At 41.4% G+C, this 144,179-nt stretch overlaps 1 protein-coding gene across 3 annotated transcripts; it reads left to right on the forward strand.

Annotated features, from left to right (window-relative positions):
* Positions 1-4,165: 4,165 nt before the first annotated feature.
* Positions 4,166-115,349, forward strand: CNNM2 (cyclin and CBS domain divalent metal cation transport mediator 2). Of its 3 annotated transcripts, XM_075841083.1 has the most exons (8): positions 4,166-5,755; positions 89,052-89,195; positions 90,209-90,346; positions 92,529-92,698; positions 94,030-94,123; positions 102,679-102,741; positions 109,938-110,122; positions 111,767-115,349. In XM_075841083.1, exons 1-8 carry the CDS (start codon positions 4,291-4,293, stop codon positions 111,974-111,976), a joined length of 2,469 nt encoding a protein of 822 aa, XP_075697198.1. In that variant the 5' UTR covers positions 4,166-4,290; the 3' UTR covers positions 111,977-115,349. The 3 variants fall into 3 exon arrangements, with proteins under 3 accessions (XP_075697198.1, XP_075697199.1, XP_075697200.1); XM_075841084.1 differs by lacking the exon at positions 102,679-102,741; XM_075841085.1 differs by lacking the exons at positions 102,679-102,741; positions 109,938-110,122; positions 111,767-115,349 and adding an exon at positions 95,018-95,095.
* The last annotated feature ends 28,830 nt before the right edge of the window (positions 115,350-144,179 follow it).

Genomic DNA, 144,179 nt, shown 5'->3' on the forward strand with positions numbered 1-144,179 from the left:
ACTGAAGCAGCCTTATATATTTATGTTACATGGTCAGGAAGGGGTTAATCATCTACTTTATGAGTTTTGTATAATTTAAAGGGCAATTCCCAATTGAAACATTTAGGACATATCCACAGCACATGCCAAAAATGTCTGATTAATGGCGGTCCCAGTTTCCGATCCCCGTCCCACCTGATAAGGAGCCCGACGGCCGCTGCATCCAGGCGGAGAATGAATGGAGGGGTGGCCCCGTGGCTGTCTCCATTCATTCCTATGGGTGTTAGAGAAACAGCTGAGCCCTGCTCAGTCCTTCCTTCCATGTGGTTGGCTTAGATACACGGCCCAACAGTCAGGATCACACCATGTGTGATTCTGTCTGATGAGCCCTGTATCTAAGCCTACCACAAGGTAGGCTTTGATACAGGGCCCAGCAGACAGGATAACACCATCTAAGCCTACCACATGGTAGGCTTAAAGGGGTTGTCCAGTCCCTAAAAATTGATGACCTATCCTCAGGCTAGGCCATCAATAGCTGCTGGGTCGGGGTCCGACTGCCTGGACCCCGGCTAATCAGCTGTTTTGAATCCCGGTCACTTGCTCACACTGTGAATCGTTTAACATTTTTGTGCATAAAAAATAGTTTTTGCGCAAATTGTCCTTTTTTTACACTGGAAAACTGGCATAGAGTATTTAATAAATTCCCTCCACTGAGATGAGGAAAGATGGCTATGCACCAGTATGAAGCACCATAAATTCCCACCAATTCGTATGCATATCTGATGTTGGAGGTAACAAGGATCAGATATGATATGGAATAAGGACTGCCAGGTATATATTATATTTTACCACTATCCCTATGCCAGTGTACAAGCATGTTTGGCTACTTAGAGTGTCGTAGTGTCCTACTTTGGTCATATAAAGCCATATAGTGCCCACATAGAGCCATACTGTTGGTGATTGTGACCCAGCAGGGGTCTGCCCAGTGAAGCCTTCGTCCGCTCTGATGAACCAGCCGTGATTAGATCTGGAGCTTCTGCGTCCCGTTGGTAGTGCAACACCACAGCTCCCTGCTCTGCGGCTGAGCCACAGGAGACGACATCAGAGGCTGGAGACCTTAAAGGGAAACTGCTCCTGAAATTTCTTGCTTGTTTCTCAACCCTGGTGGTGAGTTTTGTGATGTTCCTCCTGTTGCTCCCTGTGATTTGCTGTGTTTGACCCAGCTTGTCTTTGCTTGATCCGATAATCTGTGAACCAACCTCTGGCCTGATCCCGACATTGCCTCCTGACACAATTATCTGGACCTCACGTTGGCCGTGTGTTTCCAACCCAGACCCATTTCACCACAATATTGTCTATACCTACCATCTGCAGCATAGACCTTCCTTTGGGGACTATCTTGGGGACCGCAACCTGGCAGTCCTACCGGCAATGTTCATACTTCCCTGCCTGGTTTAAGGTGAAGAATAGCGCCACTGAAGTCTATTCCTGTTCTGTTGCGCTACTCTGCATCACAGCTCCTGAACCGACACCCAAGTTCTGACCTTCACGAGCCAGGGACTGGCATCAGGAATGCTCTTGGACGTATTTTCATCATAGGGAATTCTACATAGTGTCAATCTAATGCCAAACAGTGCATAGCGTGTCATGCTTTGCTTACAGTTATATTATGCCCACTTAGTGCATTGCCAAACATTGCCCAGAGAATACCAACTTTTAGGCCGGTCTCACACGAGGGTGTGCGTGTTGCACGCGCAAAAAATGTGGCGTGTCATCACCATATGATGCGCGGCTGCGTGATTTTCGCGCAGCCGCCATCATTATGACACTCTGTTTGTATGTTTGTAAATAGAAAAGCACGTGGTGCTTTTCTGTTTTCAATCATACTTTTTACTCCTGTTGCGCGAATCACGCGCGTCCCACGGAAGTGCTTCCATGTGGTGCGCGTGATTTTCACGCACCCATTGACTTCAATGGGAGCGTGATGAATGGGTGCGTGATGCGTGAAAAGTGCACAAATATAGGACATGTCGTGAGTTTTACACAGCGGACTCACGCTGCGCAAAAGTCACTGACTGTCTGCACGGCCCCATAGACTAACATAGGTCCGTGCGAGGTGCGTGAAAATCACGTGCGTTGCACGGACGTATTTTACGTTCGACTGAATAAGCCCTCACTCATATAAATAGTGTATCCAGTGCCCAGAGCAGCCACCACTTACCTCTCTCCTCCCACGCCAAGAATGAATCAACGTCTTCAATGAGCAGGAGGGTTATGGTGCCCTCTGCTGGCAGCAATCTGTACAACTAGCAATGTCTCCATTTACATTATTAACTTTACTATATAGAGAAGGTTCTTGAGCTTTGTATACATTTCCATTTTGACAAATATTTTGCAGATAATACAAGGATAGATAGATAGATAGATAGATAGATAGATAGATAGATAGATAGATAGATAGATAGATAGATAGATAGATAGATAGATAGATAGATAGATAGATAGATAGATAGATAGATATCAGAAAAGCAAGGAAGATAGAGATAAATGTGATTGATAATAAATATTTATTTTGCGCTGTGTAATATGTTGGCGCTATATAAGTAACTGAAATTTTGACATCTATTCTTTATTGCAATTTTATAAGGATAATAAGATAAGATAACAAGTATATATTTCCACATGTATGTGTATATCTGTAGGTACAGAGTGTGTGTGTGTGTGTGTGTGTGTGTGTACACACACATCTTTAACCTGTTGAGGCATGGACTTTAAAAGATCTCTGAAGGTGTCCTGTGGTATCTGGCACTAAGGTATGAGCGGTAGATCCTTTAAATCCTGTAAGATGTGAGATGTGGCCTTCATGGATTTTACTTGTTTTTCCAGCTCATCCCACAAATGATCAATCAAATTGAGATCTGGGGGATTTAGGGGCCAAGTCAACACTTTTAACTCTTTGTCATGTTCTTTAAACCATTCCTGAACAATATTTACAGTGTGGCAGGGGGCACTATCCTGCTGATAGAGACCACTGCTGTTAGGGAATACCATTGCCATGAAAGGGGTGTCTTCTTCCCATAGTGCATCCTGGTTCTATCTCTTCCCCGGGTAAGTTTCGCACCTGGCTGTTTACATGATATTAAAAAAAATGTGATTCATCAGACCAGGTCACCTTCTTCCATTGCTCCATGGTCTAGTTCTGACGCTCATATGCCCATTAAGAGTGCTTTCAGTGGTGGACAGGGGTCAGCCTGGGCATTTTGACTAGTCTGCGGCTCCGCAATGCCATACACAGCAAGCTGCAAAGCACTGCGTGTCATGACACCATTCTATTAAAGCCAGCAGGAACCTTTTCAGCAATTTGTGCTACAGTAGCTCTTCTGTTGGATTGGACTAAGCGGGCTAGCCTTCACTCCCCATCAATGAGCCTTTGGGGGCCCATGACCTGGTCGCCAGTTCACCAGTAGTCCTTGCTTGGACCACTTTTGGTAGGTAGTAACCACTGCAGACCAGGAACACTCCACAAGACCTGTTTTTTTGGAAAAACTCTGACCCAGTCGTCTAGACATCACAATTTGGCCCTCGCAAGATTCGCTCAAATCCTTATGCTTCCCTATTTTTCCTGCTTCCAACACATCAACTTCAAGAACTGACTGTTCACTGGCTGTCAAATATATCCCAGCCCTTGACAGGCGCCATTATAACCATATCATCAATGTTATTCACTTCACCTGTCAGCAGTTTTAATGTTATGGCTGATCGGTGTATATGTGTGTCCCCTTGACAGAATCATGCCTCTACTACGGATATTGATATGATCTTCTTTATCTGGATGTTTTGCAGATCGCTGGTGTCACTTTACGCTGCGGTGTCCGGTTTTAACTCTCATCTGTTTCTTTTCACTTTTTCTGTGTAAAGTCAGAGAAGCGAGAACACGGGAGACAACCGCGGAGCTCCACACAACTCATCTGCGGAATAACTGTATCACTATAGCATGCTAGACACGCCCCGCGACATAACCACGCCCCCACTGTCCAATAGGATCCTGTAAAAAGCACCCCGCCCCCTTACCTGTCAGTTATCCCCGCCTCTCATATGCAAGCGCGCCGCCCGATTGGTCGTCCAGCATGTCGCTCAGAATAGACTAGTTCACTTCGGGACGCGCTTGCTGTCTTCTGTCAGAACCCGGACGGGTGTTGGACTATGCAGGGGGGTTTAGACGCCGGTCCGGGAATGAAGGCAATAGTAGACTGGATGTAAGCCCCTCTTCCCCGCTTTCTCTCCCCCCTCTCCCTCCCTCCCGGACCAAAGATGGCGGGCGGCTCCATCACACTGCCCACTGTCAACATGGCGGCGCGCAGTCACGGCCGGGTCCTATGTCTGGTGATGATGATGTTGCTGGCGCTGAGCAGTTGTCTGGCCGCTGAAGAGGAGGACGCTGAAACTGTGATTATCGGGCTGCGGCTAGAAGACACCGACGATGTATCGTTCATGGACGGCGGGGCGCTGCGGGTGAGCGAGAGGACCCGGGTGAAGCTGCGGGTGTACGGGCAGAACATCAACAACGAGACGTGGTCCAAGATCGCTTTCACCGAGCACCTGCCGCCCTGGATGACAGGAGGTGGGCCGGATCCCGGCAGCGGCCAGGAGGGCTTTTACCCCTGCGGGATCCGCACGTCTGACATCCTGATCCTGCCGCACATAGAGCTGAGTCGCAGCAGCTCCGGCATCGTGGAGATCGAAATCAAACCCCTGAGGAAGACTGAGAAGAGTAAGGCTTATTTCCTGTGCACCTCAGTGTCCAGCCCCCCTCCCAGCCCAGGTGCCCACCAGCCCTGGACTGAGACAACCTGGGTCTACCATGCTGGAGATGACACCAGGGTCATTGTGGTAGAGGAGAAAAAGTTTCTCTTGCCCTTTTGGCTTCAGGTCATATTCATTGGCCTGCTTTTGTGCCTGTCTGGCATGTTCAGTGGCCTCAATTTGGGGCTCATGGCCCTAGACCCAATGGAGCTAAGGATCGTCCAGAACTGTGGCACCGACAAAGAGAAAAATTACGCCAAGAGGATCGAACCTGTTAGACGACAGGGCAACTACTTGCTGTGCTCCCTCCTGTTGGGCAATGTGCTGGTCAACACCACCCTGACCATCCTGTTGGACGATATTGCCGGTTCCGGGCTGGTGGCCGTAGTGATCTCCACCATTGGCATAGTCATCTTTGGTGAGATCGTGCCCCAGGCCATCTGTTCTAGGCATGGCTTGGCTGTAGGAGCCAACACCATCTTCTTGACCAAGTTCTTTATGATGATGACGTTCCCAGCTTCTTATCCAGTCAGCAAGTTACTGGACTGTGTCCTTGGACAGGAAATAGGGACAGTATATAATAGGGAGAAGTTGCTGGAGATGTTGAGGGTAACTGACCCTTATAATGATCTGGTCAAAGAGGAGCTCAATATTATCCAGGGGGCTTTGGAGCTCAGGACCAAAACGGTGGAAGATGTCATGACCCCTTTAAGAGATTGCTTCATGATTGCTGGTGATGCCATGCTGGACTTCAACACCATGTCAGAGATCATGGAAAGCGGATATACCCGCATCCCGGTCTTTGAAGGGGAAAGGTCCAACATTGTGGACCTCCTCTTTGTCAAAGACTTGGCCTTTGTGGACCCTGATGACTGCACGCCTTTAAAGACCATCACCAAGTTCTACAATCACCCTCTACACTTTGTCTTCAATGACACCAAGCTAGACGCCATGCTGGAAGAATTCAAAAAAGGTGGGAACATTGCCATTTGCAGCTCATAGTATGGTGGGATGGATAAGGAGATGATAGATGACACCTGTCTTGTCTGTAGCAGCCTGAGTTACTACTTAAACCTCTAGAAGTCATAGACCTTTGTTGATCTGTTTAGGTTTTCTCATTATGTATATTCTGCAGGACTGTACAGCTTTCACTTGCTGGTTCTTAAACCTCAATAGAACTCCGTAGTCCTTGTAAGCACTCATGACCAGGTAGTATAGATAAGATGTAGACGTGTGCTTGTATGAGGGACCTGCCTGCAAATTGTCTATAGATGTAGCCATTCCTCTTATTCTATGACTAATGATGACCCTTCATAATGTTGAGCATATCATATAGACTCCTAAAAATACTGGATATAATCAATTAAAATACTTTGAGGTTTGTTTTTTTTGACATTTTGATTGATGTTGACGTATAGCTGGAAGCCTCAAAAAAAATTCCTCGGTTGTATGTACTGTCAGTAGCTTGTTTAACTAGTCTTTATTGATATTTTTATTTTCTATTTATTATTATTACTATTATTATTGAGCTTGATACATATTTAATGAAAATAGTTTCTTTTACCCCATCTTTTGATTTGAGACTCTTGCAACATTGTATTATCCAGGCACCAATAGTAGAGAATAAATAGACTCTCATTGACTCATCTGCAAAGTTTACTCTAGGATCCTGCAGAAACTCTGCTCAGCGCTGTCCAGCACTTCTACAGTCAAGAGCCTTATCCAGCATTAGACTGTAATCACACATGTAGTTTTTTATGCAGTTTTTTTTAGACCAAGCCAGGAGTGGATACAGCACGAATGAAAAGTAGAATTCCTTCTGGCTTTGGCTCCAAAAAAAAACTGCACCAAAAGCTGTACATGTGATTCCAGCCTTACTGTATTCCTCCTTCACATATGTCCTTGTATACTCCTGATCTGCAGGCAGCCCCTTATATACTGCTGCCCTTTTTCTTCATTAACATCCCCAAAATAATCGGTTTGAAGTGTAATAAAAGGTGTTTTTCCAGGTTATTGTTAAGGGTTTAGCTGGAGTGTTATGTAGAAAGTTTAATTTATTGTAAGTTCTGGTGTCTTGAAAGGTTTCTTAGGGTATGTGCACACACACTAATTACGGACGTATTTCGGCCGGAAGACCCGGACCGAACACAGTGCAGGGAGCCGGGCTCCTAGCATCATACTTATGTACGATGCTAGGAGTCCCTGCCTCGCTGCAGGACAACTGTCCCGTACTGTAATCATGTTTTCAGTACGGGACAGTAGTTCCACGGAGGGGCAGGGACTCCTAGCATCGTACATAAGTATGATGCTAGGAGCCCGGCTCCCTGCACTGTGTTCGGTCCGGGTCTTCCGGCCGAAATACGTCCGTCAATTACGGACGTAATTAGTGTGTGTGCACATACCCTTAGGTGTTTGACGAGCAAACCCACCGTCAGACATTGATGGATTTCTGCTTTTTGACCTCACTCACCTTTCTCTAGTGTTGGTATGAGGCAGACCGTCTTAAAGGGCCACTAAAACTAAAGTCTACAGTTGAAAATATGCATCTTATGAAATGCGCTTCTAGTATCGTGCAGGTAAAGTTGTGATCGTGCACTGAAAGCTCTGCCTCTGGTCTGTCCAGCACTGCACTATTTTTTACTGATTGTAATCTCCAGATAAAAGGATCTTTAAAAAGATGGGAATTTTTTTTTTTTTTTCCTAAAGAAGAATGGTTTCCTCTAGTCGAGGAAATACTTTGCTGCTGTGTTTTTTTTTCTTTTTTTTCTTGCAATTCTTGATCATACGGTAATATCTTAGTGTTTATAGATAAGAAAACAAGAAAAATTAGTTGTACCAACTTATGAATGATTAATATTTATTATTGCCATTTATAGTTACTATGTTTCCAAATGCAGATTTTCACAAGTCTCAAAATCTTTTGCTTCGGGTATCCCCTTTCTACTTTAAAATTCGCACCACAGATCAATTTCTGCATGGAAAAATTCTGCAGCAAAGCTCAAACCTTATCCACATGTCTGGTATTGTAATCCGCTGTAGATCTTCCTTGCCAAAGTCTGCATGTAAAATCCACAGTGTTTCCAGTACATGTGGACCCGGCCTAAATGTGTCCCGACGTGGAAATATGACACACAGCAGCGACCACTATATATTAATATATATATATATTATATAATTTTTATTTTTACACTACTCAACCCTTTTGAAGGATTCTACAGTCAGCTTCTCCCTGGGCAGGAATGGCTGATAACAGGGAGCAATTGACATAATTGAACTCCACATTAAATGGAGCAAAGGCAACATTACATTTATTTTGCATTCCTACTACTTCACATTGTGGAATATATATCTCCTGGCCTTGGCCATGTCTGCTGACATTTGCCTATTTTATTAAGGTACCAATAGATATGGCGGGTATGAACAATTTTGCCATCCGATCGGACATTAGTTTTTGGTAACAATACACAATAGTCAGCGGATAGTAGTGAGACCGGCTAACGTGGTGCTCACATATCTATGGTCTGTGAACCATAGACAAGACTTTCTCACATAGCACTCTCTGCAGAGATGAAACACTATAGACAAGTAATTGTGGGCATATGAAGTCTTAGAACTTCTTAATTAATAATACGCTTGAGTTTACAAAAGGTTTGCAGTTAAAATCAAAGAACATTTCCACTTAATTTCAAGAATTCCCCAGTAAAGGTTAGTCATGGAGTCGTCTATTTTTAACAAAAAAATGTGAAAAAATTCTCGGAAAGTTGGGTGGTTGAATGGCATGATTTCAGTTCCCTGTATTGTAGGCAGTTATGCTGTTCAGGACTCTGGAAAAGCCCATTGACAACCCCTATTTGAGCTGAATTGGTAGCCAAGAAAAACAATAGGCAAGAAATACTTTTGTACTAGAGATCCTTAACCTATAAGGGAGAAGATCTCTGGTGCGCAGCTAGTGCCAGATGTGCAGTCTGCCTTGCGATTTCTCCTCTGAGGGAAGACTGCCTGACATCCAGTGTAAACTTTTGTCCTACACCGATGTCCCTGGGATAACTTCAAGCACTATGGGGGTCTTCTAAATATCTAAAGGGCTCCTTTTTAAGATTTGTCAGGGCAATTCTTGCTAATTACAACAGAACCAGGCTTGCCGTAGTATTGAGATGCGCGCATTAAGCAACCAGCGCACTTTACTTGCCAATTTAATCTTCTATCTGGTGCTTGACATGTAAAGAGACCAGGACAAAATAAATCTTTACAAGTTGGCAATATTAATTACTTTGTCCCAACATCAGCAGTTTGTAGGACGACTTCCACGAAGTTCTTGTCATGTGGTGTTTTTCATCCATATTGTTCTTATTTACCTCATTTTACCTTTAGATTATTGTAGCGTAATAGTTTGGTATTTACAAAGCAATGTAGAGCAGAAGGAATCCGTTTGTCAACGGAATCATCACTGTACGTTTATTGTGGGTTAAACGCAGGGTAGTGGTAGTGGCGGTAGTGGTTGGGTTGTTGAAGTTGGGAAACAGTAGGTTATACATTTTTTTGAGATATTCAAGCTTTGGCAACCAAACTAAGTGGCTATTTAAAAAGATGTGTTTTTTTGTTTTCGTTTTTAGACTTTTCAAATTTTGCTGGTTACCTTGAGAAAGTCTTTATAATTACAGAAGAGCGAACACCCTGTCTGATCTTTGGAGGTAGATGATCGAGCACGTCTACTGGCAGTGAAAGAGTTAAAGGGGTTGTCCAGTTTTGCATTTCTTTTTCTTTGAAGAATAGGAAATCATACAGTTTTCTCATATACATGCTATAGAAATGCTGCTCCCATACATTTCTTATAGTGTATGAGGCCCCTGTCACAGTAGAATGGTATATTCCACAGATTAATCCTATAAAGTATCCACAGGCTAACTGAATGACTAAACATGGCGTCCGTCATGTGACCCCCCCCCCCCACCACACACACCGTGTTGAGGTAATTTAGAGGACAGATCCATGGTCTAAGTTAATAGGACTAAGGCCCCATGCACATGGCCGTAGCCGTAATCCCGGTCCATACTTTGCATCCGCATTTGCGGGCTGTTCTCCCATCAAAGTATGGGAGCACGGTCCGTAAAATGAAAAAATGAGTTTTTTACGGAAACTCTATGGCCGGACACCTTCACGTAAATATATGTGAAGGTGTCCGTCGGCCATCGAAATGAATGGGTCCGTAATTACGGATTAAATCTACGGTCGTGTGCAATGGGCCTAATGGTGGGATAGTGACTAACTACTTTACTGTGTGTCATGTTGTTAATAAAGTTAAATTGAAAAAAAAGCTGCTCCTCACAGACTCTGACAGACATGATGATGAGATGTTGCTGCAGGTAGAAATACTTTTTATAATTTCTTCTCCTCCATAACCTGTTATATATCGGAATGCCAGGGGTCACATGATGTAGGTCACATAACTGAATGGACTAGAGGGCAGCAGTCATCACATGGGTGCATTACAACGGACTAATCTGTGGGCTACACCATTTTTTATTTTTTTTTATAGACCGAGGCAACTGCACTGATGTATTTCAAATTCTGCTCACATACATTTCTTATATGTATATTAGAAACCTGTATGATTTCCTATGAATAAAAATCGGACAACCCCTTTAACAGCATATTTGCACAAACTCCTTTTTCTTGTCCTCAGTAAAGAGGGGAAAGCTCCGGGTCTATTTGTAGACCTAGAAGTCAGGTGCGTGTTCAAAATGTTCCTCTATAAGCCTAAATGTTGTCCGTTCTGAAGAGCTGCTGCAGCGCCTCTTCTGCTCGCAGTCCTGCGTGTAGCTCTTCTTGGTAACTTGGAAGACTTTTTTTTTTTAAAGCTTGGATGAGTGTCCTCTTTAACACCTGCCTTCTGAAATTATGTCTCCGTGTGAGGAAGCTTCATTTCTTGTAGTGTTTAAGGGTTTAGTGTCCTTAGCGTAGCTGGCGCCACATTCTTCTGTATGAAACGGACTTGGTTTGTGTCTGAATTGTCGCTGGCCGCCACCTTATTTGGAATACGTAGCCTGGGGGTGACTGGCTCTCACTGCTTTGTTTGGAAATGGCTGCTTGAGTACTAGTATTTCTATTAACCGTAAACATCGTGTTGGAGGTATAATTGCAAAGTATAAGGCCCAGTCCACACTGAGTTTTTTGGCGCTGATATTGACGCGGAAACTGTGTTCGAATCGGTGCCAAAAAACGTCCGAAGCCGCCTCCCATTGATTTTAATGGGAGGCGAAGGTTTTATTTTTGTTCTTGAGTGGCTTTTAGCTGCTCGCGGGGAGAAAAAGTTTGCCTCTGACCTCCCATTTTGAAATCAATAGGATGCAGAAAAGCGTTAGGGCCTTAAGTTGTGCTTTTCCTCTGTTCTTCCGCCTAGAAAGGTATGAATAAATTGACAATTGTGTGTTACCATTCCTCTTATCATAGGGGGTAATCCCTACACACTCACTCTGTCCGCACTGATTTGACTGTCAGACCGTGTAGGAACACACCCCCAACTGGTTACTCCCAGTTGTCAACTTATTCATAAATTTCTAGGAGGAATAATAGAGGAACGGCCCAACATAGCGAAAAGATGCTGCAGAATTGTTTCATGGGGAAATCGAAGTATTTACTAAAATAGACCTGTCCCAAGAGGTGACCGGTCCTCTTTAAAGCCAGTCTCCACCACAGTCCCTGCGTATGTAGAGTGTTATAATATTACATACCTTTTTGTTGAATCTATATATATTGGTTTGCGTTACCAACGTCTATAATCTTGGTACTTTGTTGCCTAGCAACCAATATAGGTGACCACCATTTAAGCCCATATAGTTACATGTACAGAAATGTTCACAGGAAGTACAGTGGACTACCACTCCACGCCTGCATTGTCATGAGCGAGCGTGAGAAGATTGTATATGAAATCCTGCAGATCAGGAAAAACAATGGTAAAAAGTGCAGGAACAAGAAAGATTGTAATTTGTGTTATCTGTGCCAGGTAGAAGTTGTGTAGCAAACCAAGATATGTTAGGTTATTGATATTCTTCTAGTTCATTCAGTTGTTTGTTTTTTTTTTTTGTTTTTTTTTTTAAATCTTTTTGTTCTTGGCACTTACTAATCGTACAGTAAAAGTTTTCCGTTCTGTATATGAAAATACAACATTGTTCAAAGTTTGTACCTCTCCTCCTCTTTGGTCCAGGCACTGAAGATCTTTATCAATGTAATGTTGTGTAGACCTCTGCATACTTCCCTTTGTACCAGTCCATGTCCGTTCCTGATAAGGAATGTTCTTCTGAATATCTCTGGACTCGGCATAAGACTGTGCTTCTCTGAAATAGAGCTGGCACCAAAGGGAGGATTTTCGGAAGAAAGGCACAAACAAAGCCTGCATGGTTTGGCTGGTTATGTAATTAAGAGGCTTACATGTGTGTTGGGTTGTAGCACAGCACGGTTGCAAATGTGGGGAAAATAGTTTGCCTCCTGCTAGATTTATTCAGGTGTTGGTAAAGCATGTCTTCATGTACAAAAAACAAAACCATGGATGTAACGTGATGGGGAGGACCAAATATTTTGTATTTTCCGGAGATGCAAACAAATAAAGTAAATATTAGTTCATGAATAGAATTACGTGGACAGACTGTTGATTTCAATAAACCCCATGTAATGCTTAATTTCTCCTGCTGTGGCGCTGCAGAGAAATTAAAACCGAGCTTTCAGCAGACTGTGTTGCCCTATGTAAGGGCCACATAATGTGAGGACAAGTCCGCTCTCCTATTAGCCCAAATAGCACACACAAATATTGTTCGGAGTGGCTAAAAGAAGATATCATCCAAGGATATACCGGACTCCTAGTTATGAGTCTGTTTTATTCATGAGGGACTGCCCCCCCCCCCCCCTCTCGCCCTGCTCTACAGTAATTGACAGGCTGCCGTAATATCTGCTTAAGTAGGAGTCCGCCGTATTTTGAGAACTCCTTTTAGCCAAACCGATGTCGTGGCTGCAGTGTTGTATTATTAAATTGCTTCCTTTGCCACCAGGACCAATTCTGCTAACTTTTTAAGACTATGTTCACACAAAAAACGTAAAAGCACACCGCGTATCTGCCCTGGTTGCCGCAGGGAATTTAGCTAGAAAAACCGCACCAAATTGTCCTCAGTGGCAATCAAGCAATGAAAACAAAATAATGGCTATACTCACCATGGCGACCCGTCCCTCTGACGTTTCATTCCATGTGACCCCGCTGCAGCCTGTGATTGGCTGCTGTGGTCACATGGGATGAGAAGCCATCCCAGGAGGCCGGCCTAGACGAAGAAACAGAATTTTGGGTAAGCATAAGATTTTTTTTTCGGAGTTGCTTTGTTTTGTTTTTTTTGCAGCAGGATCGCATCTTTTCTGCCGCAAAAATTGCAACATCTGCTATTTCTTTCGGGTTTTACCTCCCCATTGAACTCAATGGGGAAAACCTGCAACAATAAAGCAGCGATTCCGCAAATACAATTGACCTGCTGCGGATTAAAAAAACACACCGCATGGTCAATTTCTGAGCATTTTTTCCGCTTCTAATTTACACAGCGTGTGGTTGAGATTTGTTCAAATCTCATCCACTCTGCTGCTACTGTGTAATAGTGTGGATTTTCTGCAACAAAATCTGTTGTGAAAAATCTTCAGTATTTACGCAATGTGTGAACTGTGAACCTTTAGGCTATGTTCACACGGAGTATTTTGCAGGAGGAATATCTGCCTCAAAATTCCGTTTGGAAGTTTGAGGCAGATTTTCCTCTCCCTGCACGCCGATTTTTCGCCCGCGGCCATTGAGCGCAGTGGGCATAAAACACCGCGAAATACGCTTTCTCTGCCTCCCATTGAAGTCAATGGGAGGTCAGAGGCGTAAACGCCCGAAGATAGGGCATGTCGCTTTTTCCCGCGAGGCAGTTTTACTGCTCGTGGGAAAAAGACGCCCACGCCTCCCATTGAAATCAATGGGAGGCATTTTAGAGCCGTTTTTGCCGAGTTTTGCGACGCGGTTTCCGCGCCAAAAAACTCGGCAAAATACGCCGTGTGAACATAGCCTTAGTCTGTAAGGTACCTCCAAAAGTGGACCTGCTCTTAATCATAGTAGATCTAGGGCTGTCCACTATTTGCTATGGGATGGAAATGTATTGTCGTCATATGGTGACATCATGTAGTTATCGATCTGTTCGCAACACAATTCTGCTCACCTACAACACCCTGTACCAACTTTAACCCTGACCAGGAGACTTCTGAGCCAGGGTTTTCCTTGGAACATGGTCCGGGTATGGCTGGAAGTTTGCATATTCAATAGCTGTCAAGGCCGAAATTGCTTTACTCTGCTTTTGGGTGACTAAGTACCTAGTCTTTCATTAACAGACCTATTCTCTGTGTTGGTAATAGGATTGCTTGCAAAACTCTCACGTCGCTTATTTTACTCTCTACAACTCCTAAGGCTATGTTCACATCTGCATCAGGGCTCCGTTCCGATGTTCTGTCGGAGCTTTCCTTCAGAATGGAGCCCTGACTGACACATAGGGAAACCATAGGTTTCCATTTGCATCACCATTGATTTAATTCTTGATGGATCCGGTGCCAATGGTTTCAGTTTGTCTCCGTTGTGAAAGGGTTCCGTCATTTTGACTGAATAAATACTGTAGTCGACTACGCTATTGATTCCGTCAAAACTATGGAACCCTTTCACAACGGAGACAACCGGAAACCATTGGCAGCAGATCAGTCACCATTAAAATCAATGGGGATGCAAACTGAAGCCTACATATGGTTTCCATTTGTCAGTCAGGGCTCCGTTCCGACTGAAAGCTCAGACGGAACATCGGAACGGAGCCCTGATGCCGATGTGAACGAAGCCTAATTCTTTCTATGCCTTTATGGTGTTTTGTAATTTTGTTTTTGATAAATGTTCAGATCAGGCAGTGTGTAATGTTGGCTATTGCAAAGTCTGAGAAAAAAAAAAAAAAAAAAGAGCCAGTACAACTCCCATACCTGAACATATTCATGACGTCCCGAGAATCCTTGTCCTCTGTGCTAAAATAAATTCTGAAGGCAACTATTCGCCTCCTTCTTCCCTTTAAAATGCCATAGTCTTCAGGGATAGCACTATCTGTCTTTGAGCAAACCAACTGAGCGACAGGAAATTCATATCTATGGGGAAAAAAAAATCTATTTTTTTTTTTTTTTATGAGATCCGAACAGTTCTGTGTTTTTCCCACATGTTTGCATAGACCACTAATACTATTAAACAGTATGTTATTAGTGGTGTCCCATGAAGACCCGATAATGGTAGGATGGTAGATTTATTTCACCATTGGTCTGTCCTACAAAGGTTTTTTTTTACATGCCCTTCCTAGAAGCGTGCCTTGATAATAAGCAGATGATGAGGTGACTCCCCCGACCCAACCCCCCCCCCCCCCCCCGCTAGGACATCCAGTGACCTAATGCAATCTGTGAGGAAACCTAGGAATAAGTGTTTGATTTCTCTGCAGCGCCACCACAGGGGAAACTAAGCATTAAACAGTGCCCAATTAAATCAATGGGTAGTCTGTGTAATACAGGACAGCTCCTTCATAGTGAGAGATGCTCTTGGTAACCACTCTTAACTCCGATACATGAAGGGTATCCTGGATTAATTTGACCCACATTGCTCTAGTAGGGGAGCATGGGGCCATCCAGCATAGTGCTATAACCTTGCGTGCCATAAAGAACTTGCATAGATTCCAGGACGAGATGCCAAAATTCTGCATTTTCTTTAAGCTGCGCATCTATAGCAATGGGTAAAGCTTATTTGTGGCTATTGGGGAAACCTGTAAATGTGAAGTTAGCATCGCTGCCCACTAATCAGCGTATATACTGTGCCCACTTCAATTATTCTAGAGGAGGGTGTCACTCATGATATTGGGACAACAATAAGTTATAGTTGTGGGATGTGCTTGTCACCCGTGGAGAAGTAAACTTAGTGACCAGAGGGCATTCAGCAATAGTGTCTTTGGGATATTCTTGAGGGCCCGGTAGCGCATGCCTCCATTGCAGGAATCTGTAGAATGCTTGGTTGGTTACATCAAACTTGGTCTACAATTGAGCAAGGGTAACCCAAGTGTTTCCTTAAATTTGCTGAAACATATATTGCACTCCTATATTATGCCAGAACTCCCATCCCTTTATCTGTGAAAGCTCCCCAAGTAACTGGTTCTTCCACAATAACCAGCTAGGCAGGGGGTTAAGAAATCATGTAAATTCTCTTTATATATGACCATACTGGACATGCAAGTGAATTATAGTATCCTGGAAAAGGGGCGCACCCCCTCTAAATAGGCTTTTGAGACTTACACGCCCTGTGGGTCCGAATTACATTTCCAATAATACTATGGCTTTGGGTGAAAAAACCTGAAGGGTGCTAATGCAAGAAGGAATGTACAAATGATTATCTGAATTCAGACCTCACAGCTTACACCACTGGGTTCTGTGATCTTAGACATACCAGTCTATAGTGCATACATTTAATGGGAACAGTTAAGCTGTGTGCCAGGTTTTAATGATATTCCTGTCCGAGCACCAGTGGGATAAATACTGGCTCAGTCAATTACACTAATTCGTTTGTACTCCTACAGAGATACTTTAAATTTAAGCTTTTAGAAATACATAAGGAAAAGTTTGAGAAACAAAGACGTTCTCTGTAACCTCTATTTTGCGGTAGAAACTCTTACATTGGGGAGTGCTGGTGCTTGGAGATACTAATACTAATCAAGTGCTGAGTAGAGAAAATATAGAGCACAATTTCTTGGAACATAAAGACTTTCCGTAGCAAACGCGGCTGTTCTAATCAGTAAAGCAGCATGCTCCAGCATTTGTCCGATCAAAGTCCTTGTAGTCCCACTACCCTCAATCTAATTGTGTTGTGATGAAATCAGGAGGCCGGCATTCCTCCGCACTGCTCCTTGATTCCATCTATTCTGTTTTGGCCGGCAGTGTACATAACTGTGTCGATTTATACTGGTCACTTCTAAGTGCATAATCTACATTGAACATTTTACAACAGCCGTCTATAATCACGTCTATATGAGGTGTTGGACATCATGAGGTGTTGGACATCACATCCAAAAACCATACGCGTTAATATGGACTTTTCCCTTGTTTTGCGGATAGAACATCCCCTCTTAAAGGGGTTTTCTGAGTCCCTGGGAGAGATTTCAATAAAACAAGAGCCCTTACTCAGTCCGTGCCATAAACCAACTGAGGCTGCAGCGATTATGTAGGTATATGGGCACGTTCTCACTGTAGCCATGTCAACAAGCCGCAGCGGGGAGCATCGGAGCAGCTGTGCTGAAACGCTGTGGGGATCTGTCGGGTGGGTAATGGCTCTTTTTTTCTTCCCCCGCTGGCCACATTTTTTATTAAATAGGAAAGCCCCTTTAACTCTTTCCACAACATTTGGGAGCGTATCTGGAAATTTGTTCCCATTCAGCCCAAGAGCATTTGTGCGGTCAGGCACTGATGTTGGATGAAAAAAGTCTGGCTCCTATTTGGCGTTTCAATGCACCAGCCTTTGGATGGGGTTAAGGTCAAGGCTCTGGGCAGCCAATCGGATTCCTCCACAATAAACTCCTCACCCCATGTCTTCATGGACTTTGCTTTGTTCACAGGGTTAGGGTATGTGCACACGATAACTGCATTTACGTCTGAAATTACGGAGCTGTTTTCAGGAGAAAGCAGCTCCGTAATTTCAGACGTAATTGCATGTACTCGCGTTTTGCGAGGCGTCAATTACGGCCGTAATTTGGAGCTGTTCTTCATTGGAATAAATGAAAAACGGCTCAAATTAAGTCTCAATAAGTGTCCTGCACTTCTTTTGACGAGCCGTCTTTTTTTTTACGCGTCGTCGTTTGACAGCGACGCGTAAATGAGCCGTATTTTCAGACGTAAATCGAGGCATAAAACTCCTCCATTACGTCCGAAAATAGGTCGTGTGAACCCAGCCTTACAGTCCTGCTGCAACAGTAAAGGGCCTACCCCCAAACTGTTCCCACAAAGTGGTCTAAAATGTATTTTGTATGGTGTAGCATTCATGTTACCCTTCACAGAAAAAAGAGGCCTAGCCTAAACCTCTAAACGCTATGCAATCGGTTGGTAGCGTTCTTTTGGCATACCCTAATCCCAGATTTTCTTAATGACTAGCAGATAACGTGATTCCTCACTCCAGAGAACATGTTTCCACTATTCCAGAGGCTGATTGCTTTATACCACTCCAGCGGATCCTTGGCATGTTGATCTTCGGCTTGTGTTCAGCTACTCGACTATGGAAACTCATTGCATGATCTTGCAGTTTAGAACGGACTTGTAACAAATGCGTGATTCTAAGATCGTGCCATGTAAAGTCACTGAGCTCTTGAGGCCTCATTCACACGACCGGGTCAGAGTGTCGGCCGGGAAAATCTGCCGTTTTTGGCCGATTTTTCCCAGCCGGTTTGCATCCGTTCCGATTCCGTACCGGGCCGAGTTGCCGTTTTTACCGGCCGATTTGGACCCGATTTGAATCCGTTTTTTTTTTTCCCTGTCAGTTTTAAAATCGGATGAATTTCATTTAAATTTGTTGCCACACACAGCCCTTTGTAGATAATGCCACACACAGCCCTTTGTAGATAATGCCACACACAGCCCTTTGTAGATAATGCCACACACAGCCCTTTGTAGATAATGCCACACACAGCCCTTTGTAGATAATGCCACACACAGCCCTTTGTAGATAATGCCACACACAGCCCTTTGTAGATAATGCCACACACAGCCCTTTGTAGATAATGCCACACACAGCCCTTTGTAGATAATGCCACCCAGCCCCCTGGTAGGTGATGCCACCCAGCCCCCTGGTAGGTGATGCCACCCAGCCCCCTGGTAGGTGATGCCACCCAGCCCCCTGGTAGGTGATGCCACCCAGCCCCCTGGTAGGTGATGCCACCCAGCCCCCTGGTAGGTGATGCCACCCAGCCCCCTGGTAGGTGATGCCACCCAGCCCCCTGGTAGGTGATGCCACCCAGCCCCCTGGTAGGTGATGCCACCCAGCCCCCTGGTAGGTGATGCCACCCAGCCCCCTGGTAGGCGATGCCACCACGTCCCCCTGTAGGCGATGCCACCACGTCCCCCTGTAGGCGATGCCACCACGTCCCCCTGTAGGCGATGCCACCACGTCCCCCTGTAGGCGATGCCACCACGTCCCCCTGTAGGCGATGCCACCCTGCCCCCTGTAGGTTGCACCCATCCCCCCCCCCCCTTCCAGGAGAAGTCACTGACTTCATTGTCCATATATGGACAGTGTAGTCACTGACTTCTCCTCGAGAGGAATTCCCTGCCACAGGTCGGGAATTCCGCTTCACAAGTGAGTGACGTCACTGTGTCCATATATGGACAGTGTAGTCACTCACTTCTCCTGTAGCGGAATCCCCGGCCATAGAGTCGGGGATTCCGCTGCAGAAGTGAGTGACTTCGCTGTGTCCATATATGGACAGTGTAGTCACGCACTTCTCCTGTAGCGGAATCCCCAATCCCCGGCCGGGGATTGGGGATTCCGACTCCTACAGGGAGCAAAAAAAGACCCTCCTCCTCCTCACATGCACACTGCACTGTGAGGAGGAGAGAGAGTGCGCAAGCGACGGTAGAACCGGCCATCACTCGGGACACATTCCGGTGATGGCCGTGTATTACCCGGCCCCATAGACTTCTATGGAGGCTGGGTACCCGGCCGAAAATAGGGCATGTCCCATTTTTTGACGGCCGGTTTTCCCGACCGTCAAAAAATCGGTCGTGTGAATAGCCCCATTAGGGGTCTATTGTTCTTAATGCAGCCGGGTGCTGGCCGGGAAACCCTGTCGTGTGAATTCCGCCTTAGGATGACCCATGCTACTACCAATGTTTGTCTATGGAGATTGGATGGCTGTATGCATGATTTTATGCACTTGTTTATAATGGGTGTAGCTGAAACACCAGAACTGAATACAGTGGTCCCTCAACATACGATAGTAACTAGTTCTGGTTCCAACGCTCCCAAAATGTCTACCCGAAACGATAAAAATGGTGGATCGAAAACCAATGAACATACAATACATGCTTTATTTGTATTTTTAAGTAATATAAACGTTAGAAGGAACAACCTGGAAACCGGTTAATCATCGTCAACTTTTTTTTTTTATTGGTGATACAGTACATATAATGCAAATTAAGAGTGCAAGAAAGATAAATATCTCAGATGGACACACAGGCCCCAGCGTCTTAGGAATATTGCCTTTTAAAAATCATAGCTGTCGTAACAATCAAACTTTAGTTTGGGTGTGTGGGAGGCAGTGGAGTATCTAAACTCTTAGGGGTTTAGGGTATCATGCACTGATTGGCTGTAAGAAACCACACCTGCAAGGTAAAATCCAATCAGCGCTTGCAAGTGCTGCCTTTACTGTACAAGGCACAAGCTGAATGGCTGGATGTTCCAACCAATTGGCGTGTGCCGCTGCCCGGTCATGGCGCTGCTTCCTTGCATGTTCGCTGCCGCTGACCAACACCGAGGCATCGGATGTTGAATCCATCGCAAGTTGAAGCAATTGTAAGTCGGGGGACTACTGTATTAGGAGAGATGTTCACATAGTTTTCGCCATATAGAGTATACAGTATGTGCTACTAAAGATACACTTTTTTTTTTTTTCTCCTTTCTTGGTTAAGATCCCTTCCACTCATGCAACACGAGTGAAGATTACAGCTTTTGGATAAAAACATCCATGGATGTCACCCCCCCCCCCCATCACCTGTGATTTCTGAAGCCAGACCTGTGGTGACTTGCTGATGGCAAGGCCGGCTTAAATTTACAGAGTCTCTGTCACCAGATTATAAGTGCCCTGTCTCCTAAATTTTTTTGAGAAAGTTCTGAGCAATTTTAGATTTATGCTAATGAGATTCTTAATAGGCAACTGGGCGTGTTTTTACTTTTTGACCAACTGGGCGTTGTGAAGAGGAGTGTATGACGCTGACCAATCAGTGACCAATCCACGTCCTACACTTCTCATTGTTCCAGCCCAGCTTCTTTCACTGCACAGCGTGATTGTGCGCAGCCACGGCGTGTGTTCCCTTTGGCGCCTGGGCAGTAGTGAGAGATGGACGCGGAGTTGATTTATTACTTTTGATTTTCTGTATTTCAGGATTTGAATTTCCATGTGTTACTCATAACTTGTATGATATTTATGGATTCTTGCACATTTTAGTCAGTTTTACTGGTCTAATCGATATTTTTGTACATTTGCATGTTTGATTACTGTGTCCTATTTCCTTTATTGCTCTGTGTTTAATTGCTTTAGGAAGGCCCACACAAGGGTCGAAACGTCACAATGTTTTGCTGAATAAAGCTACTCGGCTTTTCTGGATCATAAACAAGTGCTACGTTTTTAGGTTTTTTTTTTTCTAGTTTCTTTTTGTACGTTGGTGAGGCTGAATTATTTTCCATGTGTTGGGATTTGTGAAGAGCTGCTGATTTCTAAATTTTCAGCATAGGTATTGTTGTGTTGTTCTTCTTCTTCCTTGTCCACTGGATGTATGAATGAATAATACCCAGAGGATGGAAAGTCATGACACCAGTCCGTGCTGGCCCTAAGGCCTTATTCACACGGCAGGGTTTCCCGGCCGGGTGCCCGCCATTCATAAATCGTCCGGCACCCGGCTGCATTAGGAATAATAGACCCCTAATGGTGCTATTCACACGACCGATTTTTTTGACGGCCGGAGAAACCGGCCGTCAAAAAATAGGACATGCTCTATCTTCGCCCGGGTACCCGGCCGCCCGGCTCCCATAGAAGTCTATGGGGCCGGGTAATACACGGCCATCACCGGGATGTGTCCCGAGTGATGGCCGGGTTTTCCGGAGCCTGCGCTCTATCTCCTCCTCCTCCTCACAGCGCAGAGTGCATGTGAGAAGGAGGAGTTGATGCCATTCTGACGAATGGCATCGCTGTACACGGTGTGTACAGCAGGTGGAAGGGAGCGCTGCGCTGGCTCCCTTCCCCTGCTTGAAAAGCACCCTGGCCCGGCGACACCTTCGATGGCGCCGCTTGCAGCTGCTGCGGCTGCTACTACTACTGCAGCGACGCCACTATATCAGAGCAGGTAGGTATCTCCCCGCTCTATGTGCTAGCCGCACTTTAGCTCCTTGAAGGAGCGGAATCCCCGTGTTTTCGGGGATTCCGCTCCTGGACAGAGCACTTGATGTCTCTGTCCATATCTGGGCAGTGACAGGGGAAACTCCTGAAGCGGAATCCCCGAACACATGGGGATTCCCCTTCAGGAGTTGCCGCTGATGTCACTGTCCGGATCTGCCCGGCACGGATGCAAAACTGAATGCAAACCGGCCGGGCAAAATGGCCGATTTTACCGGCCGACACTCGGGCTCTGGAACGACCCGGTCGGGTCAGTTCACACGTTTGGTAAATACTGCAGATTTTCCACAACGGAATTCGCTGCGGATAATCCTCAGCATAAGGCCAGATTCACAGGAGCGTGTGCGTTTTGCGTGCGCAAAATATGCAGCGTTTTGCCTGCTCAAAAGGTTCATAACAGCTCCGTGTGTCAGCAGCATATGATGCGTGGCTCCGTGATTTTCGCGCAGCCGCCATCATTATGACACTCTGTTTTTATGTTTGTAAACAGAAAAGCACGTGGTGCTTTTCTGTTTTCATTCATAGTTTTGACTACTGTAGCGCGCGGCACACGGAAGTGCGTCCGTGGGCCGTGCGCAGTTTTCATGCACACATTGACTTCAATGTGTGCGTGATGCGCAAAAAACGGGCAAATATAGGACATGTCGTGAGTTTTACGCAGCGGAGACGCTGCGTGAAAATCACGGACAGTCTGAACGGCCCCGTTGACTAACATAGGTCCGTGCGAGGCGCGTGAAAATCACGCGCGTTGCACGGACGTATTATACGTCTGAAGAAGCCCTAACAGCGGAAAAACCTCTCCGAAATTGACATGCGGTGCAGAATTTTATTCTGCAGCATGTCAATTGTAGTAACGTAAACGCTGCTTATTTGTTGTGGGTTTTCCCATTGAATTCAATAGGGTAGGTAAAACCCGCAACAATTCTACAATTCCACTGCAAAAAACTCAACTGAGAAAAAAAAAATCCTTATACTTACCCAGAAGTCTTTCTTCCTCCAGGCCGGCCTCCTGGGATGACTTTTTATCCTATGTGAGCGCTACAGCCAGTCACAGGCTTTAGCGGTGGTTACATGGAATGAAATGTCATCCCAGGAGGCCGGCCTGCTAGCAGGCTGGCTAAATGCTGCAGTTTCCCGCAGCGGACATTCCGGGTGAGAAACTGAACCAAAGTTTGATGCGGTTTTTTTTCGCCCGGAATTCCATGCGGGGCACAGGGCCTATATGCTGTGTGCCTTTATGCAGCATATCCGCCCCCGTGTGAACTCAGTTTCTGTACTATGGGACCCCAAATTTTGGCAATGAGTATCCATGCATTACTAATAGTAAAAAAATAATGTGTGCGTAATACATGCATGCATATATATGTCTTTGCATACTACAAAAATAGATAACTGCGTGCAATACTAGGTTAAAATTCCAGCTGACAGTTAGTCTTGTCTTGTTGGTGTACACCGATGCGTCCGTGACAGTGTGCCAGATGAATGATTGGAGAACGATTACGGTACCTAGTCTTGCCTATTTTTGACATTGCTGTGAATGCGGTCTTCCTTTTTTCTCTTATTTTTTTTCCTCCAGTTTTTGTGCTTTTTGCTCCATTGCAACGTAACAAAAACTAGTTGTAAAATCGAACAATCTGAACAAAACTGACCTGTTCTGTCATTTACCAGGAAGGTGTTTCTTTTTTTTTTTTCTTTACTTAGTTAAGGCTTAAAAAAAAGACAACGGTCCAACCTATAATCCTACTGTATTGATCCAGAGAAAGGCAAACACCTATATGAGGGCAGATGTCAATTGCCCCATATTAGGGGGAAAACTCCTTCCTAACTCCAATTGTGGCAATCGCAATAAATCCCAGGATCAACGTCCCACCTCCAGAATATAGTATTATTTAACTTGGCATCAAGTTCCATAGTGTCACTTCTGTTACAGTAAAGAATCTGTCTATGATGATGGTGGAAAGTAGAGGATGTTCCCTTGTCATGGTTATAGGCCGAGGTTTAAAAAGTTTTAGAAATAACTCTGTAGGTCTAGTCATATATTTGTACATTGTAATTAAATCGCCTCCAAGCAGTTTTTTCCCCTCCAAACTACAAAAAAAAAACACACGTTTGATAACCTGTCTTGATACTGCAATCCAACCTTCGTCGAGCTCCTTAGCACCCACTGTAGTTTAGCTACGTCGTCGTCCTACACAGATGCCCAAAATTGTGCACCATATTCCATGTGTGTTCCGACTATTGCTTTGTATAGAAGCAAAACTATGTTCTTGTCATCTGCATTAATGTCTCTTTTGATGCATCCCATGATTTTATGTGCCTTGGCAGCAGCTACCTGGCACTGTTTTTGTCCTGTGGATATGCCATAAATTTCTCATAGATGAAGCTCTGAGACCTGCATCTATGTTTCGCCTGGTGAGCCGGCCTCTGGCTGCAAAGTCTGATTTATGGGAGTTACGGAACTCGTTAGTTTCCATTTGGAACCTGCAACCAGTGGCCTCCTCACCAGGCAATATGGGGGTCAGGTAACTGCTGTTCACAATATAGGTGCAGGTCCCAGAACTGGAACCTGAACCTACCAGACACATGTCATATACTGTGGGTAAGCAATAAATGTCCAAGTTGAGAATAACCCTTTAAGTTTACTGTCCACCAATATCCGAGTCTTATTCAGTTGCCATTTTAATCAGTGTTCTACTTTTTAATACATAATTGTAGAATTTGTTTTGTCGTCCCAATTGTATGACTTTCCATCTGTCCACACTAAACTTCACTTGCCATTTCACTGTCCAAGACTCCAGTTTCCCCCAAATCCCTCTGTAATATTATAGTGTCCTCTTGTGTTGATTACTTTACAGATTTGTCTCCTCTACATATACTGAAATGATCGCATTTCTACGTTTTCCTCAGAATTGTTTACCTTGTCTGTATTGTATAAAATGTGGTGAAAGGACTGGCACATGGCATTACTTACACGCTGAGTGTGAACTTTATGAAATCTTTCACCCCTTTATACATTTTTAATAAGAGTTTATAGACTAAAAATGACAGATCTCAGATCAATATTTAATGTGACATTTTACAAGCAGTCCCTGTCAGTTATGAGCATGACACTTCATGCGGAACCCCTTTTATTTAGGAAATATCCAAAATTAAACCACCTGTCACTCAATTTATTCCAGCCATTTAGCAGAATTAATTTTCTACTAATCTTTTGTAACTTTATTTTAACTTTAAGTTTTCCAAACCGCTTAAATATTTCTCCACTGTCACAAGTGTTGTGCTGTTCCTCTATTACTCCTTGAAATTTTTCAATAAATTGTCAGTCTGGTAGGGTCCCACCTCTAACTGGTAACACCCAGTTGTCAATGTCCAATCAGTGCTGTGAACTCCTCATTGTGCCATTCCTCTGTTTTTCCTGTATTTTTCCTCCTAAAAATGTATGCATAAGTTGACAACTGGGGTTTACCATTCCCCTAGTCAAAGGGGTGTGTCCCTACAGTCTGATGCAGACAGCACTGATTGGACTGTGTGTGTGTGTGCGCACACTCAACAGGTAACACCCAGTTGCCTGTTTATTCATAAATTTCGGGGAGGAATAACCGAGGAAAGGCACAATGTAGGGGTCCATGATCGGGAACGAGCGCTCATATGAATGCTCCTTTGTCCGATAATTGGACTCTGTAAAAAGGGCCTTAAGACATACACAGCAATTGCAATAAACCACATGAATTTGCCCTTGTCTCAATTGAATACATGCAAATCCCATCACATAGGGCTAACTTTATCTTCTAATTAACCCAGTGAAAATAAATGGGTCCACTTATTGCATTGCCCTGGTATAATTCACCAATGGACATGTTGACCATTTCGTATTTTGAAGAAGTTGGTTTGAGTGGCTAAAAGTAGAGCTGCTACAGTGGTGAGAAATCCTTGTCCAGTTTGTAAAAGTTAGGGATATACAAACCTTCAATGGTCATCCGATCACGTGGCACCCATTTACAGACTATGCAGTGCAATGCCTTGGCTATGTGAATGATTGAACATGATGATGTATAATAACATTACCTCATGTTGCATATGACATGTTGCAGCTTAGCCCTGGTCTCAATCTATTTTTTATTTTTTTTGTTCTTTCTATCCTGATTATACTAGTTTTGGAAAGTCTGGGGAAGCTTGTTTTCGACCTACCATATGGTTAAAACAATCTGTTTTAAGAACCTGTAGTACAAGAGTGGTGTTAAACTGCAGAGCTTGAGGCTTTTTACATACTGACCATCCCAATGCTTCACATACATCCTTCATTGCCAGAGGATATTGGGTCACTTGAGTAATGAAGTCAAAGGGTATCCGTTGCTAATGTTCTGGCATGCAGTGCATTCAGAAAGTCTTCAGACCATTTCACTTTTTTCACATTTTGATATGTTGAGGCCTTGTACTAAAAAAAAAAAAATCCCCATCAATTTGCACTCAATACTATTGGATGAAAGGATCATGGGGCTCTTACCACTGACTTTTTTTTTTTCTTTTTTTTTTTCCATTTTCATGCTCATTTTTTGGGACCTAGTCTGTCTCATCCCCTGCCTCCCACAACCTACAAAAAAAATATCAGTTTTTAAAATACATAATGTCAAAATTTCCCATTGGCAGGCTGGAGTGGCAGTGGGTCCATAGCAATGTAAGGTATCGATCGTCCAGTGCTTATAGGATGTTATACAGCTATGTTGCAACATGTTTTTTTGGATGCTATGTGGCCTAGTCGTTGCACACGAATGCAGGAGACTAGCAAGGAGTGACCACAATATTTCCAAGACTTTGTGGTTCCCGAAATTGTGCCATATAGCTTACTATATAGGTCAGAATTCTGTTTCTCTGTTACAGAACAAAAAGTTAAATTCTGAACTTAATGGGCGCTACTTTAAATTTCGAGCTGCCAGGAGCCTCCATCTAGGTGGACCTTGCTTCATACAGATTTATCATTTATCTCTGACCGGGAAGCAAAGGATTTGCACAGGAAAAAAGGAGTTCTGACCTTTTGTTTTTATAACCTAACTTTTTTTTTTTTTTTTAATTTTTTTTAGTGGCCTGCTGATTAGAATGTAGACCATACACATCTAACCAAGCCTCGTACATAAGAACAGCATCAGCACAAATACAACTCTGTACAGAGATCATTTCTAAATTGTGTGTGACCCCTGCCATATAGGTTTGTACGGCATAAAACTACAGCTTCCACTATAGCCTGAACAGTGGTAAGGATATGCTGGGAGTTGCTGTTTCACAAAAAGAAAATCATACCACCCATCTCGCTGGAGATCATACATTGACTACAGAACTGATTAGAGGCAGAATAAATGTTTACATTGAGTGACTCACAGGTGACCACATCTCAAATTCTAGTCGTTTTTCTCTTTTCTTCTTCATCCGGTACAGACCACTATAATGACTTTTCCCAGCCATGGCCCATTTCTGCAGTTTGCCGCTCAGATGTCTTCAGCTTCTCACTTCTCAAACATTTCCGCACCTGTAAAGTAAGATAAAATTCTCAGTGCCATGCACTACGCCCCTAAATATAATCGTGCCATACACTGTCCCTGATTATACTCGCACCATACTCTGTCCCACACACCGTGCACCCTGTAGACCATGCCCTCTGTAGATAGTGGCCCCTGTAGATCGAGCCACTCACACTTTTAACTGGAAAAAAACAAACTTGTGTCAACTTGAGTCAAGACAGGGCTGGGGAAATGCAAAAATATTGGAGAGATGGCACCAAGGAGGTATAGGCTCTGACGCAATGTTTTTAAAATTGTGTTGGCTCATAAGGGGTAGGACTGTTCCTGAGTAGGGAGGAAAGTAAGTATTCTACAAATACCAGAACTTCTCCTGTAAAGCAGGACAGGGTTTATTTCCCAATACATTAAGTAAATGCACTTTCCTGAGTCCTGCAGACCAAGCACAAAACAGGTGAGGGGAGTCAAGTCCCTGGGGAAAACTTTCATTACCACAGATTGGAGACTCGGGTAGGAATGGACAAATCAGTTTAGCGGAATACTTTAATGAATCCCATACTCTGAGGGAATGATTAAAGATTGGATTGGTGACGAAAGACTGTTTGAAGGGAAGAAGCCATATGAGCCTATCCGGTGGGATCAGATGCCATTCAGGCACCTTCAGTGTATTCAAAGGGGGTGGGGGTTCCGTATTGGCATGGTAAAGAGCCAGCTGGGCTATCTTGGCCGCCTAATAGTAAACTGTTACTCAAGGGGTATCCCTCGTCAGACAAAATTTGTTTATTTGGTAATAACCCAGGACTGGGACAACAATTTTAGGTAAATTAGATTTTTAGCGCATGCACCTTGCGCAGATATAAAATAAGGTACTTTCCCCAGTCTAACGGCATAACTCTAGGATGTCTCCGCAGATGGGGAAGTTGGCACTTCATTAGTAAGGCAGATTCACATATAGTCTAGCCGGTCCGACACTCGATGGAAGGGGAAATGGGGCTTTTAAGGTAGCAACCATTGAGAATGGAAGAGAGTAAGTGCATTGAATTTGGCATGGTTGACTACCTCACCTGAGAAGGCGTGTAAAATGTTAGGTAGGGGGTGAGCGAAGATGTAATAGCTAGCAAAATATCATCGGCAAATGGACATAACTTGGGGGTTACCGACTCTACCTTGATGCCTTGAATATTAGGATCTTGGCGAGCCCCGTTGGGTGTTTATAATTGTTTCTCCTTCAACCTCTCCTACAGTACAAAGGTCTTAGGGGAACTATAGAGCGTTTTAAGCAAAGTGATAAAATAAGAGGTCAAAGCAGCAGTGAAAATAAAAATGCCCAAATGTCAAATCACATTTCTGATACTGAAAGTGAAACATTTAAAGGCAAGTTAAAGTGTATGTTCACAAATGCCAGAAGTCTAGCAAGCAAAATGGGGGAGCTGGAGGCCTTGATACTGGAAGAAAATATAGATATAGTTGGTGTTGCTGAAACATGGCTGGACACTTCACATGACTGGGCTGTAAATCTACAGGGTTTTACACTGTTTCGGAAAGACAGGGCGAATAGGAAAGGTGGTGGTGTATGTCTGTATGTGAGAAGTGATATGAAGGCGAGTGTGAAAGAGACAATAGTAGGTGAATACTGTGAGGCGGTTGAAACCTTGTGGGTGGAACTAGAAAAGGAGGTAAACACTGAAAAAATTACTTTTGGTGTAATCTATAGACCCCCCAATATAACTGAGGAGATGGAAGTTCAGCTATATAAACAGATGGAGCGGGCTGCACAGGCTGGTACTGTAGTAATAATGGGAGATTTTAATTTCCGGGATATTAATTGGTGTCATGGTTCAGCTTCAACTGCAAAAGGGAGACATTTCCTCCAACCTGTTGCAGGAAAATTTTATGGGCCAGTTTGTGGCAGACCCGACTGTAAGTGAAGCTCTGTTGGATCTGGTCATTTCTAATAATGCAGAGCTTGTTGGGAACGTCAATGTTCATGAAAACCTCGGTAACAGTGATCATAATATAGTTATATTTTACCTATACTGTAAAAAACAAACGCAGGCTGGGAGGGCAAAAACACTTAATTTTAAGAAGGCCAATTTCACCAGGATGAGGGCTGCAATTCAGGATGATTCAAGAACTAATGTTAAATAATGGTACAAATGATAAATGGGAGATTTTCAAATCTACTTTGGGTAATTATAATGCAAAATTTATTCCTATAGGTAACAAGTATAAACGACTAAAATTAAACCCCACATGGCTTACACATTCTGTAAAAAGAGCAATACATTACAAAAAAAGGGCATTTGAAAAATACAAATCTGAGGGTACAGCTGTAGCCTTTGTAAAATATAAAGTGCTTAATAAAATCTGTTAAAATGTAATAAAATCAGCAAAATTAGAAAATGAAAGGAAGGTGGCCAAAAATAGTAAAACAAATCCCAAAAAATTCTTCAAGTATATAAATGCTAAAAAGCCAAGGTCTGAACATGTGGGACCCCTAGATAGTGGTAATGGGGAGTTGGTGACAGCGGATCAAGAGAAGGCAGAGTTACTAAATGGGTTTTTCAGCTCTGTATATACAACTGAAGAAAGAGCAGCTGATGTAGCCGGTGCCAGTGCTGTTAATATATCAGTTGATATATACGGAATTGGATGAATGTAGAGATGGTCCAAGCTATATTAAATAAACGTACACAAGGCCCCGGGACCAGATGGGTTACACCCTAGAGTTCTTAAGGAGCTTAGTTCAGTTATTTCTGTCCCCCTATTCATAATATTTATAGATTCTCTAGTGACTGGTATAGTGCCAAGGGACTGGCGCAGGGCAAATGTGGTGCCTATTTTCAAAAAGGGCTCTAGGTCTTCCCCGGGTAATTATAGACCAGTAAGCTTAACATCCATTGTGGGGAAAATGTTTGAGGGACTATATACAGGATTATGTGGACATAAATAGTAAAACCGTGCTGGCTGTCACTTATAATACTAAGGATAGAAGCTGTCAAACCAACCTGATTTGTTTTCATGAAGAGGTGAGCAGAAGCCTAGACAGAGGGGCCGCTGTGGATATAGTGTTTTTGGACTTTGCAAAGGCATTTGACACTGTCCCTCATAGACGTCTAATGGTTAAATTAAGGACTGTAGGTTTAGAAAGTATAGTTAGTAATTGGATTGAGAATTGGCTCAAGGACCGTATCCAGAGAGTTGTGGTCAATGATTCCTACTCTGAATGGTCCCCAGTTATAAGTGGTGTACCCCAGGGTTCAGTGCTGGGACCACTATTATTCAACTTATTTATTAATGATATAGAGGATGGGATTAATAGCACGATTTTTAATTTTGCAGATGACACCAAGCTATGTAATATAGTTCAGACTATGGAAGATGTTCGTGTGTTCAAATCCGCTTGCAATTCACAAAATGTTTGGGCGACCACTTGGCAGATGAAGTTTAATGTAGATAAATGTAAAGTTATGCACCTGGGTACGAACAACCTGCATGCATCATATGTCCTAGGGGGCGCTACACTGGGGGAGTCACTTGTTGAGAAGGATCTGGGTGTACTTGTAAATCATAAACTAAATAACAGCACAATGACGATCAGCTGCTTCAAAGGCCAGCAAGATATTGTCGTGTATTAACCGAGCCATGGACTCGCGGGACAGGGATGTAATATTACCACTTTACAAAGCATTAGTAAGGCCTCATCTAGAGTATGCAGTTCAGTTCGGGGCTCCAGTTCATAGAAAGGATGCCCTGGAGTTGGAAAAAATACAAAGGCGCAACAAAGCTAATTAGGGGCATGGAGAATCTAAGTTATGAGGAAAGATTAAAAGAACTAAACCTATTTAGCCTTGAAAAAAGACGACAAAGGGGACGACGACATGATTAACAAATATAAATATATTAATGGCACATAAAAAAAAATATGGTGAAATCCTGTTCCATGTAAAACCCCCTCAAAAAACAAAGGGGCACTCCCTCCGTCTGGAAAAAGAGAGGTTCAACCTGCGGAGGCGACAAGCCTTCTTTACTGTGAGAACTGTGAATCTATGGAATAGCCTACCACAGGAGCTGGTCACAGCAGGGACAGTAGATGGCTTTAAAAAAGGCTTAGATAATTTCCTAGAACAAAAAAATATTAGCTCCTATGTGTAGAAATTTTGACTTCCCCTTTCCCATCCCACTTCCCCTTTCCCATCCCTTGGTTGAACTTGATGGACATGTGTCTTTTTTCAACCGTACAAACTATGTAACTCACCTGTCCAGTACCGCAAAACAGGTACGTCCAGGAGACCATATCAAACTCCTCTCTGATGTCAAGAGAGCATTTATAGCCTCAATACCCCTGTCCTTGAAGCATTGTAACAGGTGGGAGACCCGTCATATGTTCTCTGAGGCCCATCGGTAGTGGACAAATCCGACCTGATCTTTCTGTACCAGGGTGCCCACACAAGGGTTTACCCACAAGATGAGAATTTTAGCAAGTCATTTAACATCTATATTTATTAAGGTGCCTCCTGGGCCTGACCTTTTTATTGAGTCTTGACAATTTGATGGCAGCCTCTACATCCTCAGTAGAGATTTTCTTGTCCTAAGGGTTTAGCTAACCCAGTGGGTAGTTGTGGCAGAGAAAATCTGTAATAGTGTGCAGGTCCTGGTGGTCTGTTCAGTTTAAAGTTGAAGATTGTAAAATTCACGCATTTTTGTCTGAGGGTTGGAGATGACGTTTCCTGTGTGCGCAATTTGATGGCCATGGGAGAATTATTCCTATTAATTTGTGTATAATACCATTGCTGAGACCAGCGGATAATCCGCTCTGCTTTTTCAGTTAGGCAAAGGTCTAATTCACGCTGGGTCCGTGCAAACTCTTGCGACAACTGAGGTGTAAAGGTTTGTTTCATATCCTCCCCTTTTGCTGAGACAGCTGTATCATTATAACGGATGAAGAAAAATAATTTCACTTGCTAATTCTTTTTGCCTCTTATGTTTTTCACGTTGAACTGTAAATAAATTGCTAATACAAATACTTGAATAAGCTATGACCAGGTTGATGCCATTGAGTACCTCAAGTGAATGGGAGGAAGCTGTAATTCTGTGCAGTATGGAGCTCAGTGGCGCTCACCGGAGCACTGCAGCCCCTTCATTCTGCTGATCGGCAGCGTTGTGGACCCCAGTGATCAAATATTGATGGCCTATTCTCAGGATAGGCAATCAATTTTAATTCAGCAGACAATACCTTTTAAGGAAAATACTGTAGAATTAATAATAGCACTTCTGATGGTCACAAATGCCCCTATTGCAATTCCTAAATGTGTAATTAAAAAAATGTTGACTCCTTTCTAATACATCGCTATGCAACTGCAGAATCATGGGCCTGAGATAACCTCTTCAGACTTACTGAAGGTGTCTATCTATATTTTGTTTTTATGTTTGTTTTTTTGGAAATGTAACTTTTCTCATAAGAAATTTTCCTCTTTTTAATGTGCTGATTTGTTTAATGTGCTTTTTTAGTTTTTTTGTTTTTGTTTTTTTTGCTACTTTTTGATTAGGTAATTAGAAATCCAGTTCTTGTGCTTGTATTTTCCTGTCACTTTCAACAAAAACATGTTGGTATGATATTACTTTGTAGCTTCCATGTATTTTTATTGCGCGAACATAAAAATTACAACATGTCCTACGTGCACCTAGCAGGGATGGGACAGTGACTTGTAAAGTTGCTGAGCTTTCCATTTTATTGGCCTTTTACACAAATACTTGAGTCTACAATATGTTGACTGCTCTGTCAGAGACTAACGCAGAAATAACTGAAATTTATCAAGACTCCAGCAACATTTTTTGTTTGCAAATTCTAAAAAACCCAGGAATCTTTTTTTCCTGTGGATTTTACACTGATGGCCTATTGTTAGAGCCGATGTGTGATTGTTGGGAGGACTCACCTGGGACCCTCACTGTCCCGAAGCCTCTTAGAAGTTCAAACACTATTTTGAGACGCCGCAAAGTGCGCAGATAATCCCACCCTACTGACTCTGCATAATTCTGCCACACACTGCCAAAATAATACCACTATGTATTGATGCAACCCACATGGATAACGTACAATCCCTGTGCAGGTGGGGACCCTGGTGCTGCAAGATAACAGGGATTACCACTAAGCCACCATGCTGCCCTGCATTGGTGGGAACATTTGTGAGGCTTGGTTGGATGCCTCTCCTCTATTGCGTATGTGGCGGGCGGCAGCCGGTAACCTAATGGGGCGACCCCTTTTAAATTACGTTTTCACAATACCGTGGAACAGCTTTGACAAGTTTCTGCACAGGTCGCCACCAATTAAAGTAGTCTTGTTAAGATTGGTCACACAGCTGCTTATGAAAAGCTTCATGCAAGAAATAAAAACGTAACTTTTTTACAATTTTATTTATTCATAAGGATTTGGTATTCTGTTAGCTTGACCGAAAACACCGTTTTACATGAGTTTTTAAAAGCGGGCTTTTATATTGGCTTTGTAGACTAATTCTCACCTCTTGCATATCTCATCATTCTTCTTTCATGGTACAGTCCTGCATAGAGTAAATCAGACTTATGGATTCTTGCGTAAAAAGTAACGTTTCTAGACCGTTTTATTGGTTTTCCCATTTTGAAAGGGGATGGGAATTAAAAAGCTGTGCGATGTGAGATTCAGTTGTGCCTGAATCCCCTATTTTGTCTTCTACAAAAGTTGTTGTTTTTCTTTTTTCTTTTTTTTTTTTTTTTTTCTTCCCCCTAATTTAATTCTAGTTTCCAGACCACTGCATTGTGGGAGCTCATGTAATGGTTACATAGGTATAACGAATAGGTCAAATCACATATTTGACTGCAGAGTGGAGGCAGGGCATGCAATATATATTATAAAAAGGGAAATGGCTCAGAGTTTGGACGATTATACAATGGCATCCGTCATCCATAGGGTCCTATTGTAAAATGAGAGAAGGCTGTATTACTGTGACCCTCTCCTGGATTGCTTCAATGATGTGTCCAAAAAACGTGGTTGTCTATTTTTAAATAAATAAATAAATAAATATATATATATATGTGTGTGCGTCTTTTTTTTTGCTATCTGCCGCAGATCCTGTGTTGCCCCACTTCTGCACCAAACCATGTATACACATTTTTTGTTGGAACGGGAAGGTCTGGAAGTAGACCAGCAGCAGTCCTGTTTCTTTGAGTTAGCCTGTACATACATGGGTCTTTGTTAATCGAATCCGGCATGTTGGACACACTCCCGTACAACGCTACCACCCTCCGCAAAGCGTATCATTCGACTGTTGGCGTCGGATACGATGGGCTTCATTCATTTCTTAAACGGCTTGGTGAAATGAAAACTGAGCTCTGATTGGTTGCTATGGCAACAAATACAGTATTACTGCAAGACCGGTCTGACAAATGAGGCCTAATGAGCATTATCCTGTACAAACCACTCACAGGAATCGGGGTTATGTTTTTCATGGCCCACCCTGTATAACCTACACAGATTGCCTAGTCTCCTCTTTTATTCTGTCTATTTTTGATTTTCGGTGTGGACTTAAATTCCGCAAAACACATACGCGATGTGTGAACTCGGTCTTTACTTGTTCAAAACTTATTTTCCATAGTTCTCAAGTTCTATCGTGTGCCTGACACCGTTGCTGTGTAAGTAAATGAATGTGACCGTGGAAAGGAAACTCTGACACAGTAAGTTTATTAATCATGAATGAAGTCATGAATATTTTGTTTTGCACCCAGTGTATTTAGGATGCACACTTTAATGGATCTTCTACATTTCACATAAATTGCCAGTGATAAGGAATATTATTTGATATTCTTCTATTGATGGTACACTGCTGAAATAGCTTTTATTCTGTATCTATATTAATACTCCAGAGTACCATTCTGTAGTCCTTAGGTAAAGTATTAAAATCAATACGGTATATGGCTTTGTTTAAATGTCCTGTTCTTTTTTTGACCGCTTAAGACCCCTTTCACGCTGTCTTATAGTCTCCATTTGACATATACGCTGGGAAAAGCTTCAGACATATGTTAAACGGAGGTGGTGACAGATGTAGAACAGTGGCATAGTCACCCATAGGCCATAATGGTATCCACTGAATGGGTACATCATGAGTTCTCATGACCTATCCGTTAAACTGATACCATTATCGCCTATGGGTGACCGATGCCACTGGTCCGCATCCGTTTAACGCATCCATCACCCATAGGCTATGGTGGTATCCGCTTAATGGATACATCATAAAAAGACATAGTGCCTTCCATGTTAAAAAAAACAAATGGATACCGCGTGAATACTCTTGGTCTTCACCATAATACAGTTTGCGGTTTATAGCAACCTCTAGTCTGTGAAGGCCTCCAGACTGCAGTCATAACAGTCTGATAGAGAAGTTACAGACTAGAAGATTGAAATTGCCCATCGTGCTTGTGAGTTTTCGCTTTACTGCTGCTAGTGGTTCTGATAATCACACTGTTATGGGATTGCTGTTTAAGGCCCCACGCACACGGCCGTAAAAATTCTCTGTAATTGCGGACCATTACGGTCCAACTACGGACCCATTCACTTCTATTGGCCGCGGACACCTTTCTGTATCTCTACGGATAGTTGTGCGTGCCGTAGAAGTGTACCGCAAAAGATGGAACTCTTCCTATTTTCTGCTTTTTACAGGCTGTGCTCCCATACTTTGTATGGGAGCACTGGCCGAAAAATCCGGGCGGCTATCAGCGGCCTGCCGTGCCCGCAATTGCGGCCCATGATTGCGGGCACGGCCGAGTGCATGAGGCCAAAGCAATTAGAAAAACTACATTTTAATGTAGAAGCAGAATCTTGTTGTGCAACATTGTCTTTGGGAAAGCTGGGTAACAGCCAATATGGTTTCCACTAGATACAAATATAATGGTGGTTTCTCTTGGCTCAAATACCCACAAAATCTCTCTCAGACCGGAGCAGGCAAAACTAAATTGGGTATGATCCAACAAATACCCTAAATAACATATATAAAGTACAGTGAAGTTTACTGCTCAGACGGCACTGGTAACAGTCCAATATCATTCAGTATGGGCTCTCTCCCAGAAAAATGCAGTGGACAGTCCGCAATCCAATGAGGGTGTGGATGGTAATTCTTATCCTTGTAGTTCCACCAAGCTCCTTATCGTCTCTCTCCACATTCAAAGAACTCCTGGTAGGAAAAGGATCTTATGTCTCTAATAGATGGAAAAAGGTAGACACATAGTGCAACACCCTCTGCAAAAAGATTGCTCCACGCCAAGTTTAATCCATACTCACAGAAGTAACAAGAAATAAAAGCATCAAGGTAAGTAAAAATTTTTACAATTTCTAGGCGGCACGCCAAACACTCTTGCCCGACCCTGGGTTTCGCCCTTCCGGCTTCCTCTGGGGCATCAGATGCCCCAAAAAAAAACGTATACTTACCCAGAATTCTGTGCTTCTTCGTCCAGGCTGGCCTTCTGGGATGACTTTTCATCCCATGTGACCGCTGCAGCACTTCATTCCAGGTGCCTGGGCTGTAGCACGGCAGAGGGACGCATCACCATGGCTATGGAAGTATGAAACTTTTTTTTTTTTTTTTTTTCAGTTTACCGCAGCGGACATTCTGGCTGAAAAACTGCACCACAATTTGTTGCGTTTTTTTCAGCTGTATCCGCCCAGGGTGGATATGCTGTATGCTTTTACGCAGCATATCCGCCCTATGAGAACATCGCCTAATAGTGGCCTCTGTCGACCGTAAACTATATAATGGTATCTGTTTAACGTATATGCCATGAACGGGGTAACCATTAAACTCTAATGATGGATACCACTGTTAAAGGGGTTTTCCAGGTTATTAAAAAAATTGGCCACCGTAGGAGGGATGGAAAAAAAAAAAAAAGCCATTGCACAACTCCTAGATCTCCGTCGTTCCAGCCCCTCCGTTTCCGTTCTTTCCCGCTGCAGCGATCACGTGCCTGTATGCCCACGTGATCTCTGCAGCCAATCTCTGGTCTCAGTGGGTGTATGGCACAGGATCGACGACAATCTGTGAGGCAAGTAATGCCTTTTTTTAAAAAAAATAAAAATAATTGCATCCTTCCTGAATTGGCCAATTTTTTAAATAACTCTGAAAACCCCTCTGAAAACCTGTCACCAGCATTTCACATATTTAAAACCGCAATACCTGGTGGTAGTGGGTGAAAAATAATTTTTATGTAACCTGTAATTATCTTCTAAGTAGCTCTGTACCATTCAGTATTTTAGTGTTCCTGCACTGTATACTAATGAGCATAAGTCATATTTTCCTTGAAAAAGTAATATCTTCATTCTGCGAGCCTTTGAGTTAACCCCGCCTCCTTACTCTTGATTGACCGCATTCAGGGCGGGACAGTTTTCGGCAGTGGGCAGGCATAAGAGGAGGAAAAAATGAGACCTCTGGATTATTACCATAAATGGTGCAAAATGTTTGCAGACCGTTATTTATGGTCAAAGGAGAAGTTTAGGAGAGGGGATAACGCCAATGAACTTTTCACAGCAGTTGCCCGCGAGGGGTGAGTAAAGTTCAATAGGTGAACTGCTGGTGACCGTTTCCCTTTAAGGCAACCTTCACAGCCTGTGTTTTTTAATATATACATCGGGAGCTTTCCCGGCGTCTTCGTTTAAACGTAGGCTAAAAATGTGATGTGCACAGAGCCTAAGGCCTTATTCACACGAACGTGTTATACGTCCGTGCTATGCGCGTGATTTTCACGCGCGTCGCACGGACCTATGTTAGTGAATGGGGTCGTTCAGACTGTGAGTGAATTTCACGCAGCGTTTGTCCGCTGCGTGAAACTCATGACATGTCCTATATTTGGCCGTGTTTCGCGCAGCACGCACCCATTGAAGTCAATGGGTGTGTGAAAATCGCGCACGGCACACGGAAGCACTTCCGCGTGATGCGCACTACAGTAGGAAAATAAATGAATGAAAACAGAAAAGCACCACGTGCTTTTCTGTTTGTAAACATAAAAGCAGAATGTCATAATGATGCCGGCTGCGCGAAAATCACGCAGCTGCGCACCATATGCTGATGACACATGGACTTTTTGCGTGTTCAAAACGCAGCGTTTTTGCGCTCGCAAAACCGACATGTTCGTGTGAATAAGGCCTAAGGCAGAGGCTTTCAATCTGTGGCTTTACAGCCATTGTGAAACTACAAGCCCCAGCATGACCTGATGACTGGCTTTCAGAATGAGTTTTAGCTTCACAACAGCTGGAGCCTTTTTTTTTTTTTTTTTTTTTTATATTATTATTCATTCACATTTTATTTACCAGACCTAAAAATAACTTCCTCTGCTGTGTCTTCGATAAGGCAGTGGTTCACTTTACCTTAGTTGGGCACATTCCTCATGGTGGTTTCGCATGAAGGTTTTCTGACCAAGCAAACAAAATCTTGTCTCTTTCTGCGTCCACAAATGTGATCACCTCATATGACTGAACGTGGATTCTTGCCTGTGGCAAATAGATGGTGTTATAATATTGTTAGCAGGGCATGTGCATATCTTGTGTGTATAATATGCTGAGGAAATGGCAGAATTATTCATTTTTATTCAGCTGCCAGTTATTTATTTTTTTTATTCGAGGACAGAGGAGAGAGAATTCATTTGTTATTTAGAGGTTTTCCACCTAAATTTACGTTTTAATAAATTCTAATTGACATGGCCTAAAAAGTTGGAGAATATGTTGTCTCAGTACTGCCAGTGCCGACTTGCGTTTGGATAGTGTTTTTGTGCAGTACCTTCTATGCCCCCCCCCCCCCCTTATGGTGTACCCAAATACAGTGTAAAAATAGCCATGCCGTACACTGACCACGTAACCTTGCCAAAAATAACACTGCCCATTCAATAAACTAGGGAATGTCCCTGCATTCTGTGCACCTGCATAGGCTTGGAATTGTGGAATTGAGGGTAAAAGCTTCAGATGCCAAGACCAACCGGGTCAGTTGTGCCCCGTTCAGTAGTGATTAATTAAATTTGGTAATAAAAACTGTATCTTTTAGGGAGCACCACACACCTCAATTTGCTCTGAGTAGTTGACCTGCTTTTTGTAAAAACCTCCCCCAAGGTGCATTAGCTTATGTTGCACGTCTCGTACATGTTAAAAAATGCAAGTGCCACAGAGATAGAGGTAGTCCAGAGGGGTACTAGGCCGATCTATTCCAAAATGGGACGGGGAAATTAGATTTTTCAATATATGGCCATAATCATGTCATCAAGTTTATTACGTCATGAGATGGGTGCGATACAGAATATTATAAAAGAAACACATCTAATAGTTTGTGCCATTCAGCCATCCACTGGACTGTGTAAAAAAAATACCAATATAGTTTGGTCGTTGATATGAGTTAAAGTAAGGGTCCTAGCTATTATTATTTTTCGAATAATCCAGTTACATTAAATTGCTCACTCGACTCCTGTAAGTATATATTGAGTTCTTCTCTGTAGTCCAAAGATTCAAATCCCTTCTCGTAAAAATAAATCCTTCTCATCTGCCGGTTTTCATGCAAGTTTTTTTGCATAGTCAGTAGTCTACACAACTATTACAAAATTGCATTTTTTCTAAAAATAAATAAAATGAAAATCAGATGATGCCCAGGCTGTATGAAGGAACTTAAAAAAAAATTCCTGTATCCAACTGTTCAAGTGATTCAGCATCACAAGTCGTAGATTTGAGGGTTTTTTTTGGTGCTCATTCCGCCATGGTTTCTGCGTCAAGATCGACACCAAAAAACGATGCGTGAACTGGGCATTCAATTTCTTACTTCTGGGCCTCAAAAAATATCAAGTTCTCTCCAAGATGCCTCTTAGGCCAGTTTCACACATCAGTATTTTGCTTCAGTATATGTAATCCAAAGCCAGGAGTGGATCCAGAGGTGCAAAGCTTTCCATAGTTTTCTGTTTATTTTCCACTCCTAGTTTTCGCTTATAAACGCTAATGCAAAATACTGCTGTGTGTAGTTGGGTGACTGCACTTTCAAAAAGCTTTTGATATGGCATAGGGACATATCAGAAGTTTTTATCGTGGGGAATAAAGTTTCAGATGCCTATCAGCTGAGTGCTCTGCACCTTCGGCTGTCATCGGAGCCCCCTGTTAGACTGAAGACTGTTCACGTAGAAAGTATATGAACCATCTTCAGCCTAACGGGAGCGCTAAAATCTGCCTTTGCTTAATATTGTGAGCCACAGAACCTGGATCCCCACCAATCAAAACTTCTGATATGTCTTTGACATTTTAAAAGTGCAGTTACTGTCTCTCTAGTTGCGGTACTCTGTCCATTCTTAGTATGGAAACATTAGCTACATTTATTTATTTTTTTCTTTTATTCAGCAGTTAGAGACTCTGTCACCACATTATAAGTGCTCTATCTTCTACATGATGTGATTGGCGCTGTAATGTAGATTACAGCAGTGTTTTTATTTAGAAAAACGATAATTTTTGAGCAAGTTATGACCTATTTTAGATTTATGCTAATGACTTTCTTAATGACCAACTGGGCGTGTTTTTACTTTTTGACCAAGTGGGTGTTGTGGAGAGAAGTGTATGACGCTGACCAATCAGTGACCAATCAACATCATACACTTCTCTCCATTCATTTACTCTGCTCATAGTGATCTTGCTAGATCACCATGTGCAGTCACATACTCGCACATTAACATTACTGAAGTGTCTTCAGAGTTAAGACATCACTTCCAGCCAGAACGCGATATCTATTCAACCTCCCGACACTTCGGTAACGTTTGTGTGGGACTTACAGCACAGCAAGCGTAATCTCGCGAGATCACGCTGTAAATGACAGCTTACAGCGAGATCACGCTTTCTGTGCTGTAAGTCCCACACAAACCTTACTGAAGTTTCGGGATTGTGAATAGACATTCTGTCCTGGCTGGAGGTGATGTCTATTTACTGTCAAGACACTTCAGTATCGTTAATGTGTGTGTATGTGACTGTACATCGTAATCTAGCAAGATCACTATGTGCCGAGTAAATGAATGGAGAGAAGTGTATGACGCTGATTGGTCAGCGTCTTACACTTCTCTCCAACGCCCACTTGGTCAAAAAGTAAAAACACGCCCAGTTGGGCATTAAGAAAGTCATTAGCATAAATCTAAAATAGGTCATAACTCAGTCAAAAATTATCGTTTTTCTAAATAAAAAACACTGATGTAATCTACATTACAGCGCCAATCACAGTATGTACAATATAGGCCACTTATAATCTGGTGACAGAGCCTCTTTAACAATAATACTACTACAACCAAACATTTGTCATCTGATTACAGTACATTTCAGAGCTTTCTAAAGAGACCATCTGGATCTATTTGATGAGTCACTTGAGAGCACTTGATGGTGGTAACGTACCATGCGACTGTCTGGTTAACACAATAATTTGATTTGTATTCTGCCTAAATACTTCCCAGAGGCCATGTAAATGTATGCTACTAATTCTGTTTTTTATGTGAAAGTCCCAATTTTTTTAATTTTTTTTTTGCTTGAGTCACATTCAGTAGAACAAGTGGTTTTGAATTGAGTAGCGTTTGCTTTTAAATATATCAATCATATAAAGTTAAACAATTGACAGAAATTACCAACATATTTAAAAAAAACTAAATCTAAAGTAGATAACCACACATAATTTCAGAGTGAAAATGTCCAGTACCCGTGATTGTTAGCGCCAAGTTGAGTTGTACAAGGACTGACTGTTTTGCTAAGTGGCTATAATCTATGTAAATTGCCAGTGGTGGTTCTGACCCTAGTGCCCATGATCTGTAATTCTGTAGAGTATCTACAGTTACCAATATTTAGGGGGCCACTTGTAGATGACCTGCAGGTCACACACATGGTTCTTAAGCCAAGGTTGGGCAAAACGGATTTATGAGATTTACTACATTTTTAATTATATTGCTTTATCTGATTATTTTATTTGTGTGTTTCAATGGAGTTATGTCATATCTAGGTCATTGTGGTGGGCCCTCGGCTTGTACCGACCTCTTCTGGTAACTTTTTTATATAGGGAGGTTCCCAACGAGGGTAACCCCTGGTTTTTATTTGAATAGCCACAATATTCTCTGAATAATCAAGAACGTAAAAAAATTGTTCCCTCTATTTTATACGATGACACCCAGGATCTCTTCTCAGGAATTCTGTGAGAATCAATTGTTAAACTCCATGTTACGGACTAGGGGAGAATATGGTGCTCGTGAAGTGACTTCAGGACGAATAGTACGGAACGGTGGGGACTCAGTGTGTCACTGTATAGTTTCCGTGAATGCGGCTTTGCTATGTGAATGAGCCCTTACACTTTTTTTTATTATCATTAGTGTCCTGTTCCGTTGGAATAGGTGTGATATTCTTGGCGCAGTTATACAGCATTTTTTGCTCTTTGTAAAAGTCACACAAAAAAACTCCCATAGAGAATTATAAATGTAATTTTTCATGTGATTTGACACGTGACAAAATGTCACTTTGTTCACCCACAAATTGGAACTTGGCCTCTGACCCAGCGCTACGGTGATGATGATGATGATGATGATGATCTTTATATAGCGCCAACATATTCCGCAGCACTTTACAATTCAGAGGGAACATATGCAGACCATATCCGACATTACATCGTGACAAAACTAGTTTACAGTTCAAACAAGAAGAGTGAGGACCCTGCTCGCAAGAGCTTACAATCTATGAGGAAATAAGTGCTTAAGTACAATGATCCGGCCATTTCTTATACACATGGGGTCGTACACATAAAGCTGCAGGAGCCGATCACCAACCTGTATCTGTGTATGACCAACATGAAGTGCATTAGGGTGCAAGGAATGTGGGGGATACTGCTGAATGAGGGGGTCACATTAGGCCACATATGGGGTGAGAATCCATTAATTTACCTTTTATGATGAATGGTCAGGCAATTTTTCTAAATTGCTTTGATAACCAGTATTTTAGTAACTTTTCAGCGAGACTTGAGGTCTAAAGTATGGGACGTGCTCTTATCTAGAAAACCTATAACTTTCCTTTTGTTGATAACTGACATACACTACTACAGGATTTTGTTTGGTAAGTTTACGTTGAGCTAAGCATATATTAAACTGAGTATAAAGTACTCACGCTCTGTATGGGCTTATTCACACGAACATGGTATACGGCCGTGTGACGTTCGTTTAAAACAACGGCTGTTCCACGGACACGTATTTCAATGGGGCCGTTCACATAGCCGTTGTTTCAACGGACCGTGTGAAGGGTCCGTTGAAAAATAGAACATGTCCTATTTTCTTCCGTTTTCACGGATCCCTCGATAGACTCAAGTCTATGGGGATCCGTGAAAACGGGTTCCACACGGGTGAAACTCAGACGTTTCTCGTGTCAGAGTTTCCCCACGTTCGTGTGAATAAGCCCTAAAATACATCTACAGAGAAGCAAGAGAAAGTGAGCCCAGACTCTTACTGGTCCCTGTGGTCAGACCAATCTAACATTTATCACCTATTCATTGATGACAAATGTTTTTGGTCGGAATACCCCATTAAGGGCTCATTCGCACAGCCATATTACTGCTCTGTTTTTGTACAGCGCCGTAATAGGGCAGCTGTAGAGGAATATATAAAATGCAACATAACTTTGTGCCATGTTCCATCGCACTCCATCTGTATGGAGGTAGCAGTGCTTTTTATACGGCTGCAGCGATAACGGGTTTATATACCCATGTGAATGCTGCAGCCAATCGCTGGCCTCAGCAGTACTGTACCCTGTACCCCCTTACAGTATTCTGAGAATTGTGTATTCTGGCAAACCCCGCCCCATGGCAAGCCACGCCTTGTCAAAGCCCCGATCCATGGCAAGCCACGCCTTGTCAAAGCCCCGCCCCATCAAGCTCTGGCTGGAACCATCTGCATAACCAAAGTTTTCAAATGTTAGAAACTGTATGCTTTTGTATGAAAACAAAGGCATAGGGAGGTGTGCATGAGCCCTAAGGCTGCTTCCACGCAAGTGTAAAATTGCTGCGTAGGAGCTGTTTATATGGTGCCAATATTGGTTCAGATACAGTCATTGGATATTTTTTGGGAGGGATGATTTTCGTGCTTTCCCAGATTTGATCCTGTTTTTGCACAAGCCCATATTACGCCCCGTGTAAATGCATCCTAGGTGTATATAGGTTTTGCTTTAAACCGCATGAGGGCTAAAATATACAAACTGTCCAAAGGGTCCCTCCAGTTATTCTTTGAAAAGAGCTGTTGAAATGGTGACCTGTTCCGGTAACATCTGAGCAATATTGCACCCTGGTTCCTGGCAGCGGATGAGCCGTTCCTCTACACTATTTTCTGGTGACATTCCCACCGTTTCACAGAGACTGACCGTGGAGCTTGTGTTAGTAATTAGCTCGCTGTAGCTTTAGGGCTTTCATACATAAGCGATTGTTTTCATTGAGGCATTAATTATGATTCACACTTGTAAACAAGAGTAGCCAAGAATGTGCACGTCTGCAGAACTTACAGCTCCGGGCAGCGCGGACACTGCCTCATTGTTATTTCACAAAGTGTGGAACAACATGTTTTTATCTCATTTTTTGGGTTGCTGTTATTATTTTAGCAGTTTTATGGTTGTAGAAGATGTTTCGGTAAATGTTTTTTCTTAATACCGCTACTTCCTGCATATCTATCTCCCAAGTTCATAAAAATACCTTGTTCGGTGTTGGGTGCATGATGCAATGTGGGCAAGATAATGTGCCTGAGAGTTACCCCATAGTATTCTCTGGGAGTGCATAGATATACCTGAAATAATGGAGCACTGGATGTGATTTTATTTCTTCACACAGTGTGTTCTATTTCGGTTTCCTGAATATTGATCTTTTGGGTCAGCAGGTGCAGCCAGGGGCACTTTCATCTATATGAACTAGCATCCCTGCATAGACTGAAATAGACACATGCCAGATCAGGGTGAGATTTAAGGGAAAGCCACCTAGACTAGAGATGTGCAAAACTTTCATTTATTCCTGTGATTAAATTTTTCTCGTCTGTTTGCATCAACTCTGCTTTTGTCCCCATGACCACTCTTACTGTACTCTGCGTTGGCACTTCAGTGCTGTCATAAGGACCTTGTGTACGTTTTAATGGCCAATGTCCACATCCTCCTCTCTTAGGAAACATCATGTTAATAGAATATTTTCTTGGAATTTGGAGGAATCTAATTGTTTGAACTTTCGGTATAAACTTGGAATTGCAATTTGGCGGTAGAAAAAAAGCTAGTATCTATGAAATCGAATCAAAAAGTTTTACATTTTTGTAGACCTTTTTAAAGGGGTTTTCCAGGATATAAACATTGATGGTCTTTACTTAACATAGGCCATCAAAGTTTTTAAAAGGTAGGAGTTCGATCCCTGCCGATCAGCAGAATTAAGGGGCTACATTGTTTACAAAGGGATATTGGAGTACATATGGGTGTATATTAGGATAGGCCATACATTTTTAAGTCCCCAAAAAAACATTAAGACCTGTAAATAGCAGAAAGAATTGGGTGAGTCTTTTTAACAGGGTTGCATTAACCATAGTGCAAAAGTTACATCTGCCCCAGGCTCCCAGCCGCATCAGATGTTGTGAAGAAAGTGAGGGCTAAGACACTGTATGGGGCAACTGTGACTGGCTCTCCGGAGGGAGAGTTTGGGGCAGGACAAATATTATGGGCACTCAAATTAAGTGTTTTATAATGCGCCCTACTGCCCTTGGTCCCTGAAGTTCAGTATCATAGCTCTTGGATAGTCAATTAGGCTATGTGCATTTCACGTTTTAACCCCAAGTTTAGTCGTACGCTGGGAAAACTCCCGCCGAACATGCAAACTGTGTCCACAGGGCTCCATTAGCCCAACGGAGGACAAACTTGTGTCCTTTTTGGCCTACGTCGGGCTAGTATACATTAGAATACTGTTTTTTATTTATTTCGTTTTCATCCCGAGCGATCCCACAAAAAAAGTCCTGTATACAGGGTCATAAGCGTTTGTGATATATATGTTTAATGTAAACCATTTAAACTCCATGGTGACAGATACCACTGTTAAGGCATCCGTCACAGCCTACGTTTAACATATATGTCGGGTGGTTGTCCCGGCGTATATATTTAACATAGGCCAAAAACTTGATGTGCACAGAGACTTAAAGAGGCTCTGTCACCACATTATATGTGCCCTATCTCCTATATAAGGAGGTCGGCACTGTAATGTAGGTCACAGTAATGCTTTTTATTTAAAAAAAACAATCTTTTTTCACAACGTTAGGAGCGATTTTGGTTTATGCTAATGAGCTTTCTTAATGCCCAAGTGGGCATATTTTTACTTTCGACCAAGTGGGCATTGTACAGAGGAGTGCATGACGCTGACCAATCGGCATCATGCACTCCTCTCCATTCATTTACACTGCACTAGCGATATAGTTATATCACTATGTGCAGCCTCATACACAAACCCCAACATTACTACAGTGTCCTGATAATGAATACACGTGACCATCCAGCCTGGACGTCATGTGTACTCACAATCCTGACACTTCTGACTCTCGCGAGATTTGGTTTCACTTGCCGGAATCTCACAAAAAAGATTCAGAAGTGTCAGGATTGTGAGTACACATGACGTCCAGGCTGGATGGTCATGTGTATTCATTATCAGGACACTGTAGTAATGTTAGGGTTTGTGTATGAGGCTGCACATAGCGATATATCTATGTTGCTAGTGCAGTGTAAATGAATGGAGAGGAGTGCATGATGCCGATTGGTCAGCGTCATGCACTCCTCTGTACAACGCCCACTTGGTCGAAAGTAAAAATACGCCCAGTTGGGCATTAAGAAAGCTCATTAGCATAAACCAAAATCGCTCCTAACGTTGTGAAAATAGATCGTGTTTTTAAATAAAAAGCATTACTGTCACCTACATTACAGCGCCCATCTCCTTATGTAGGAGACAGGGCACTTATAATGTGTTGACAGAGCCTCTTTAAGACTCATTTAATTGCCCCCTCCTTCAACCTTCATCCCCTCCTCATATGTGCAGTTCTCATCATACCTTGTCACCTACAGGATTATCAGTAATTCAGACATAATGTACATTTGGTTGTATAAAGAAATTCACAAGCAAAGAATTATTTAAGTTTTTTCTGCCATACATTGCAGCCCTCCAAAGGTGTCCTAAGCCAGTGATTCCCTCCCCCCGCCCACCCCCAACGACTGGGCTGTGGATAATTTGGTACCGGGCCGCAGTATCTGGTATCCACCCCGATGGCCGCGGGGAATTCTGGGTGAAAAACCGCACCAAATTGTTGTGCAGTTTTTCGCACGGAATGACCTCTGCGGAAAATTGGTGAGCATTCAGCCAGCCTGCTAGCAGGCCGGCCCCCTGGGATGGCGTTTCTATCCCACGAGAACGCTGCAGTCTATGAAAGGAATTTTTCTTGTGGTATAGTTAGCATTTTGACCCCACAGGGGACAGTGAAAATTAATATCAACATTTTTGTCCAATTAATTTTCACAAGGGCAATAAGAGAAAAAGCACCCCAACATTTGTAAAGCAATTTTTCCCGAGTACCCCATACGTAGTCATAAATGTATTAGAAATTAATTAACCCGGCGGAGATAAGTAGATACTCGAAACTGTCCAATTTCAAAATTAACTATCAGAAGTCCAAGGCACTCAACATATCACTGCCGCAGTCCCTGGTGGAGGATCTGTCGGGGTCCTTCTCCTTTAAGTGGGCCAGAGACTCTCTTCAATACTTGGGGGTCCAACTCTCCAGGGACCTCTCTCGCCTTTATGCAGTTAACTATCCTCCTCTCCTTCAGCGCGTAAAAGGCGATTTGGATTCCTGGACGAAGGGTACCTTCACGTGGTTCGGCAGATGTGCAATCTTCAAAATGAACATTCTCCCACGGATACTGTACTTCTTCCAAGCCTTACCGGTTCACATTCCTCGCACTTTCTTCCGAGCTCTGTTGTCCTTACTCCACCGCTTCATTTGGGTGGGGAAACCGGCCTGCATAGCCCGCTCCACGCTTTTTCGCTCTAAGAGTGAAGAGGGCGTGGGGCTCCCTGACTTTGTTGCTTATCATCAGGCCTCGCACATGGCGCGCATCCTGGATTGGTTCCGCCACACAGAGGTCAAACAATGGGTGTCGATGGAACGGTCTTCCGTGGCTGTCCCTTTGCATGCCCTACCTTGGCTGGGTAGGGATACCCCTCTATCAGCAAGGACACACCCGACGATAGGGCCCTCACTGGCAGTTGGGCCGAAGGTCTTCCCCCGGACAAAGATCTCCCCTTCCCTGTCCCCCATGTTTCCAGTCCTGGGCAATCCGGCGTTCCCTCCAGGGATCCCGCAGTTCACAAATCGTCGCTCTGTGGTCCGTCATCTGGTGAATACTGCCAGGGCCTGCATACCAGCGCTGTGGAGACAATCGGCTGCACCGTCGCTCAGCATGTGGTTCGATAAGATACAGGAGAGCATGAGGATGGAGGATCTCACGGCTTCAATGAGAGGTACTCACGCCAAGTTCATCAAGACTTGGTATCATTGGAAGATGCATAGAAACAAAAATAAAAAAGAGGAATACTTGTAGGCGCTGCTTGGTTGATAAAAGTTGGTTTATTGCATAGAAGCAAAGTAAACCGAGTGCTCCGCATTTCAACGCCGGACTGGCGTCTCCCTCAGGCAGATCATTGGGTCAGGTTTCAATCATCTTTGGAATTCAGGAATATCGTAGGCGCTTAATTTGCACTTCATACTTGACACTTAACAACGGAACTCGTCCCTTCCTTTCCCTCCCCTGTCGTTTCTCTTTTCTCACTTCCTTTTCATACTTCCTTCTAAGTTATGTTTCACTGTGGGCCTTAATGCATGTCTGCAGGTTCAGGATGCAGGGGATTAGCCCCATTTATTGCTTGACTATACTCTGTACATCTACCACACAGGATGTCCACATATGTCGGCCTGCGTGCCGAAGTACTATATGGTTGCATATTTTTTTGGCATTTAACGTGATGTGTTTGTTTGCAAAATGTAATTTATAAAAAAAAAGAGATTAACCCTTTCAGGACTGATCCCTTTTTGTTTTTAGTTTTTCACTCCCCGCCTTCCAAGAGCCATAACTTTGTTTTTTTCAGCCAGAGTGGTGTGAGGGCTTATTTTTTGCAGGAGGAGTTGTAGTTTCTATTGACACCATATAAAGTACCATATAATGTACTGGGAAACTGAAAAAAAATTCTTTGCGTGCTGAAATAGGAAAAAAACTGATTCCTCCATTGCTTTTTGGGTTTTGTCTTTACGTCTTTCACCGTGCAGTAAAAACGACAACTTTAACTTAATTCTGCATCTCAATACGATTACGGTGATACCAAATTAGTTTCTTTTTAATATTTTACTACTTTTACAAAGAAAAGACTATTTGTTAAAAAAAAATACACATTTTTTTTTGTATCGCCACGTTCTGAGAGCCATAACTCTTTATTTTTTGGTCAAGAGAGCGGTGTGAGGGCTTATTTTTGTCGGGACAAGCTGTAGCTTTTATTGGTACCATTTAGTGGTACATACAACTTCTTGATCACTTTTCATAAAAAATTTTCACCAAAAAACAGCGATTTTGGCATTTGAAATTCTTTCTTTCCTATGGCGTCGACCGTGCGCAAAAAATTACATTTTACTTTATCCTGCAAGTCGGTACGATTACGGCAATACCATATATATATATAGTTTTTGTTGTTTTTTTTTGTTTTTTTTTTGCAGCGTCTGCACAATAAAATCAATTTTTTTTTGTGTTACCATATTCTGAGAGCCATAACTTTTTTTTTTTTTTTCAGTCAAAAAAGCTATGTAAGAGCTTGTTTTTTTTTCTGGATGGGTGTTCGTTTTTATCGGTACTATTTTGGGGTACGTGCGTCTTTTTGATCACTTTTTTATTCTAGATCTTGGGAGGGGTGGTGACCAAAAATAGTGATTCTGGCATTGTTTTTAACTTATTTATTTTTTTTGCGGTGTTCACGTGCGGGAAAAATAACATTATAGTTTGGGTCGTTACGAACGCGGTGATATCAAAGTGTACTTTTTTTTTTTTTTAACGTATTCATTTTTTTTTCCTATAGTAAGACTTTATTATAGGAAAAAACCCAACTTATTTTTGCACTTTTATAAAACATTTTTCTTTTTACCTGCAGCTCTGATCGCTGCTATAATACATTAAACTACCTATGTAGTGGTGTAATGTATTCCAACTGTCAGTGTGACGTCAGTCACTCTGACAGTAAGCCTATCAGGACCAGCCCGGAGGCAATTGCATGGGGGCTGCCGATGTGCTACAAACCCCCCTAAATGCAGCGATCGCAATCGATCGCAGAATTTAAGGGGTTAATTGCCTAAATCAGCGGCGATGAGCCGCTGATCGGCAACACTGGAGTGTCAGCTATCGGGGACAGCTTACCTCCCGGTTCCTGGTTCACACATTTAAGGGGTTAATTGCCAAAATCTGCATCAAAGGACCGCTGGCCGGCAAGAGTGGAGTGTCAGCTGTGTGAGACAGCTGACCTCTCGATGCACACTGTCGCTGACAGTGTTCCCATGGGAACGACTCAGTAACTATACGTACTCGTGCGAGAACTAACCTACCGCCACGACGTATAGTTAGTGAGTGGTGCGGCTAGGGGTTAAAAAATAAAAAAAAAAAAGTTGGGGACCGCTGTCCTAGGCGATCGTCTACTCTGCCTATCCCTTGTCCCACTCTGTGGCAGATACTCAAGGGGGCATCTGATGTGGCGGGGTGGTTTCTCTTTTCCACTTTTAAATGTTGGTGGGTATGACAATGTTCAGGAGAGGGGGAGTGTGGGACTTGTCCCTGCATAGGAGTAAACCTTTTTGGGAACTTCCATTTTATTGATATTCATCCAATAACCCAGAAAAATCTAAAAGCTGGCACCCATTTGGTTGGACACAAGACTGTCATTTTACAAAGACAAAGCCAGTTACTGTTGTATGCATTCAAAAACCATTGAAACAAATATGCCCGGGAATTCTGGAAATGTTGTAGTGATAATTTGGCATTGATGAGGCCGCCGAAGTGGCAGACAGCAGCAAAGATCGTTGTGGGAGGAGGAGTCTGAACTTTTATTCTTGATAAAGGCAAAGACATAACACCGTCCTTTAACCAGCAGTCTGGGCTTCTATCACAAATATGTTGCTGATAGCGCACAGTAAAGCATTTGAGAGCTTGGTGTGGGAGTGAAGCTTTTGGGACCGCTACTCCGAATACTGGCAACCTCATCGTGTTATTGTTCTGCTTCCAGTAAACCTCACCAAAAGAAAACCTATTAATGACTGAAAATAAAAATGATAAACTGATCTTTTACTGTTAAGGAATCCACCATTCTTATTATAATAATATTATTTATAATATATGTATTTCAAGGCTAACAATATGTGCAATGTTGCACAATTTTATATAAGCAGTTGGATCTTCGTAATACACTGCGTGTGGAAGAGAACAGAGCTGTGTCAAGTAGAATTCAAAGGGGTCACTATCCCTAAAAGGTGTTGTCTAGTTTAAAAAAAAAAATACATTTTCCATATTTCTAGGGAATTCTGAGTTAATAATATATTGGGTCCACTGTCTAGGATCCTCCTCTCATGGCCATAATGGAGAGCGGTTTGAGAATAAGTTCTTTCTCTGGAGGACGTGTCTTCTGCATTTCTCACGCAATCCATTGATTTGAGCAAGCACGGTCACTGTGCAATGCTTAACTTACCCTGTGGTGGCGCTGCAGATAACACTTACTGCTATGTTTCCTTACAGATTGCAGCTCATCGGTGGAGATTCTTAGCACAGGGACACTTTTGAGATGCATTTATTGTCAAGGCACACTTTTAAAAAAAACAAAAACCCCCCGCTTTAAATTTTGTGACTGTATCAACATCCCACCCAGGGTTGGAAAAATGCTATGTAACCATAATTCTTACAAAAATTGTTTTGGATTCCTAATGTTTTAGATTCTTTGCTATTGGGGTCATTGTGCAGGTGGAACCATTTTACATCCCGTGCTCCCAATAAGAATTTACTAAAGCGATCTTATGTCAGCACTCTGCTTGTTTGTGTGGTGGTGAACATCATCAATATTTAGGGTGGGCTTCAACAGGAATTGGATTTGAGTACTAAAGTTCCATACTGGTTGCTGTACTCGACTGTTTCTATCAGTCCCATAGACTTTGAATGGAGCAGCAGTGCTCACTACGGTGGAGAGTAGGAATCGGGAAGGGGGGGGGGGGTTAGGGAGCCTTGATCTTGCATTTGGAGGGGGTCCCAGCAGTGGGACCTCCAGCGATCACACAGTTATAGGATATTATGTGGATAAGCGATAACTGTTAATTCTTGTAGAACCCCTTTGACTGTAGCAACCAGTGTCAGGCAGCTGCTGCCAGGGCAAATAAGATCATGGAGTGCATTGAAAGGAAAGGGGAAGATAAGAGTTGTAGACTTTACAAATCACAAGTCAGACCGCACATTAAATATTGTATACAGTTTTGGACACCAGTGTACTAGAAAAACAGAGCTTGAGTGGGTTAAAAGGCGGGCAACCGAAATAGTAAATGGAATGTAGACTTCAGTACCCAGGAAGATTATCAAAATTGGGTTTAATTTGGAAAAAAGACGACAGAGGTGATTTTAATTACTATGTATAAATATAGCAAAGGTCAATAGGGAGATTTGTCTGAAGCTCTATTTATTCCCTGGGTTGTAATTATAACAACGTCTGCAAGAAATATAAGGTTTATGCACCAACATAGAAGGGGATTCTTTACTGTAAGAGCAGTTGGGACTATGGAACTTCTTACTAGAGGAAGTTGTCATTGTTGTCATGGTTAATTCACTGGAAGAGTTTAATAGGGGCCTGGATTCGTTTCTTGCAAGTAATATCAGTTATGTGTACTAGATTACTGGAGATCGATCCAGAGTTATTTTTTCTGATTGTCCTATTTGGAGTCGGAAATTAGTTTTCCACCTAAGATGAGCACAATTGGTTTCTGACTGGATGGGGTATTTTCCTTCATCTGGGTCTACATTGCAGAAGAATAGGCTGAACTAGATGGAATTTAAGAGTGACTGCACCTTCAGCAAACTTTTGATATGCCATGAACTTATCAGAAGTTTTGATCGTTGGGGGTTCAGGTGCCGAGACCCCCACCATCGCTAAAACTAAGATACAAATGCGCTCCGCACAGCGCCCTGCACCTTTTGTCTGTGATCGGCTCTCATTGTTAGGCTGAAGACCACTCACATAGAACGTCTATGAGACTATCTTCAACCTAACAGGGAGCGCCGATCACAGCCGAAAATGCAGAATGCTCAGCTGAGCACTTCTGCAACATTGTTTCAGCGATGGTACAGATCTCGGCACCTGGACCCCCACTGATCCAAACTTCTGATCTGTTTCTATGGCATATTAAAAGTTTGCTGAAAGTGCAGTTACTATTGAAGTCCTTTTTTCAACCTTTACTATGATAAACTGTGGCCAAACATACTCCAAATGCTGCTTGGAAAATAACAAGGCTACAAAATGATTCATTATGATTATTATTAGATTTCCTAATGAATAATTACAATGAGAAACTCTGGTTTCAACCAGAGTTTTGTTTGAAGGCCTATCGAAGGTAATCTACAGTACTAGAATGTGTTTTTGGTTACATGCTCCAAGGTGAATATATATTTATTTTTTTATTTTGTTGTGACCAGTTTAGTTAATTTGAACGTTTTCTAATGAACTGTGTAGCCCTGAACTTCACTGCGTTCCAGTAACTCTGGAAAATATTTTGTTGCAAAATCTTCCAAAACACAATTATAGAGAAGTGATTTACATTTGCTTCTAGGATGCTTGTGTTAGGCAGTTGGACTAATACTTTAACTCTTCAGTTCGACAACCCCTTATTGTCCTCGCATCTATAGACTGTTCGGGTATGTTCACACCCTGTGACTAAAACAGTCTGAAAATTTTCAGACGTTCTTGTAGCAACTCGCGTTTTTCGCGGCGTATTTTACGGCCGTTTTTGGAGCTGTTTTTCAATGGAGTCAATGAAAAACGCCTCCAAAAACGTCCCAAGAAGTGTCCTGCACTTCTTTTGACGAGCCGTCAATTTACGCGCGGTATTTTGACAGCGACGCGTAGAATTAAGGCTCGTGGGAACAGAACACCGTAAAACCCATTAAAAGCAATGGGCAGATGTTTATAGGCGTATTAGGGGCGTTTTTTCGGGCGTAATTCGAGGCGTAAAACGCCCGAATTACGTCTGAAAACATTGCGTGTGAACATACCCTAAGGGTGCAGTCACATGCGGAAGATTTTGTTGCAGAAATTTCTGCGACCGACAATCTCTGTTATTTTCATCTGAATGGAACTTGAAAAAAATGCATGCACCTGCTGCAGAAACCACCACATTCAGGTGAATGAAACTCATTTTCAGCCGCAGGAATTTCTGCATCAAAATCTGCCGCGTGTTACTGCACCTCATCCGTTCATTAAACCCTATGAATGCACCTATATGTCTATGCTGGACATGAACGGAAGACATGTGGATCTATGCCTGTCCATCACTAATTCTATATAATCTTCATAAAATGTTTAGCGTGGATCTACTGCCAAAAAATGTGGCATACACTTTCATGTGTAAATTGACCGCCACGAGGTGGTACAAGGAATAGGGAACCTGTCTAAAGAGTTGTTCCAAATTTATTATTTTGCTTGCGCCATGTTGATCAATTTGCTGTTTTTCGTGTTTCATAAAATGATGCATTTTACAACATTATTGATAGATCTACCATAGAGTCTGAAGAAGGGGGTGCATGACACAAGGATGGAAAGAACATCTTTCGGCCCTGCGCTAGGCATGACCGTTTTGTATTGAGCGTTCCTTCGAGGGGAAACGGAGTTGACTGAAAGGGCAGTTCCATCTTAATTATTGTGAAAGTTGTGTATATAGTTCAGGTGGTTAAGGAACTATTGCTAAAAATATTGACCCAGAGCAATTAACACTTCATTTACCCCACGCAGAAGTGACGGTCAAGAGAATTCGTTTCCAGCCTGGGTGATTGATTTCAGCCCGTTTTCAAAATTGCAAAATACAGGTTGGAATTTTTGTTTCAAAGCCCAAAAATGTATGACCCTCTATAAAATTCCCAAAAACTTCCTTTTAAACCTGCTGTAGTCTGCAATGTTAAAGTAAGCCTGCATATAAAAGTCAGGGGTCAATACTTTCATAAATTTAAAGATGTAGTAGCAAAAAGTGTATGAAATAAGTTGTTGCTGTTTTTTAAAAATTGGTAATTTCTGATAATGGCTTCAAAGTACCCTTAGTTTTATGCTAAACCGGATGGCTGTTTAATAGCGGTCATGGCCACCTGGTCAACATGGCATGATGGCACTTTTGTATTGGTGTTTTTACAGTGCGTGACAAATTTAGAAATTCCTAAAAGAAAATGCTTAATTGGAATTTTATCCACTTAAGTATACAGGTTTTAAATTTAAATATTTGTTTTTCAGTTTTTTGGGGGATTCCTCAACACCCTTCCCTTGCAGAATCACAGGAGTCTGGTTTGTACAGTGATGATTTTGTAAGCGTTCTGTTTAATGGGGTAAAAGTTGAGGTTTTTTTTTGTTTTTTTTTTTGCTACATACAACCAAGCGATGAGAAGAATGTCAAATCTTTAGTGCTGGTTATCCTCTTCTGTTTTTTTTTTTTTTTTTTTTATCTCTCCCTTCCAATCATATATATTTTTTTTAATTTTTTTTTTAAAGTCCATAGTCTGTCTCTTCATTTGTTCTTCAAGTGGGAAAATAGGCTTGATTCAGTAACTTAATTTCCATCCGTTGTATTCTCAAACGTCTTCATTTTCCGCAAAGTTCAAAAGTAGCTTTTAGAGGCATATTTGTGATCTTGAGAAATCCTCCTATAGCAACCCATCAACTATCCAGCAAGACACGAGTTGTTTTTTTTGTCTTGGAAGTTCATGGTTACAAGGAGATGTCATGGACTCCTACAGTAAACCTACGTTTGTTTGTTTTTTAAATACTTGAAGAAATGTTGATTGGATGGTGATCTTTAGAACTTCCTTTATCAGGGAGTGATAGGGGGGGTAACTAACTTATTAAGACTGGTGTTTCATACACCAGTCTTAAACCAAACTACATTGGCATGAAACGTGCCAAATTTATTAATAGGTGCATGCCTCTTAAAAAATTTGGCGCATCTGACTATCCGTGCGCCAGCAATTCAAATCTAGATTTGCGCTATAATTTATGCCAATTCTTCTGGTAAGTTTTATAGTAAATGTGTCAGTCAGTGTGCCCCCTGCCCACTCCGCATAACCCTGACCCCTACTATTGACACTCCTTTTTTTTATTTTTTTTTGTGTTGGGAGTTGTCACAAATTTTAGTGCAAATATGGCGTGTGACAAAATTTGGTATCTGAAAATGCATCCTTATGTATACGGTAACATCCACACAGATTTCAATGGGCCATACCTATGTGAAAAGCGAGTCTTTTTTTTTTTTTTTTTTTGCGGACATCTGGCTGGTCTACATCTGAATAACTTTTTTTTTTCTTTAACTATATAGAAAAGCATAGTTATCTATGTATTTATTATTATTACCGGATACTTCAAAAAAATAACTCCCTTACTTGCCTGTGACATGCTATTACGTCAATGTGAACAGGTCTTCCCTGCAAACCACTGTAATAGTACATCTCTGTGATGGTGGTTTTTGTGACTGCCCTATCATTGGCGGGTTCTGGGTATATTATACTGCCAAAACCCCGCTCTAACAGCCGGGATCAGAGAGACCTCCGATACATTGCCTAATACATTGCAATAAAGACGTATTGCAATGTACTATTAAAGCAATTTACAAGGTACAAAGATCCTGTAAAAAAAAACATGCCCTTGATGGAAAAATAAAAGTTATGGTTTTCTGAATGTAGAGATAAAAAAAAAAATCTGTTTCCTTTAAAAGTCTGAGATGCCCCTATTCCCTCCACTGCCCTCCGATGAACGGGCGGAGATGACAGATGCTGCTGGACACCGACAGACGTTTGCTGACTATGTCGTCCTCGAAGAGCAGTGAAGCAACTGTGGCGGCTATCTTGGAGAGCAGAAAATCGGGGACGAGGACGCAGAATAGATCATTCAGGAGTGGCGCAGCAGGTCAGTTGACTATACATTTCCAAAGTCTAGTCAACATTTTTTATTTTATTTTATTTTTTTGGGACTGGAGGGTCGCTTTAAGGCTCTGTTCAAATCAGATGAGATTCAGCATATGAGTTTCAAACCCCCTCCCGCCCCACTTCTAAAAGTTGCATACATCTACCAGTGACCATAATTAAATATACCATAAAGCAACATTGCTGGCAAATGGCAGGTGTGTCACTTAAGACCCAAACTAGACCTTGTCCTTAAGGGGTTAAAGAAGCTCTCCATAGCGACATCTGAGACTGTAGTGGCCATCTTGGAGATTGGGGGACTGGAAAGCGGGAATGGAGGCCAGAAGATTCATGAGCAGGGCATGATGTGTGATTAGATGTTCTCCGGATACGTTGGAAATTAGAAATCTGAATATTGCTGGTAATTTTTTTTTTCATTGAAGCTATGAAGATCTTCATATCGCTTAAAATCAATGAAATATCTAAAACTAACCCCGGAAGGTGCCCCATATTAATCCGCAATATGCATCCTAAAATTCCATTGGTGGTTGGGTACAGACACAAGAATTTTATTTTCATTCTGATCACTAGTTTTCTTGCTGATCCAGAAGTGATACCTGAAGGAAGATTGCTAATAGAGCAGTTGCATTATTGCTTGTCTGAAGGGGCACAAGATGTTCCTTTCCAATCTTCTACTGAGTTTAGCATTGGTGTATATGGTCAGCCGCTGACTCTGTGACACTGTCATTGTGTAATACTGAACAGAGAACATGTGATGTTCTGTGTCGTTTGCTCATCTTCATTTAGTCCCTGTGATCTGATACAATCACTCATGGCTGCTCCTTCTCTTACTTCCCATTTTAAGCCATATTCATACGGCATATGGGCTGAAAAATACAAGGCTGATTTTGAGAGAAAACGGCCTCTGAAATGCTGGCATGTTTGGAATCGATTTTTATTTATTTATTTATTTTTATTTATTTTTTTAATTTAGGCTCGAGTATTTTCAAAGCTTTTTTTTTTTTTTTTTTTTGTAGTGTCAACACGAAATAGGAAAAGAGTTTGTAAATTTCTTCAAGTAGTGACTTTTTTTTTTTTTTTTTTTGTAGTGTCAACACGAAATAGGAAAAGAGTTTGTAAATTTCTTCAAGTAGTGACTTTTTTTTTTTTTTTTTGCAAATGCTTTTTTAAATTACAAAGCATAAATGAAATGCCTAATATGAAGTACACAAAGTGAAATCAATGGGAAGCTGTTTGCAGGTGTATTTTGAAACTTTAGGCCTCATGCACCCGACTGTAGCCATGCACATGGCTGCGGCCATAATTTTCAATGAGCCTGGACCGCAGAACACGGCCGTAATAAGGCATGTCCGTTCTTTCTGTGGTCCAGGCACCCGGGCCATGCACTGACCGTGAAAACCACGGTCGTGTGCATGGCCCCATAGGAATGAATGGGGTCGCAATTCTCCTGTGGATTTTCAGGGGAATTGTGGCCGCAAAAGCAGGTTCTTGTGCATGGGGCCTAACACAAGCATTTTACACCCTGAAATACCTGAAAATCTGCTGTGTGAACATGGCCCTACACATTTTCTTGTTAGGGTTTTCAGTGACCTCAATGGAGGCTGTTCTTCAATAAAGTTCAATGCATGCTTCTTAGCATAACTCAGATTTCCTAATTTTCTTGAGACATCAGGGATCTTCCAAAGATGGAAACAAAAAGTGACGCACTTAGTGCACGATCGAAGATTTTTTTTTTTTTTTTTTTTATACCTAATTATATAGGATGCGCTCCCAACTTTAATGCCTTTGAATCACAAAGGATACGTATGACCCCCTTAGCACACCCTAAAATATGACCCCCTTAGCACACCCTAAAATTAATACAAACCATACACTAGACCAACTAACTAAAGATATAGACCCCAGCCCTTTATGCAGACACCAGAACTCCCCTGTATACAAACCCCAGACCCCTCAATTTATAGACCCCAAACTGCCCCTTTACAGACGTTCAACTACTCACCCTTTTTTGTTCCTCCGCTCCCGCTTGCCGTTAGCATGTTACCTGTGGTGGCCCCAGGAGCAAAGAGGCGCAGGAATGGGGGGGGGGGAGGTGAGTGTGGGGTGCCTGGGAGATTTGCCGGCTCTTCTGGGACGCTGCCTTTTTATTTTTTTAAATTTGTGCATTTTAAATGTATTAATTTAGAAGCAGTCAATTTTGTCTTCTTGATGGGTTAGCACACTTTTTCACAAAAGTCAGTTTGGTCCAATTACACATTCGTTGCATAATACTGACTACTGTTCTGTGATTGCTTTGGTAGATGATACTACTACAATCATTGAAATAGAAATTAGTTACCAAATACTTCTAAGTGAATTCTTTACACACTCCTCCGCATTGAAATTGCAACACCAAGAATGAAAAGTTTTGGAATTGTGGAAATCAAAGGATCGATTTATAGACCTGTTAATGATATGTAAATTTTATATATATATATGTATATAATTACAGTGAAGGAAATAAGTATTTGATCCCTTGCTGATTTTGTAAGTTTGCCCACTGTCAAAGACATGAACAGTCTAGAATTTTTAGGCTAGCTTCATTTTACCAGTGAGAGATAGATTATATTTAAAAAAAAACAGAAAATCACATTGTCAAAATTATATATATTTATTTGCATTGTGCACAGAGAAATAAGTATTTGATCCCTTTGGCAAACCAGACTTAATACTTGGTGGCAAAACCCTTGTTGGCAAGCACAGCAGTCAGACGTTTTTTGTAGTTGATGATGAGGTTTGCACACGTTAGATGGAATTTTGGCCCACTCCTCTTTGCAGATCATCTGTAAATCATTAAGATTTCGAGGCTATCGCTTGGCAACTCGGATCTTCAGCTCCATAAGTTTTCGATGGGATTAAGGTCTGGAGACTGGCTAGGCCACTCCATGACCTTAATGTGCTTCTTTTTGAGCCACTCCTTTGTTGCCTTGGCTGTATGTTTCTGGTCATTGTCATGCTGGAAGACCCAGCCATGAGCCATTTTTAATGTCCTGGTGGAGGGAAGGAGGTTGTCACTCAGGATTTGATGGTACATGGCTCCATCCATTCTCCCATTGATGCGGTGAAGTAGTCCTGTGCCCTTAGCAGAGAAACACCCCCAAAACATAATGTTTCCACCTCCATGCTTGACAGTGGGGACAGTCTTCTTTGGGTCATAGGCAGCATTTCTCTTCCTCCAAACACGGCGAGTTGAGTTAATGCCAAAGAGCTCAATTTTAGTCTACTCTGACCACAGCACCTTATCCAGATGTTCATTTACAAACTTCAGACGGGCCTGTACATGTGCCTTCTTGAGCAGGGGGACCTTGCGGGCACTGCAGGATTTTAATCCATTAAAGTGTAATGTGTTACCAATGGTTTTCTTGGTGACTAGTTCCAGCTGCCTTGAGATCATTAACAAGTTCCCCCCGTGTAGTTTTCGGCTGAGCTCTCCCCTTCCTCAGGATCAAGGATACCCCACGAGGTGAGATTTTGCATGAAGCCCCAGATCGATGTCGATTGACATTCATTTTGTATGTCTTCCATTTTCTTACTATTGCACCAACCGTTGTCTCCTTCTCACCCAGCGTCTTACTTATGGTTTTGTAGCCCATTCCAGCCTTGTGCAGGTCTATGATCTTGTCCCTGACATCCTTAGAAAGCTCTTTGGTCTTGCCCATGTTGTAGAGGTTAGAGTCAGACTGATTAATTGAGTCTGTGGACAGGAGTCTTTTATACAGGTGACCATGTAAGACAGCTGTCTTTAATGCAGGCACCAAGTTGATTTGGAGCGTGTAACTGGTCTGGAGGAGGCTGAACTCTTAATGGTTGGTAGGGGATCAAATACTTATTTCTCTGTGCACAATGCAAATAAATATATATCATTTTCACTATGTGATTTTCTCTTTTTTTTTTAAATATAATCTATCTCTCACTGGTAAAATTAACCTAAAAATTCTAGACTGTTCATGTCTTTGACAGTGGGCAGTGTACGGATGGATCGTCTGGATTTGGAGAATGGCACATAGTGATCCATTCAGAACTGCAAGTGAAATTGGACGTCCCACACCAAACCTAGGACTGCAACCAGTGTCAACACAAACCATCAGAAGGCGTTTGCACGTCATTGGGCTACAAGCCAGACGTCCAGCTACAGGTGTTTCATTGACCACACGCCACCGCTCTCACAGGTGATCATGGTGCACAGGAAGACGGCAATGGAGGTCATTCCCTTTCAAATTTCTGTGCTGACAAATTTCTGAATCTATATCTATTTATATTGGTCGCCGGTCAGTCTTTTGTTTTTTTTTTTTGTTTTTTTTCCCCTTTCTGCATAGACGTGGGGCGGGGGAGGGATTTATCCAGCCTTTTGGCATAAAAAAGTTGCACATTTTTGCGCACAATAGATTTGCGCTAAAATTTGGAACATTTCTCGCCAGGTTTTAGAAGTGGTGAGAAAAGTCGATGGGGTTAGCTGGGAGGAGTATGGACAACACCTTTCCGACTGATTTGTTGTTGTTGTTGTTATTATTATTATTATTATTATTATTGAAAGAGTGGTGCAAAGATTAGCACAAATCCTACGCCAGTGCATAGCTGGTGTAGATTTCATTTTCAGTCTTTAGTACAGTCCAAGATGAGCCACTTTGATTCGGAAGTTAACACCTTGTGGACACAGCCTATTTTTTCAAATCTGACTTGTCACTTTATGTGGTAATAACTCTGGAATGATTTTACTTATCCAAGCCTTTGAGATTGTTTTCTGGTGAGCTGTACTTTTAGTGAAAAAATGTGATAGATTTTTAAATTCAATATTTATTTGAAAAACACAAATTTCGAGAAAATTTGGAAAAATTAGCATTTTTCGAAATTGAAAGAGGCTCTGTTACCAAATTGTGCCCTATCTCCTACATAATCTGATCGGCGCTGTAATGTAGATAGTGTTTTTTTATTTTGAAAAACAATAAATTTTGAGTAAGTTATGAACAATTTTAGATTTGTGCTAATTAGTTTCTTAATAGACCACTGGGCATTTTTTTACTTTTTACCAACTGGGCGATGTAAAGAGAAGTGTATGACGCTGACCAATCCACGTCATACACTAAATCGTTCCAGCCCAGCTCGTTTCACTGCACACACAGCGTGATCTCGCTGTGTGTTGAGTGAAACCAGCTATCGATATAGCACCACACACAGCCTACCCTCTGATATGGCGCCACACACAGCCTACCCGCTGTAGATAGCGCCACACTTGTCCTCGTTCCAGTGCCATCCTCTTCTCCAACGAGGCCAGATCTCTTCTGACCGGGTCGCATACAGCAGATCAGCGCAATGACGCCATTGCGCTGCCTGCGTCACCAAAAAAATGTTGAATGGAGGGGAATTGAAACAAAGGATGCGGATACAATTGGGTGCAAGACCTACAGAAGCATTTTTTGCTGCGTTTCGCGGCAACAAGGTGACAAAACTGCAATGTGGTTTTATTCTTTGGGCGGCCATGGGCCCCCTGGGAGCCTTAGGCCCCAGGCAGCCACCCTAAATGGACCAATGGGGATCCGCATCTGACGTATGCCATACAGTGGCATACGTTATCAATAGTCTGCCATGTTAAAGAAAAAAAAAGTATACCAAGCAGTATACGTGTTTTTTTGCAGGATACCTCAGGATGGAAAAGTGCTGTTTACTACTGTAATCCATCCTACAAAAAAAGGTATGCCGACGTATACCAGTCTGACAGAGGCTAAAAGGACACTATTTTGTTTTCAGTCAGGCTAATGGAGTCGGGACGTACACGTTAAACGTAGGGCCAAAACGTGACATGCACAGAGCCTAATGATTATTCCTAGAGATGTCTCTTTGAAAATATGTCGAGTGGCCTGAGTACTTGGGATGATTCATTTCAGACACGGCCATGGATCACATTTCAATGGGGTTCTGGGACTGGGGATTAGTTTCTAGCGAGCAGGACCGTTTTAGTAGCAATCCCTCAGGCAACCTAAAGCCTCCTTAATCGCTGCAAACAATCAAGGCGGTTGTTCAATATTAATGCCAACAGTTTTAATTTTGGGAGATTTACTTACAATATAGGTCAGCAAGACAATCAAGAATGTAAAATTAGTTCAATGACAAAATTAAACCAGACGTTTCTATTAAGCATAGATTTAGCGCTGTTGCACTGACTGACTTTTACTATACTGTCCAGGAGTTGTGCTTAAAGCGGCCCTCCGGTCTTCGGACAAAATTATAAATATGATGGGGTATATGAAGTAATATTACATAGTACCCGCCTATGCCATGGATACACTGTTTTAGGATCCCCTGTGTTGTCTCAAAATTGCCACAGCGCTTCTCAGACTGAGTTAAAGACACCATCTGTTCACGGATTGGACAGAACTGCTCACGTGATTTTTCCGCTTTCTGCTCACTTACCTCTTCCCCCCCCCCCTCCCTGCCCTTCCTTTTATAGAGATAAAAAAAAACAGGTGAAAATTTAAAACTTTTTATAAGGATATAAATTCATGACTACATATGGCCTTGGCAGTGAGAGTTAAAGGGCTTGTCCTCTTTACATTCTATCTTTTTGTGAGAAGGGTCCCACGACGATGGGCTGATCACAAGTAATCTGGCAGCACGTGTACAATTTCCTTTCAGCACCATCATAGGGTAATTAAAGTATTACACCGTTCTGATTTGAAACCAGTTGACATCCCAGGTCCTCCAGAGCAAGAGACAGGAGATCTCCCTCTATTAAAAAGGTAATCGCACCTTAGACATTTATGGCATATCCACAGGTTATGCCATAAATATCTGATAGATGCGTGTCCCAGTTCTGGGACTCACACCTATCTCTAACGGGGGTTACCCGACCCCCGTCTCTGTTCTCAAAATATATGCGGTTTCCAACACCTGTCTGACATTTATGGCCTATCCCGTGGATGCGCCATAAATGTCTAAGGTGGGAATACTAAGATATTTCAAAAATGCTTTTCTAAACCTGACAACCTCTTCTTAGTATAAATCTTTCCCATTAATTTTACTACATTACCGCTATATATATATATATATATATATGTGTGTGTGTGTGTGTGTGTATATATATATATATATATATATATATTATACACACACACTACTGTTCAAAAGTTTAGGGTCACTTAGAAATTTCCTTATTTTTGAAAGAAAAGCAGTTTTTTCAATGAAGAGAACATAAAATGAATCAGAAATACACTCTATACATTGTTAATGTGGTAAATGACTATTCTAGCTGCAAACGTCTGGTTTTTAATGCAATATCTACATAGGTGTATAGAGGCCCATTTCCAGCAACCATCACTCCAGTGTTCTAATGGTACATTGTGTTTGCTAACTGTGTTAGAAAGCTAATGGATGATTAGAAAACACTTGAAAACCCTTGTGCAATTATGTTAGCACCGCTGTAAACAGTTTTGCTGTTTAGAGGAGCTATAAAACTGACCTTCCTTTGAGCTAGTTGAGAATCTGGAGCATTACATTTGTGGGTTTGATTAAACTCTCAAAATGGCTAGAAAAAGAGAGCTTTCATGTAAAACTCGACAGTCTATTCTTGTTCTTAGAAATGAAGGCTATTCCATGCGAGAATTGTCAAGAAACTGAAGATTTCCTACAACGGTGTGTACTACTCCCTTCAGAGGACAGCACAAACAGGCTCTAACCAGAGTAGAAAGAGAAGTGGGAGGCCCCGCTGCACAACTGAGCAACAAGACAAGTACATTAGAGTCTCTAGTTTGAGAAATAGACGCCTCACAGGTCCTCAACTGGCAGCTTCATTAAATAGTACCCGCAAAACGTCAGTGTCAATGTCTACAGTGAAGAGGCGACTCCGGGATTCTGGCCTTCATGGCAGAGTGGCAAAGAAAAAGCCATATCTGAGACTGGCTAATAAAAGGAAAAGATTAATATGGGCAAAAGCACACAGACATTGGACAGAGGAAGATTGGAAAAAAGTGTTATGGACAGACGAATCGAAGTTTGAGGTGTTTGGATCACACAGAAGAACATTTGTGAGACGCAGAACAACTGAAAAGACGCTGGAAGAGTGCCTGACGCCATCTGTCAAGCATTGTGGAGGTAATGTGATGGTCTGGGGTTGCTTAAAGTGGGAGATTTGTACAAGGTAAAAGAGATTTTGAATAAGGAAGGCTATCACTCCATTTTGCAACGCCATGCCATACCCTGTGGACAGCGCTTGATTGGAGCCAATTTCATCCTACAACAGGACAATGACCCAAAGCACACCTCCAAATTATGCAAGAACTATTTAGGGAAGAAGCAGGCAGCTGGTATTCTATCTGTAATGGAGTGGCCAGCGCAGTCACCAGATCCCAACCCCATAGAGCTATTGTGGGAGCAGCTTGACCGTATCGTACGCAAGAAGTGCCCATCAAGCCAATCCAACTTGTGGGAGGGGCTTCTGGAAGCATGGGGTGAAATTTCTCCCGATTTACCTCAGCAAATTAACAGCTAGAATGCCAAAGGTCTGCATTGCTGCAAATGGAGCATTCTTTGACTAAAGCAAAGTTTGAAGGAGAAAATTATTATTTCAAATAGAAATCATTATTTCTAACCTTGTCAATGTCTTGACTATATTTTCTAGTCATTTTGCAACTCATTTGATAAATATAAGTGTGAGTTTTCATGGAAAACACATAATTGTCTGGGTGACCCCAAACTTTTGAACGGTAGTGTGTGTGTGTGTGTGTGTGTGTGTGTGTGTGTGTGTGTGTGTGTGTGTGTGTGTATATATATGTATATATATATATATATATATATATATATATATATATATATATATAAAAACATCGTGATGTAGTCATCCATATTTTTTATTTTATTCCTGCCATAGAAATGTTTAAATATACAACTCCTAATGCAGTATAATAACAACGGGCTAGGGACTGTACCAAAGGAACACCCTCCCACTTAGTACAAAGGCAACTCCAAACTAAATACTTAAAACAGACAAGAAAAACCGGAGTACGAAGCCATATTTTTAAAGGTAACAAATTTTATTAAATCACATAAAATAAGACAAACATTTTAAAAAGGTACAAGATAAATGGAGAGACTCTATAATGTATTACAAGGAAAACCAGGGATGCAGATCATCCATATAAAGATACTGTGATCCCTGCAATGAGGGTATATGGAGTGGATAATAGGTAACCCCATCAGTGACTAATCCCTCATATAGAAATCAGTTCGATAATGGACACCGTGGCCATGAGGGAAAATAGGAAAATCCTGAGTGTCAAGAAATCTTGCCCATATCACTGATCAAAGACCCTGGATGCCAAGAATGGAACCCCAACGCGCGTTTCGCGGTGTGTGCTTCCTCAGGGGTGTGTGTGCTTCCCCTGAGGAAGCGCACACCGCGAAACACGCGTTGGGGTTCCATTCTTGGCATCCAGGGTCTTTGATCAGTGATATGGGCAAGATTTCTTGACACTCAGGATTTTCCTATTTTCCCTCATGGCCACTGTGTCCATTATCGAACTGATTTCTATATGATGGATTAGTCACTGATGGGGTTACCTATTATCCACTCCATATACCCTCATTGCAGGGATCACAGTATCTTTATATGGATGATCTGCATCCCTGGTTTTCCTTGTAATACATTATAGAGTCTCTCCATTTATCTTGTACCTTTTTAAAATGTTTGTCTTATTTTATGTGATTTAATAAAATTTGTTACCTTTAAAAATATGGCTTCGTACTCCGGTTTTTCTTGTCTGTTTTAGGCCTCATTTACACGAGCGTGTGCGTTTTGCGCTCGCAAAAAACGCTGCGTTTTGCGCGCGCAAAAGGCACTTGGCAGCTCCGTGTGTCATCCGTGTATGATGCGCGGCTGCGTGATTTTCGCGCAGCCGCCATCATAGAGATGAGGCTAGTCGACGTCCGTCACTGTCCAAGGTGCTGAAAGAGCTAACTGATCGGCAGTAACTCTTTCAGCACCCTCGACAGTGAATGCCGATCACAATATACACCAACCTGTGAATAAAAAAAGATGTTCAAACTTACCATGAACTGCCTGCTTCCTCCAGTCCGGTCTCCCGGCCGTTGCCTTGGTGACGCGTCCCTCTCTCGTCATCCGGCCCCACCTCCCAGGATGACGCCGCAGTCCATGAGACCACTGCAGCCTGTGATTGGCCTGTGATTGGCTGCAGCTGTCACTTGGACTTAACTGTCATCCCGGGAGGTCGGACCGGAGTTATCGGTAAGTCAGAACGTCTTTTTTTTTTTACAGGTTCATGGATTTTCGGAGCGGAAGTCACTGTCCATGGTGCTGAACCAGTTTAACGCTTTCAGCACCGTGGACAGAGACTGTCTCCTGACGTCGCGTACCCGAACATTTTTTACCGGTTTCGGTCAAAACGAGTTTGGCCGAACCCGGTGAAGTTCGGTGCGCTCATCTCGAATTTGACACTCCGTTTGGATGTTTGTAAACAGAAAAGCACGTGGTGCTTTTCTGTTTACATTCAGGAGTTTGACAGCTCTTGCGCGAATAACGCAGTTCGCACGGAAGTGCTTCCGTGCGGCATGCGTGGTTTTCACGCACCCATTGACTTCAATGGGTGCGTGATGCGCGAAAAACGCACGATTTTAGAACATGTCGTGAGTTTTACGCAACGCACGCGCACTGCGCAAAATTCACGCATCGTCTAAACAGCCCCATAGACTATTATAGGTGCGTACGACACGCGTGAAAAGCACGCGCGTCGCACGCGCGTATAATACGCTCGTGTAAATGAGGCCTTAAGCATAGAAATGTTTAATAGCAAAAGATGTGACTGAAAAGGATTCTAGACACTAATTTGTTTAATAGGCTGCATAATAATGGCAGGAAACGTGGCAAAAAACTCTTAATTGCTAAAATTTGGCATCAAGTACTTGTCGAGAAAGGGTTAATGTCATTTTCTAATAGTGAAGGGATTAGTTTTAATCCGTAGAGCTGGAAGGAACACATAATGCTGCAGTAACTACGCTGTGGCTCCAGAACACATGGAGAAGTTATAGGTGTGTCCTTCAGCTGTAGGAAGTTTTCTCACACATTCATAGCCTTGGTTATTGTCATACATCACTGACTGATCGAAGAGTTTTTTTTTTTTACTTCTGGTCTCTGTACATTCAGGTTATTTCTAAGTCCTTTTAAAATCCAAAAAATGAAGTGACTTCAGAAACCTTATGTGCATATCTCTTGTACACTCAATTGTTGTGCTGAAGAATTCTTCTGATCTCAAAAACAGAAGACAGAAGTAGCTGACCACTTCCCTCGTCGCCATATTCGCCTCTATGGGGCAGCTTTTTCTGTCATTGGTCACTGTGTTTCCTGTCCCCCCCCCCCAGGTCTCACTTACCATCAATCTTCTATATATTTTCGACAGTTTGTTTGAAGCCCGATTTTTCATTGGTTTAAAATGGATCACATCATCGAGGCCACCATACTAACGGGATGTGCCAAGGGGGAAGTTGTCTTTATTCCTCGCATTCCCCTCGCTCCAAATGATGTTCCTTTCGAGTTCAAGCAGCCACAGTTCCCAGTATGCCTAGCCTTCGCAATGACAATTAACAAGGCTCAAGGTCAAACCCTGAAAGTGGCAGGAATACACCTTCAAAGTCCTTGTTTTTCCCATGGGCAACTATATGTTGCTTGCTCCAGAGTCTGCACTAGGAAGAATCTCTACATCTTGGCACCGGATCAAAAGACAAAAAACATTGTTTACAAGAAAGCGTTGGAATAGAAACATGCAGTCCTAAATCAACACTATATAAATCTGTAATGAATATATTGCTTCATTTCTTTTATGCTTCCAATAATATTATTTACACTCTCTAGCAATTAAATTCATATCGAGAGGTATTTAAATAGTGAGCTTTTTACTCTATACCGTAAGTCAACATCCCGAGCAACGCCGGGTATAAAAGCTAGTTACGTCTAAGGCTGGGTTCACACGAGCACATTAATGTCCGTAATGGACGGACGTATTTCGGGCGGAAGTCCCGGACCGAACTCAGTGCAGGGAGCCGGGCTCCTAGCATCATAGTTATGTACGATGCTAGGAGTCCCTGCCTCTCTGCAGGACAACTGTCCCGTACTGTAATCATGTTTTCAGTACGGGACAGTAGTTCCACGGAGGGGCAGGGACTCCTAGCATCGTACATAACTATGATGCTAGGAGCCCGGCTCCCTGCACTGAGTTCGGTCCGGGACTTCCGGCCGAAATACGTCCGTCCATTACGGACGTTAATGTGCTCGTGTGAACCCAGCCTAAAGAAACCTTTCCCCCTTCAATCACCACTACTTCACTATACTTGATTAAACCTGTCTTATATTTTTTTTTTTTTTTTTTTGCTTTCTAGCTGTTGTAAAACCTACCACTCCAGGTATGCCATGACAGTCCTTGGGCTCAGTGGTTAGCATTGTCATCGTGCAGTACTGGGATTCTGGGCTTGAGTTTGACCAAGGACCACATCTGGATGGAGTTTGTAGGTTCTCACCGGGTGTTTGTTGGGTTTCCTCCAGTACTCTGGTTTCCTCCCACACTCCAAAAACCTACGGATAAGGTTTTAAAATTGTAAGCGAGTGATGACCACTTCTGTACAGTGCTGCGGAGTATGTTGGCGCTATATAAAAGAATAAAAATAATTTACCAATAAATTAAAATAATAATAATCTGATGCTTTTCTTAGCATGCTAGAACATGTAGTTTCACAACCGCTAGAGAGCCATAGGTGTTTTTGTTTTTCCCCCTAAACAAGTTGGAAAAACAAAGAATGATGGAAGTGGGCATCGTTCGGAAAGACGGAACGGTCTTCTCCTACCTGATTTTTTTTTCCAGAGAAAAAAAACATTGATGGCCCACCCTAAAGGCTATGTTTACGTTTTTTGGTCTACGTTTAGTATATGTCGAGAGCTTTTCCCAGCATACAGTGATGGATCTCTAGCAGTGTCCTCTGTCACTCGATGGCTATAATGGCATCTGTTTAATGGATATGTCATGAAAAGCTTATCACTTCTTCTTTGAACAGATGCTGTATAGTGGCATCTGTTCCTTATAGGCTACCATGTTGAAAACCATGTAACATATAATATTATTTTTTTTTTTTTTACTGTACTCTGCAGGATGGAATAGCGTAGTTTTATTTTGCGATCACATACTCCTTCTTTTTTCTTCTTCCGGTCTATGGACGTATACTGGCCAGATTGAGAGTACACTCATGTGACCTCCGTCCAACAACCGAGTCCTATAGATACTGTTAGCGTGTGCGTCGGAAGCTTTCCCAGTCTTGCACGGGAAGCCTTCACAAAAGCATGACGTGATCAGGGCCTAAGATAGGCCATAAATGTGTTGTTGGTTGGCGTCCAGGCCCTACTAACCAGCAGAATGAAACTAGACACCGCACTCTCTTGAAAAGGGCATAGCTTCAGTACCAGCTGCATGTATGGAGGAGGTGCTGTGCCTGGATAAACAATTAAGGGGCAGCGGCGGTCCATGCAGTGCTGCAGGCTCTCTCTATTGCTGATCTGGTCTAGAAGATCTTGGAGAAACCTCCTGTGGTTGGCACCGTAGTGGCTGCCTTATTGATCGTCAATCTTTGTTTCCCAGTAACAGAGAGAACAACTGAATAGAAGTATTCACTACTTCTAGACATCCATCGACAGCCTCCACCATTACCGCCGGGTGTCAGCTGTATGTTACAGCTGACACCCTGCTGTAATGGCCAGGACCGGAGCTAGCCTCTGATCCGGCCGATTAACCCCTCAGAGGCTGCGCTCAATAGAGTGCAGCATCTGAACGTTTTTTACCCGACCGGAAGCCCAGCGACGCAATCGCTGGGATGTCGATGGTTTGTAGGGCAACTGGAGTCCTAACAATGGCCTCCGTGTCTGCCTTGTACGGAAGCCTATGAGCACACGCCTCCGTCGGTGTATGACTGACTGCTCTAATACACTGCACTAAGTATGTAGTGCAGTGTATTATAATAGCGATCAGAGGTGTAGGCCTTAGAGTCCCATAGTGGGACAAAAAAAAAGTTAAGAGAAGTTTAATTAAAAATGTTGTAAAAAAACTGCCTTTTCTCCCATAAGTCTTTTAATATTGGTAAAAACGTAAAAAAAATTACAATATATACATAATTGGTATCACAGTGTCCGGACCGTCACAAACTATAAAAGTATTAGGTGATTTATCCCGCATGGTAAACACCGTAAAAAAGAAAAAATGCCAGAATTGCTGTTCACATCTCCTCCCAAAATAAGGAATAAAAAGGTACCTATAAAAAAACCTGTCCAGCAAAAAAAAAAATCTGACACAGCATTGTCCACGCAAAAATAAAAAAGTTATGAGTCTTAGAATATGGCAGCAAAGAAAACAAATGATTTTATTTTGCAAAAGCTGCAATACATGTAAAAAAAACCTATATAAATTTGGTATCGCCGTAATTGTATCAACCCACAGAATAAAGGTAACATGTAATTTATGGCGCATGGTGAATGCCAAAAACAAACCATAAAAGACCATTCCAGAATTGCTTGTTTTTGGTAGTGTAGTAATTCAGTGATAAAAAAACATTCCAATGTGCTGGCCACAGGGGAACATTCCTTCAGTTTCCGTATTCAGGAACAAGGAAGGGACATAGCAAATCTGCTGTAAGCGAGGGCGCCCACGTTATAACAGCGCAACACTTTCCCTGCAAAATTTCCCAAACTGCAAAGGAGGAAAACTAACCAAAAGATGCAGCGTTACAAAAGGGGGATAAGAGGGAATACCGTTTGTCAATGAGACACTGGCCTGTGCATAACAAATTGCTTCACAACGTACCACACATCTATGGATAATTGTATTATTTACTGCATTATTATGCCCCAATGTACTCCCCACGTTTTACATATGCCCCCATATTATAAACTGTTATACGAGGATGACTCCAAACAATACGAATACCAAGCAAAATCCATGCTCCAAATGGCGCTCCTTCCCTCCTAAGCCCTACAGTGTGCCCAAACAGCAATTTACGTCCACATGTATGGCATTGCCATACCCGGGAGAACCCACTTAACAATTTATGGGGTAAGATTCCCCAGTGGCACAAGCTGGGCACAACATATTGAGCAGTGAAATGGCAGATCAGTGGAAAAATCAGTTTTCTCTTTGCATCATCAACTGCGTATTAATTTCTGAAAAACACCTGTGGGATCTAAATGCTCACTACACCCCTTGATAAATGCTTTTTTAGGGGTGCAGTTTCTAAAATAGGGTCACTTTTTTTTTTTTTTTTTTTTTTTTTTTTTGGTATAACTGGTTTTGCAAATGTGAAATGACGTCCACAAACCATTCCAGCAAAATCTACTCTCAAACGTCAAATACCACTCCTCTTTCTGCTGAACCCTCCCATATGTCCAAACAGCAGTTTATAATCACATATGGGGGTATTAACATACTCTGGAGACATTGTTTTACAAGTGTCACAGTTCTATTTCTTTTTTCCTTGTGAAAATAAAAAAAGTAGATCTACAACTACATCTCATTGGGGAAAAACTTTTATTTTTCATTTTTACAGCTTAAAATATAGCTAAACGTTTGACAAACTTTTGACGTCATAGTGACATGTCAGAAGTTTTTGGATTGGTGGGGGTCCGAGCACGGAGACCCCCACCAATCACTAGAACGAAGCAGCTGAAGCACTCGTGTGAGCGCTTAGCTGCTTAGTTTCTGTTCGGCTTTTTCTGGATAGCTGATGTATCGGAGTACGGGCTCATAGACTTTTGTATTGAGTCCGTACACCGATACTTTTATTTCCGGAAAAAGCCAAACCGACACGAAGCAGCTGAGCGCTCTCACGAGCAATTCAGCTGCTTCGTTCTAGCGAATTGGTGGGGGTCTCCGTGCTCGGACCCCCACCAATCTAAACTTCTTATGTCACTGTAACATGTCCAGAAGTTTGTCGAACGTTTAGCTACACTATAATTCTAATTAATTTAGCAAAACTTTTTAGGGTCAAAATTCTCACTATACCCCTAGATGGTTCCTCAAGGAGTGTAGTTTCCCAAATGGTGATACTTTTGCGGGGCTTTCCACTGTACTAGTTAATACAACAGGGGCTCAGCAAATGCCACATGGCGCCAAGCAGCCATTCCAAAAGCCAAATGGCGCACCTTCCTTTCTGAGCCCTACCGTGTGTCCAAACAGCAGTTTGACTGCATGTGGGGTATTGCCGTACTTGGGAGAAATTGCTTTTCAAATGTTAGGGTGGTTTTTCTTTTAGTTCTTATGGAAATTAAAAACGTTTTGTTAAACCTACATTATATTGGAAAAATTAAGATTTTAATTTTCACAGCCTACTTCCAATAATTTATGCAAAAAACTTGTGGGGTCAAAATGCTCACTATACCCCCTAGATAATTTCCTTGAGGGGTGTAGTTTCCCAAATGGGCTCCCTTGTAGGGAGTTTCCAGTGTTTTGGCCCCTCACGGGCTTTTAAAATGTGACGTGGCCTCTGCAAACCATTCCAGCTAAATTTGATCTCAAAGTCAAATGGCGCTCATTCCCTTCTGAGCCCTGTCGTGTGTCTAAACAGCCGGTTATGACCACATATGGGGTATTGCTGTACTAGGGAGAAATGGTTTTACAAATTTAGCGGTGCTTTTTCTCTAGTCCCTGTGAAAATGTAATTCTAAGTTTTTAGTTTTTTTTTTATTGGGAAGTGTTTTTTTTTTTTTTTACATTTTCACAGCCCAATTCTAATGTATGAAACACCTGTGGGGTCAAAAGGCTCACTACACAGCTAGATAAATTCCTTGTAGGTGTAGTTTCCAAAATGGGGTGTTTCCTTTTTGTTTTGGTACAACAAAACCTCTTCAAATCTGACATGGTGCCTAAAATATAATCTAATAAAAAGTCCCCAAAACTAGATGCACCTTTTCTTCTGAGGCCTGTGTTTCAGTTCATTACCACACATGGGCCACATGTGGGATATTTATAAAAACTGCAGAATCTGGGTAATTGTAGTTGTATTTCTCTGGTAAAAACTCCTGGGTTACAGGAAAAAAATGGATAAAAAAATTACATTTGAAAATTTCACCTCCTTTAATTCCTGTGCAACGCCTAAAGGGTTAAGAAACTTTCTAAATCTTTTTTATGCTTTGAGGGGTGCAGTTTTTAAAATGGGGGTGATTTATGTGTTTTTTTTTTAAAGTATGGCCCCCTCAAAGCCACTGAATTGGTCCCAGAAAAAATAGCCTTTTGAAATTTTTTCTGAAAATGAGTAATTGCTGCCAAAGTTCTAAGCCTTGTGACGTCCTGAAAAATAAAAGGATGTTCAAAAACCGATGCGAATCGCGTAGACACAGCTCGTAGCTATGCGCATGCTCGCACTCACTCTTCAGCTCTTGGCAGACAAAAATAACAAGACTGTGATCGTGACAATTATACGCCCCGTTGACAGTTCAGGGTTTTTTTAAAATATCTGCCGTCAGTCACGTGACAAAGGGTCGTATCATCACTAAAGAAGGCTGTGCAACCAGACTTCCGCTCCCCCAGCAGCTCTATGAAAATTTTAATCGGCACAACGGGAGACCGGAATGTATATTAAGGCGCGTCCTCACATACTGCATTGAGTAAACTGCTAATATTTTGTGTTCCCCCGCATAACCCCTTTAATTGTTTTTATAGGCACAGCGACTCATCGAAACTATCGTCTATTCTTGGTACTGCAGCTTGTGCCGCTCTAAGAATATTCTGCTTGGCAGCAGTGCGGAAGAATATTTTTCAGCATTTTCTTGCTCTATTTTAATTTTATATTAGAGAGCACTCTAAGGAGACGTGTTTTACTTTTAGTGGCAGCTAAGGAGTTGCCATTCTTTTAGTCTACGGGTATGTTCACACGCAGTGGTTTCAGACGTAATTCGTTCGTTTTATGCCTCGAATTAATTAATAATTGAAAAACAGCTCCAAAAACGGCCGTGAAAAACGCGAGTTGTTAAAAAAACGTCTGAAAATCAGGAGCTGTATTTTCAGACGTTTCTGGTCACTGCGTGTGAACATATCCTCACAGTTAAACCTCATTAGCTAATTCAAGGCTACCGAGAGGATTACGTTTATTTAAAAAAAAGCATCCTGTAATTATGAAATTCCTCCAACATTACGCAAACTATTTTTTAAACGGTCAATGCAAAACATCAATACTGCTTTAAGAAATGTTATTAATAGAGTTCAGATAATATTCCCAACTCCTACAAAGATAGCAGAAAATATGGCTATTAGCAGTCAAGGTCTCTTTCACAAAACCGTTTTATGGTCCGTATTTTGCATCGGTATTTGAAGCCGAAACCAGGTGTGTGGAAGTGGCCCAAGACGGGCTGACATGCCACTCAAACACTGCAAAAACCAGGCTACATCATATATTCCTAATTGCCCACCAGGGTACTACAGCACCACTCTAGTGACTGGCCAGTTGAGCTGCAGTACAAGATGAAGCAAATGGACAAGAGTTGCGCTTTTAATCCCTTAATCAAGGTACAGGATAATTATGTAGTAGGGATGATCGTATGCCCACAATGATAGGGTCATAGTTATTTCTCTCCCTTGTATCACTATTTTTAATGGGGTTGTCCCAAAATCGACAATTATCTATCCACAGCATAGGTGATTGTCCGTCTAGTTGCTGGGGGCCCCACCACTGGAACCCCCCCTGATGAGAATTCCCAGTTACTCCTCACTGTACCCCCACAGTGAGGAGATGCTTGAATGGAGCAGTGGTCAAGCATGCTCCTGCCGTTCCATTCAATGTCTATGGGACTGACGGAAACAGCCTAGTGCTATGCTTGGCTGTTTACATCAGTCCCGTAGACTTTAAATGGAGCGGCAGTGTGCAAGCTCGACTGCCGCTCCATTCAAAGTCCTCCTTACTGTGGTCGAGCGATCAGGAGGAATAGGGGGTCCAATGACACCTGTTCTCGGGATTGGTGGGATCCCAGCAATTTCAAGTGGGTAGGTGATAATTGTCAATTCTGGGAAAACCCCTTTAATGATCCAGATAGATTTCATTATTAATGAACATAGGGCTGTCTTGTAGGTGACTACGGTCAAAAATATGTACTAGCCAGTATGTCTACTGTTGTTCGCACTTCATCTAGACACACATTTGCGCTTAGAGTATGTTAACAGAAACGTTTGGCTGAAATAAACTCAAATTTGGAGGTAAATGCAATCTCACCCCCCTCCCCAAGTCAAACGTATGGGCATCTGGAAAGCTAAGAAGAACGGTCCGTAAATGAAATTCACCAATGGACCCTTGTTTTCCCTTTAGTCCTATATCCGTCCTCTTCAAATAGCAACCCATATATCCTCTTCCTAGATGTAATTCCGAAGTGTGCAAAATTTTGTGCTAATTAATAAATTGTTATAATTTTTTCGTTTTAGGTCTTTATAGGCTTAGTTTAGATTTGTATTTTTTTTGGCGGGTCAGTTTCGGAATAATTCCCTTGTAGGATCCTGCTGGGAACCAATCCCATTGGGTTATAGTGGGATAGTTATTGGTAAAAAAAAAAAAAACTTCACTGTTTGCATGGATACAAATTGTGGCTAGTATATACTCACTGCAATTCTTCTGGCTATAGCTCAGTAGTCCATGGGTTAATCGACCTTTTACTGCTCCAGATTGCAAAAAGTTATCTATAGATAAAAAAAAAGAAAAAGTAGATACGTTTAGGAGTTAGCATCATCGCTGTCTTTCAGTGCACAGAATATCTTCATAAAGTTTTGAGGTTTTTGTTTTTTTTTTTCCTTTTTTTGCTTTTGTGTTTATTACAAAATATTTGGTAGCCCCAATTATATTTATTCTGTAATGTTTATTCTTTTAGACCGCTCCTTTCCATATACCCTTTTAAGGCAATGAAATGGTATATGGAATAGAGAGAATATAGAAAATCCACAAATCTATAGAAGACGGGCCTGGAGCTTCTAGTATTATCAAGTATGAATGGAAAGAATGGGCACATTGACCTTCAGAGAGTGCGGTCTGGAGCTAAACTTTATTTAGGATGAAGTGACTGTCTGTGAACCGTGTATAATAATTTTCCCTGGTACCTGTCTCATGGGAGAGAACAGTTTTCCATTTGTTTTATCTCTTCAATGTTCTTCATGTCTTGGGTTATGACAGTTTCCACTGCTTACTCCTTATGCAAACATCCCATTCTTGACCGACCACCCGAAACATGAAGTCATGCCCAGGGAACATTCAGTTCTATTTATGGGAACAGACATACTAAAAATGTTGTCTTAAAATAATCCTACACTAATGGAAAATGGGCCGTTTCTCTTTGTCCTCTACTGTTTCACTTTTCTCATGATGTAGTTCACATTCTTAGCCCATACCATTGACCATGAGTTTCATTACATCTAGTTTTGGTTCGTTTACTTCTCGAAATACAGAATGGCATGAAGATCAGCAGCTGCCATTCCCCTAACAGAAAGCTGGCAGGTCCTCTTTAAGGTCTTTGATAATAAGTGATAATGTTGGAAGATTTTATATATATATATTTTTTTAAATTTCACCTTTAGGGTTAAAGATGTTGTCCTGTTATAGCAAATTCATATTTTTTGTATAATTAAGTTATTCGATTTACTAATATACTTTATTAATTTCAGTTTTCAAGATGAACATGCATTGTTTACTTCCAGTGGATAAAATTCTGTCCATAGTCATGTGATGGACACACAGGTGCATGGCTCGTTACAGTAGGTAATTGGGCAGAATTTTATCCATTGGAAGTAAGCAATGAATGTTCCTACTGAATAACAACAAGCAGAGATCTTGAAAACCGTGAGGAATGAATACAGAAAGTATATTGGAAAATTGTATATTTTTTTTATTTTTTAAAAATTACATTTTACAAAAAACATAAATTTGTTGAAACTGGACAACCCCTTTAAATGGTAAACAAAAAATGAAAAAGACAGTCGAAAATTGGGTTTAATTGCTTACACTTTCTCCAAACAGCAACTGTATTGTACTTTATTCTGCAGGTTTGTTATAGTTATAAATCTACTAAAATTGTATGTTACTCCAGAGGCAGATTCATCTTGGGCCTTAGAACCTGACCAATTTTTTATTTTTTCAGCTCAATATGCCAGTGCTCAAATATTCAATTTATTTCTTAATTTTCCATTTACTTGGATGGAACAAGTACTGTGTGATGTTTTGCATTTCGGCACTTCTTTTCCCCACAGTATAAACATCGTTCAAGATTGCGTCTAAATGTAATTTTTTTTTTTTGTATTTTTATATTTATTTATTTTTTTGTGACTTGTTTCACCGAGTGTTAGATGTTTATTCCTTGAGTTGTAATTATTAAAATAATACCAGTTATATGTATATTCAGGCTAGTTTTCTCCAATTATTTTTTTTTTTAATTTAAAAAAAATAAATAAAGATCTTTTAGAGAATTTCTACTTCTCTAGAATATAAAACGAAGTGGTTACTTGCTAGTTTTGCATTTCAGTGATATAACCTTTTGGAACTCGGGCATGAAGGAGATAAAATTACTTCTGTGAGATCCGACACTGGAATTTGAGCCAAGCTTACCTGTTCCAGGAGAGGTGTCCTAAACCTTAAACTGCCCTATCAATGTTGTCTATTTGGCCATTGGGTCTTGGTATATCAGGTAAAACAAAGTTCAGTCTCCAAACAGCCAACTTAATACCATCATTAAAGTGTGGAGAAAGTCACTTTGTAAATTGAAAAATGACGACTGAAACAAGTCCTGAAATACACAAGACAAGAACTCGAGACCAAGAATATTTGCATCATTTGTCAGGTTTGGAAGTTGATCAGAAAGAAATAAGGGGGATAAAGTGCTACATAGTGTAATATATTAGGAATGAGAACAAATAGGGCAGGTGTCAGGGTCTGCTTTCCTTTGGGTGTTTGTTTAGAGCACGTCGCCTGTAAAGCCTGTAATATTGTAACGGTTGCCACCTCACCTCTCCAGACACAGGGTCCTTGCATTTCCCATGGTTGACGGACAAATGTACCAGGTATAAGAGGGAAAATGGGCGTATCTGGAGCCATCACTCGATGAAGTCCAAGCAAGACTGAATGCAGCAGCGTCTCCAGATACCCCATTTTCCTTCCTATACCTGGTACACTTGTCACTTGTACACTTGTCATGTCTGGGTAGATTTGACCTACCAAATAAAGGGGACCTCTCTACTGCAGTTTTGAAAAACGGCCGCGTAAAAAAACGGCCGTGAAAATGAACTGCATGTCACTTCTTCAGCCGTTTTGGAGCCGTTTTTCATAGACTCTATAGGAAAAACAGCTCCAAAAATGCAGCCAAAAACGTCTGAAAATCAGGAGCGGTTTTCACTTGAAAACAGCTCAGTATTTTCAGACGTTCTTGAATTTGCGTGTGAACATACCCTTAGGGACATGCACTACTTTTTCGCGGCCGTTTTTTTACGCGGTCGTTTTTCAATAGCGTTCTGCTTCCGATTTTTTGGGCGTTTATGGCCCGAAAATAGGCCGTGTGGACATACCCTAACAGTGTGTGTGTGTAGCATGGACAATTGTACTAGCCTGGATTGATTTCTTCTGACTGGAATACATATTTTGGCAGCACGTGAAGTTCTGCATCACTGACCTATAGTGCTCATTTATGGTACCTCAATGAAGTTGCTGATCTAATAGGACATGCCACAATTCTTTTTCTTTGGATTCTCACAACATTCATGAGGGGACAAAAAATAAATCTCCGTATAAAATTCGATACACACTAAAGTACAGTATGGGCATATAGATTTCTATAGGTGCCAATGTGCATATGCAATATTAGCAGATATGTGGAGTTTGTAGTCCTTTTTAAGACCTCATTCGGCAAACATCCTTACAATTTTTATTTTAAATTTATTTATTTTTTATTGTGGTTGGCATCTCTAAGGCTCTGTTCATACCACGTTACGGTGCTACATATGTAAAGCCTCAATGTATGCTGCGCAATATCATGAATGGGGGCCCATGAATGACATTTGCCTCTGTATACCATACAGTGGCATGCATCAATTATAGGCTTCCATGAAAAAAACGAAAAACCTCATTTTGCGGCGGCTGACTATAAGAAGCAGGCTGCGCTTTCCTATTACAGTTGGATATGGTAATTTTGATCATAATGACTTTTATTTATAGATTTGATATACAACACTTTGCATTTTTCATTATATTTTCTGTTAATAGTCCACCAGAAGGAAATGGAAATGGAAATGAGACATTTAATTATTTGGGGTTTTGTTTGTGAAAGGATTGCTCTTGAGTCATTACTCTGGAATCCGCCTCATCATATTTAAACACTTATGTCAATTTAGTTTTGAAAGCTTTCTCATGTGCTTAAGTGAAAATGTTATTTTATTAAATAGTTTCTTTTAGAATCTCTTACATCACTTAGGAGCTTGCGTGTTTGCATTGGAAGCGTTGGCCTTTCTACAATAACTTATTTACGGATTATCCTATCAACCATGATCTACTGGGTGCGACTGTAACTATAAACCATCTCCTGCAACTTACCCATGTACCTGTTTGATGGACCGAAAATATTGCTAACGAAAATGGGTATCCGCTCCATTCCTTTTTGGAAGCCCACTTGGCCATACTTGTCACGTTTTCCACCTTTTGTTGACAAGTAGTATCTTCCTATTTAAGATGTCATGGAGTTGGATTACTTGTATTGGTGTTGTGGTCCTGTCTCAATTCGGTACTTTGGACCTACATGTTCAGATGTTTCTGGGATCATGTATGGTCCAAGATATAGACCTATTCTTTTTTTAATAGCATTCACAGATTGAATGTTTGGAAGTACTTGCACAACTCAATATAAGGTTGTTTTTTTCTACATAGTGCTGTGGTGTTTTCCATTCCTGTTTTTAAAGGTGTTCCCTGCTTTGCACAAAGTAAGGTCCCTTGATAATAAGCGAAAAGCAAAGTGACTCCGGCTGGGACCCATAGCAATCAGCGGTTATCTGTTCAATTTCCCTGCAGCGCCAACACAGGGGAAATTGAGAATTACACAGTTGTCATTCAAATCAGTGGGTTGTTTGTGTAATACAGGACAGGTCATCCGGCCAAGATATGAGGATCCCCCTATATTAACTCAGAATTCCCTAATAGAGTAAAGTTTTTTTTAAACTGGACAACCCCTGTAAATAGAATATTATATTTATGAAGTTGGATGATGACACGGTTTCCTGCAGGCAGTCAGCATATCATGATCTAAGGCTGGGTTCACACGACCTATTTTCAGACGTAAACGAGGCGTATTATGCCTCGTTTTACGTCTGAAAATAGGGCTGCAATACGTCGGCAAACATCTGCCCATTCATTTGAATGGGTTTGCCGACGTATTGTGCAGACGACCTGTCATTTACGCGTCGTCGTTTGACAGCTATCAAACGACGATGCGTAAACTGACTGCCTCGGCAAAGAAGTGCAGGGCACTTCTTTGCAACGTAATTTGAGCTGTTCTTCATTGAACTCAATGAAGAGCAGCTCAAGATATACGAGCGTCACAGACGCCTCGTATATTACGAGGAGGAGCATTTACGGCTGAAACGACGCAGTTGTTTTCTTCTGAAAACAGGCTGTCATTTCAGCCGTAAATCACAGCTAGCGTGTGAACATACCCAAAGGGTGGCAGACCAGGACCACGTGATATCAGGTGAAGTTTGAAGACGTATAATTATATAGAAGGCAGTCAATGCTAGTAAATTCTTTAGATATGTAGAAAACCAAATGAATGTAGTGCCCTGCGGTGAAGTGCTCTGAAAATAGTCTACGTGTTTTCATGTTTGGGTCTATCTATGCATCAGACGTAGCAAAAAGTGTGCATACAAATAGTGAGAGCCATTCGTGTACACTCAAATTATGTCCACACTTAGAAAAAAACCTTCCTCCGAATACTTGACACCCTTTAATGTACTTAAATGTTTTCATCACAAGCCTTCCCTTTCATCCCCTCTAAGCTGTGTATATTAATACACCTGAGTCTCTTGGAAAGCTTCGTACTTAGTGCCTAATGATTTTACTATGCAGTTTACAAAATATTCAAAATTGTGCAGTCCTATAAATCTGGAATATAAAGGTGTTTGTGTACAGGCAGTGTCCGGTGGGAGTTGTTGTCTATGATGAACTTTGACATAAACTGATATTAAATACAACCTTATGGAATGATTCAGTTTGAATAGGCAGGTAGTTTTTTTTTATTAATTTGATAAAGTTTGCATATTTTTTAATAAGGCTGTTGAAGAATAGAAAAACATTGTTGCTTGCTTTAAAAAAAATAGTGCCACACCTGTCCGTGGGTTGTGTCCGGTATTGCAGCTCCTCTCCAATAAAGTGAAAGGGGAAAGTTGCCACCATTGGTGGAAATCATACAAGCTAAAGATGGGCCTTATAATGGGTCTTTCGAGTACCTGATCCCGTTATAGGACTGCACAGAGAAATCAGGTCTAACCTGGCAATGTTATTTGACTGATTCATATGATGCCCCCTTGCTACAGTCAGTCACCATGGGTAAAAATAGATTAATGGTTTCTTACTGGCTGTAGTGCCAGAAATCGTGTGTGTTTTGTTTCTTTAGTAAAAAGGTCTATCAGTGTGATTGATGCAACTTTCTAAATATTTATAAAAAAATATTTTTACTTTTTGAGATACAGCTGCTTTGTATACTGTATATAGAGCAGCTGTATCATGCGCTGAAGCTTGTATCAGGTCAGCGGACTGACTGGTTCAGTGACAGTGGGTGTTTCATGCCTCTGACGCGCAGAATCCACCTGTAATTGATCACATCTAAGTTATGAACTTAGATGTGGTCGGTAACTGCTTGATCCTGTGTCAGAGACACGCAGGGCCCGCTGACACTGAACCCGTCAGTCCGCTGACCTGATACAAGCTTCAGCGCATGATACAGCTGCTCTATATACAGTATACAAAGCAGTTCTATCGAAGTAAAAATACTTTTTATTATAAATTATTTCGAAAGTTGTATGACTTTTTTTTTTTTTTTTTTTTTATTTATTTATTTTTTTTTCCGTTTTAAAATGTCTATTTCAAAGGTGTATATATCCTTTAAGTAATGCTAGCCATAGGCTTAATATGATTAACAAATGTTCACATAGGTAATTCGATACCTATAGGTAAAAAACTATAGGTATATTTTTTGGGATTCTGCACTGTTTGATGGTTCTTGAGCGTTCCTTAATTGAGAATTTTTATAACGTTGCAATGTGGAAGAAATCTATTAGTAGTTTATTGCCTGTTGTTGTTTTATATGGGTAGGGACACACACCGCATATACACTGTGTAGATTTTCCGTAACAGATTTCAGTGCGGAAAATCTGCCGCGTTGTACAGTAGCAGTAGAGTGGATGAGATTTGAACAAATCTCATCCACGCGCAGCAGAGAAAATGTGCATATAAACAGTTCATAAATTAACCTGCAATGCTTTTTTTTAAAATCCATAACATGTCAATTTATGCAGCGTGAATGTTGCTCATTTTCTGTGGGTTTTCCCCATTAAATTCGATGGGGACATAAAACCTGCAACAAATGGCCATTTGTTGAGACTTTTGCTGCAGAAACGGATTTTAAAATAAATTTAAAAAAAGCTTCTACTTACCCCCGGCCATTGTCATGGCGATGCAATCCTCTGTTCTGAGCACAGCACGGCCGCATGGCATGATGTTTCGTCCCATGTGACTGCTGCATTGGTCACATGGACTCTAGCGTCATCCCAAGAGCCTGGGCTGTACTCAGAGCAGAGGGTTGCGTCGCCATGATAATGCCCAGATGGTAAGTATAAAGCTTTTTTTTTTTTTCCTGTATTTCTGCAGCGAATAACTGCACCACAATTTGGCACGGCTTTCGTGAGGGTGGAATTTGCTGCGTATTCCAGGATGGATATGCTGTGTACTTTTTACGCCACGTAACTGCCCAGTGTGTCCCTACACTATAGTACCAACAAATTCCACAGCGCTCTACACGGATTATAAGCACTGCAGTTTCTGTCTGTCGCAAAAGGAGTCTGAAAACCGGTCATGATCAAGTCCAATTGACATTTTCTTTTGTAACAAGCTGTGTCACTTAAAAATAATTAGGACAAGTCTTCCGCAATAATGGTTCCATTATCTGACAGCAAGAAGAGATCTTGAAAATGCTGAATTTAAATATGCTTATTAGGCAGCTTTTTATTATATAATCTTCAAGTTTTAATTGCATAAGACTGGAAAACCAACTTTTATTGCGACATTATGAAGTAAAGCCTGAATTTCAACTAAATGGTGCTAAACCACCAATCATCTTCATAAATACTTTACATATTTCTGATGCTTTCTTCATGGCTAACATAGTCTAGCAATTTCATCTGATGTTTTTCATGTTCAGGGTTATGGTCGTAACTGAATACTTTGGCACCTAATTTGATTTTGCAACATGGCAGATTTTCAATTGAAATGCCTTTGTAAGAATTTTGTTATGACTTGGGTCTACGCAGATAACTTGTAATACTATAAAATGATACAGTGATTCACACCCTGAAATTCCACAGTTGTTATACTTGCCTTGGGAAGGTTGGTTTTTCAGTTCTCTCACAATTTGTATTGTAGCATTATTTGACAACGGATGTTGGGAGGGGAAAAACATACAGTCTAATATATTCCGATCCTTCTTTTGGAAACCTTTTTAAACTCAAAACCCACATCTTTAGCAATCATGCTGCCAAAATCACCCATGATTAATATACTTCCTTGGATCTTCATTTTACTTCATGGCACATGTGCGATCTTGGTCAAATCACTGGTCCACCATAGAGTATATAAAAGGCAATTGATGATTTGCCAAACCTTAGGGGGTCAGACACACCATTGTATTGCGGCTCTGTACAACCTCCGAGTTGTATGGAGATTTACTGTGGCAGCAATAGAAATAATTGGTGCCATACTGTACCTCCATATGCCTCTCGTTTTATATGGTGGCAGACACAGGGTGTTTGATCAGACCGGAAAAAACTTGTGGCATGCTCCATCGGATACGGTCTTACATGTGCTCATGGCTCTGCTGTGGGCATGAGACCAAAGTCTAGTTTTCATCCAATTTGGTTATTCTGCCACTTACCACCACTTTTTAATACTATATTTGTATAGCACCAACATATTCTCCTGCTATCCCTCACATCTGTCCCTGTCCTGAATGGATCTGTCCTCATCTAATTTTTATTAGGAACAGTTAAATAGGAAGCAGATTCGCATACTAGTAATTTTGCTCCTGTTTCCCAACATTGGCCTATATTGGTCCTTGACGCTCTGTTCTAACCTGTAGCGATGACATATTTTTTATAATGACGTCATATGCCTGGGTCGGTCAATCTATTACCATGGGAAATTGTCACGATGAAGGAAAATTGTAGTGGCTGACCACTATTGTCATCCACAGTCACAAGACGTCACTATGATGACACCTCATTGCTTCAGGAACTATACAGAGAGGTTAGGACGTATTAGGGCCCGTCTGTGGTGGAACGGAAAAAAAATCTCCAAAGTAACTTTGTTAAACTTTTTAAAAAATTTTTTTTATTTGGGAGGGGAATCTGCAAATTAAATACTTGATGTAGTTTCTAATAGATTTGTGCTGGTGTCACATTTATTGCATCGATTAAACACAAGCCCTCTATTTTCTGGTCTTTTGGTGTTCAGCTGGTATGTAAAGTATGTCTATCTGCATTTAAATTAGTGGCTCCAAGACAATCAGATTATATAGCAGTTACTTTGGTGAGAATATAACTGGAGCGAAATGGAAACTTCATTTTAAGTCTAATATTAGACCCTGCTTTGGAAAATTCCTTTTAAATGATCACAAGCTGAGAATAGCTAAAGAATTTCAACTTTCAGCAAATAGCATTCACCAGGAATTTTTAACCACTTACGACAGACCATGGGAAAATTGTATTTATTGGGTAACTGTCATTGTTTATATCAGATGGAAAGACCTATATCTATGGTCCCGGGCTGGTTTTATAATTTAAGCTATTTTTGCCATGTACAGTATATTTTTATATTGTTGTTTCAGCTTTCCTTACATGTTGGAAAATTCATGCTATTTTGGTTGAATGCCATACATGGCAGGCCTTCTCAGACTGAATGCAAGTCTTGACATTCTTGGCATGGTGCTAGGTAAAGTCTTCATCTTTCACATGTGATGTTCATGAGGCCTTGATTATGTTTTAATTGAAGAAATGGCCAGAGAAGTAATAGAATTGTTGGATAAAGATTTCTCATCAACGGTTGAACTGTCTAATTTCACCACATGAACTATTTGTCCTTATCCAAGCTTATCTAACCAGTTCTTCTATGTAGATAAGTAGCTACCATACACCTTTGTTGCCCATACCATGGGGGATAATGGAAATGTCCAACAACAATGATCCACTGATCATTGAATGCTATCATATGTGTAGCTTTAGACTTTTCTAGTTGACTTGACATTTTGAGATAATTAAGGGGTTGTCAAGTTTGAACATTTTTATATTTGTTTGTTAGAAGGCTGACATTAAGTTAATAGGTTGTCCGCATACTGAGATGTATGGGGACCTGGAAGCAAGTGTTCAGTGCACCTGCAGCACCAACAGGAGGAATGAGGCATTACACAGTTCTCATTTAAATCAATGGGCAGTCCGTGTAGTGCATGGGCATGCTGGGTGTTCCAGAATGCCAATGAAGCCACTCTGCTCTGAACTGGGGAACTCCTTTATTAACTTCAAATTCTATAATAGAATATTTGAAAATTGATTTTTTTAAACCTGACAATCCTTTTAAAAGGCGGTCACCATTTTCACGTGTTTTTTTTCATTGAATTTTGGTTCGGGTGACAAAGTGGCTATCATGTACTTGAGAACAGTCTTCATTTATTTTTGCTGCGGTGTTCCAAAATTAATTCATATTCGTATCTTCTATTTGGTTATGGTTGAAAATTAATTGGTTTTTCACTAACCAAATAGAAATTACTGGTCTTGATTTTGGTTGCCAGTTGTTTTAAAAAGTATATCAATATATCTTGTCCTATAGTTGAACTGCTGGTTTTTCCAAGCTGTATTTCTACCTATAATACAGCCCCATCCTATATGTGCTATTGTCATTGAGGCTGTGTAACTTTGTGTATACATTGCATTACTTATTTTGTACTGATCCGAAGTTACAGCCTGTATTCTACTCCGGAGCTGCATTCATTATTCTGCTGGTTGTTGGGGAAACAGTCGACTAGCTTCCCAAACAGCTTAGCTGATATTATTTTGTGAGACCGTTGAGTTTTTTTGCATCCGAGTTACTCTACAATACACAATGTAAAGACTATACTTCCCTGCAGACATAGACTTTGCAAGGGATTGTGGGATATTTCAGCTCTGAAGCCAGAATTGTGAATTCAGCTCTAGTCTATAAGGTTTCAACTCCGTAATGCAATGTATTTACAAAGTTGCTCAACCTTTTATGTAGATTATTTCTATTTGTAAACTGTGAAATGGTTGGCATGAAAATTGATAATCAGTTTGGTAGAATCTATATTGTGTACTGTCAATAGTGTACAACTGTCCCCTCCCGCCTATGTCTTGTTTTGCAACCACCAGCACAGGCTGTCATGACATGCTGGGAGTTGTAGTTTGGCAACAGCTGGGGAGAACCATAGGTTGTAAACCAGTGGTTGGTTTCCTCATTTCCTTAGTACGCTATACTGAAGTAAAGTATTTCTACCATATTTCCTCTTGCCTCATCTCCTTCAGATCGCAAGCACCTGTAGGCAGGGTTATCTTCCATTTTGTGTCATAGTTTGTTGAAATAATGGAGAATCAAAAAGACCCTAAGAGCCGGTTCACATCAGCGTCAGGGTTCCGTTGATGGGTTCCTTCAGACCTTTCAGTTGGTGGAACTACTCAACGGAAAGGCAAATGAAACCATAGCTTCCGTTTGCATTGCCAATGACAGAAACAATAGCGCAGTCGACTACGCTATTTATTCTGCCGGAAACCATTAGCAACGGAAGCATTACCATTGAAATCCATGGTAATGCAAATGGAAAGCTATGGTTTCCGCTCATTGGTTCCCCTGACGAGAAGGTCTGACGGAACCCCGATGCAGATGTGAACGTAGCCTAATACGTATATGTATTTTCTATTTCTGTAGGTAAATCGCACCTGGCAATAGTACAGCGGGTGAACAATGAAGGAGAAGGGGACCCATTCTATGAAGTCCTTGGGATTGTTACCTTGGAGGATGTTATAGAAGAAATCATCAAATCTGAAATCCTAGATGAAACAGATTTATACAGTGAGTTAAAAATGTGTTTAGTATGTTTGCTGTATACAATAAGATGCACTCAAGACATCAATAATTAGGACAACCAAGGTTTCGTATTAAGATTCGACAACCTGGGTGGTCTATGGTAGGGGAGGGTTTTATGCTTGCTTCCCTAGTGATGGTGGGTAGTGGAGAGGTTAATACCTGGTGTGGTACACCTCCACAAGCTCCATGGATCTACATGTATTAATACGGTCTTATAGATCGACCGGATAAAACTAGACCGGACAGGCAGAAACTGTGACAAAGTTATCACCGTGGTGCACGCTGTATGAGAAATGTGGTGCGTTGTGCTAGATTCTTTTTTTTTTTTCTCTTCCAAAATGCTACCTCTTGGCTGATTGTCATTTGGAGCAAAATACGAATGCAAAGAATGGTGCACGCTGTTAATAAACCTGGCGCTTTTTACAATATTAGCTATTCCTTTTTTTCGAGACCCTTTTCAGTACAGGGAAGGGAAGGTGCAAAAATTTTCTAAAACAAGTAATAAATTTGGTGCATTTTACTTGGTACCATAAAGATTCACCAATGTTGTTGTTGATTTCCACTTCACCCTTACTCTGAACTGATCACATAGTGAGAGAGCGGACTGTGCGGCTGTAATTTACCAGTTGCACAGCTGTCTCTGATCCTGTAGAGCGCAGTCAGGCCCCTTTAACTTTGGGCTATCGGGTGCACAAGTTTTAGCAAGGTCTTAAAAAAGCTGAATGGCTTTTTTTTTAATTTTATTTGATCAGGTTTAAAAAAATTAATGCAACATGATTTGGTTACTATAAGTAACTATTCCGCCCTTCCTGTACTCTCTATTTTTAGTATTCTAAATGTGTGTCTGATACTAGATATATTGCTGATGTTCTCAAAAAGCAACTCCAGACGTAACGTTACTTGTTTTTTTAATTTCTTGAGTCCATGTTGCACGTATAATATATTAATGGATTTGTTGTTTAACAGATTTCCATTTTTGTTTCTACTAAATGTATTAGCTGATAACCGAACAAAAAAGAAAATAACACATCGAGAGAGAAAACAAGATTTCTCTGCTTTTAAGCAAACCGACAACGAGATGAAGGTTAAAATATCACCACAACTTCTCCTGGCTATGCACCGTTTCCTAGCAACAGGCAAGTTCGGCTTATCGCAGCGTGAGATCACGAACAATCCCCTCGCTGGCTTCTGACTCCTGAAAGACTGAGAAGGGGTAGTGAGGCTGGAGTCATTCCCAATGTTTCTTCTTTGCTTACACGTGTTCTTCCTTCCTCTGTGCAATAGTGGCATTCTTCTCTGCCCAGAGCAGGGCACAGGGTCAATCTTTTCCATAATAAAAAGAGGGCTACAGAAAGTATCAAATAAAAAAGAACAAAAGTGCTATATTCCTTTACCTACAATATCAAAAAGTTACAGTAATTTATTTTAGTAATTCAATTCAAAAAGTGAAACTCATATATTATATAGATTCATTACACACAGAGTGATCTATTTACAGCATTTTTTTCTTTTAATGTTGATGATTATGGTAACGGTTAATGAAAACCCTAACATTTAGTGTCTCAGAAAATTAGAATATTTATATAAGCCCAATTTCAAAAATGATTTTTAATACCGAAATGTTGTCCTACTGAAAAGTATGCACAGTATATGCCCTCAATACTTGGTTGGGGCTCATTTTTCTGCGTTGACGCCTGGACTTGGTATAACACAGTGGACCAACACTATTGCATAGTGTCCAAAGTCCTGTTTTCAGATTAAAGTAAACTATGCATTTCATTTGGAAATCAAGGTCCCAGAGTCTGGAGGAAGAGTGGAGAGGCATCAATCCAAGTTGCGTGCGGTCCAGTGGGAAGTTTCCACAGTCAGTGATGGTTTGGAGGCCGTGTCATCTGCAGGTTTTGGTCCACTGTGTTATATCAAGTCCAGAGTCAGCGCTGCCGTCTACCAAGAGATTTTCGAGCACTTCATGCTTCCCTCTGCTGACAAGCTTTATGGAGATGCGGATTTCATTTTCCAGCAGGGCTTGGCACCTGCCCGCACTGCCAAAAGTACCAATACCTGGTTTAATAACCACAATATCACTGCGCTTGATTGGCCAGCAAACTCGCCTCACCTAAACCCCATACAGAATCTATGGGGTATTGTCAAGAGGAAGATGAGACACCAGACCCAACAATGCAGACGAGCTGAAGGCCGCTATCAAAGCAACCTGGGCTTCCATAACACCTCAGCAGTGCCACAGGCTGATAGCCTCCATGCCACGCCGCACTGGTAACACCTCAGCAGTGCCACAGGCAGATCGCCTTCATGCCACGCCGCATTGATAAGACCTCAGCAGTGCCACAGGCTGATCGTCTCCATGCCACGCCGCATTGATGCAGTAATTCATGCAAAAGGAGCCGCGACCAAGTATTGGAGGCATATACTGGACATACTTTTCAGTAAGTCAACATTTCGGTATTAAGAATCGTTTTTGAAATTGGGCTTATATAATCACATTTTCTGAGACTAAATTTTGGGTTTTCATTAACTGTTACCATAATCATCATCATTAAAAGAAAAAAATGTAATGTAATGAATCTAAATAATGAGTTTCACTTTTTGAATTGAATTACTGAAATAAATTAAATGTTTGATATTCTAATTCATTGAGAAGGACTTGTGTGTGTATTTGTGTGTATGTATATATGTGTGTGTGTGTGTATGTATATATATATATATATATATATATATATATATATATATATATATATATATATATATATATATATATATAAAATGAATTTCACTGTTTAAAAGCCCATTTTTATTCCATATACTTCATTCAAGAGGACTCTCCTGACATGTCTGTTTTAGTAAATACTTGTATTCCCCATGAAATAACAATTCCGATTTAGAACTCTGCAATGTGCAGTTCCTCTGTTATTCCTTCTGGAAATGTATGAATAAACTGGTCATCATTCCCCTTGTCAAAGGGGCATGTCCCTACACTCTCTGATGCTCTCAAATTATTGCTTATTGGCAGACTGGGAAGAGACACATCCTATTGACAAGGGGAATGGTAGAAATCAGTTGTAAAGTTTTTTGGTTTTTTCCCAGATATTTCCAGGAGGAATAAGAGGAATGGCACAATGCAAAGTTTTAAGAAAAGCTGCTCCAGCATTGGGAATACATGTATTTACACAAACACACATGTCTGGAGAGCTGACAAGTCATATGTAGCCATGGTAAACCTATTCCTCTGACTGGGTAGGCGCTAAGTTGTGCTTGCTCTGTTCTTGAATGTACAGTAATCATTCATTGTTCCCCCTGCAGAAGTGGATGCCTTTAGCCCATCTCAAATGTCAGAGAAGATTCTTCTGAGGCTGCTCAAACATCCCAATGTCATCCAGGAACTAAAGTTCGATGACCGGAATAAGAAGTCTCCTGAATACTACCTCTACCAGCGTAATAAGCCGGTGGATTACTTTGTGCTGGTTTTACAGGTCAGACTTGTTGCTATGATTTTCATATAGACTAATTCATTAGCACACTGCCTTGTAGTAATATTTGGGATTTGCTTACAAGCTAAAAATTGACTGGTCAGTCAGTAAGCTGAAGACTCTCTATCTAGATAGGTTTCATGTTATCATATTTTTGGTTTTTGCTATATATTTTTTTTTTCTTGCTACTTACTTGACATGATCTTTTTGGGGTTGTCCACCTAGGACAATCCCCTCCTCTTCTGCAGCTCTCCCAACTGTAAGTTTATCAAAGACCGTCTTGTTGCTGGAAGTTTCCAGCATGTTTTTCTTATGGTCAATGGTAGAAATATGGTTGCACCAAGTCCTCTACTGTTTTGCCAATAAAGAGGGTCAAGAGCTGGAGACCCCCCTCAATTATGTCCATGTGTCCTAACCGGGCATATTGCCAGGGGGTGTACAATGTCTTTAAGTATGATTGGAGTAAGGGGTAATCTGAGATGGAGCTCATTTGTAAGTCTAGGATCCGCATGACTGTTTTCAAAGGTTCCAAATATTTTTGCCTCTTCCTGACCCCATGACAAGTCTTGTGGGGTGTGCTAGGGTTATATCGTCCATAGGGACAGAGATTGAACTTTAATCAAAGCCTGAAAAACCACCTCCTAAGGCTCTGTTCACATCCCGTCTGAGCCTTCCATCAGACATATACGTTGGGAATATTGCCCAATGTATACCTCCGACCGAACGTCCTGACATATGCCACTATATAGGCATACAGTGGCATATATCGCCCATAATCTCCCTCTCCAGAAAAAAAAAAAAAAGTATACCGCACAGTGTACGTTTTTTTGCAGGATGCCTCTGCATAGAAAAAAATAGTAGACTACACTTTTCTATAAAGCAAATTAAAGGCTATACTAACTTATGCCACCTCGACGGAGACACTTTTTGCCTCCATTGTCTGAATAAAGCCCTATGGATACATAGGGCGTATACGCCAGGAGCTTTTCCCAGTGAATATACCAAATGTAGGGCTCAAATGTGATGTGGACAGAGCCTTAGTTAAACAGGGGTCCAGTAGACTGAGAACTGTGCTGATGTTTGCAGGGTCTTTTCTCGTAAAGACTTGTTTAGTTGTTTCTGTGCCTGCAAGAATGATAATGGGGTGGGGGGCACCATGGAGAATGTGCTTAACTGCTTGTCTGATTTTGCAGGTTTTGAGTGGAGTAAGGATTTAGTATGTTCACTCATGCAGATACGTACACACAGGATGTGGGACCCAGTCCATAAATTTCATGCTGTTTTTCTGCTTTGCTAAATGACCTGGGAAAACCATAATCCGTATTTATCTGCAGGGGAAAGTGGAAGTGGAAGCCGGGAAGGAAGGGATGAAATTCGAAGCTGGTGCCTTTTCATATTATGGAGTGATGGCACTCACAGCATCACCAGGTAAATACAATTAAATTATTTCTAACTCTGGTTATGTTAAAAATCTGTACCGTTTTCTGTGTAATGTACAATAATTCAAGGGTCTGCCGCCTTCAGATGACTTTTACTTATTGGTGTATACATGCCCTCCATGTCTGAAAGAAGCTCTATGACCATCCACAGAAAAGTATTTTTTTATTTATATATCAGATCTAATCTCCCCATCCTGTTATTTTAGTGGCTTGTGATATTATTATAGAATTTCTTGAGGATCCAGCAGCAATTGGTTCTAATGATTTTACGGATTTCGCTACTATCCATCAAACGACTGACCCTGCATATACAGCATTAGCCACATTGATGGGCAAGCAAGAGTTAATTTTTTGCCGGCTCACTTTACCTGATATAAACATTGAAGATGGGGCTTAGGCCTAATTCACACGAGAGATGAATATGTCCGTGTGATGGTCGTTAAAACAGCCATCACGCGGACTTATGTTTTTCAATAGGGCCGTTCACATGGCTCTTTCAGCGGACCGTGTGAAAAGTCAGTTGAAAAAGAGAACCTGTCCTATTATCTTCCGTTTTCACGGATCCCTCCATAGGCTCAAGTCTATGGGGATCCGTGAAAACGGGACCCGCACAGGGGCACCTGGGACGTGAAAAATAACACGTTTTTCACGTCCGAGTTTTCCCACGTTCATGTGAACCTAGCCCTAGGTCTGTTTTGGGTTTCCTTTTTTTTTTAACCAGGAAGAATAGCGCTGCAGACTACACTATTCGCTGGTGGCAAAGCAACGGAAACCTGAAGGCATAGACCACAAAGTGTACTACTTGAACTGATTTTATGGAAGCATAGCCTAGTCCTTGTGTAATGAAAAGTTATCTAACTTTCTAATATACTTTGTTTTTCAGTGCCTCACCATTTACAAGATGTCTGCTTGCGGTCAGTGAAGGAAACACTCATATGAACATCCAGAGGCTGAAAATCAGGACAGATTATGTCCAGCTGCACGGCTAGGCTAGGTTCACACAGTGCAGTAGTGTGCCATGTGTCAAAACCACATGCATTTTACTGCATATACCCAGCCTTAAAAGGGTGTTTTTGTCATCACCATAAATGTATGATAGGTGTTGGTCGTCCCCTCTCGGACCCACACCTTTCTCTATAACTGGGGTTCATTCACTTCTATGGTGGTTAAAGAATCAGCCAAGTACCACACGCTCAGCTGTTTCTGTAATTCCCAGCCACCTCTTCATTGATTCTTTGCCGCCTCACCAGGTGGACGTGGACGTGGTCAGGGGACCCCTGTTCTGGAGATAGATTTTCTGGGACCCACATCTATCAGACCTTTATGGGTTATCCTGTGGATCTGCTATAAATATCTAAGATGGGAATACCCCTTTAAGAGCGAGCTCTGGTATACTGTTCTTAAGGAGCCATGTATTTGTAGACGTTGGTTATGATTGACACATTTTCAGCCTCTTGATGTAAAAGCGGTTTCCATTCAATGGGAGCATGCAAGATCATAAAAATTGTAAGGCATTGAAACACAAGGTATACAGAAAGTTACTTAATTTTGGATTATTTAAAGAGCTGTTTTTCTTTTTTACATAAACAAAAAAACTCCTTACACAAGAATAATGACATTATCGTACATTTATGCAGTCTCAAGAAATCAAAGTGCAGCAGTTATAGGGTATTTATACAGAGCATTAGACATGACTTTTCCCAACCTAAAGATTGTTTAACCTTTACCCTACTTCAAAGAATACATTTAAATTCCCTAATAAAGTTGTATTTTCTAAATCTTTTTTAATTCGCTGTTTCTCTTGGCAGACGGAGGGCTTAGCTTAGCCTGTAGTATATCCGTAGACTCCAGTCTATTGCAAATTGGAGGACAGACGTGTGATTTGAGTGATATTTGGTCTACAAGGCCCAGGTGCAACGGCAACCTCTGAGCCCCATATAGTTATGCCATTGAGTGGAGATATTTCATTAGCCCCCTAGATTTGTAATCTCATCATGTCCTGTGCTATGGCATAAGGGTTCAATAGATTGCATGTAATGTTTGCAGGCTAATACTTAAATAAACGCTAATTCGGTCTAAAGTGGTATTCCCAACTTAGACATTTATGGCAGAATATGCCACAAATGCCTCATAGATGCGGGTACCAGCTCTGCCCCCAATTCGCCTGATGCGGCGGCCGCAAGCTGACTATTCCAGGTGGGGACTAGTGGTGAGATTATGTTGTATTAGAGTTGTGGAAACAGTAGAGCAGCGCTTGCTCAGTTTTTTCCGTAACGCCCATCAAACAGAATAGCGAGAGCCCCTCTCCAGTAGTCCCTGCCTGGAATTGGTAGCTTGCAGACGTCGCACCAGGCGAAACAAGGGGCGGGTGACCCTAGTTCTCAATATAGATGATGGTCTGCGAGCTGGGACATGCATCTATTAGATATTCATAGCATATCCTGTGGATATGCTTTAAATATCTAAATTAACATATTTATGGAGTATAAGATGCAGTTTATATCTTAGAACCTGTGCTGTAATCTTCTGCTGCGTCTGATCTGAAGGCAAACAGATGCCAGGAGCAGGAGACTGAGCTCGCAGCTTCAAAGGTACTTGCAGTGCAGTGTTGGGCTTCATTCACATCTGCACTAGGGCTCCGTTCCGTCTCCGCTTTCCGTCAGAACGGAGCCTTGACACACAAACGAAAACCCTAGGTTTCCGTTTCCATCACCATTGATTTGAATGGTAACGGATCTGGTGTCAATGGTTTCCGTTTGTCTCCGTTGTGCAAGGGTTCCATCGTTTTGACGGAATGAATAGCGTAGTTTACTGTGGTATTGATTCAGTCAAAACGTAGCATGTCCTGTGCTGTGTGTAAATGATCTGATTGAACAGTCACATCTTATGGGGGTTTTACACAGGACGATTATTGGGCAGACAAGCGTTAATTCAACGCTCGTTGCCGATAATTGCTCTGTGTAAAAAGGGCAGTGATCAGCAGATGAACGAGCAAACGCTCCATCTGCTGGTCGTAACGTTTTTAAAAAAGTAAAATATAGTTGTCGGCAGCACATCGCCCTGTGTAAACAGGGAGACGCACTGCCGACATGATGATAATGGATGGGGACGAGTAATCGGAGTAACGACTGCTCGTCCCCATCCGTAGCTCCCTGTGACCGGAGCAAGCGAGCGCCGATCGATATCTCGTTGATCAGAGCTCGCTGCACCAGCCAAGATTCGGCCGGTGTAAAAGGCCCTTTACACACAGAGTTCTGTCATCTCACTGTTCAGTGAGCAGATAACACAAACATTAATACACACAGCACAGTAAATCTCTGCAGGTACTGATCTGCAAGCACCTTCTAGCCACGCTGCCTCCTATGTACAGAGCAGCAAGAAGAGCAGATTCGACACCACTAACCCGTGCCACTCCACATCTCTGTCTGGTGAGTTCAGGGGAGGGTGAGAGCACTATAGCTGCCAATATATTGTGTTTCTGTCTGACATTGTTATGGGGCACTGGCTGGCATTGTATTGGGGCACTGTGGTACCCTATTGTCTCAATATTACTCAGGAAATGTACAGTTAAAGGCAAAACCTCCCCCACCCCTCTTATGGGTCCGGCTTATGGTCCAGTGCGTCCTATAGTCCTTAAAATACGGTAATTAAGAATACCTCTTTAAAATGCTGCACAATTTTGATAGTTTAACACTTCCGAAGGACAACAATTTTACAACACAATGTCACGTTCAGTCCTTTAAAAGGGCTGTATGAGATTCGAAAAGTATGGCTTCTTTTGACCCGAACTAGTGCCACTCGTGTCCATGGGCCATGTGTGGTATTGCAGATCATCTCTAATAACTTAAATGGGGCTGAGCTGCAACACTGCTTATAGCCATGGACAAGAGGTTGGTGCTGTTTCTGGGTACAACACCTTGAAGGCTACAAAATGCTTTCATTATACACCTTAATAAATCCTATCTATGTCTTTATTATATGACACAGAACAAGTTCAGAATGACACCAGGCTGATATAACCGTTCCAATCTTCTTTAATGAGCTGTACTTCTCAGAATGCTCACTACTTGACTGAAGCATTGGAAAGGCCCGTAGGCATACTTCTTAAAGTCATAAAATTCTTTAGGCATGAAAGCAAGTTACACATCATTTTTAGGCAGATCGTTCACACCTCACTTCCCCAGAACTATGCATTGATGACATTGTTTATTTTAGAGGGCGGGAGATGTAGTGCCATCTTGTGGTGAACATTGTGTAGACATTTGTTTTGCACTCACTCCAGACTGAAGCGAAGACTAAATGCATATGGGTGGATATATAGAGCTACATATCGAAAATGATACTGTGCCATGAGGATTCAGAATATAGAAGCTTAAGATGGACATCCCCGTAAAAAAAAAATACTTACATGGTCACCATTGGTGGAAAAAAATCAACGGTTTAAAGGGGTTTTCTGAGTCCGTTGCAAAAGTGGCCAAGGTGGGGGGGAATGCAATAAAACTGAGAAAAGAGGCGTTACTCCCCTTACAGATCCCCCGGTGTTCCAGAGTAGCTGCTCCTGTCCTCCCCGTTGCTGTTAGTTGACATTGCTGCAGCAATGACGTGCCCATATATCCACCTGATGGCTTCTGCCAATCACTGGTCTCAGTGGGTACACGGCACAGGACAGCTGTAGAAGTAGCTGGGAAGCGGGCATGCACTGTGTAATACGGCATGTCCTTAAGGGATGCCGAAAGCGAGACATCACAAGTTGCGCAACGAGCGGGCCTAGCCGAGAACGGATGCACTTTAGTAAAAGTGAGAGAATTAGAAGTTTGTTCAGGGGGTGAGTGTATGGGTGCCCGTATAAAAATACAAATCTGACAACCCCTTTAACAAAAACCACAGTAGTTCATGGCAGCAGTGCACATTTTCATGTCTAAATATACTCATTAAAAAAAAACATTTGTCACCAAACTCCCTTGTGGCAAGAGGACGATTTGTAGTTTGGGTCAGGACCAAAAGATTTGAGAGATGCACATTTTTTGATGACCTGCTGATCAAGAATAAGGGCAATATCATGCGCAAATGCTTCACGTTTTAAAATCACATGGCCATTCAAGTCCTGAGCAGGTAGGAGCCCAAGCGTGCATTGTAGAACTGGAAATGATGTTGATCAGCTGATCTAATTTTTCAGAAGTTATTGAGACAAACTTAACCGGGGCCTCTTCAGGAATCTCTGCCTAAAGGACGCTCCTTTGGCATCCCTTGGATTTATAGAGCACTATGGACCTGTTCGGTGTATACGCTGAGTGTTTCCCAGCTTGACACTGAACGGACACCCCAAACATTCTGTCAATAGACTCCTATCTGTACAATATATACTATACTACAAAAACGAATATCTATTTGGGACTTCTAACGGCTTGTAATATATTTACCGTTAAACATTCTTCTCCGGTCCCCCGCGCTACATTGTGACAACTAGACTGCAATAACATTATGTCCATAGTGACGCCATATCATGTGCCTGTTGTGCAATGATTGTAGATAGCTGTGATGTTACGTTCATAGTTATGTAGTATTCTGCTTTAGCCAGTTGATGACGCACTGTGGATGTAACGTTGCTGTGTCCTTGTTTTCGCTCAGGGGAAAAAAAACAAAATGTAGCCAAGTATACATTATTATTTCTTGCCGTTTGCCTGCCATTTTGAACAAACGGGCATGTCCTGAAAATCACTTTTTAATTCTGAAATAGTTGGCTATTATGGTTTACTCACTAACTAGTCCAGATTTGTGAAAGATACTATGGCCAACGATATAGAGTTCCTCTTGCTCCACTCTTCTCTATTGAAAGGACAATTTAGTAAACCTGCTGCAATGTAATTTGGAGTGTGCATGTATGTGTATATTGTCTACCTTCGTAAATAATTGTATTCCCCATAAAAGAACAATTCTGGGACATATTTTCTTAGAATTCTGTGGTGCCTTTCCTCTGTTATTCCTCCTAGAAAGTTATAAATAAATTGACAACTAGGTGTTACCAGTTGGAGGTGTGTCCCTACACTCTGACCATGTCCAATCCGTGCTAACAGAATGTGTAGGGACACACCTCATTGACAAGTGGAAGGGTAGCACCCAGTTGTCAATTTATTCATACATTTCTAGGAGGAATAACCGGAATGGCACAACAGAGTTCTAAAAAAATATGTTCCAGAATTGTTATTTCACGAGGAATAAAAGTATTTACTCAAATAGACCTCTCAGGAGAGGTGACAGGTCATCTTTAAGTGGTAGAGATCCTCCAGGAGGAAGGTGATAAGTAAAAATATGTAAGAAGACCAAAATAATTGCTTTCCAATATAACCAATGTAAAAAATAATTTTATAGAAGTTTCTAATTAGTACTCTGAGCTCATACCTCCTTCCGCCTCCAGTCTAATAAAATATTAGATTATTCGTATGTGAACGGGGCAGGAAAGAAAACTGCCATACTGCACAACAAATAAAAAGGAGTTTGTGATGAGTTATGCCCCGTTTCATTTGGTGGATTGCCTATGGCACCCTCATCTCAAGAACGAGGTTGTCATGTTTTCATTGGGGAGGTGGCCTTGTCCATTCCTCTGAAATTAGCAGGCATTTCCATGAAGAGCAGGGCATGCACAGTCACCCCCCCCCCCCTCCGCATCCCCATGGAGAACACAGAATAGGACCAATCCGTCACAGCTGCCTGTCTCCACTATTCTAATTAAAATGTTATGGAGGTCTTTTGTCTAAAATACCCTTTAACTGCACCTTAAATGGAACCCGTCAGGAGTTTTGATACCTCCAAAACTGCTGACTGAGCGATTATTGGGGAGGGTAGAAGTGCATTTTATACATACCTTTTTTTTTCTTCATCGTGGAAGTTGCATGACCGAGAAACCAACCTTTGGTTTCCCTACCGCGGCGGTCACAAGTGCCACACGCTGCTCTAGTGACCAAATGGGAGACCGCTAGAGTTGTCAGAGCAGAGGGGCGAGGCTGGCAGCGTGAAGGGCAAGAACACTTGCGATCAGCGCGTGCAATTTCCATGACCGAGGCAAAAGTTTGTTTAAAATGCCCTCCATTCAAAACTGCTGGCAGGTTCCATTTTTAAATAGCTGTATTATTTACTCTTGTCCTGGGTGAAGTTGGTTGATCCTTCTCCTTTTTATGGGTCTAACTCACAGCATCTTTTTCCTAATTCAATAATTTGTTTTTTTTTTGCTCATATTCTGATACAAGCTTGAAAAGTTGGCTTAATAATGTGTTGTGTTTTTGATATTCTAATAGTTTGTCATTTAACTAATAAAATAAAATGTTATATAATTAAAGGGAACCTGCCACTTGAAACAGAATGTCCTTTGTGGAGACCGCATGTTATACAGGAGGAGGAGCTGGGCAAATTGATATTTAGTGGTGTGCAAAAAGAATCCGGATAATCTGTAATTTATTGCTTTAAATCCCTGTTAACTCTGAGTAGGTCCGCCCATTGGACTCTTAAACCCAGTGATTGACCGCTATGTATGTATTCACACATATGGGAAAGGCTATCAACAAATGTTTGAGACCACCTATTGAAGTGCATGATGTGGAGCTGCAAAACCAGACATAACCCATGGACAAGAGTTGTGCTGGTTCTGGAAAATACATTTTTAATGTTTCAAGTTAAAAACAAACTCCCTTCCCTCTTTAAGAAAAAAAAAATAATTCTTCTTCACCAGAGGTACAGCAACCCATAGGCCTGCAGAGAGTGGCATCATGAACCATCTGGTCCTCTACAGAGATCATTCTGTAGGCTGGATCATGACACCATTCAGTGCAGGCTCTCCATCAGGAAGACACATGGCATGACAACTTACAAAACATCAGCGTCACCGGGTCCAGAAGTATAAAAATTGATATTAAAAGGGTTACCTTATCATGGCATGCTGATCTAGTTATGAGGAGTCCCCCACATCTGTTTGAAGATGGCTGCTGCTCTATGCCTCAAAGACTGCAAACATAATGGACACCCATTGAAAGCAGCTCTGACAAAACCTTTCTTCTAGTAATATCTGATTGTGGGTTTCTCACCAGCAGGACCCTCAAGATCAGCTTTAAAGGCTTTTTTAATTCTTACAGACCTTTAAAGTTTTTTTTCTTTATAAAGAAATTATAGAAATAGAATTAAAGAAATTTTGTACAACATAAACAAACAAACCTAACTTTTTTTGGTGTACAGTACACTGGTTAAATATGGTGTAATGTTGATGTAATAGATACATAAACATAAGTTTACTGTTAGAAATTATCTGTTTTGTAATTTCGCAAAAAAATACTTTTCCTCCTCCCTCCTTTTACGGAGCCTTCTACACCAGTTTCCGCATCATTGGTTGTTTGGTATGTTTAGGAGATCAGCCCTTCCATTCGGTAGGCACTGATAGACCTTTCTCATTGCCTCCATTGCTTGTCCTCCTCTTCACATGTAATGGAAACAATATACTGGTGCAGGAGGTTGGTCCCTCTTGTTATGGTTTCTTATCTCTTCTTTCCTTGATTGCAGTTCCCTTGTCACTGTCTCGTACCTTTGTTGTCAGCAGGACAGAATCATTAGCTGGTTCTCCAGGTATGCCTGTTTCTATTCATTTTCTTCTTACACAAAATTATTTTTTTTTCACTCTGCTCCCATTTCATAAATTTTTTTGTGGACCTGCCTTCAACTATGTCAACTTCCCCACCCCCAAAATGCCATGCATGCTTTTGAAATGATACATGTTGTTATATTGCCATGTAAGGTATAGTTCTGGTAAGGGGAACCCTCAGCACTTGATCAGGACTCCCTAGGATAGTCTTATGTGGATACATCTGTATGTAATCGGGAATATAACCGCACTGCTTTAGTCTATACCTACAAAGGACAGGCGTCATTTACACTATACTGAAGAACCACTTTACTGTTCACAGTGGTTACGCTGACAGTGTTTGTAACAGCGGTGATGACATTGCAGTAGTTACCATAACCATGATGGCATAATGCTTACCTGAAAATAGTGACCTCAATATGGAGACCAATGTAGCTATGACATCAGAATGATGACCTCATTCTGTCTTCTGAAATCGGTAGCAGAATACTGACTATCAGGCCTTTTACACAGGTCAATGATCGCTGCCCTGTTTACACACGCTCATTTGCCCGATCAGTTGATAAATGAGCAAACACTTGAGGTCTGAGCCATTTTTTTTGTTTTTCACTTTCTGCCTTAACTCTTTTTTTTATTTTTCCATCAATAGTCATATGTGGGCTTAATGAGTTGTCGGAGGGGGCTGCCCCCCTCTTTTCAACGCCTCAGATGCTGCAGTACCGATTGACCGCAGCATTTGAGGGGTTAAACGACCAGGAACAGCGTGATCGCTGTTCCTGGCTGTTAGTTCCAGGTGTCGATATATAGCGGACACCCGCACAGTATGGAGCGCTCCATAATTCTCCCCCTGCACTAGGACGTACGTTTTTTTTTTTTTTTTAATGCAGCCACAAATATGGTCGCTAGTCAGCAGCACATCTCCCTGTATAAAGGTGGTTTTACACTAGCAGGTATTCGCCACCTATTAACAAGCGGTCGACAATACAGCTGGTTAATAAATGCTAATTTTCCCCATTAAAATCGAGAAATGATCAGGAGTGTGGGCCGAATGATCGTTACGATTGTTCGTCGCCGTACATTTGCATCTTGTCAGCAGCAGTTTTCCTGTTTACACAGGGTGATGTGCTGCCGACTAGCGACCATTTTTACGGTCGCATAAAAGATTATATCAGCCGATGAGAGTTCGTGCACTCATTCACCCGAACATTGGCCCATGTAAAATGGCCTTTAAGAGGCTAAAGAGCGTTGATTTGACGTGATGTATTGTCGATCGGCGCTCGTTTTTCCGAGCAGTATCGGGACGTGTAAAAGCACCTTATGCCAACAGTGCTTAATGCTGACATAACAATGCTTACATCGTAATGGTTGTGCTAAAAATTGACCTCACACTAATCACCATGACTATGATGTCTGAATCCACCTCGTTCATCAACTGATCGGATCTTTTATTCATCCTTAAAAATGCTCGCTTGTCAACAGCACATCTCCCTGTGCATGCAGAAGACGTGCTGCCGACAAGATGCAAATGCATGGGGACAAACTATGGTAGTAGCGATTGTGGAGTAAATGAGCACTGATCGACAAGCTGTATTGTCGATTGGCGCTCGCTAATAGGTGTTAAAAACAGGGGGAATATCTACCTGTGTAAAACCACATTTTGATGACCTCCCAGTTTTTTCCCTAAGATAAATAACCTCATGGACCATGATAAATACTGCGTACAGTTTTATGCCCAACATGGCCATGGCAACATTGATTTACTGAAGATGTACTGCAGCTCAGCAGAATGGCCGCTATGCAGTGGTCGGAGCCATCTGCTTCCGGCTCAAACTACTGCGTACCGATCAAAACATCCGGTGCACGGAGGCAGCAGGGGCAGCTGATTGTTGCGGGTCCCGGGTGTCGGACCTGCACTGGTCATATACTGATGAATAGGTCATCAGTTGCCCAGTCGTGGACAACCCGTTTAATAAATTTAATGGCTAGCATGTCATGCCTGATACCATGATATGACTCCTTTAAATAATATGATACTCTTGTAGATCTTGAAAACTGAGGAATTTAAAACACAACATATTAGAAAGCACTTTTAAAGAGGTTAAGCTTTATTTACAGAAAACTAGATAAACCCTTTTTAAGATTATAGCGCTTTCACGTTTGCTTCGTAGTCTTCATCTGAAATGTCTCCAGTTTCTTCCTTTAAGCTTCTTGAATAAACATGAATTTACAAATGTAGTCGACAAAAGGAATGCCACGTTTTAGGTATTGTGACCCTGTCCACACGCAGGTGACATCAATGGTCTTTTTCTCCTGGCCGTCTCAGAATGGTCACATTCCAGACACTTATTTGCCTCCTGGGGATTTTGACAATTTGCCAGAATTTTTTTTTCTCATAACTATGCAATAATCTCTCTTTAATTAAAAACTGGGGAATAATCTAAAGTATGTTTCTTTCAATTTACATGTTTCATAGTGATCAAACACCTTGTCATGTTTTTTTAACTTTAAATTAATATAACTAGCAAACATGCTTTTTAAGATTCCTGTCCTTCAAAGCATATACTGATATGAATCTATATTATTTGCTTAGGGTACATATGAGGTAGATATGTTTTATTAATATGGTTTTCTCGAAAAGACAGCCACTTGCTAAATAATGTTCTATCAATTGAATGGCCAACCATGTACTTCATGGACAGCTAGAGTGCATTAGCGCAAGAGCCGCTCTTTGTGTGCGGCCCTTGCTCATAGAGCGGTCCAGAGTTAAGAACCCCCCCTTTATGACACCGCCTGTGAAGGTTTATGGCATTTACTTACATTGTATGGCACCACCTGGTGTTCAAAGTGTATAGTAAGGGGCAGGTCTACCTAATGAGCTGAGTGCTGGTGCACACGCATGCTCAGACACTATCCCCACAGTCAGGTCTCTGCATATGGATCCTCCATTCACTGCAGAGCAGCCAAAAGAAATAGCTTTCTGCTTGTCAGGGAAGGATACGAGCCTCCGCAGTAGCATGGTAGTATAGCTGAGACTCCTCGGCTTGCTGGGATTGTAAAGCTGGACTGGAAAGTAATAAAGGACTATATTATCCGCTGCCAGAGGGGAAAGGAGACTGATTCTGACCAGAGCCTGCCCCAGCATCACAGATTATCAGCAACACCAAAGGGGACACAGGAAAGCAGAAGTTCATGAGAGGTATTTTTAATGCTAGAAACTCTGCAAATTTACTTTATTAACCTCTTTTCAGGACTTTTGGAATGAATATGATTTACAGGATAAGCCATTTTAAATGGTATATGGACAGAGTTTGTCTTTATGTAGGCCGTCGGTCACAATCAGAACAATGAAATAAACTTGATTTGTTTAAGTACAAACGTAAAATGACCAATTGTACATGTTTGGGTGCATCATCCACAATGGAACTTTTGGATTTACCCTGACTATTTGAAACATTAAGGTCCATAGGTTTTTAATTCAACTTATTATGGACATTATAATTCTAGGAGTACAATTAGGTTCTATGTAAAGTCCAACCGTACGAAATCCTGCTAATTAGATCAATTCGTAAAAGTGAACTCTCAGGATCCCTTATTAAAATACTATTATTGTAAGGTCCCATTCACACATTGTAGATTTGTTCTTTTTTTTGCATCCACTTTTGATTTTAGCATCAAAACACTGGTACAAAATACTGAAGTATAAATCTTTACATTATATTTTCCCTGTGTTTTTGGATTCAGTGCTGGTTGAGACTCTTATAGCAAACATATCAATTCTTTGCTCCTCATCAATCGCACCCCATGACCAATTGATATCCTTGTGCAAGAATAGAGGTGACCCTCTATCTATTAACTAAATAAACCAAGAGGTTATATGGATAAGGAGGATAGGGGCCCAGGGGTTTCAGCTTGAGACATTGAGCAGCTTTGTATGTAGGATTTTACCCAAACAAGCAATAAGCAGTATTTTTTTTTTTTTTTTTTTTTCAAGGAGCAAGCCATCTGCAGCGAGGAAACCAGGGGATACAGAAGATTAGGCAAAAAGGGGAGGGAATGGGAGGGGAGGTTGACACGCGTCTCATCCAATGGTAAAGCACAACACACGAAGAGAAGGACTATGTAGTGAATGGTGCATCACCCATCAATAGACCCTCCAAGTACCAAGTAGTAGAACCAAAGCAATTTGTGAGTTTGTTTCAAATATGATGGCAAAAGGAGTACAAATTTATCCCATAATTGAAAAATTTCCAAAACGTCTTTCTTTACGAAGGTAGTCTCCACCCAGTCCATCTGAAACAAATAAGATAGTTTAAAAAAAAAAAAATACAAAAAACAATGAGTTGGAGGAGCAGTCCCAAACCTGTAGGGTTGTTTTTCTCGCAGCTGCTGACACAGTACAGCAGTTTTTTTTATGGTATTTCGGGATATTTATAATAGATGATGGCAAGATACCAAAAAAGCCCCCATTTGAGAGGAAGTGGACAATGGAGAGAAAGTGAACCTGAAACAAATTGTTGTATTTTTAACCAAAACGAGTTAATAGAAGGGCATGTCCAAAAGCAGTGCAATAAATCTTCTGATTGATTCTTTGAACAAGTTCAAGAAGGGTCTTGATGTCTTACTTGAATAGTATAATATTATAGGTTATGAGTACTAGATTCTGGAGATGGGACGTTGAGCCAGGGATTTATTCTGATGGTCACATTTGGAGAAATTGGCATCAAACTCATGGAGGTTTTGCTTTCCTTTTGGATTAGCACGGTAGGATTATAGGTTGGACTTGATGGACCTGTGTCTTTTTTTTTTATTTTTATTTTTTTCAACCTTAACTGTGGCATATTACATTTTGGGCAGGAATGATCAGAGGATCTCTACAGAGAAATAACACCATAGAAGTACACTAGATAGAGAAAAGTATTAAACATTACACCTAGAGGAGCTTCTATGACATCCCATTCTAATGGAGTTGGTTCCTCCTTTGCAGCTAAAACATCTTCCACACTTTCTGCAAGTTTTTTGGAGTGTCTGTGGGGATTTTTTACCCATTCCTCCAGAAGAGCATTTGTGAGGTCAGACACGGATATTGGACAAGAGGGCCTGGCTCGCAATCTCTGTTTTAGTTCATCCCAAAGGTGTTGAATGGGGTTAAGGTCAGGGCTCTGTGCAGGCCAGTCAAGTTCTGCCAAACTCTCCTAACCATGCCTTTATGGACCTTGCTTTGTGCACTGGGGCACAGTCATACCGGAACAGAAAAGGGCCTTCACCAAACTGTTCCTGCAAAGTTGGAAGCATACAATTGTCCAAGATGTCTTGGTATGTTAAAGCACTAAGATTTCCCTTCTCTGGAACAAAGGGGCCTAGGCCAACCCGTGAAAAAGCACCCCTTAGCATTATCCCTCTACCAAACTTTACAGTTGGCACAATGCAGTCAGACAGGTAACATTCTCTTGGCGTTCGCCAACCTGGACCCGTCCATCATACATCCAGATAGAGAAAAGTGAAGCAGTGGAAATCTGTTCTGTGGAATGACGAGTCCAGTGGCGTCGTGCTTTATACCACTCTATTTGCCGCTTGGCATTGTGCTTTGTGGTGGTTGGCAGGTTTTGTCATTCAATAAATAATTTTTTTTGGATAACCCCTTTAATGACCAGTGTAGTAAGCCAGAGACCACTCTGGACTGTGATGTATATATTCAACCTTTACAAACTCATTTGTCTGTTGTGGATCTATTGCTGCTGTTTCTTGTGTAGTATCCTCCACCATGGTCATAACCTCCTCTATATACTTTCTACTATCTTTGTACCATTCTTTCACTACTGTGGCACTAATAAAGTATTGACTGGAATGAGAACTATTTGCACAGCTTGCATGACTATGACACGCCATGCCCTTAATGAGTTGTGCCTTTGTCGCCTTAGGGTGAGTTACTTTTTCCTTTTTAATATTACATTGTCAATCATCTTGTCTCCGTTTAGCTTGCAGTGCTTCTCACAACTGCGTTTATGTAACCATATGAAGCCTTGTAAAAATGTGTATATTCGTTAGAAATGTATAGCTCAACACTTTTTCTAGGGTACAACATAAGACTATTGTCTATTTTTTCATGTGAATTGATATGGAATAATATTGTTTTTCCTTTTTTTTTTTTCGTTTATTGGATTATTAAATATTAGTCTAGTATGTATTCAGAAACTAAGCCTGATGCAGATGTCTTCCTCTTTAATCTTTCTAGTCCATAATTTGTTGCAGGTGCTTTTCTTCATAATCAGCCACCTCCATTTGGTGAGGTCAAAGGGTCCCCATCAGAATACTGTTTGAAATAAGTCATCTGCGTATTTACTATTGGGATAAACTTAATTGGTTAAAGGGGTTGTTTCGGAAAGACCACCTCTGTGCATATACCTGATTATGGCATATAGATGTCACAGAGGGGGGGGTTACCGAGCAGGGATCTGCTAAGCAAAAGCTGCTCTCGACCTGGCGAACCGGTCTGGCAATGACTTATGTGGCTGCCCATTCACTTGCATGGCTAGCATGAATGGTCAGTGGCAGCTTCCAGGAGCAAGACCTGTGGCAACCAGTTGATCATCGTGATTGGTTGTTTTAGGTGGCTCAAATGCAATTGTTTTTTTTCTCTTCACCACAATTAAAGGGGTTGTCCACCTTCTGACAACTGATGACCTACAGTATCCACCGGATAGGTCATCAGTATATCGGTGTTAGTCCAACACCCAGACCCACACGATAAGCCGCTCAGGTGGACCGGATGTTATGGCACATAATGCTATGTACGGAACACGGAAGCAGTTGGCTCTGTACATAGCGTAGCGGCCGTGCTGCAGTACTGCAGCTCAGCCGCTCTTCTGTGGACGGAGCCAAGTGCTTCCGGCATGTACGTCCGGTGCACGGAGACACTGGACCAGCTGATCTATGCAGGGTTCGGGTGTCTGACCCCCACAGATCATGAACTGATGACCTATCCGGTGGATAGGTCATCAGATGTCAGAAGGTGGAAAAACCCCTTTAAGAATCTGGTAAAGGTGGACTTTGCTCAAAGGACTCCATTCACTGTGTTCGTACAAAACCTCCCAAGAAAATTGGCAAATATCGGAAAACTGCTTTGTGAAATTGTTTTCTCACCTGCAAAATTTAAGATATGTTTTCCTTTACTCTCTGCCAGCGGAGAATAAGTCACCACCTCGCCCTTGTGGACTAAATCATTCAGAATCTCTAAATAGAAGTGATCGAATCGATGCTGTCACACCAACACTGGGGAGCAGTAACAACCAGCTAAATGCTTCGTTTTTGCAAGTATATATTCCCGATTATTCTGTGAGAGCCATAACGGACATGCAGTTTGTCAAGGTAATATATGTTCTAATATTTTTTTGCATTCATGAATTTTCTAATGTATTTGTGTTCTATTATTTGTAATGTCACACACAAGTCTTTTTCAGTGTTAAACTAAATTATTTGTACCAATGCAGTCATATACACTTCTCAACATTGATATTGCAGTACCAAGAAGGGCAAGCCGTAAGGTTATGCAAATTAAGAAAGTGGCCAGTATCACTAAGATCTACAAATTATCACGTTTTCAAGCACCTAGCTCCAATCTGTGGCATGTCGGAGGGGCATAAAAGCCAGATTGAAAGCAACGTATTTTTTAACTACAAGAAATCTCAAAAATCAAATGAAGTGGTGAGGGATGATTGTGCGATGCCTCCTGTTCATCGACATGTCGGTTATCACCACTTGTTGCAAACTGAGAGGTACAGAAACCTTGAACTGAGAGATCTTGGTTGATCACTACGTGCTTAGGCTGAGAAGTCCGCACTATTCAGTATGGTGTGGGTTCGTATAATGTACTGTAGACAGACCCCTCTAGTCTTAATTTCAGGTACAGCGGTATGGCCATTTATCCAAAGTGTCCCAGAAGCTGTCTTTCAACAGGACCAGGCCCCATTTTCCTCGTGCTACTGTACGCAGCCTGCGTGGCCTAAACGTGCTAACATGGCCTGCAGGGTCTCCAGACTCGTCTCCCGTCGAGCACATCTGGGACGTCATTGGTCATCAATTGCAAAGAGCAGCAGCCGATCTTGATGATTTGCGTGTCCAAGTGTATTCAGCGTGACATAACATCCCTCAGACAACCATTAATAACTTCATTGATAGCTGCCAAGGCAAGGAAGTGCGTGTATGTCTGCGCGTGGCATGGCTCATGCTCTATATTGAATAAATCAAGGTGTTTGATTTATTTTGTTTATATTTTTTTTTTTGCATATCATTTAACATGTCTATTGATCCTTTGATTTCCACAATTACAAAACTTTAGCCTCTTGTTGCAATTTCAATTTTTGGAGTGTATAAACCGTTCTACATGAGAAGCATAAACACATAGATGTTAAGTATAGCTGGACAGGGAAAACTATAGAAGAATAACTCAGGGAGGATTGGATGCAGGCAAGCAGGCAGGATGAGGGGTAATGGAATATTGTGATAGCTAGGTGGTGGGATCAAGTACTGGTAGCTGGATGCCATAACTGTAAACAAGGCTTGGAGGTGGTGGAAAGGACCATGTAATAAGCTGAGGAAATAGAGGGATCGTTTTTGGTAGTGGAATAAAGAGATATTTGGGTGGAGGAATGGATATGACGAAAGCTGGGTAAGTGGTATAGGGATAGCTGGATGGGGGGAGGGAATTCATAAAAGGGATAGAGACAGTGTGAAAGAATGCGTAAGAGGGACTACCAGGTGCGAGAATGGGCAAGCAGGAAAAGGATAAAGTATTTTTCTATTAAAGCAGGCTACGATAGGAGGTTGAGCACTGACTGCAAAAGTCACTTAGCAAAAACAATCAATATTAAGTAGAATAACATTTGTTTTGTTCAATTCGTCTTGAAATATTACTATGTTGGGATCTTTCTTTAATCATTCCTGTTGCTGATTCTTTTAATCTTGTAGTATTTATTATTTTTTATTTGTTATTTTTTTAAAACGGCACAATAGGTTACAAGACAGCAGTACCAAAATGCCCTAATGGCTTCACGAATGGACAAAACCCCACAATCCTCAGACAGTGAAAATACTAAAATTGAAATGACTCTAACGGAGCTACATGACGGGTTAGCTGAAGAAACCGCAAATCTGCTAAATGAACAGAACTGTGTTTCACACAACAAGTCCAATCACAGTATGCACAATGAAGGGCCCATTTGAGCCAGTGTCATGCAGCTTGCTAAAATTCAGGACTATCTCCACTGCAGACTCCAGCTTCATTCCTGGATTCCATTCTCTGCGACTGAAAATACATTGAGTACGTGTATCTGCCACGTATCATCCAGCATCCTGAGACCAAAGATTCTGAGCCCAGCAGTGGCAGGACCTGATGAGCTTATGCACGGGAGACACGTTTCTTAAGAGCGAACACATTATAAGATAGGGAATGATATGAGACCAAAAATGATAATCCTTTAACACGAAAAATTGGAAAGAAATCTATTTCTCTTCTTGCCCTACTTCTTGAAATTCACTCCAGTCTTATTGCAGTTGTTTGTTCTGTAAATGTATTACTCAAATATTTCCTGCTATAAATATGTGGTCTGCACGCCTAATAGTGGTCATGAGTAGAACTTCCCTAATTGCTAATTCAAAAGGTATTACTGGGGTGATGGGATGATTCTCAAAGTGACATTAGAACTAAAAAAAAAAATGTTTTAGCTTTGCAGTATTAGCTAACAGAACAATACGTACATTAAAGTGCTAAAACGTTACACACACACACACATTATATATATATATACATTTTATTTTTTTAATTTAGACACTATCAAATATTTTCTTCCTAATAAATAAGGAAAGAGTTGCTACTTCTGAGAAACCTATTGGGGTTCCAGACGGAATTTGTGACCCAATGCAGTCCAGCCGTTTGATGAGAATTGGGTTTATAACCCTGAGAATGGTGCTGTTATAGAAGCAGAATTTCCCTATATAAGTGTGGATTATTAAGTTGAAAATTAAAGTAGAAACTTCCAATTGAGCCATCTTGTCCTGTAAATGCCACAATGTGGTCTGATATATGCTAAACTTGCCAAACTGTTCCCTAAATTTTAAACTTGACTGTCCTATAATTCTGATATTCCAATGTTTTTGTTACTTATTTTGTCTGGTACTATATATCCACTAATATCAAAATGCTAAGTATTAAAGTGGTTTTACAGGATTACAAAAGAGGGTCTACTTTTTTCCAGAAACAACGCCACTTTTGTCTATTGTCTAATCAAGTGATTAGTGCTGAGATGCAATACCAGACACAGCCCCTGGACAAAAGTGGCACGGTTTCTGGGTAAAAACCCAAAAAACAGACCCTTTTTTATGGACTATTCCTTTAAGACTACTCTAAGAGAAATAATTTGTGGTTGCTGTGGTCTGCTCCACATTTGAAACCTCTTACTATAGATGGATTAGCTTGAGGCTACTGGCTTACATTGACCACATCTGTTCATAAATGATTTGAGTTTGGAGATTTACTGCGCCATTTAAACTTTTGTTCCTTACATTTGATCAATGTGAGTTCAGGTATTCCAGCGGATGTGTTTAAATAATTGCAGGCATGTTGTGGGCTGAACGAACGTTTGTGAGATCCTAGTCTATTCCCTGGGATCAAGTCGATCTCATTAATTTGTCAGGACTTATGACTATCCCCACGTATCCTCGCCAGCTAATACTCTACATACTAGTCCAGCTATCAAAATGGGTCTCTCCAATGCTTGCCAACAACTGGTCCGTTGGCACGAAAATGCTGACTTCTATAGGAAACAGTGAAAACCTCATGGCATAGTCTATCTGCTTTCTCATAAATATTGGTTCAGTCCCTGAAAGAAAATCCACAGTAATATTGTACAATTGGTTGACTGCTTTTTAATGCATAATTATTGAGCTAACAAAATAGTTGACTCCATTGCGTTTAAAGAGGTATTCCAAAGATATGTCACGTCAATCAGCGCCCATGTCAATTGAGCGTTTTTTCCCACTTTTAAGGTGGCCGTACACAAGTCAGACAAACCTGCTAATTTTTCGCAGGATCAACCACTATCTTTCGTGTATGGGGGACTCCTGTCTCTCAGAGGAGAAAGGGGGATTGGGAATGTTGTATTTCAACATGCCCAATTCTTTGTTCCCAAATAAGGTAAGCTGCTTACAGAGGGGTCTGGCAGCAGCTTATCCCCCTCTCCCCAATGAAGTTAACATGTACGCTGAGCAGAGTGTGCACGTTTAAGTCAGTAGAAATGCATGTCCTCTGACAGTTGACTCAAGTGTATGGCTGGCTTAGAGATTCCAATAATTTCCTTGAAGATATGGTCCTTCATGCATGGGACCAAACACCAGGACGCACTCTGGTTTTGGAGATCTTCAGTGGTCCCAGACCCCGACTGATGTGATTGACATGTCAGCAGATGCTATCATTGCAATAACCCTTTAATTGATGGATAAACTTCATATATGATACAATAGTCTCGTGCACAGTAGCTCTGTCCCTTTTTAAAATGTGGTGTCCAGACTATGATTATAAATTGCTAAATATTTTCGTTGTTGTCCAAATTGTTAAAATGTATAGGTACCAAGAAATTGTATTGCACTATTCTACTTTTTTAATTGTAATAGGTTATTTGAAATGCTTACCGCCTTAGTCCTTATATGTGAATAATGAAGCAACTACTTGAGTACATTACGTGTATTTCCATATGTTCTAACAAATCTGCCTGATCGTATAACCTATATTGCAAATAGAACGGGTAGTGTTGACCCCAGCAACCAGTCATTTAAATAAAATAAATGATAGCTGGTATCTGATGGGTTGCCAAGGGCATCAACACCTTTGCGCTAGTCATCATTAAAATCCCATGGTTGTACAGTTAAACAGAACACTGTCATTTAGGCATCCATTGTATCCTGTACATGCCATTGTATACCTTTTTCGGTCTTGAAATGTTGGAAATGTGTATTGGCACTCTGTCTCAGATTGTGATGTATATCGACATTCATTGTGGTCATAAGCAATTGCAACAAGCATACTTGGGTGCCGTTACATTACAGACTTAAGCATCGCTGTATCTTTTTGCAAATTGTACCAAACGAGCACCAATTTCTATTGGACATCTCCTGCATACACTGGGGGAAGCCTTTTGTGGACAGAAATAAAAGTCCTTAACCAGCAAAAATCTTTCCATACAAAACAAAATTTGTTTCGGCCAGCAGATATCACTCCCAATCCCCATAAAGTTGCCCGTTCAGCTTTGCCTAAAAGTTCACCTGGGACCAGTGCCTCGCTGATATATTTGGTTGTTGGTGAACTGATGAGCTGCATTCCATAACATATTGATGCTTTCTGCAAAATAGCTACTTTCGTCTTAAGTAGCTTTTTGCATGACCTTATGGTATTGGCTGCTTATGTAAGAAAAAAAAATGTATGCAACTTCTAGTGCTTGTACCCAGCATGAAGCCACATTTTTATTTATTTATTTCCAAAAAGAATCGGTTAGAATTATATTTTTAGAATTTATTTTTCCCCAAATTAAAAAGCAAAACCACTGCAGGATTTTTAGATAATGGATATAAGAACGTTCCATAGATTTATTTATTTTTGTCGAATATGTTCAAATTAATGCCTAAAAAAACACACAAAAAAACCACACTAAAATGCTTATTGTGTACAACAATTAGAAAACGCTAATCTTTTTAGATCTGCTCTGTATTTTCTTCTTAGATGCAATTGAGTTGTTATACCAGAGAAGCGATGCTGCTATGTAAGAGGTAAAGCAAATGTGTGCCTAGATAGTTATTTTTCTATATCCTCTTGTGCTTGTAAATGAACGGTCCTCCCTTCCTTCTAAGCTATGTATCTGAGACAAATGCCTGATTAGAATTGTTTAACTTTTTTTATAGTGTTTGTTCACCATTTCACAGTTTACCCAAAGAATAGACCTAAAATACTGTTAAGTAACTTTGTAAATATATTTCATTACTTATCTTGTTCTGAGTTGCAGCCTATATTATACTCCACAGCTGTATTCACAATTCTGCTGATTGCTATTGGAACCGTAGTTTGCCAATTAATACACACAGAATGACTGAATTTGATGGCTTGTATAAACTATCTTAAAGAGTCTCTGTCACCAGATTATAAGTTCCCTATCTCCTACATAATCTGATCGGCGCTGTAATGTAGATAACAGTGGTTTCATTTTGAAAAACAATTTTTTTGAGCAAGTTATGAGCTAGTTTAGATTTATGCTAATTGTTTTCTTAATAGACAACTGGGCGTGTTTTTACTTTTTACCAACTGGGCGTTGTACAGAGGAGTGTATGACGCTGACCAATCAGTGACCAATCAGCCTCATACACTTCTCATTGTTCCAGCCCATTGTTACAGTGTGATTGTGCAGTGAAAGAAGCTGGGCTGGAACAATGAGAAGTGTATGACGCTGATTGGTCAGCGTCATACACTCCTCTTCACAACGCCCAGTTGGTAAAAAGTAAAAACGCCCAGTTGTCTATTAAACTAATTAGCATAAATCTAAAATTGCTCATAACTTGCTCAAAAATGATCGTTTTTCAAAATAAAAACCACTTCTGTAATCTACATTACAGCGCCGATCACATTATGTAGGAGATAGGGCACTTATAATGTGGTGACAGAGCCTCTTTAATATTAAAACCGATGGTTTTTGGTGCATTTTACATAATATGTAGTGTTCTCTATGTAACTCACAATTTAAAAGTATATTGTCATAAAATGTTTATAGCATATCGCTAGAATAAGATTGGTTGGCGTTAGATCTCTGGGTCTCCTGTTGCACCAACAACAATTTCACTGAGGTCCCTTCAGCTTTTTTTTTAAAATGAATGCAGCATTGCAGCCCCTTTATTCTGAGGATAATGGGGGTCCCAGCAGTCAGACCCCTCACCGGTCAGGAAGCAACATACCATCACTTCTTGTGGTGGGAAACCCCTTTAGGGGGGAGTTGACACAGAGTTTTTTGACGCGGAAACCGCGTCAGAAAACGTGCCAAAAAAAGGCCGAAAAATGCCTCCCATTGATTTCAATGGAAGGCGGAGGCGTTTTTTTCCCGCGAGCGGAAAAACCGGCTCGTGGGAAAAAGAAAAGATACGCCCGCGGCGCTCAATGGCCGCGGGCGAAAAATGCTGCGAAAATCGGCATGCAGGCAGAGGAAAATCTGCCTCAAAATGCCAAACAGAATTTTGAGGCAGATTTTCCTCCTGCAAAAAACTCAGTGTGAACCCAGCCTTAAGACTGAACTCGCATGAACATTAAAGTAGTCCGTTCTCCCAGTTTTAGTTAGTTTGTTTTTTTTATTTCTTTTTACCTAAAAAGATGAATTGGGAGAATATTCCAAAAAAGAAAGGTGTGGTAATGTTTACCTCTGTTATGGGCCCAGGTTAAAAAAAAAAAAAAAAAAAGAGGCTCGGACTCCCCTGAGTTCCTACAGAACTTTATTTTCTCAGGACAGTGATGAGACAGCCGCTTCTTCTGTAAAGACTTGTAGGAAAAGCAGTTGCCCAGGGGAACAAGTAATAAGATTTCCTGTCTATTGTAAAGCTCCTGTTTGTTTTATCCTAGCCAGCCGTCTCCCTGCATGTCTCTGCTGCTGCTTGCCCAGGTAACCGCAATGTGTATAATGCCCTATAAACAAAACATTAGACTAAGAAGATCTGCCAGCTCCTCTTTATTGAGTGCATGGTAGCGATGCAGTAGGTTATTAGGGAAACTTAGTCCCACGGATCCATTGAATTTGTATCCCACATAAATATCCTATTGTAGTATATCTGAGCCTCCATTTTGTATATGAATATAATATTATCGGACGTACATACAATTAACTGAAATTGGAAATTGCTTTTTAAAATCAATATTTTTTTTTTATCTCGAAAAACTGACAACAATTAGTAATATTTTGTGAAATTTCACCAAGCAAATTATGTGAACCAGATGTCCACCTAAAGGAACACTCCAGATAAGGGTAAGTTCACATGGCCGTTTTTCGGGCCTTAAACGGCCGAAAAATCGGGAGCAGAATGCCTACAAATACCTGCCCATTGATTTCAATGGGAAAAACGGCGTTCTGTTCCGACGGCTGCGAAAAGTGCATGTCACTTCTTGGGACGTTTTTGGTGCCGTTTTTCATTGACTCTATAGAAAACAGCTCCAAAAACGGCCGTAAAAAACGCAGCGAAAATCTCTAGTGCCTTAAAAAACGTCTGAAAATATGGAGCGGTTTTCAAGGGAAAACCACTCCTGATTTTCAGAGGTTTTTGAGTTTGTGTGTGAACATACCCTAATACTGATACACCATGTTATGCCAAGTGCAGGGCCTGAGGGGGTGGCATGACCTCTCTTTTAGTGTTCTTTAAACACATCCTTTTAAGCCCTGTACTAGGCATAACAATTTTATATGGAGTATTCCTTTTATAGAATGAATTAGCAAAAACTCCTGTTAATTTTAGTTTTACATTTCTCCTAAAAGTACCATCGTGGGGCAATATCTCAAATTTGGGATCATTTGCTCAAATTTATGTAATTTGTGCAAATGTTGATTGATTTAATATTCCTATTTAAGAACTTGATTAGCCCATTTTTATTTTTCCAATGGGAAAATAGTTAATCGTGAAAAATATATTTTTGTTTTCCCCTTTTCCTAGGAGCATTTGGTCTAAAAAGAAAAAAAAATCATGTTTGTTGTATCAAGGTCAAATCTTTGGCCAGCTAGTGTAAGGCTGTAAGGTAGTCTTTCAGAATTACTTTAGCTATTCACAAAACAGCCCGCAAATAATTTGTAATAACTTATAATAAGGTTCATAATATCAGACCGCTCTGGATGTGTTTTATAACTGGACATTCCCTTGAAAATATCTGTAGCATTATATAGCCATTATTCGTAGCCACCTGTAGGACTCAACTAGTCATACAGACAGAAATTCCAATGTGCCCAGCTCAGGATTTCCAATGCACCCTTTTTTTTTTTTTTCCCGCACATAATAGTGTGAAACCCAACAAAAACACTGGAGGATCCAGCTAGTTTTCTTGGCACTTTTTTAGAGGTGCAAGTTAAAGAGGTTTTCCTGTCAAAATCAATACACTGAAGAGTAAAGCAAATACATTTTACGGTTGCAGGCCCCAAAGGATATGGGAAAAAGTTTTTAGTTTTATAAAAAAAAAATCTTTTAGGTGATTTTAAGAAACTTTTCAATTGACTTTAATAAAAATGTGCTTTTTTAATATACCGCCTCTATGTATCCTGAATACATAGAAGCTGTATCTTGCCGTCAAAGCCGATTCCGCCATGTCAGCTGGACTGACTGCTCGGCAGAAAGCTGGTTCTCTGACATTCAGGCTCCAGCTAATAATGATCACATCTAAGTTCATCCACTTTGACGTTTTTTAACAACGCCCATTCCCTGTAAGCAGAAGAAGCAGGCGGCGGAATGACTGTCCTCCCTGGAGGCCAGAAGATGTCATACCCCTGCCACAAAGCATCTGTGTCAATGCTTATGCAGCAGGGGAGACACAGTATCTTCTTAAATTGATTTAGGGAGTTCAAACAACCCCATTGAGGTTGTAAGAAATATTAAATGTTTGTAATTGCTTTGTTCTTCAGTCATTTCATTTTGACTGAAGAATTACTTTTAAGTTTCTTGACCATCTTTTTACCTCCTTATCACATTGGTAAGGACAGTTTTCTAGAATCTGATCCAACTTAAGGAAAACCGTTTCGAGAACGGTAGATTTGGAGAAAAGTTTGGTAATGTTTACCCCTCTCCTGGGATCATTTCTTGTTTTCGGAGAAATGGAAGGTGTCCTTCTTTAGAGGGGTTTATAGAACATTAGATATTAGAATAAAGGTCTGCTTTTTCCTGAAACCACACTACTCTTGTCCTTGGGCTTCGTCTGGTATGGCAGCTTAGCCCCTGTCAAGTGAATGTGACTGAGCCGCAATACCAGACACAACCCATTGACAAGAGTGGTGCAGTTTCGGGAAGAAGATTGTTTTTATATTTTTCTAATCTCATACAACCCCTTTAACGTTTAGCTCACAGCTCAGTTGATCAGGTAGAAATACAAAAAGTATCAAAAGGGAAGACCCCAATTTTAGACCTTGCACCTTCCGGGTGCCAACACATGGCTTCAAAAGTTATTAAATGCAAGTAATAGCTGCAAAGACATGGTAAATGGGACAATTTGTAACATAATGTAAGACAAAGTAATATTATATATATATTATGTGCAAACCTTTATAAACTGATGAAATATTAAAAAAGGGGAAAAAAACGGAATATTGGACATTCAAGCACTGTAAGTAAAGTAAAAGTTTGCTTTGTGAGCAAGTGTGTGGGATACAATACTTAAAGGGGTTTTCCAGCCCATTCTTGTTATGACCTGTGTTAAGTTGTAACTTTACTTTCCTTTGAATGGGAATTAACTGCAATACCATACACATCCCATGGACAAGAGTGGTATTATACTGTATCTGGAAAAGAAAACCGACCCTTTTTTTTTTTTTTTTTTTTTTTTTTTTAAATCCTGGGCAATCCATATAAAGGAATCCCACAAGAACACCCTATTTTGACAAGCTTATTATGATCCTTCCCTTTTCTTATCGGATCCCTCCTGCAATTGGTATTGCTGGTCTGAGAATAGGAGATATCTCACTGACTTTTATAAGGTTGGTAAAACCTCTGTTTTAAGGGCCTGTTCACATTAGCTTTGTATCTCCGTTAAGGGGTTCCGTTGGAGCTTTCAGTCTGGGGTACCCCACAACGGAAAGGCAGACGGAAACCTTAGCTTCTGCATCACCATTAATCTCAATGGTGACAGATACTTTGCTAATGGTTTCCGTTTGTTACCATTGTGAAAGGGTTCCGTTTTTTTGAGGAATCAGTAGCGCATCAAAATGCTGTCGGAATAAAAAGTTCAGACAGAACCCCTCAACGGAGAGCAACGCTGATGTGAACACAGCCTAAGGCCAGCTTTACCAAGACTATCAGTAAGGCCCCATGCACACGACCATAAAAAAAACTCAGTTTTTGCGGACCGCAACTGCGGTCCGCAAAAACGTACCGATTCACTTTCATTGAACGCGGACACCTTTCCGTAGCGCTATCGAAGGGTGTCCGTGCCGTGGAAATGTTCAGAAAATTATGGAACATGTCCGTTCTTTTGCATTTTGCGGGACGTACTCCCATACTTTGTATGGGAGCTCGGCCCGAAAATGCGGCGGTCAGTCGGCGGCCGGCCGTGCCCACAATCGCGGGCCGTGATTGCGGGCACGGTCGTGTGCATGGGGCCTAACACTGTATGGAAGCGATCCATACAAAGATTTGTCAAATATTTCTGATAGTTCCTAGCTTTCTATAAGAAGGTCTATCGTTGTTTTCAGAAATATCTAAGACCACAACAGAGCAGTTTATAATTGTCTTATGTTTACGGGGCAGAGCTGGAACTGATAGATTTCATCCATCAAATCTTATAGGATCTGATTGTAGTAGTTTATTCTTTCAGCCTTTCTTTTTCATTAGTAGACTGCCACTTGTGTTTTATGGAAATATAAAGTATGTTCATAATATTTAAAGGGGTTGTGGGAGATTAGAAAAACATGGCTGCTTTCTTCCAGAAACTGGCCCCCTCTTGTCCATGGCATGGGGTTGAGCTGCAATACTATCCGCAACCCATGGTCAAAAGGGGCGCTGTTTCTGGAACAAAGCAGCCATGTTTCTGTAATATCATGCTACCGCTTTAAGGATTTTAGAATATGGTGTTATTAGGGTTGTCAAAGATTTTTTCCATCGAAATTCATTTGGGCGTAGTTTGGCAATCTGGAAATCCTCAAAGCAACAGTCACTCTTTGTTTTAAGTGCAGTTCACCTATCTATTTTGTTTGGCCAAAAACAAGAGTTAGTCCATGTAAGAAAGAAAATATTCTTAAATCTTGGAAGTTGTTAACCACTTTTCCTAGGTTGGGATCCATTCCTTCTTTTGAAAATTGTACTTGGGTTGATAAACTTAAACATGTGACTCAGGTTAATTTTAGTACTTTCTATAATGTGTATTATTATAGATTCATTTAATTTCTGGGCTTATTAGAATTGGTCAATTTGTCATTTTTTTTTAAACTATAATTTACAGAAATTAGTTTGCTGAATTTTGGGTTTTCTCCACTTTTGGCATGCATTGGCTATGTAGTCAGGAAATGTAAAATCTCATTTTTGTAATAGATCTTTTTGTTTTTTTGTATTACGTTTATAAGATATAACCTGGAAACCATCAACAAGCAGGCCAGCTGCTGACAGGTCTTCTTATGGCTGTATTTTTATTGCAATATTTTTTTCTGTACCTTTTAATGTGAATACATACATATATGAATACCTAATAATACTTTCATTGGGTATTCGTCTGTTATGGGAAAAGATGTGTGAGATTTTACCAATACTGTCAGACTCGCAGCACATTCGCTGCATGATACCTTCATGTTCAGAAAGTGCTAATTCAAACACACAAGAATTACAGATCTGTCAACGGCCACTTGTTGATTGTTTCCAATAGGACATTTTTGTATTACTACACAGCAAAGTGTAAAAAAAATAAGTGCACACAGCCACAGGGACATAGTAGCTACATTGCAAAGATTTGATGACCATATAGTGTTAATCAAAGCTTAAATATAATTTTTATTCTAAACTATAAAGGCAGCTAAATCCAATTCCATATTTTTTTTTTATTGCTACTTCCATCTTTTTCTTATATATTTTTTTATATTTAAAATGGAGATTAGTTTTTTCCGATAAAACAAAATGTTATAAAATGGCAGTCAAAGCTTATGTGGTTATTTGTGTATCTTAACTGGTGCTAAGTGTTTAGTAGCTGAACCAAGGATTCATATGCTCCGATAGAAACCTGTACGGGGTTAAACGTGCATAATTATAGCATTAACCTGGTGGTTTATTTAATTTGTTCTAATAGATGCAAAAACGGTTGCAAAATTCCTAAATCGATACTTATATAAGGGGTTGTCGCACCATTAAATATCATCATTGTATAGATCATAGAAAATTAACACGGTTTGCCAATTATATGCAGTTAAAAAAACGATCTAGTGTAAAGTTATGCCATTTATTTACATAGTATGGCAACTCCGGGTGTTTAAAGTGTGTAGCAATGTGCCCGTCCACCTAATGTGCTGACTCCCCCCTACAGTCAGGTCTTCATAGCGATCCTATGTTTACTGCAGACCAATATAACTAGATTTCGTTCTTGCTTGTCAGGGAAGGATTAGTGTCTCTCCGGTAGCATGGCAGTATAGGTGAAAAGACTAATTCACAACATGTAAGGCTATGCTCAAATCTGCGTTGGAGGCCTTAGGAGCCTCCGTCACAGATCCGGGGTAAAATGACCGACAAAATAGCAGAGCTGAAAATAACGAGCATAGATGTGAACCCTTAGGCTTGTAACGCTCTGCATTCTGACCGCATATATGAACCCTGCACATGCCCACTCAGTTTTTGTTTAATTTCATTATATTTTCATTTGTGCATACTGGATGTCACAGTATATATTTTCACTTCTCTGGATCCCATGTTCCCTGTCTGCAGGGAAAGTAAGAAGGGATTATATATTATTAGCTGCTAGAGGGGGAAGAAGACTTATTCTGCTCAGAGCCCCTTCCCCACTTTAACAGATTAGCAGCATCACCAAGGGGGACACGTGGAAGCAAAGAATGGATGAGAAAGTTATTTTTATATACTAGAGACACCGCAAAACTTTTAAACAGCGATTTAACAGTGTTTCTTGACTTTTTGTATAAAAAGGACTCATTGGATAACCCTTTTTAAAGGAACACACCATGAAAAACTGATATTGTGTTAAGCCTAGTGCAAGGCCCAAGGGGGTGGGACATGACACAATTCAAAGAGCACTAAGGATAGAAGTCGTGCACCGCCCCAAAAAGGCCCTGCAATGGTCATAAAACCATATATCTGTTTTTCCTTGTGTTATTTTAAATTGTGTGAAATGTTTTAAGTCCATCCACCAACCTACTGGCTTCTTTATAGAATTATGTAGGACAATGAAACTGGTTTCTTTCCAGGTTAATTGGTAATCTGTGAGTTGGCTTTAGTTTCATGTCATTATGTACATGCAGTAGAGAAACTTTAAGTCCAATTGGGGCAGGGACTCGCGTCAATTACTCTCTGTACGATAAAGCGAGATACATCAGCGTAAAAGTGATCGTAACTAAAGCAAAGATGCCATGTTTGAATCAGTGATTTACGTAAAGTCTTTACAATATTTGTAGTTAAGCAGATTGTCACCAGTCCTTTAAGTGGTAACATTTCGGAATTTATCATGTAGCTGCATGATGGAACTACATCTTTCATCAATGTATATACAGTAATTCCCTAATATATTCTTCTTACCAAAAGTGATCTGACCACCCAGACTTCTCTGCTAAGGGACTTCAAAATTCCCACACCACCCTTCCTCCTTGCATGACAGACATGGTCAGGAGGTAGGATGATGTAAAAGTAGTTTCAGCAGAATGGATCATTGTGGTCAACTTTCTTGGGGCATTTTCAGTGATGAGTCTATTAGTTACTGTGTAATTAATTCCATAAACTAGTGATTCACAGCTTTGTACCTCAGAAAAACCCCTGACAAAATGTTCTCCTACTAGATCACCTCTACAACTACCCCATCCCTACTCTAAAAGTGACCTATGATGCGGTCTACTGGGAAATCCCTAACCAAGTCTGAAGGAACCCAAAAGGTTCACAGAATTTCGGTTTGGTTGGGAGATGCTGTGATTAAATCAGCGAAAAGCGGAATTCCTAGATGGCGTTCTACTTTAGGGATGTGATCAACTTCTAGGAGCTCCTTTACTGGTATATTATGGTTTTTAAGTTAGTAGGAGATAGTTTTGTGATCTTGTCAGACTTGGTACTCTTCTGTGTTTTAATTGACTCAATATACAGAATTGCATGGGAAGGAAACCTTCGGATACACTTCTCTGTTTAATATGGTACTGTCCTGCTGCCAGTCAGCTGTGACTGCCCAACCAATACCCTGTAGAACGGTGCCGAGTTTTTTTGTTTTTTTTATGTATTTGTTTTTCTCCTGTTACTTGCACAAAACCTTTCTAGATGTCTTTCTAAATATGTCTTTGTGACCACTGTGAAAACCATCTAAGCCTGTTCCTCACTCCTTCTCAGGAGAGACTTGAAGGGGTTTGCCCATCTGGGACATTTTATGGCATACCCACGGGATATGCCATAAATGTCCAGTAGATGCGGGTCCCACTTCTGGGACCCGCATCTATCTCTAGAACGGGGCCCCCTAAACCCCGTCTACCTTTCTCGGTTTCCGCTGCCACTTCGTAATTTCTGACCATGTAATCAGGAAAACTGCGTAGCTCATACAAGTGAATGGCAGTTACGGAAACCGCATAGCTTGCATGCTATGCTGTTTCTGTAAATGGCGTTCACTTCTATGGGCGTTACGAAAAAAGTTTTTCTATTTTCGGAATCTCGACCATGTGATCAAGAGTGGCCCGGGAGGCAGCGGGAACCGAGAAAGGTAGGACGGGGTTTAGGGGACCCGTTCTAGAAATAGGTGCCCGTCCCAGTGGTGGGACCCACATATATCTGACATCTATGGCATATCCTGTGGATATGCCTTAAATGTCCCTCATGGGCAAATCCCTTTAACCATTGCTGGTTTGTGACAGGCATTGCTAAAGTATTTAAGCAACTGTATAAAAATAACATTCCTGTAATTAATGGTAGTTTAGGGAGTTTTGTGTCTTAAACCAAAAGGGTTGGACAAGAAGGAGCCAAGCCTCTGTTATGCTTGGGAATCACCCCAAAGGTTTGTCATAAGCTTGACTGAAAATACTCAATGTAAAACACAGCATTTCAACCCAAAACCCCTTGTCTGATCTCATCTTTCTGGATGTTCTCTACCATAATCTAATCTAAATTCTTGTTTGTTGCATAAACCATTTTTATTGTATGTAACAGGACCTCATTTTATTATGCAGAGGAATCTATATATTTTTTTTTTGCTTCTGATTGTAATATTATACATTATGGAATATAATTGTAATAAAATTACCTTTTTGTATTTATTACAAAAGTTGATCTTCTCATGCCTACTTCTTTAACCTTTTTTATGATCAGGTTTTGCTGTTAAAGACTGTTGTATTGAATAAATGAGAACTAGTTGGCATCCATTTTGAACAATCATGTAAAATATTGTAATTCAACCAGAGCAATAAATCCGCTAAACCTATAAAATGCAAGACTAATACGAGCCTCTGTGATTATGTAAAATCTTAACAATTATCATCCAGAAGTTTTTGGAAAAGTCCTCGTTTGTTAACCAAAATAGTCTGAGCCCCGACTAAAATTGGATATTTAAAGTGAACATCTGGGACAAAAAAATAAATCTAAAAGTTTTATGTTGTGAGTGGAGGTGGGCCGAACGTGAATACTGCTTTCCTTCTGGTCTTGCAGTTTTTGCCTGCTAAAGACAGTCAATAACACTATCAATGCCTTTTATTAAGTACTGTTGAATCCACTCAATGCCAGATCCTCTATTGTAGTATCCAATGGAGGGTGCCTTTCGTCATAAAGACGTCCAGACATTACGGAGGGTGTTATAAGCCACTCAAAATAAGTAGAGAGACACCCGAAAAGACAAGTCTTTTTGAGGGAAAAAATAAATATTGAGACCATGATGCCTCTGTTTTAAATTCCAAATTTTTCGTGAGGGTCATTACTAATTGCCTTATAAAATATGCGCAATGAATATTTAAATAAACATACGTATTTTTGTATCCAGAGTTGTCATCTTCAAAAAATCATGTTACAGAAATTGGTCATCTCTAAAAAAAATAATATATATATATATATACAAAGAACAATCATTTCCAAATTTTAATAACTTAAAAATATATTTAAAATGAGGCAATCATTCTTCTTTTCTATGCTAATCTCCCTCTCTCTCTCGTTCTCTCTCGTTCTCTCTCGTTCGTTCGTTCGTTCGTTCGTTCGTTCGTTCGTTCTCTCTCTCGTTCGTTCGTTCGTTCGTTCGTTCGTTCTCTCTCTCGTTTAATATTTAATATATTTGTTTTCCACAGGGAATACAGGTGTTTTTTTAGTGTTTTTCAATTTCTCCACTTTCATTAAAACTATAGTGAATGTGCGTGCCTTTAAGAGCTTCACTAGCTTGTTAGCAATTTAATATGCAATTTTGTGTGTCGATAAAGACCACTGAGATAGATGAGGGAGTTTTGAATCTTTTTTTTTTTTTTTTTTCCATCTACTATATTTAAAAAATATATATATTCTGCAATATAAAGGTATAATCAGAATACTTTATCATACAGAGTGCTATTTTTTTGCATTGTGTTGCAAAATATTGGTTTTATGGATGTATCCTATGAAAATATAAATAAAGTTTATGTAAAATCCACAATCCTAACTTTTCCACTATATAAAAAAAATTTCGGGGTTTATTTGGGGTGGGGGGGCGGCGAGTTAAGCAATGTGTTTGGGAAAACTTATCAGCTGAAATTGGTTAAAACTGCAAATTTGGTTTCAGAATATTTTTCCCTAAAATGCCAGGAATGTGCTCTAATCTGAAGCTGTGATTTACCGACATTCTGTATTAAAGTGTTGTTACAGTATCATGTAGAATAATGTACAATATCTCCTATCAAACAGTTGCATATATTCTCACTGTGGTATTCAAAAACTGTGTTGTATATACCGTATATTTAATTTAAGCACAACAAAAAAAAAATTAAGATTATAATTTATCAAATTGTGTTGTAGATTTGCAAACTATTCTATTTATTTTGTATCATTTGTACATGTTTTGATTTTAATTTTTAATGTATTTTTTTGGTTTTGGTATTCTTTTATTCTTTTTAGATAAACAATGATTGGTATCCTTTTTTGTGTTTGTCGTTTTTCTTTTATAAAGGTTATCCTAATCTCAGACATTTAAAGAGGCTCTGTCACCAGATTATAAGTGCCCTATCTCCTACATAATCTGATCGGCGCTGTAATGTACTGTAGATTAACAAGTGTTTTTTATTTTGAAAACCGATTAATTTTTGAGCAAGTTATGAGCATTTTTTTTAATTTATGCTAATTAGGTTCTTAATGCCCAATTGGGCGTTTTTTTACTTTTGCCCAAGTTGGCGTTATAAAGAGGAGTGTATGACGCTGACTAATCAGCGTCATACACTTCTCTCCATTCATGTCCATTTGTACTCAGCACAGCGTGATCTCGCTGTGCTGTCACATACACCCACAGTAACGTTACTGAAGTGTCTTGAGAGTGGATAGACATCACCTCCAGCCAGGACGCGATGTCTATTCACACTCCCGACACTTCGGTAAAGTTTGTGTGGGACTTAATTTACAGCACTGCGTGATCTTGCGAGATCACGCTGTGAATGACAGCATGCTGTGATTCACAGCGTGATCTCGCGAAATCACGTTTTGCAGCAATTAAATTCCACATAAACTTTGCCGGAGTGTCGGGAGACATCGCGTCATGGCTGGAGGTGATGTCTATTTACTCTCAAGTCACTTCAGTAACGTTACTGTGGGTGTATGTGACAGCACAGCGAGATCACGCTGTGCTGAGTACAAATGTACATGAATGGAGAGAAGTGTATGATGCTGATTGGTCAGCGTCATACACTCCTCTTTACAACGCCCACTTGGTCAAAAGTTAACGCGTGGGGCGTGGCTTGGCTGTCGACCTGAATGGCCGCGTGAGTGAAGAGCTCCTACACCGTACAACAGAATAAAGCGACTACCGTCTCACAAACGTTGCAGCTACTAACCTAGATTGGCTGCCTAGAAGGAGTGGAGGGTACAGCAGACATGACGAGACGTCGGAAGATTACAGCAAGACCGGCAAAGCTCACAGACTTCTTTACCCCCCGACATGCAGAGGAGACGCAAGATGGAGGAGACACGTGCTCTCAGACCGGCTCCCTCACATCTGAGCCGCCGCCGCACTCAACACCACAGAGCCTCGCAAAAGTGAGTACACAGAGGAGAAGTGCCTCGGTCCCGACTCAAGCCTCCCCATTCCCCGACGATGAGAATATAGCTCGCAGGGACACTCTGGCTGTAAACCGTGCTGCAATAGGGCGGCGTGGACGCCATCAGGAGCAGAGCGCACAGCATGCATTATCCCCGTCGCCGCCATTACTGAGCTCAAAGAGCTCATCGCCACAAAAGCAGAGTCCTCTTCCTATGACAGGTCCAGCTATATCAGAAGGACATTACACATCCCCTGGGGCATCTATCTCAGAGGGAAACATGTTAGATGATATGCCATCTTCAACTAATGCGGTTACAGAACTGACAATGAAGACCATGCTTCAGGCTCTTAGTACCTCTCTGCAGGCTGGATTTGCCAAAATGCTACATCCCCTGTCCACAGCAATACAGGATGTAGAGATTAGAGTCCAACATGCGGAATCTAAACTTAGCGATTTTGTAACCTCACATAATGGGTTGATCGACGCTCATTACGACTTAGAAACAGAAGTTTCTCAAATCAAGGCAAAAATGGCCGACTTAGAGGACAGATCCCGCAGAAACAATATAAAATTTAGAGGGATCCCCGAAGATGTTGCTGCGCCTGACCTGCAGAAATACGTACAAGATTTCATTCAAAACATGCTGCCTGGATGCAACCCAAGAGATCTGATTATAGATAGAATTCATAGACTTCCAAAACCAAAGCATCTTAAAGATGACGTACCACGTGACGTAATAGCACGTATACATTTTTTCCATGTGAAGGAACAACTGATGACATCCCTCAAAAGAAAAGATGCCATACCAGCGCAATACAACAATCTGTCTATATTCACGGATCTCTCAGCAGCGACTCTACAACTAAGGAGAGACCTGGCCCCGATTACAACCGCCTTGCGGGACAATAAGATCCTATACAGATGGGGATTCCCGGTTCGCCTACTCATTCATAGAAACAACTCTATGCACGTGATCCGAAATTTGCCAGAAGGCACACTCCTACTAAAATCGTGGGACATACCAGTTCGTCTGCAACCTCAACAGTCCAATCGCTACCCTCAGCGGATTCGAGATGAATGGCAAAGGGTAGACCACCGAAAGCATTAAGATGATAACAGTGGGTCGAGTCCTACTTCTCACATGAGATACCTGCTGGTCGTCGAAACGGAAGTACCTCCCTCGCTAAAACTACTTTTTCCTGAGGATGAGCTATCATAGGTGTAGCTGCGGTCATCTTGACCTGATATCAAGCTGACTGTTTTTTCCCCCAAGTTGACGGACAGCTATATATGTCCTTGGTTCGTGATAGATCCATGTGGAATCTATTGTTTTTTGTTTGTATTTTTCTTATATTTTTGTGCTAGCAGTAGATATATTAATTGTGATTATGATCAGGAGAAAGGGTATGAGATGCTTACCTTAGATACATTTAATGACTGTGATGTTGTTTATTCCCTGCACATAGGGTCATTCACCGCACTTTTAAGTCCTTTCAATGACAATTAAAATAGCTTCACTAAATGTCAACGGCTTGAATAGCCCACATAAGAGAGCACACATGTGGCAAGAATCTATGTCTCTAACCTGCGACATTTTATGTGCCCAGGAAACACACATATTGCAGATAGATGCAAACCGAATAAACCACCATCAATTCCCCTATGTATTTCAATCCCACTATACGTCTAAGTCGAGAGGAGTCTTAATAGCGATAAAAAACTCAGTAGCTTTTCAAAAGCTCCAAGTCCATACTGACCCAAACGGCAGATACATTATTCTAATATGTACGATTAATAACATCACATACACAGTGGTAAATATTTATGCTCCCAACCGCCACCAAATTCGCTTTCTTCACAAAATAATTAGAATAGTCAACAAATTTAGACAGGGAAAGGTAATAATTTGTGGAGACTTCAATGCCATAGTCGATGCATCTTTAGATACTACAAATCCTAGTCGTCAGCCCCAACCCCATCTTGGTCCCTTAGTGGCGAAACAAGAGATGTATGATGTCTGGAGGGCTCAACATAGTACAGAACGGGATTACTCTTTCTACTCCAACTCACAATAGCTATTCCCGCATAGACTTATTTTTGGTGGACAAGGAACTGCTCTTTGCTACTAAAAATTCTTCTATAGAGAATATAAAATGGTCGGATCTTGCGGCAATAACTCTGACTCTGGAAGAAAACAATATAACTAACCCTACGTATCTATGGAGATGCAATCCTTTTTTATTATCTCATACAGACCACAAACTGACTATTGCCAACGATCTCCGAGAATACTTTCAACAGAATGATAATGCCCAAATAAATGACTTCACCCTTTGGAATGCCCATAAAGCCTTTATCAGAGGTACTCTCATTCGCTTAGGTCATTTAGTAAAAAAACAGAAGATGGCTTTAATTTCCTCCCTTATGGCAGAAATAGGTTCCCTGGAAACTTTGAACAAAATTAAGCAGACGCCACAAAATGCGGAAAAACTGTACACTCTCCGACAACACCTAAGATGTAGCTTACTCTCAGAATATGAGAAGAATCTTAAAAAAACCAAAGCAAGGTACTATTCGCAGAATAATAAGGCGGGGAAATTGTTAGCGAGTAGATTAAAAACACAATATCAGAAATCAAAGATCCCATTTTTGATAGATCCGCATACCCAAACAAAAATAACCCATCCCACAGAAATTGCGAACCAATTTCGCACCTTTTACTCATCCCTATATAATCTGGAACAAGATCCCTTTTCCCCTCATCCATCAAAAAAAGATATACAGGCCTTTTTACAAAAAATAGATCTGCCTCAACTATCAGAAACCCAATTGATGAGTTTAAGTGCTCCATTCCTAGAAAAAGAGATTTCAACGGCACTAAAAACACTTCCCAATGGCAAGTCCCCTGGTCCAGACGGACTTACGAATATGTATTATAAATCCCTTCAGGGCACACTAATGCCTTATATGCGCAGATTTTTTCAAAAAGCAATGGACACAGGATCCATGCCAGCAGAGAATCAAGCTGCTTTAATTGTCACCATCCCAAAACCTGACAAACCTACAGATGCCCCTCAAAACTTTCGACCCATTTCCCTACTAAATGTGGACGTTAAAATATATGCAAAAATTCTGGCCATGAGACTTGCCCCCATGCTACCCACACTAATAGGAGAAGATCAAGTGGGATTTGTGAAGGGCAGACAAGCCTCTGACAACACCCGTAGAGTACTAGGTATTCTACATAACATAGAACAACTGGAGATACCATCGGTTCTGTTAGCTTTAGACGCGGAAAAAGCGTTTGACCGCATACATTGGGAATATGCTTTTGATACATTGGAAAAGATGGGACTCAGAGGGAATATAATAGAAGCTATAAAGGCATTATATTCAAGCCCCTCAGCTAGGGTATATACTAATGGTGTACTTTCTGACACGTTTCAAATTACAAATGGAACTAGACAAGGATGCCCGCTATCCCCCCTAGTGTTCATACTATCTATGGAGCCTCTAGCTCAAACCCTTAGAACACACACTAATATTCAGGGTATAAATATTGACAGTAGAACGCATACAATCTCACTTTACGCTGATGACATTATCCTCACCTTAGCCTCCCCAGAGGACTCATTAGAAGCGGTGCTAGAATGCATTCGGTCGTTTGGGCAGATTTCACTATATAAACTAAATACCCAAAAGTCTCAAATACTGCCGCTAAACATTTCGCCATCTGTGTTACAGTTCCTAAAAAATAAATATCCATTCGACTGGAAAGAAAAAGGTATCACATATCTAGGTATCACTTTGACGCAATCTCATAAGGCATTATACCGAGCTAATTATGAGCCTCTTCTACAAACATTACAGGTTGAAATGACTAGATTACACAAATTTGAAGTATCCTGGATAGGCAGGATTGCTGCATTCAAAATGTTGCTGCTACCAAAACTGCTGTATTTGTTTAGAACAGTTCCCATAGTGGTACCAAAATCTTTTTTTACAAATATCCAAAGGGAGATAATGAAATTTATTTGGGCCCATCGAAAACCTAGAACTGCAGCACACATTTTGACTAGGGATAAGAAACTAGGGGGACTGGGTGTACCAGATATATATGGATACTATACTTCTACTCTGGTGGCGCTATATCATCCTGGATGGATGAATAATACCACAACTCACTGGGTACATATAGAATCATCTTATGTTTACCCGGCTAACCTAAAAGCTCTCATGTTTCTGGACTTCTGGCACATAGCCACACCACCACAAATATCCCCAATCACAAAAGCAGCCTTAAGGAGTTGGTCGCACATACAAGAACATTCCATTGACCTTGTGCCTCTTCCGAATGAACAGATACCAATAGAGGTACTAGAATTGGCTATTCCACACTTAAACTTGATTAGTTGGAAAGCAAGGAACCTTACCCTAATGTCCCATTTATACTCTGATAATCAGCTAAACTCCTTTGAAAACTTGAGGCTCACATATCATCTGCCCAGGAACGACTTTTATAAATATTTACAGGTTAGACACTTCTTAGCAACCTTAAAAAACCAACACCCTATATGCAACATGAAACTTTTTCATTTAATAGTTAAACCTAATAAAATACTTAAGGGCATATACGACACATTATCAGGGCACGTTGATTTCCGCAAAACCCACAACATCTTGACATGGGAGCGGATGCTGGGGAAATCATTTGGAGAAGAAGAATGGAGGGAGGCATATAAACAAATGCATAGGTCCTTGCAATGCAACTCGCACTTAGAAGCGGCTCTTAAAACCCACTTACAATGGTACTATACCCCAGACAAACTACATAAAATGTTCCCAACAGTGCCAGAAACATGTTGGAGGAGATGTGGAACCAAAGGCACGCTGCTACATGTGTTATGGGAATGCCAAAATATACACGAGTACTGGAGAGAAGTATTCGCGCTATTAGAATCCTTGTTTGAAATACGAATTCCTAAATCCCCTCAGCTAGCTTTACTGTTCTTACAGATAGAAGAGGTCCCTTCGAAATTCAGAACATTGATGTGCAAAATACTGGCGATGGCAAAACTGGTAGTGACCAGGTACTGGAAGAGTGTGGAGATACCAACTCAGGCAGAACTCCTACTTTTAATTAATTCATCCTTTGCTTATGAAAGAATAATAGCATATGGTAGTTTGAATTTCACGAAATTCTCCAATATCTGGGAATGCTGGTCAACCAACCCCCTATGTTACCACACATAGCTCCTATATACCCTCAAACCAATTTGGTAACTAAATGATTAGCAACATATGTATACAATGTATTGAAGAAAGCAATACTGCTAGTGATGTTACGTTGTTCTTTTGACGATTTGTTTACAAGTTTTACAGTTGTAAAGGTATATAACAGTTATATTAACTAAGAAACTAATACAGTCACTTGTGTTAACACTGTAATGCAACATGTATACCTTGCATCTATTGTTTTCTTTTTTGTATGAAAATTTTTGCATGGAAAAAACTCAATAAAAATCATTGAACAGAAAAGTTAAATAACGCCCAGTTGGGCATTAAGAAAGTAATTAGCATAAATCTAAAATTGCTCATAACTTGCTCAAAAATGATAGTTTTTCAAAATAAAAAACACTTCTCTACATTACAGCGCCGATCAGATTATGTAGCAGATAGGGCACTTATAATATGGTGACAAAGCCTCTTTAATGTAGAATCCTAGGCATAAATGTCTGACAGGTGTGGATCTGGTAGCCACAACTATCTGGAGTACGAGGTCTCCTGCAGCGTCAGCCTAGGGTTCATCAATCTATGCAGAACCTGTGCATGTCTGTGCAGGATCAATAAGGTCTAATCGGTAATTTGTGTATCCCCTCATGGTATCCTGATGGGCCAGTCTGACCATGATCCCCTAACCCCTGTACCACCTGGTAACCGCTATTCTCCAGATGGGTGTTGGTCCCAGAGGTGGGACTTGCACCTGTCACACATGTATGACCTATACCGCGTGTATATAACATAAATGTCTGAAATGGGAATACCCCTTTTAGTATAATAGGTTGGTTTGTTTTTTTTAAAGTACAAAATATTCTACATAAAATTCAATAACTGCACTTACTAGATCCCTCACTATGAAGTGTCCTTAAAAAAATGTAATTCCAAAACTTACTTGAGTAGAAGTACTTTGACTTTATGCTGCCTAAGCCTTAAATATTTTGAGAATTCCAGGCAAACCGCAATCTTTTCTGCCTGCCCTCCTGCAGTCTCCTCCATACCCGTGATGTTTAAATGTGAGAGGTGAGTCAGGTATGCCACACGGCATTCTCAGATGACACGCTCCATACGTACAGTTTACAGTGTGTTTGAGTGCTGCCTGTCAAGCACTACAAACATTTATGGCCTACTTACAGTATATGCCAGAAATGTCTGGATATGAGTCCCAGCTCCACGTCCAGGCAGAGAATCTGCGGAGGTGGCCGGGAATTTTCTAAAACAGCCAAGCTTGCAGTGCTACACTGTTTCCTTAACTCCGTAAGAAATGAATGGGTGTTAGAGTTCCCTGTGCAACGTTGTTTCCCTATTTCTGGAATTCCTGGCCACCGCTTCTCCAGGATTCTGCGGCCAGCAGCCACTCACCCAGGCAGGATAGAGTTGGAGGACCACCGTTCTGGGGATAGGTGTGGGTCCCAGTGGTGAAGTAGAACCCACATTTCCATAAATGTCTCTCGTGAGACCACCCCTCTAACTCATAAAGCATATTGATTAGAGAGTCTGAAGGATGAATTAAAATTTGTAATGGGGAGCTGGAGTTTCGCTTTTCAAACCTGGTTTGTCCAAGTTTTCAAGAGAAAATGATAAAATAGGGGCCAATTGTTGACCACTGCGGTAGTGTTATCCATACGATTCTGTGATACTGCCTGATGAAGGAGCCGGTACACCTCTGAAATGCGTTGCTTTGATCACAATTAAAACCTTTTTATATGCACAATTTCAACGTTACTTTTGGATATTCATTACTTGGTAGGATTTTCATGAGTAGGGAACAGCGCCGCACCAAGGTTTCTTTTTAGGTATAGCTTCCTAAGAAGAATATACCTATGCAACTTTTTTCCCGTACTGTAACCAAAGTTTTGCATTCGGACGAACCCGCGGCTTGCCGTTTCCTGGACCTCTACATTCGCTAGAATATGTCTACAGGGATGCCGTGCTCCTAGCACGACCAACAGGTGAGCACTATACAATAGTCTCTTATTCTTGACCATTTCATACGTGGGATAATGCCCTATGTCTGCGCCATTGTGTATTTTTATCTCTTTAAGTGAACCTTATCCATAAGAAAGTCACAGCTGTGGACAGTGGTTGGCTGAAGCATTCACATATGGTAACTGAGTATATAGAGGTTTATTTTTGAGGGAAGGGTTACCACTATTTATTATTTTTATTTTTTTTAAACCTATTTTTTTGTATTCTAAACTTTTTAAATTCATTCAGCATTTTAGTCAATCTGTAACAACTTTGAACCCTTGTGGATTTAATTAGACTTTTTGACGCTACACAAAGGAAAAATGCTGTCAGGAAAAATAATTTCTTCAGGAACAAAACAAAACAAAAAAAAAAAGACGGAACTGGTGAAGGAACTTAACGTCGCATTTTAATTCTGGTTGCTCCTTGTGACTTTTGGAAAAGTTATTTAAACGGTATGGGTTCATCTTTCAAGATGTAGACAAATTTAGCCTTCATAATACTGGTTACAATATTGCCAGCTCATGAGAGGATAATCTGTGTATAAAAAAGCTGCTATTCTTAGGATTATGGGAGACTTTACAAAGATACTTTTCCAAAACCCAGCTTTGGTTAAATTAGGCTGTTAATATCATGTTTTTAGCCTAAGTTTGAAATTTCTGCCAGGTGCTGTCTACAGGGGCACTGTGGTGCTATCCACAGGGAACACTTTTCAGCACGCTCTCCATGGGCACAGTGTACAAGAGGCACTGTGTGGCACTATCTATGCTGGTTTGTATGCTACAAGTAGTGGTCAGCGCAAATCCGCTAGCCTAGCCCTTTATACTAGAGCTTGTAATATACATGGGTATCTAAATAGGCACTGTGCGTGGCGCTCGTTACATGAGCACTGTGTGTGGCGCTCATTACATGTGCACTGTGAGGAACGCTCTACAGGGGGCACTGTGTGTGGCACTACATGGAGCACTGTGTCACTATCTACGGGCTGGATACTATCTACAGGGGGCACGGTGGCACTATCTATGCAGGGAACTGAGTGTGGCATGATCTACGCAGTTTTTTTTGCTATGAGTAGTGGTCACAGCTCATATCCACTAGCCTAGCCCTTTATATTGCAAGCTCTAATACAAAGGGCTACGCTGGTGGATACGTGCAGACAAATATTTGTGGTGTAAAAACCAGAGGGCAGCAGGAGCGTGGCAAAAAATTATTTGGAAACAGTCCCCCCTACCCCTTACAAATCCTGTGTTTGCTCTTGGAAGGGAGGCTGTCAGAGGCAGTGGGCTGATCTGTTATCCAGGAGCCGGGAGACATGACATCACTGCAGCGCACCACCTGTGCCTGGTAATGTAGAGCAAGAAGAGGACCCTGATGCTTGTTGTGGGAACAGTGTTTAGGTAGGTTTCGGGGATTTTCTTTTAATTTTCATTTATTTGGAGCAAATGGGACATTAATACTGTGTTGGTACTAAAGGAGGAGTTGTTACTGTATAGGGGCACTAGAGGAGGCATTATCACTTTTTGGGGGCACAACGAAAGCACTAAAGGATGCATTGTTACTATAAGGGGGCATTGTTACTTGTATGGGGACACAAAGGGGGCATTACTACTGTGAGGGGGCACGATTACTGAGGGGGCACTTTTATTGTAGCTAGCACCAAGCGATCCTTATTGCTGTCTGGGGCACTGTGAATGGTGAGTTTGGTTAGAAGGTGGGGTATAGGTGGGGAGGATGCTGGAAAAGCGAGAAACAAACATGTCTGTGTGTTAAATTCTGCAGGTATGAGTAGTGGCTGGAAGAAGTCATCATAGCGGTCCGTGCCGGATGGAGAAGAAAAGGGAAAATAAACTAATCAGAGAAGTTGTCACTGTGAGTCACTGGATGTAATTGAACTGTAATCACATATGGTCTGCAGAGTTCCTGTGTGGGACTGATATCAACCATTTTATAGTCACTATATGATGGTAATATTGGTTTCTGTACAGTGGTTTTTGTTCAGTAATAGTATGTGGTATTATTTAGTCACTATGTGGTTATGGTGTGGCGGTATTTTTCGGAGCTTGCATAGTGTCATTATTTATAATACTTTGAACATAGAGTTGTATAAAGATAATAAATAAATATATATATGTATAGAAGAAACAAGCAGCACTTCGTCGCTGTATAGGTTGGTGCTATGCGAACCTGACCCTGATCCAAACGGTCCTATAGATATATGAAGAAATGATCGCAGCACTCCAAGAGATTGATGTCAATCAAAAATGTGGTTTTATTGTTCCATGTTTCAAAGAATAAGCTACGTTTCAGTCCTCTCACAGGATTGTAATGTGTTACAATGATGTGGTTTCCGCGTCAAAAAACTCAGCGTCAGCTGAATCTGCTACAGGTATTATTTTTTTCACGGCGTGTGGATGGGGTTTGTTAAAACCCTATTCTCTTACATCGCTTTGTACTTTTGTTGTGGAATTTTGGTGCGGATTCTGCAATAAATACGCGACGTTTGAGCATAGCCGAAGACAAATTAAATCTCCACTCTAAGCAGCAAAAGTCTTTAGTTCCCTGAGGTTTACCAAATTTAATAGGAAACTGGTAAGATGATTTAACCTACAGTGCATGCAGTAAAGCATCTAAGATGTGTATACTTGGCTATTAACTTGATAAAACAGAGATCTTGGTGGTTAGCTTGACACTAGGAGAAATAACAGTCTATGTAGCTCCAAAAGCGGATGGAGGAACATTTCTATATGTTATGCAATACTGCCCTCTATCGGGTAGATGTTTGAATGATATGAGATTTTTAGGCCGCATATTAGACTATTATCTATTATTATACGTTCCATGACAATTTAATAGCACAAAGGAACAGGTTAGATTGCTAGTAATCTACAGTAGAGAATACATATGCTTTATAAAAGACCTCAGCAGCTGCCAATTTATATATATTTTTTTAAATATAATTATATATTTGCAGAGGGTGTAGCTGTGGCTGTGGGGCAGATGTACCCTGCAAGTGCTACATGGCCAGTATCCACAAATCTAAATGCTGGGTTTTTTTCTATTGGAAGAGGGAAGAAATTTAGATTTATGTCCTCCACAGGAGCCAGACCTCTCCCCCGGGCAGTTTGAATCAATTCATTGACAGGTATCGGAAACAAGAAGCAGATGAGTTTGTCGAAGCCTACTTTGCAAAAAAAAAACTGTATTCTGGCCGATGGTGATCCACTACCCACCTCAACACTGCGAACTTCCTCGCAGCTGGTGTCTCCTGCTTCTGTTAAACGAACAGAGCTACTTAATCCTGCGGACCCGAATAACAACGAAGCTGAGGCTCGCACTTTAAAGGTGAGCGTTTCCACCTGTTGACTCCAGCTCATCAGGTCACTGACCAGGGTACCCATCATGGTTCACTAAACCATCACCCTGCCGCTTAAGACCTGAACCCACTACAACCAGGTACATCCCCAACATAACTGCTTACCCAATTTGGGAAACAATGGACTCTCTTAACCCCCAAGTTCCTGAGTTTTCTTTCTCTTGGCACTGGTATGCGGACTCTCCTACCTCTGCCACTAACACCCATAGCTGACTGCCCGACACCTTAACCCCAAGTTATATGAATGCCGGAGGACAGATTAATTGGCTGACTGGGAGGGGTCGTGGGCCGCCTAGAATCTACTCACTATGAAATATCAAAACAGATCTCAACCTTTACATTTGAAAAGGTGGACAGAATGAAAGCGTTTCAATCCCTTTGCAATCTTACTTGAACTCCACCTGAGACCTTTCACAGAGTGATCTGCTTCATGGCTTTTACGCCGATTGATTGGTGATCTCCATAACAAGGCTTGTCTCTCCAACAAAGTCCAGGGCATAGTAGACTTAATCTCCGACCAATGGGTAATCAACTGGTAACTTTGGAATACGAGAAACGCCTTCCCCCTGATTTATCCTGGTGGGCCCTTCTGCAGCGTGCTGCCCTTTAAAACCCAAACTGACCGGCTCCATTCTCACGGCATCACCTACATATAGGGTTTCGATCACAATTGGTGATCGCACAGTCATCCTATATTCTCCATTAGGCCTACATGACTTTTTACTAAAGGCCGGAATTGGAGACCCTTCACCGATGGACTATATCTAAACCAGTAACTTCACCTTTCGATCATGGTCTCCTGCTCATAGCTGCCCTCGACTCTGGAGATTCTGCTTATGCAAAGACCTTGATTGCTATTTCAACACCTTTTTGTTACTTTGCCATTCATGCCTCGATCATGTTATATACAGAATGTTTTTTACACCCTTGCCACCCACTACGCAGTAACACGACCCCCTCCCCCACAAGAGTATAGCTCGGTGTTCCTTTCTTTTACCATCAAGTTTTTCTACCCTCCCCTAGGACCAGGGCCGCACCGTCAATGAGGCGAGAGGAGCTTCTTGCCTCAGGCGGCGCCGCCACCCCCTCCTGCACTAATTGTACCTGCGTCTATAGCATGCATAAGAGCTGAATGGCCGGGCACGTTCCATGCCCAACCATTTAGGGCCTTACAATGATGCTGATTGGCAGGTCAGAATGACTTGCCCCGCCAATCCGCACCTTTCAACGACGCTATCGGCGCGATGAAGTCATCGCAGCGCTTCCATTGTTGAAAGGCGCTGACTGACTGGGCAAGTCATTCTGCCCTTCCAATCAGCGCCTTTCAATGACTCTAGCTTGCGTCATTCAGCCACAGCGGACCTGCTCAAAATAGAGCAGTCCTGCATTGACACGGGAGGGCGCAGGGACGGGATCAAGGGGAGTATGTAAAGTGTGAGTGGCATTATCTCCTGGAGGGTGGCTATATGTGGGACACTACAGGGGGCACTATATGTGGGGCGCTATTTACAGGGGGAGCTATATGTAGAGCACTATTTACAAGGTGGGCAATATGTAGAGCGCTATCTACAGGAGGGCTATATGCGGGGCACCATCTACAGGGGGCTCTATGGGGGTGCTATCTACAGGAAGCACTGTGTGTGGGATACAGTGTATTGTGCTATTATAATTAGAGGTGCAGTGTATGGGGCTATTATATTTAGGGGCATAGTGTGTGGCACCATAAGAATTTTATCTTTGTTTATATGTGCAGTAGTGTTTTGAAAAGTGAGAAGCTGAAGATATTTGGGCGGAATACTGCAGAAATGAGCTGTGGCTTAGAGAAGTCATCATAGAGGTCTGGACCAGATGGAGAAGAAAAGAGAAAAAGAACTAGAATCTGAAAAGACGTCCCCAGTCAGTCACTTAATGAAAATGTTTGTTCTGCCTCTATTCAGTACTGTAGTCCCTGTATGATATGTAGTGAAATGATGGGTGGTATGTTTTTTGTTTTTTTTTGTGAAACCACAACTCCCAGCATGTCCTTACAATTGTTCGGGTCATGCTGGGAGCAGTAGTTTTTATGCCGTATAAACCTATATGGCAGGGGTTGCTAAATTTAGCTGTATATGTGCAGGTGTTGTATTTATGTACGGAGTTTGGTTCTGGCACTGTGTATCTATCTATCTATCTATCTCTATCTATTCATCCATCCTTGGGTCCGGTTTTGTATATATGTATTGAGGTTGGTTCTGGAGCTGTATATATCAGAGCTTGGTTCTGATTCTGGAATTATATAGGATATATTTAGAATAACAAAATTGCAGGGCAGATGGAATTGTTTTCAATTCATTGTATATTTAATGGGAACATGTCTGGTAGTTTTAACCCCTTGAACCACCACTATGCAGTTATACATGACATGACAATATTTCCAAACATTCCCCTGTATGTCTTTTTCAGATGCAGCAATATGTATAAACTCAACTTTTAAAACTGCGCACACTATATGCTAATTATTCATTAAAGGGTCATTGGGCGGTGCCGCTTTCCTGAAGAATCATAGTCCTGCCGCCAAACCCACCTTTCCATGCTTGATTGACATCCCCCTGGCTGTTATATGTGATGTATATATAATAGTGATTAACAGCCTCCCCCCAAATTTCTCGGATGCGCTATTGCCTTCGGGTACGCACCGTGCAGCGAGGTGTACTCTGAACGGCTGCATCTCGCCTGCCAGTACAAGGCAACGGCGCATCTGCAAGAGTTGGAGGAGGCGGCTAGTGATGTAGAACAGCCAGGCAGATGTCAATCAAAATCTGGTGTGCGCCATTTCAATTTTTGCCTCAGGCAGCAGAAAAGCTAGAATCGGCCCTGCTTAGGACCACTGGTTGGTTTCTTTTGCTCTGGGCTTGTTCAGATTGGAAAAAAGACGTGTTAGGCCTCATGCACACGGCCGTGCCCGTAATCACGGTCCGCTGTTGCGGGCGCGGCCGACACCCACGGGCCGCATTTTCGTGACGTTCTCCCATACAAAGTATGGGAGCACGGCCTGCAAAAAAACTAAACGTAGGACATGCCCCATATTTGCCGGCATGGTTCTTCTATTATGTGTGTGTGTGTGTGTGTGTGTGTGTGTGTGTGTGTGTGTGTGTGTGTGTGTTTATATGGCTGAATATAAAATCGAAATAACACTAGTTACAGTATGGTGGTATTTTAGCATTATAATGGTATAATTTGCAATCTTTATACGTCAGTATTAGGCCATGATGATGCAATCAGGATTTGTTTAGGACTAAGTCCCTGATTCCACACCAAAATCCCTTTCAAATCCACTAACATTCTGCATCCATTAATAGTGAATGGGCTATTTTATACCCTATTCCCATGCAGCAGAAATAAGTTTGCTTCAATTTTTTTCTGTTCCGCAAAAAAAATACTCTAGAATAATGAGCATGTTCATTTACACCTGTTTACACCAGCTTTAATAAATCTCTCTGTGTCTTGTATAGCTGAAAGGTGGTCCCAGCCCAACACTGGCGGCTGCGTGTGGCCTGCGGTGGGCCTGTGTGCTGAAAAATGCCAGGACTGATTTTATGTCCCAGTCCAGCCCAGTCTGGGACCCACGTCTATCTCTAGAACGGGGCACCCTAAACCTAAACCCCGTTCTTCCGATCTGTGATGCGGCTAATGCGTGTGATTTTCAACCATGAAGAAGAAAACAGCATAGCTCGCTGAGCTATGCTGTTTCCGTAACTCCCATAGTAGTGAATGGCAGTTACGTAAGCAGCATAGCATGTGAGCTACGCAGTTTCCGTAGCTACCATTCCGTTGTATAGGACTTACAGAAACAGCTTAGCTCAGCGAGATACGGAGATACGCTGTTTTTGTAACTGAAGACCATATAACCTTTTTTATGGTCAGAATTCACCTCATTCAGCCGCAACACAGAGCGGTAGAATCAGGGGCGTAACTAGGAAAGACTGGGCCCCATAGCAAACTTTTGACTGGGGCCCCCCTCCCCTGGGTGTCACACAACCCCCCTTGTAGATAGTGCCTTTTTTACAGCCCCCCCTGTAGATAACGCCATACAGCCCCCCTGTAGATAACACCATACAGCCCACGCTGTAAATAACGCCATACAGGCCTCCCCCTGTAGATAACGCCATACAGGCCTCCCCCTGTAGGTAACGCCATACAGGCCTCCCCCTGTAGGTAACGCCATACAGCCCCCCTGTAGGTAACGCCATACAGCCCCCCTGTAGATAACGCCATACAGCCCCCTGTAGATAACGCCATACAGCCCCCCTGTAGATAACGCCATACAGCCCCCCCTGTAGGTAACGCCATACAGCCCCCCCTGTAGGTAACGCCATACAGCCCCCCTGTAGGTAACGCCATACAGCCCCCCCTGTAGGTAACGCCATACAGGCCTCTCCCTGTAGCTAACGCCATACAGGCCTCTCCCTGTAGCTAACGCCATACAGGCCTCTCCCTGTAGCTAACGCCATACAGGCCTCTCCCTGTAGCTAACGCCATACAGGCCTCTCCCTGTGGCTAACGCCATACAGGCCTCTCCCTGTGGCTAACGCCATACAGGCCTCTCCCTGTGGCTAACGCCATACAGGCCTCTCCCTGTAGCTAACGCCATACAGGCCTCTCCCTGTAGCTAACGCCATACAGGCCTCTC

This window comes from Rhinoderma darwinii, chromosome 11 (assembly GCF_050947455.1).
Source record: "Rhinoderma darwinii isolate aRhiDar2 chromosome 11, aRhiDar2.hap1, whole genome shotgun sequence".
Classification (NCBI taxonomy): domain Eukaryota; kingdom Metazoa; phylum Chordata; class Amphibia; order Anura; family Rhinodermatidae; genus Rhinoderma; species Rhinoderma darwinii.

Bases quoted from the DNA above. Each gene is read 5' to 3' on its own strand.
- CNNM2 (XM_075841083.1), top strand. From the start codon at position 4,291: ATGGCGGGCGGCTCCATCACACTGCCCACTGTCAACATGGCGGCGCGC. The intron at 94,124-102,678 runs GTAAATACAATT...CCTTGATTGCAG, and splicing joins GGCACTCACAGCATCACCAG to TTCCCTTGTCACTGTCTCGT. The intron at 110,123-111,766 runs GTAATATATGTT...ACGGCACAATAG, and splicing joins CGGACATGCAGTTTGTCAAG to GTTACAAGACAGCAGTACCA.